The sequence below is a fragment of the Ambystoma mexicanum genome, chromosome 6p (assembly GCF_040938575.1).
Source record: "Ambystoma mexicanum isolate Mex_15411 chromosome 6p, UKY_AmexF1_1, whole genome shotgun sequence".
In the NCBI taxonomy this organism is placed as follows: domain Eukaryota; kingdom Metazoa; phylum Chordata; class Amphibia; order Caudata; family Ambystomatidae; genus Ambystoma; species Ambystoma mexicanum.
The window spans coordinates 587,289,506-587,433,684 of record NC_090935.1 but is presented as its reverse complement, the minus strand read 5'-3'; positions in this window follow the sequence as shown (position 1 = coordinate 587,433,684).

Below are 144,179 nucleotides of genomic sequence, written 5' to 3'. Positions count from 1 at the left end.
ACTGTGAAAAGTGTGATTTTTTCAAGGACAAAATTTGTTTCTTTGGTTTCATCTTTCATGCCAGTGGCGTGTCACCCGATCCTGCAAAGGTCAAGGACATTCGTGAGGCCGCAGCACCCCAGTCCCCCACGCAGGTAAGGAGCTTCTTGGGGATGGTCAACTACTGAGGCGTTTTATTAGGGGTCTGGCTTCCTTGTCTGAACCCCTCAGGGCGCTAACCAAGAATGACGCTGTGTGGGACAGAAAGGAGCAGGAGGCCTTTCAGATCATTAAAAATGCCCTGTCGGATGGGGATACCATGGCGTACTTTGACCCCACTGCAGAATCCGAGATTGTTGTTGACGCCAGCCCGGTGGGTGTAGGGGCGGTCCTGATGCAAGCGGAAAACAGAGGGGATATGCGACCCATCGCTTACGCGAGCAAAGCGCTCACGGACACGGAAAGGCGCTATTCGCAAATAGAAAGAGAGGCCTTGCCGATTCTTTGGGGCTGTCACCATTTTCATCTATACATCTTGGGCAAGCCTGTCGTGGTTGTAACCGATCACAAGCCCCTGCTGCCCATCCTGGCGGGAGTGTCTTCAGAGCCTCCGCCCAGAATAGAACCTTGGATGTTGGCTCTTATGGAATATGGGGTCAAGCTTGTGTACAGACCGGGGACCAATAATCCGGCGGACTATCTATCTCGCCACCCAAACCATGAGAAGGCGGAAAGACCAAGGAGACATCTGACTGTCAAGGGCTGCTGTGTCACGTGGTGGAGGGTGGGTTGCTGGTGGCACTGTCCAGGCTCAACATAGCGACCGAATCGTCCAAGGATGAAGTGTTTCACATTATCAGGACGGTGGTAAGAAGCGGTGATTGGAGAGAGGTGCTTCAGAACAACTCTAGGCGGCAGGCAGATGCCCAAAGAGATCTTCAGGCCCTTTGGAGGGTGAGGGACGAACTATCCATTTCAGACGACGGACTACTGCTGAGAGGGAGGCAAATAGTGATCCCACAGGTACTGAGAACTCGTATAATGGAACTAGCCCACATAGGACATCAAGGGGTCGCCAAGACCAAGGCGAGACTCCGACCCAAAGTTTGGTTCCCCGGCCTAGAGTGGATGGTGGAGCTCTTCATGAGAAGGTACTTACCATGCCAAGCAGCGAGTCCGGGAGAGAGAGCTCCGCCTATTAGCTCGATGGAACGGAGCGAAAAGCCCTGGGGAACTGTCCATGTGGATTTCGGATCGACGGGGTGAGGCATGTATTTTTTGGTGGTGGTAGACCAATGGTCAAGATATCCCGAGGTGGAGGTAGTGGAAGGCACGGCGACTGTGTACACCACTAGGGCCCTGGACAGAATGTTCGCAACGCATGGCTTCCCCGAACTACTATGCTCGGACAATGGCCCTCCATTTATGGGCAGCCAATTCGCTCAGTACCTGACAGAGAGGGGCATCCAGCACAGGAGGTTGTCGCCTTTGTGGCCTCGTGCCAATGGGGAAGCCGAGAGACTCATGCGCACCTTGAACAAGGTGCTGCAGATATCTGAAAGTGGAGGGGAGGACCTACAGAAGAAGCTAGTGGAGTTCCTGAGAGAGTATAGGACCACGCCTCACCAGTCAACTGGAGTCGCCCCCGCTGAAGTGCTCTTCGGGCGCTGCCCCCTCGGAATGATACCCGAAGTAGAAGGCCGGGAACCTGGGGTCATTGACAATGAGAAAGTAAGGGAAGAGCGAGCAGCACGCAACCAGAGGGAGAGCGAAAGAAGGGGTCTACAAGACAAGGAAGTGGCCGTAGGCGATTCCGTGCTAGTACGGAGAAGGCAAACTGTCCCTTTCTTATGAACCTCACCCGTGGACAGTCACGCATGTGAAGGGAACAATGGTCACGGCGGCATGCGCATGAGGGACTGTCACTCGCAATAGTGTCCAAGAAGGTGGACACTTCAACTGATGCGATCGATCCTGGCGAAGGCACCTCCTCTGAAACCGTCCAAGAGAATCCTGTGGAGGACGCAGTGCAGGATGCCGTTCCGCTAAGAGAGGGTCCCAGCGCAGTTCCCTCGAGTACCCCGCGGTATCCCACGCGACGAGACCGAAGACTGCCTGCTCGCCTCAAGGACTACATCCTGGACTCTGGAGATTGAGCCGAAGTTACAGCAGTTCGATAGCCCATGTTGGGTCACAGGTTCTGTATTCACAGTTTGCACTGTTTTGCATTAGCAATGTTTATGTTGTTTTGATTAAAGAAAAAAAGGGGATGTGCCGTTGCAATCACGAACGACGCATGCGCAAGCCTCGCTCTCGGTCGCGCATGCGCGTTCGGAATAAAGAACGTCCGTGCGGCAGTTGCCGCCGGGACTCCGGAACACACACACGCATGTCCCATGTCTTCTTGTATGCTTGCGAGTACGTGTGTGATAGTACAGGGCGGCCCGAGGCACGGGCTCGCCCACAACACTAACCTAACAAATATCGTCTCCTGTCTGTGTGCGCAGGGTAAATGAGCTGCAGTCTGAAGCAGCATTGATCTCTGAGGAAAGTTTGAGAGCTGTTATTGTTCGATCCAGGAAAGAATTAATAAATTTCAAGTAATACGCACGTGCACACCAAATTACAATCAAGAGCTCTGAAAAAAATGACTGCATGCCATGTACGGCCGGGGACTGGGCTGTTAAGCAGCAGAACGTGAAACACCAGACTATTTTAAACATTACAACGGAGCTTGCTATGAACGTCCACAAGTCAATTGTTTTTTATCACATACATAGAAGCATTTCTTATGGCAGAGTAGACTGCAGTGCAGCACTTACGGTACTGGCTGTTTATCTGCTCTTCAGCTGCATGGATTCCTCCACGTGCGTTCCAGCGACTGCAAAAACATAGCCCCGCTCATTAGCCTCCCAGCCTCTGACCTGGTAAAAGGGGAAGGCATTAAACTGTGCAGCTCATAAAATGTGAAACTGAAAACACTGCCTGGCAGCTCTCTTCTAACAAAGGGCAGCAGGTCACGCATTTAATAACCCAGAAGCGGCAAACGTCAGGAGGCTCCAAAGAGACTGCAGCTTGGTAGAACTACGAGCTCACATGGTTGCAAAATTGAGAACACTCAAGGCGCCGCTGTTCCGCCCGCGCCTGCCGCCACCTGCGCAGGCTTGTGCTTTTTTAAATAGTTTGATCAAAACAACAAACTATTTTTAAAAAAAAGCAGGGGTTGCAAAGGACGTGCCTGGAGTCGAGGGGGAAATGACAGAGGTCGCACCAGCGACCTCTGGCGACCCCCAAATGACATCCATGCTAGATGTGACGCAAGCTAATATTCACAGTTCTGTTTAGACGTGACGCAAGCTAATATTCACAAATCTGTCTAGCGACACAAGCTAATATTCCCAATTCTGTCTAAATGTGACACAAGCTAATATTCACATTTCTGTCTAGAAGTGACACGAGCTAATACAGTTCTGTCCAGATGTGAAGCAAACTAATATTTACAATTCTGTCTAGATGTGACGCAATGCAACAACAGCAGAAAGAAACAAACAGAACTCAAGAAAAAAAAGAAATCACGCACATGGACACAGTGGTTTTAAAAAAGGAGGCTCTCATTTACACTCGTCCATATGAGGGAGCAATGTGATAGAGCCGTCTAACCCCCCTCAAGTGCATTCAAACCCCAGTCAAGTCACAAGCCCTGCTTCAATTCCTGCACCACGATGTGGGTCAATGGCATCTGAGAAAAAACTTGTCCATTCATTTCCGGCTCCAAGCTTCAGTTGGACGGTCATCGGAAGGGAATCTGGTTATGGGTCATGTCAGTTGGCTTTACTGCCTACCAGCCGTAAACCGTTATTGGTTGCAATATCCATATAATTTCGAAAATGTATACATGCTGATGTGCAGCGCAAGTTATTTTTGAGATGTATTCCTTTTTTAGATGTATTTTGTGATGTATGCTTTTTGCATTCTGGGACATGGAGTCCCTTATACTGAGAAAAGCAAAACTACAAGTCCCAGATTGCAAAGGTACACCATAACCTGGAAGAGCATAACCACAATGAAAGGGCACGTTCGTTCATCACATACATATATCTAGAAGCAAGAAACTAACATTTCTTACCTTTTGTGTTCCATGTGTTCCAAAAAGAAACATCATCAAACCAGTAGTAGCCTGGTTTTGATACCAGCGGCGCGGGGGGAGCGAAGTACTCCTCGGGAGGCAGCACCAGTCGGCTAACTACCATTTCCTTACTTTTTGCGGGTATAACTAGGAACTGTTGATAGGGAGGCATACTATGTTGTGCATTATGTTTGTATGTTGCAGAATTTATTTGGTGTTCAATTATAAATGAGCACGTCTAAGCTAACGAGTCACCATGCCTGAACCCAGCAGGAGAGGAGAAAGAAACCCAGCTGCCTCAACCAGTGATTTAAATGAGTATGGCAAAGGGAACAGGTGCACCTACGTGTTCTGCCCCCATGTACCCAGCACCTCTGCATATATTATGGAGCGCCCCTGTTACTCACCCACTTTTTTTTAGCACTTGAGCCCCGTTAATTTTGATAACGTTTGAAGACCTGAAAAATACTAACTTCCCTGCCTCAAGACCTCCCAGGTAACTCGGTTCTATTACACTATAAGGCACTCCTGCAGTAGACGCAACCTGCCCTGTAGGCTCCAGCACCCATCCCTGCCCGGGCATCATCCACAAAACATCCTCGGAACTTGTTTGGAGTTAATTTCTTTTCACAGTCTAAATGATCCCTATCTGTAGTTTCTGAAACAAAACCATATTGCTAGCTTGGACAATATGGCCAACTCTATCAAAAGAAGTGCGAAGCTTCTGAAAATACAGCAGCTTGCTTCAGTTAGCAAAACACAATCCCCATATTTTTGCAATGCCTTCCTCAGTCAGAGCGTGTCAAACGTTTCAAAAAGACCTTTTACAAACAATATTTCTACCAATTACATCTGGGAAGAGATGTGTTCAAGCTCCTGAATTGCAGACAGTTCTCAAATCCCGGCTTCTCCACTTAACCAAAGTCTGTGCTCCAGTCCCGGCCCTATTCTTGTTTAGCTCACTTTCCCTTATCTGCCAAAATGAAAAGTCTATTTAAGGTATTCAGCTCACACTGTCTGCTACTTCAAAAAAAAGTCTCACATCTGATATTTCCACATAGGCAATTGAAGACAAATATTAACAGTGACAGTTCATATAGTGGGTGCCAAAGTTCATTTCTCTACTCTCACCATGGCAATGTGATTTTAAGTTAAATTCCCATTTCCCACGATACCGTTGTGTATGAAGACTCAATTTATAATATTATCTGTAACATTACTGGTTAATGCAAATAAAGGGGTGGCCTCAGGCACCAGACACCTTTTTCTGCCTAGAACCCCACAAATCCCCTTCCGGGCCTGACTGAAGTAAGTCAGCCAACCCCCCCTGGATAGTGGGATGATGGTACAATGCGGCTGGACGTGCATGACCTTACAACTCACAAAGCCAAGCCAACCACATGCCACATGCAGTGCATCGCTTCAGGCAATGTCACTAGCCTAATGTGGATTATAGAATATAGAACCATTTGTGGTTAATTTGGGGTCGAACAGTATCGGCATGGGGGTCCACACAAATTTGCACTGCCCCAGAAATTATCTGAATTTAGCCATCCCACTATGTTACTTCCATCTCCTGGAAGTTGCAATCTTGTTGCACCCCTGGCCTGGTCGGGCGGTCCTCATAGGAGATTTTCACTTTCCTAGCCACTATTACACCCATGTTCCAACTGTACTTTCAGTTTTTGCACATGGAACAAAAAGTTCATTGTTAAGCAGATTCTATGCTCCCTGGATTTAAGTGAACCTAAAATGTAACTTGTATAACCAAGTGCACAAAGGAAAGGAATTATAAATAGAAAAGGTTTCTGACATGTGTACCTGCAAACAGTGATTTGCCATTTGTAAGGCTGCAAACATTTGCCTGCTTTTCAGAAAGACTGCTGTTCTTTTAGCATTGACTGCTGGGGCTAGGGGTTCAGTTTGCATGTGCAAACAAGACAGATGCTCGGATGGAGGAAAACACACCCATCCTAAACTGTGTAATTATGTATTTTGCATTTTGCAAGTGCAGGCCCCTGAAGCCTTTCCTTCACAAGCAGGCAGATTGGTTCTATGTCATTATTTCGATTTTTGCAGGTTACTTAACCAAAAGACCGATTTTGTTCGGGACGATTTTAGGCGGCTTACAAAAATTTAAATAATTACATTTTTTCATCCCGCAAGCCCACCCCTCTTCCCTGATTTACTCCAAATAGGGGGGTTTCACCCCTGAACCTCCTTCCCTCGGCCCTCGCTGCTTCCCTCCCATCCCAACACCCTCCCCCACCAAAATGCACACAAACACACACACAAACACCAACACCCAACATACACACACACGAACATATCGACTTACCGGTTCTCCATTAAGACCGCTTCCGGATCATGGCGTGACTGTCAGCCCCTGCGCGCACTCGCATGTGTCGCGGGGGCTGACAGCTCATTTTAGAAAGACCGCTCTGTGCGGTCACAGAGCATTCTTTCTAAATCGTTTTTCTTGGTTCAATTTTTTTCAAAGGGTCTCTTGACCCAAGAACCAGAGATTTGACACATGGGCACGGCCACAGCACAATTTATTTAAGGGTGTCCGTTGGGGTCCCCGGTGTCTGATCATGTCCCATCATGTTAAAGCTGGGAATTAGGGAAACTGGAAAGGTGAAGACTTACATACGCTCGCTGAGAGTCAAAGTGCCAAGGCATCTGTAATGAAAGGTTAGGGCCAGACTCATGAGGCACATCCATCCCTGAGGATTCATCGTCTTGAGATGATGAGTTAGGAAAAGGACATTGGAAAATCTGCAGAAGGGAATGAGTCTCTACTTAAATTACACAGTAGAGTCGGCTCACACTTAATGCTGCAGTGCAAAGTGAACAATGCTGGACAGAGACCTAGCAGGCCGTCTGCGATCCCCAAAGCAGCATGCCAGAAATAAAAGCGTGGCACGTGGCGTCACCAATGAAATGTAGGAATATGCAAAAAACTCAGCAGATAAAACAGCCTTTCTCAAATGTTGGGGTGGATGATATTGTTATCACCAGTTTAAAAGGGACCTGTTTTTTTTTCTTTCCTGGTATTATTTGAAGTATCCATGCAAACCATGTGCAATTATTTTTAAGGTTAAAAGGTTTCAGGCCAGTTGTGACCTGCAATGAATTATGTTTGTATATGAATGTGTAACCATGTGCTGATGTCATGACCTACCCCAGAAGAATCCCAAAGAGGAGTGTGCTATGAATACGATCTGAAGATGGCAGTTAAGATAACAAGGGCCAATGAGGATGGAAGAATTGGAGAAAGAAGGGACTTCTTTGTTTAGGTTTCATCCAATCCCATGTGGGGGTTGGATTGTAATAAAACATACGAGAGTGGTTTAACTGCTTTACGTGCACTCGCTTCTTAAGAGGTTGGCCTGCTTGGATAAGGAGATTAGGGGCCCATCCAGACACAGAGAAGCGGCACAGTCTCCATCCACCTGCACATTGTGCAAGCAAAAAAGCGGGCACTCTCCGAGCCCGAGAGAGGCATTGCTGGGGGAGGGGCTGAGGGGGCTATAGCCCTGGGTCTTTTGGTTGTAGCCCCAGATAACAGCTCAGGAACTACAACCAAAAGGCTAACGAGTCCCGGTAGTCCCGACATTAGCGTAGCCCATGATCTTTCACAAACCTAGTAACACCCCTGATGACGCTGTCATTGTCGCAGCTGACTGCACACAGTACACTGCGCATGACTATAGAATATAATGCATTTCCTTAGAGCACGACTCGGCTCTCTTGGTGGAACCTAGTACAGAAAGACACCTTCAAGCATACACGGAAACCGAAAAACAGCATTTCAGGCTCAGCTGGACCAGTTTGTGCAGTATTTGTTTAGATCGATGGCGGTAATGCCAATGCCACATGAGAGAATTAGTAGTAGTGTGTGCACTCACCCTCACTGACACTTGACACTCACGCTCGGCTCACCTGCTCAGTGCTCACAAGTTCTCTCTGCATCCAGGGCATGGTCTAGGCCAGGTGAAGTCAGTCAGGGTCAGGCCAGCCACTTGGCCAGGGCACGACAGGCCGCCAGGCGTAGGCTGCAGACAGGCCAGGCAGCAGCAGGAGGATAAACTGAGGGCCGCTTTGCTGCTGTGGCCCTCAGTGGCCCTGACTCTGGCTGAATTAGAGCGTGGTCGGTGGTCCATGGATTGCGTGCACAGGCACGTACCATCAAACAGGCTGTTTGTTTCTGGGCACATTTGCTACATTATAGCAAATGTGCCCTGGCCTGCCCGTGTCTGTGACGCGTAGTGAGTGGAGAAGAGGACCTTTAGTGCTTGCGTGTTGCGTGCTCCATTCCCAGTTTGTTGCCAGTGCACTGAGGGCAGGCTAAATCTAGTCTCTGGCCTGGGGGCGAAGCTGACACATAGTGCGATTTTCAGCACCGCCTAAGAGTGACAATGCCAGGGACGTCATTTAGGGGTCACCAGAGGTCTTAACTGCGACCGCTGAGGTCTCCCTTGCGACCTCTGAGGTCTCCCTTGCGACCTCTGTGGTCTCCCATGCGACCTCTACCTTAAAATAAAAAGAAAAAAAACGTTTTTTGTTTTTTTTGGTAATGCAAGCTCCTGGGCTGTGGCCAGCACCATGTGGCTCTTTACTTCTGGAGTGGCTGGCTTTCTTGATCAGGCCCTTTAAAAAAAGAAGAAAAATAAGAACAGGAGTGCCACAAGTCCAACACTTTCAGCACTGATCCTAAATAAGAAAGAATAGGAATACCAAATAATGTGTCTTTCTGGAATGATATACAATAATTGCTAGCCTCATTAAAGGTTTATTTCAGGCCCACTTCAGGGGGTGAGTCACTGATTTAGTCTGTTCTTAAATGCCTCAACTCAGCCTTTCATCCTTCTGAGGTTGATAAATGAGTACCAACACAGGTTGGGTGATATTGGGTGTATATTTTTTCTATATAAAGCGCTTAAGCGAAAGTGCTATATAATAACACCTCATTATCATTTGGCCATGGACTTCTGCTTGCATTCACAGTAATTTGGTAATATGGGCCTATACACACTGATCTTAACGATACATATGGCGATCCATTCTTGTATGAAATGTATATCACATTATAGTGCTATTGTAACCATATTTTTCGTAGTGTACAATGCTAGGTGATGCCACTTCCTGTTTTGTCAACGAGTGAAAGGTTGTGTTCCATCACTTCCCACGATATCACTTCGGGCGGGGTCAAATGACATCACTTCCGGTGATGTCATCGGGGGGGGGTCAAGCGTCGTGTGATGTCACTTCCGCTACCCCTGGCATTTGGGTGAAATGACGTCCCTGCATCATGCCCAGGAAAAGGTCGCAGCAGGGTCGCAGCACAGGCACATGATGGTGCGGCCAGTTTTAAAAAAAATGCATTTGGAAAATTCATGGGAGATGCTTCGAATGGAGCGCTGCTGCCAGCACTGCGGGAGCCAGGGGTGTGAGGGGCTGGAGGGGCCACCCGGGCACCAGGGTGGAGCCAGAGGGGGCAACCGCCTCCTTGCCATTCCTGGCTCCGTCACCGCATCTAACCGGGTGCTTGTCTACATTTTTACACCGAGCTTGTTGCGTCACAGTCTACTGGGTTGTCCCAGGCCTCCCAGTATACTAGTTTTATTATATGTGTGTTAGGTCTGAAAATGAATGCAGCTACACTTGAAAATTTATTTTAGCATAATCTGCTCACTTTCTACAAATACCCACTCTCATACTTGTTTACTGTAATACAATTACGTTGTTTCCCCTGTAATATGGGGGCAACTGGCATTTTACGTACTGTAGAATAGCTTAAGTAATAACTGTCTGGAAAATGTAAGTGGTTTACAGCAAATTGGTGGCTACTGGTTGGGTCAGATAGCTCAGTGAGTTACAGCAATCATCGCTACAGTCTGAGGCTTAAATCCTGCTTAGATTAAGTCAGCCTTTCATCATTCCATGGTTGTTAAATGGTGTCCCATTGCATCTGGTAATGGCACTGCAAAGGCACAACTGTATGCGCTATATAAGGAAACACTGACAAAGCCAATAGGTCTAGCTTTTGTGCACTGTGTTTCAAAATGTCATAAGCAGGAGGCTGGTTCTATGCTGTATATGTTTCCAAAAAAGAACATTTGCAGTTCCAATGTTTTAGGATCGAAATACAGACGGCATCTTCTTCTTTCATTTGAGGGACCTCATTGGATGCACAAGTCTGTCTGCAATCATAATGAGGTGCATTTGGGTTCCAAAAAGCTGCACAATTTATGGATCCATTTATTTGCTGCTGTTGGATGTAATGGGGTTTCCAAATCTGGGATTCTAATTATCTGTATTTTGCTAGACAGTTGTTTATGTCCCCCAAATAACGTTAGACAAGGGGATGTCCTCCAGTGAGATTCATGCGTACACACGAGGCACGCTGGCTGGTCCAAAAAGGGAAACAAAATACTACAATTGAGGGGCAATGACTGATGCAGATAAGGGGCAATGACAAGTACACATACGGGTCAGTGACCTTTACAACTAACGAAATGGTCATTTCACCGAAGAGCAAATGATGGGCACTGCGTTTGAAAATAGGAGGCACAGAGGAGGAAAGGAGGACTACAGAAGCACGCATGAGGGAATCTGGGGGAAAGAAATAAGGAGCACTGAGGAACATAGACGGAGGGACATTGATTGAATAGATGAGGGGAACGATGGGTACACAAGGGGCAGAGATAAAGCATAATGAAGGGCACACATGGGATAGATAGAGTGACTCATACAGAATAAGGACATTGCGGAACACAGATCTGTAGCATGCAGGGGAGCAAATTAGAGATGATAATGGTCCAAATGATGTAGCCTTTGGGTACATATGGCTGCCACGGCGAAGGGAATATGAGGGACACAGACTACACATGAGAAGCCATGGAGGCACACGAAGACAGACAGAGGAACACACGTGAGGGGCATCAAAGAAAGAGAAACATGATATTAAAAGGTACAAAGGAATTGCATTTGAGGAAACAAAGATCAAGGGAGGGCAGAAATGCCGGCCGCATGTTGGTACAATAGCAGGATATTGAGGGCCAACTGTGGTTCACATGAAGGACATAGAGAATGCTAAAATGGCACAATGGGGAACATATGAGGGGCATTATACGTATACGCTAGGGACTCGTGGCACATACAAAGGACCCTGACAGAACAAAATAGGGACACTGATGGAAAACGTAAGGTTTCAAAGGTGGCAAACTAAGGACATCAGGAGTAAAATAAAAGTACAATGAATGGCACAAATGAGGGCAAACAACTGGTACAAATAAGGGATTTTTAGGGATACTGATCTATAGATGAGAAACCTAGAGACATAAAAGAAGACGTGACTAGAGGACTGTGACAGAATTGCCATCTGTTGAGCGCAGGCTAACCTTAGCTTTTTTGTTTTTGTAAGTATAAAATGATGCAGGCAATTCTGTCGCTTTCATAAAATGCTCCATGCCAGTACAAATATAGTGCACTCATGTGCCTTTGCCATGACAGACTTCTCACATCTACAGAAACTGCTCTCCAATAGCAACAGGGCAGGTTCAAAAGTCACATTTACATTTCTGACAGCTGCTATAACACAAAGTTCCAACAGGCAAAGGTGGCTTTTTAATCTTCTACACCTCTGATTCAAAACATAATAATTGTATACCCTAGTACGGCTGATGGCACTCTAAACTGCAAAAAATAAACCATGCCTAGTTGTGGTATGGTGGCTATTAAGATCACATAATTATATCACCAGAGCATTTGGATATCATATTGTGTCAGCTTGGCGAGCAGTGCTTCAGCCATGACAAGACTCAAGTGTATTAGCTGTCTGGCCTGGATATCTCCACCCCTACCATATCAGACAACACCAATGAAGCAGACTTTTCTATTTAGAAGAGGAAGGCCAACACCTTCCCCCTAGTGCAAAGGATCCCTCCCTGGGAGGTCCCCTGGGAACTGGGGCTTCAAAGGAAACCCTCACATAACAAAGGCACGTTCACACCAGTATACTGATCACCAGAGTCCTTTTTAAGTGAGCAGACATGAGAAGGGGGTGGATGCAGAGTAGTCTAGAGGAGATGATAGGCCAGGAGAGTGGTTCCACCATCTAGTTTTCCCCTCCAACTTCCTGCCCCATCCACCTCCTGCAGACAAAGGACTGTGAATATGATGTTAGAAGGCAAAGGACAATTGTTACAGCAGCCTGAATTTGACCCCGGACAACAGATTTTCTTTGGACAATCTGCTGTTACAGTTTACCTTTATACGGGCAGGTAATCTTGCACCTTGCTACTGATTTATATGTGGACTGTCAGAAGGAGAATAATAATTAATCTGCACCCTATTTTAAAGTACTCTGCCTCAGACGTGGAGAAATACTTTCAATGCTGAGGCAAGCTCTGCTCCCTCGCCATCCAAAGGCCACAGTTAGAGTGAGCCTGCTGTGGACCAAGACCTCTCTGCTGCCTGTACACTGGAACCAGGAACCTGCTCAATGGAGGTGAAGAAACCCCTTTAGGTACCAGGCCTGCTTTCTGGAGTGGAACAAAGGCCTCACATTGGCCTTGAGACTCTGGACTGGGCCTACCACCAATGCATAAGTCCAGAAGCAATTTGGATCCCTGTTTTCCACCTCAAGATGCTTTTCAAGCTAGCTCTTGGTACTCCAAAAAGCTTTAACCAGCTGACCTACACTTTTGCACAGTTTCGTTACTGATTCGGGCCATCAGATTCCAACGCTCGACTTGACTGGTGAGCCAGCTCAGCCCCGAAGAATCGGTGAACTTGGTGCATTTTGAGCAACAACATGATCCAGCAAAGCCAACGTACCGCTGGTCTTGACACTGATTAAAACTGCTGGAAGGCTTTAGCTTGACTCACCGCAATGCTACTTAGATCCACTGGAGGCCCTTGTCTCGTATCAGCTTGAAAGTGTCTCACTATTGGGAAGATTGTCTTGACATCGTCTCGACATGTAGTCCAGAGCCGAGAAACTCACCTCCACGCTGTTGAGATCCAAAACAAGATTCTAAAGGTACTCTAGTGGTTCTATCCGCTGCGTCCCTTTGAGGGCCTTAGTGACAGGTTAAGTCCTCACTCACGACCTTTTTCCAGACATATTCTTCTTAATGACCTTGCTGCTGAAATATTGCCTGGTCTGCCCAGAGTGCTCTTTTGCCCATAAACTCTCTCATTCTTTGTGTTCTCTGCAACAGGCGGGGTGTTTACTGTTTTTTAAATAGTTGTGCACAATAATAGTTTGTTGGAAGTTCCTATTTTTGTAAAACCTTGACTAGACATTCTTATATCTCTAATCCATTGTACTGCTGCTGTTTGGGGTCCTATTGTTAACATCTGAAATGGGAATGTTGAGTAGGGAGGGACAAGGAATTCAAACCATCCCTGGAAAAATATGTTATCTTTCCAACACTGCATTTGGTGGAAGAACGCTTTCCCCAGTGCTGGCTCTGTACTGACTTATAGGGCACTCCTGTCCCCCATTTCTTAATACCTGACGAGGATGGCTTGGAATTGAAGCCCCAACACATTTCACAGCAAGCTGGAAGGAAGATGGAAGTGAATGATTCTCTGGCCTAAACTCAAGATCGATCCTTTTTCTTCATTAGAATGTGCTCAACCTATTCTCTGTAAATGCTCCATCAGTGCTCAATAGCAATGTAAAAAAATGAGGAATTATTTAAATAAGTTAAACACTCACTAAACCGTCTACTGGTAAAGAAGAGTTGCTCTCAATCTGTGCTCAGCTCCTTCTTACTTTTGCAAAATTTCAATCAATGCTCAACTGTACGAGGAAATAAAATTGAGTATTCAGCGTGTCAGTTACATATTCAACAAGCCCTGAACTGTACAAGCGGAGGGTTTGTTGAGCCTTTGATTAGTACAAGTGCTCTAGTTTGATGATTTCAATGGGTTTTATCATGATGCTCAACTGGATGTGAATTAATGCTTAATGAGTGCTTATTTAAAATGGCTGTTAGTCCTACTAACTTCGTAGATGCAATGTCCAGTTTGCCCGCAGGCCAAACACATCCATGCTCTGTTTCTGCAACGCTGTTAACATGGCGAGTTCTGTGAACATACCAGTGACATTTCTCTGTGCTGTATATTGGTTTTGGGGGTGGGGTCATTTCAGCCACACACATGTATTCTCTTCAGCCACACACATGTATTCTCTGCTTCAGTATGACTGCATACTGTACAGGTGTAATGTGGTCATGTTTAGTAAAATGTACTAATGGCCATGGGAGTGACATTTTCTCATTTCCAACTTGCACCCGAATTGTACCCAGTCAATGGAGAGGGCTGACGGGAGTTGTAGTTCAAAATATTGCGTGACCTGCAGGCTGCATTTCCTTCCATTTCCTTAATAATGTCTAATAATGTCAAGGGGCATGACCGTTTTTCAGTTAGTTTCCCTAACATGCATGGATTCTGATTAGCAATGCAGCTGTTCTCTCTGCTGCGGCTCACCGACTGTTTTGAGATCGCACTCCCATCAACCCTACCCAGCAAGTTCAATGGGGATGGCTGATGGGAGGTGTAGTTTGAAACATCAGGCATCCTGATGGCAGGGACGTCATTTCATCAAAATGCCAGGGGTAGCGGAAGTGACATCACACGTCCCTTGACCCCCTGATGACATCACAGGAAGTGATGTCATTTGACCCCTCCCCAAAGTGATATCGTGGGAAGCGATGGAACACAACCTTTCACCCGTTGACAAACCAGGAAGTGGCCTCGCATACCATTGTACACTAGGAAAAATATGGTTACAATATCACTATATCACTGTGATGTACATTTCATTCCTGAATGCATCGCCATATGTATCGTTAAGATCAGTGTGTATAGGCCCATATTACCAAATTACTGTGATTGCAAGCAGACGTCCATGACCAAATGATAATGAGGTGTTATTATATAGCACTTACGCTTAAGCGCTTTACACAGAAGACATATACACCCACTATCACCCAACCTGTGTTGGTGCTCATTTATCGACCTCAGAAGGATGAAAGGCTGAGTTGAGGCGTTTGAGAACAGACTAAATCAGTGACTGAAGTGTGCCTGAAATAAACCTTTAATGAGGCTAGCAATTATTGTATAGAATTCCAGAAAGACACATTTTTTGCCATTCCTATTCTTTCTTATTTAGGTTCAGTGCTGAAAGTGTTAGACTTGTGGCCTCATTTTCTTATTTTTCATTTTTCTTCTTTTTTAAGGGGCCTGAACAAGAAAGCCAGCCTCTCCAGAATTAAAGAGAGACATGGTGCTGGCCACAGCCCAGGAGCTTGCATTGCAAAAAAAAGAAGAACCAAAAAAAATTTCTTTTTTTTTTTTTTTTAAGGGGTTGCATGGGAGACCACAGAGGTCGCAAGGGAGACCTCAGAGGTCGCAAGGGAGACCTCAGAGGTCGCAAGGGAGACCTCAGGGGTCGCACTTGCGACCTCTGGCGACCCCCAAATGACATCCCTGCCTGATGGCAGTCTCTTCAAAACTTGGTTCACCGGGTTTGCTATGCATACTGTATGCCAGTGTTTTGTAATGTTTACCAATGTCAGTAGGCATGACCTTTTTAATTTTCCCTTGTCTGCCCCTTGTCTGCCCCTGAACCGCATAAACAGATAAGTGTGTCCTTGCCCAATGTTTTGGACCATCACTGGATACAGCTTGATGCAGGGCAGACAAGGTTAGGGGGGGTTAAAGTGGATCTGGGCAGGAATTATATGATATGATATGATAGATTATTTATAACGCGCTTAATACCCAGAGGTTTCTAAGCGCGGACCGGTGACGTCTTGCTTCCAAGGCGAGCACGTTGCCCCTGAGCTATCCTCCAGAGACGTGTAACTGACCGGAAAGAGAGGGGTTCCACCATCCTGGTATTTTTATTTTTTAAATTTATTTTTATTAATTTCTCAAACAAACAATACAAACCAAGCTTGCAGTGCATACAATAACATATCCATTATACGTTATTCAGTCGCGCTCACTGCTACCCCTTCCCCTTCCCCGTTACGAGCCCACTTTAATTAGTATCTTATTCTGCATCCAGTGATGGGGGGTCGCTATCCGTGAGTTCTCTTCAGTCCGACACCGACCCAAATAGCTCCGCTATCAACAATTTCCAGGCCATAAAAGTCTCTGTTTCCTCCTCCCCCACAGCTCTACTGACCTCTTGCCATACCATAGTTTCTGCCTCCGCCCATTTCTTCAAATCCTTCCACCATATCTCCAGTCGAGGTTTGTGGCATGTCTTCCACCCCATAGCAATTCTTCTCTTCGCAAGCGCATATGCCAGATCTTTTAGTTTGCTCACATGCTTGCATTTCCTTGGCCTAGGGAACCCCCCTAGCAGACAGGCCCATACATTATCCACCACAATCTTAATGCCTTTTCCCGCTAATTTATGTGCAATCTCACTACAGAAGTGCCCAATGACCGGGCAGGACCAGAACATATGCACCATGCCCGCATTCTCTTCATCGCATCTAGGGCATGCCTGCCATCCTGCATTTTTAAATTTGGCTATCCTCTGGGGTGTCAGGTACGCCCTGTGCGTAATATACAATTGCATCTGCAGAAGTCTTGCATTTCTTGACACCTTTTTATGATAACCTTGGACTCGGTCCCCCATTCCGTCATCCATTGGGACCCCCACTTCGTCCTCCCAGTCTAGTCTTAGTTGTACCCCCTCCTTACCCACTTTAGACATCATTGTCTCGTATATCTGAGATATCTTGTGCCCTCCCTCTGCAATGTCATATATCACGTCTATAGTAGTGTCTGGTTCTTCCTCAAGAACCAATTCTGACCATGTTCTCTTTATCTTCCGCACCAATCTATAGTACGTGATATACTGGCCAGTATGTAGCCCAGTCTCCGCCCCCAACTCCTCGAAGTCTATTATAGTGCCCTCTCGCCAGATGTCTCCCATTGGAACTACGCCAGCCAATTCCCAATGATTCCTGATTATCATCCTCAATTGCTCTTCCCCACCCGCCAGTGCCACTAGCGGTATCTGGGGGGAGCACGGGGATGGATTTTCCATCAGTTGACATGCCCTACGCCAGATCTTCCATCCCAGTGACAACATCTTGGGTCGTCCTTCTAGTACAGCTTGGGGTAGCCATATTATCTTCTTCAGGTAGAATAGGACACAGTCTTGTCTAAACAGTTTGGTCTCTGTGGTCACATCCTCTGAAAGCCATTTAGCCACATACTGTAGCTGACTGGCAACATAGTAAACTTCATAATTAGGCCATTTTATACCCCCTTTCTCATAGGTGTTCTGTAGCTTCCAGAGGGCCACTCTGTTCTGCATCCCGTGCCATAAAAAGTCCCTGCATATACCAGCCAGTTTACAAAAAAATGTCTTGGGTATCAGAAACGGGATATTCCCGAAGTAGTGTAGGAGCCGAGGCAGGACCACCATCTTCAACATTGCACCCCGACCCATCATTGCCAAGGGCAGTTTAACCCCAAACCGCATGCAACTTTCTATTTTAGTAATCGCCACTTCTGTGTTGCGCATATGCTCCTCCTCTACCGTGTGGTATATATGTATTCCCAGGTAGCGGAATGTACTGGTAGCCCATGGCACTTGTAGCCTTGGCAATCGTTCTAGGGGAATTCCTTTATATCCACCCAATGGGAACATGCTGGATTTATGGGGGTTCACCGCAATTCCCGACATCTCTGCATATCTACCCATCACCTCCAAGACGTATTGGAGGTTTTCTTCTGGATATCGCAAATACAGTAATATGTCATCTGCATATAATGATATCAGGTGTCGTGTTCCACCCACTGGGATGCCTATCGTGTCATATTGCTGCCTTAAGTAAATCACTAGGGGTTCCAAAGCTAATATGTAGAGCTTATGGGACCATGGACAGCCCTGTCTGGTTCCCTTATGCAGCTTCCATCTTTCCAATACCACTGGCCCAGTTTTGACTCTAGCCAGTGGTTCACTGTACAACATCTTAGCCCAGTGTAGATACCCCGGAAATATCCCATAGCCAGCCAGGGACGCCAGCAGCCATGGCCATCTGACGGAGTCGAAGGCCTTTATTGCGTCCAACGACACAACTGCAAGTTCATCCTCATTTTCGTTTCCATATTCGATGACTCTGTGGAGCCTTCTAAGATTATTAGAGATGTTCCTATTAGGGACATAGCCTGTCTGGTCCGGGTTTATCACTTTACTTATAACTCTCCTCAATCTAATGGCTAGGACAGCAGTCAAGATTTTGCTGTCTTGATTTAACATCGACAGGGGTCTGTAAGAGCTGCAGCTATGGTTTGGGAAGTGGTAATATTATCGCTTCTCTGAGCGACTCCGGTAGTCTGCCTAGCTCATACGCCTCATTCAACATATTTAACAAAGGGGGAGCACCTAATCTTTGAATATTATATAAAACTCACTTGGGAGTCCGTCAGCCCCCAGGGTTTTACTAGTTGGCAGCTGTCTCCCCACTTCCTCCAACTCCTCCAAAGTGATCGGTGCATCCATCTCCTCCCTCTCCTCTGCACTAATCTGTGGCAATCCTATGTCTTCTAACGTTTCCGCTATTGTCGCGCGATTATCCTCCTCGGCATCCCCATATAGCAAGCCATAGTAGTTTACAAACTCCTGATTAATTCCCTCTTGGGTATCTACGACCCTTCCGTCTTCATTCACTATCCATCTAATCGGGGGTCTAGGAGTCTCATTTTTATACAGCCATGCCAGAATCCGCCCTGGTTTGTCTCCGCCGGCATGCTGCCTCTCTATATATTTTCTGTAGTTGAGGTTGCACAATCTTTCCCAGTGCGCTGCACACTTTTGCTGTAATCTTACTATCAGATCACTGTCTTGGTTGGTTTCATTTTCCTTTCTGAGTGCTTTTTCCAGCTCTCTTTCAACTTCCTGTAGGTCTGCCAAAATCCCTCCCTGCAATCATTTGGACTTCGCTATGGCCGGCCCTCTTATCACAACTTTAAAGGCCTCCCACAATGTGCCCGCTGAGTCTACACTGCCCGTGTTCGTCTCAAAGTAGTTAGCTATCTCATCTCTTATGCCTTCCCTGAAAAGGGGGTCTTTGAGCGCCTCCGCCCTGAGGCGCCACATCGGGATTCTCGCTCTCGAAGGACAATATTTCCATCCCAATATCAAAGGCGAGTGATCCGAGAGGACTCTCGCTTTATATTCAATTTGCGTGATCTCTGGCAATATTTCAGGGGTGACGAAGACATACTCCAACCTGGTACACAGTTGCTGCGGCGCGGAATAGTGCGAGTACTGCCTATCATGAGGATGGCACGTCCTCCATGCATCTTCCAACCCAAAATCATTCAGCAGCGTCTGCAATGCACTGGCCGCAGGTGTGGGTTTATCTGGTTTCCCGTCCGACCTATCCAATCTAGGGTTTAAAATGCAGTTAAAGTCCCCCCCAAAATCATCGCACTCCCCACACACATGCTAAGGGTGTGACACAGCGTTCTAAAGTAAGGTGCAGTGTTTTGGTTCAGGGCATATGTATTTATAATACTTATTTCTTTATTCTCCACCAATCCCCTCATCATGACCATTCTCCCATCCCTCTCTGCCAACGTGTGTAACAGCTGGAACGGGACGTGCGGCGCTACCCAGATAATTACTCCCCTGGCATAGGCCGAATATGGCGAACCCACCATCGTACTCCTCCACTTCTTCCTGACCATCTCCAACTTGTCTCGCGTCAGGTGCGTTTCTTGCAACAGTGCAATATCGATCCTTTGTCTCCGTAGGTATAGCATAACCTTATTTCTTTTCAAGTAACTGTTGAGCCCCCTAACATTCCAGGTGACTATTTTAAGGTCCCCCATGAGGCGTCTGTGTCCCTCTCCCCCCCACACCCATGCAGTCCAGCTTCAGTAGCTTAATTATTCTATGTAGGCTCGTATCCCAATTCAAACACCCTCAAACCTCCCTCCCGCCCGCCTCCCCATGTTCCCCCAACAACACCCTCCCCAACTGTTGCTCAGCTCCAACCCTGGATCTCAGGCACCCCCCCATCTAGCCCTTTCTGGCTAAAGCCTGTACTCGTGGCTCTGCAGGGTGAAGCAGCCCTAGTGGCTGCCTTACTACTAATTCTCGGGGGTAGGTAGCTGCCATTCTGTCGCTCCTGCTTGTTTTGAGTTTCTACACCTAGTGCTCCCATAACCATCTGCGCTTTTATACACTATATTCCAGTCCACCAGGATCATAAAGCCCGAGGGCTACAGATTGTCTATCAGGTGTCCCAAGGTGTTATACTAGAATTCCCCACCCGCTCATCTTCGCAATGTACATGATATGGTATCTTCACTTATCGTGCTCCTGGCGATCCTGTTCCTCATCTGTCGCCGGACAGCCCTGCGAGTCCAACCACAACGCTGCTTCCTCTGGAGTATCAAAGAACAATGCCCTGCCTTTGTGCAGGACTTTTAACTTCGCAAGGTACAATAACATGTACCCGATATCCGCTGCATGCAGTCTCCTCTTAATAGCCACATAACTATATTGCTGTCTTTGCACCAACATAGTATAGTCAGGGTATGCTGTAATCTTAGAGGAGGCTCTTTCTATCGTTCCGCCCTTACGAAAAAACTCCAGAATCTTCTCCCTGTCTTTATAATTCAAAATTTTCGCAATTATCCGGCCTCGGTGGAGCTCCAGGCCGTGGTTTCCTCACCAGGGCTCCATGTGCCCGCTCAACCGTAAACCCCTGTGAGAGTTAATACGCTCCTACTTCTTGCAGGATCATGTTCTCCACGTAGTCTGTGGGGTCCTGGCCCTCTTCTCCTTCTGGCAGGCCGACCACCCGGATGTTGTTCCGTCTCACCCTTCCTTCTGCCTCCTCCACTCTATTTTCAAGGTTGGCAACCTGTTGCTTGAGCACATGGACCTCCTTCGCATTGTTCGTGCTTACATCTGTGTTAGTCTTTACAGCGCTATCCAGGCCACTAGTTCTTTCTGCCAACGCTCTGACATCCTGACGCAGCAGAGTGACTTTAATTCCGACGGCATCTATTTTGTTCTCCAGGACCGTCCGCAGTTCCGCCATCGCTGTACCCCACTTAGCACTTAGATCCGTTATGGCCGCTAGGACCTGTTGATTTTCTCCCTCAGGGGCATCGTCTCCAGATGCCTCCACTGTCCTTTGTGCTGGGGTCAAGGGGGTCCGTTGCGCCTTTGCAAAGGTGTCCATATTGGGTTGCTTGCTCCTGGCTTTCAACCCTTTCACCGACATTCTGCCGTCTACTTCGTGTCCTATATGAGCTCTCTCGTGTTATTGTGGTTTCCCAGGTCAGTTCAGTACCTGGATGTCTTCAGTTAGCTGCATTGCAAGGCGGCACACAAGGTTAAGCTTGGAGTGGGCCGTGTCCTCCCATGTCTCTCCTTTAGGCAGTGTTTCAGTAGCGTGTGTTCCAGAGCCAGTGCTCACACTCCACCCCTCTATGTCCCTTGGCAACGTTTCAGCTTGGGATCTATGTCCTCTCTGCAAGTCCCGGCCACTTTCACGGCTTACAGCTTACATCAATTCCACAAAGGGGGAGGCCTTCAGCGGGCCTTGTGCGCCTATTTATCACTATATGTGCCGTGGCACCACTTCTCACAGTGATGCCACTAAGCAGCCCAGTGGTCTGCAGTTGCTGGGCACCTCGGCAATGGAAGGGGATCCGTTTTTGGGCCTTTGTTGTGATGAGGTAGGCATTTCAATTCGCCCCATTCGATAGTTCATTCCGTACCGGGCGTCCCTGTGTCTCAGCAGTATGCCGGTTCAGACTGCGCACCACACCTTGCTTGCAGTGCGCTTTGGCAATACAAGGGGACTCAAGCAGCCATCTTGCCTCATTTTTGTGCGTCCCGTGCTTTAAAAATAATAAAACCAACCTCCGTCACCGGCGCTCAGGGCTGCAACGCCTTCCACCATATGTTAATCGCGGGTAGTGCCTCCTTTGTTAATTTCACCGCCGTCCGCTCTATGCATTTCAGATCGCAGCGTTCGTCTTTCACAGCTGCTTTTGTGAGCGGCAGCATACAGCGTTTGTCTGTTGATACAATTTCAATTTCCAGTCGCTCCATCCATTCACGTCCGGGAGCGCTGCCACGTTGTTGCAGTGAATGGAGCAGGGTTTCAAGGCGTTTCTACTGGCAGACAACGTCCTTGCGATCCATGTGATTCAGCAGCCTTCGATTCTCTTCATGGCTGCAATTACGCACCCTTTGTTGCCCGCCATCTTGACACCCATTTGTCCACACGGCCGCCCCTCCAAAAGTCATTTATCTCTTGATTCATAAACACGAGGTGCTCGCTTCTCGGGATATGATTCTTGCAGACCATATGTTCAGACGCCTAATCCTTCAATTGCAAGTCGCGTGCAGCATTTTTCCAGCGTAATTTCTCAGATGTATGTCGGATCAGGAGGAGCTCAACACGAAGGCACGTCCTAGTCCATGGCTAGTTAGCCACGCCCCTCCACCATCCTGGTATTTCTTAGGCCACTGATATTTCTTGTGCCCCTTCCCCACTTCCTGCAGACAAATCACTCTGGGTATGACACCATGAACTCGTCAGCCATGACTGGATCAGTACAGAAGGCTAGATGGGATCTGCTCTGACAGATTGCCTATTTAAGGGGTGCAGTCTGCCCCAATTTCCGCTTTCATAGAGGTGAAGATAAAGACATCCAAGAAAGGAGAAAGGCCTTTCCCAGAGAACATGCTGTTTGGACAAGGCGTGCCTGCAGCTCAGACAAAGGGTATCCAGGATCCTGTTCACAGGAGGTGACAGTCTCTGTAAGTGTTCTCTGGTAGCCTCCCTGGATGGTAAGTGCAGAACAAGGACTCACTTTGCCCCTTTTTACCCTGGATGGAATCCACCAGCAACAAGAAACCAAGGACCAGCTCTGGGCACCGTTTATCAGCTTTGGTCCACTTAAACAAAATCTGACTTGACTGTTTTGGAGTCATTTGTTGAGCCCTTGCAATCACCTGTAGCTACCGTTGACACTCACTAGTCTTTCGATACGAATCAAACCATTTGGCCACTGACTAGACCATCCCCTGCTTGCGCTCCAGCAGTTTTTGAGCATACCACCACTGAAGAACCATATCGCATTGTTGTAACTCTTCAAACCGATTTGACAGCTTCGAAGCGCTGACTCAGCCAGCGCCTGCCTGTTGTTTACCCAATTCGAGATTGCCACCTCTGGAGGACTGCATTAAATGGCTGACCCATCTCGACCCAACTCGACTTACTTGATGCACTCAATCTATTGGGAAAAATTGTCTCGACCATCAAAAATGCTGATGACACCCAAGACTTAGTCTACATGGTATTTGTAGTTGTTCTGTCTGCTTGCTGCCTGGCCTCCTGTAAACAGCACTGGTGACATGTATAAGCCCACTCTTTTCCTTTTCTAAAGGCATCTTCATTGCTTCTGAACATTGCTGCTGAAAATATTACCTGTCTCCCCCTGCCTTCGCACCCAGAGTGCCCCTTTCACCTTAAAGTCTGTATATTCTGTTTCTTCCCGTACAGGGTGAGTTCTAGTGTTCTTGATAGTTGTGTGTGTACTTTTTGTTTAATTGAGGTCTCCTATTTTCATGGAAACTTGGTTGTAAATTATTTAATTGGGTTCCTTAGTACTATTGTTGTTTAGAAGCATCTTTGCTTGCTCCCACACCTCTGCTCATGCTATTTTAAAGAGGCAAAGGAGGCGTACCATTCTTTTTATTGCTGTTTCAACTGTATGATTGATCTTGTGATTGGTTTCGTAGTAGTGTGGGGGGATGAGTAGAAACATTTACCTGTTGAGCAATAGTCATTTCATGTTATTTAATGTAAAGTGGTCTTATATAGCGCCCTTCTGCCAATAATGATGACCTTGCTGCTCATGGCTCCATAGGAAAGGAGGGCAGGGCGTGTTGGTCAAATTGCGGGAAGGCAGTTGCAGAAACCTTTGGCTAGTGTCTGAATCTGTTAAGTACAGTAGACCTAGGAGGTCGTCTGTAGGAGTGTGTTAGGTGTAAGGACGCACAGTTTTATTATTGAGGAGTTAGTTGATGGATGAGGGGGTGGAGAGTGGGGGCAAGGGCATTGTCACTTCCTGACTCTTGGTAGTAGATCTCACTGAGATTAAAGGTGCAGACCAGTGCCATGTAGGAGAGGCTACATGAGTTAGCTTGATTCTCACAGATAGGTATTGCCAAGAGATTCAAAAAATGCTTGTTGTGAGTTAGCCCAAATTTCTGGTGCACAGTTTTTAGTCAGAAGGGTTAATGGGAGTTCCAAACATCTTGCATCTTAAAATCTTGGTTCCCTGTCTTCTGAATGCATACAGTGGGCCAGTATACAATACTAATATAATGTGTTTAATAATGAATAATAATGTCAATTCATGTGACCTTCATTTCCCTACTGGTCTATCAACACCCATCTGCCCCAGCCCAGTTTTTTAACATGCACATAAATGACCCTTTGTGTTGTTTGTATTGTTTATTTGCAAATATTGACTCAAAAATGTATATTTAAATAACAGCATACATGATTAAATGAGTCTGCATTCCTCCAGGGAGGTTGGAGGGGCGGGGGGTTGTCTCTGGGGTCAGATTGCAGTGTGTCTGGGTAGTCATACTTTGTTGGCCTGAGGTGGATGTAACAGAAACTTTCCTGACTAAAGGTGAGGCAGAAAGCAGGAGAGAGGGGATGCAGCCTTTGCCAGGGATGCTGGGGGAGCATCCACAAGAGCTTGTGTCTCTGATTCTTAATGTTCTGGAGGTGATTCCTCGTGAAGCGTGCATTCACAAATGTCAATATGCTGGTCTTCTGAGTAAGAGGCAGTGGTGCCTTGTAGTTACTTTATTGAACCATTATTGATACTGTTCAAATGAGACCAGGCGTCTGAACAGTATGCATACCGCCTCAACCGTGGAATGTCTGCAGATGCTAATGATGACCGGTTCTTCTTCCAACACAAGGACTCGCAGTGGGTGTTAAGTCAAGGGTAAAGGGTAACTGAGATGCCAATGTCCAGTAGATAGCACTGTGGTGATGTGGGTTACGCTGTCCCAGATAATTCTTTCAATCGGATGGGCACTCTGTGGCTGGCCATAAGGTGGACAACAGTTAGGTCTGATTGGCAGGGTGTCAATGAGGGAATTCTGGGTATAGGGCGGTTTGGTAAAGAAGTCAAGGGGGTAGCTGTCCCACCATCACTGGCAGTGCCTTCTGATTGTGTTAGGCTGCAAGTCAAAAAATGCTCGTGGTGTAGGGTCATCAGGATATAACTGTTCCTCTGCAATATATTTCAAGTCCATCATAACCACCCTCCCAAGATCCCTTTGCACCATTGTCTGTAGCAGGTACACATTTCTTCTTAGGCGGCACAATGAAGATTACCCCTGCTATCTGCGCAGAGAGTATTAATTCTATTAAAGATTAGGAGGCGAGCATTATGCTTCAACTTCTTTAATTTACCATTCTTCAGCAGTTTCAACAAACTCAAAAACCATAACAAAAACATTGAAAACCGTCTGAACAGACTTTTCTTCTTTTGAACTACAATCCCCATAGTCTCTGTAGTCCATCTCCCTCCATGCTCAGCTTATGACCACATCCTGTCCCTGAGATCCTCCTCTCTTTTACTCGCTCTGAAAGTCACACTGAGAACTTCACACTAAGTCCTGCAACCGGCAATGACTCGAACCAATCCAAACGAATGTTGAACTTCCTCGACCCAGGCGACTATTTCTGCTAGTCTCCTACTTCAATTGTTCTTCTGCTCCTCTCCTAGAAATAAAGAAAGCAGAGAAATCAGGGTGGTGTCCATGTCTTGACGACATCATCATATTATTATCACATACGATCATTCAATATCCTGCTCAATACATAGCTCGGGTGGGAATTTAATGCTCGCCTCCTAGTCTTTAATAGAATTACTACTCCCTGCGCAGATAGCAGGGGTAATTTTCATTCTATGACAAGACTGGAGGCAAGCATTATGCTTGTTCAAAGCTCCCCAACACTGCGACCGCTAAACCCTCGGTCGGCTTAAAATAAAATTCTTTAAATATTCGATCATTCGACTAATCTGTCTTAATTCTTCATTCGACTAATCTGCTGTTAGCATAATATCCCTAAGAGATACTTCTGTCTTAAAAGCCTTAGGTGCCATGGCTCCGCACACCGAGTGCGCTCCCTACTTCCCCACATCTATGCCCGCTGCCTGCATGACTTCTTTAACCCTTCTGGCGATAGTCGCAGTGGATACCCCTTTAAAAGGCTTCCTTCGCGCTATAAGCAGTTGCTTAGCATTCGCTGCTCTAAATTCTGCTGTTCTGCTCTCGTACTCTTTTACGCAGCTTGCTACGCACCATTTAGATCTACTCGGGAAATATGGGTAGTGAACTGAGGATATCCCCGTCTTAGTTCTTCCCACTATTGTAAAAGTTACGCCCTCTGGTACGAATGACTTCCTATCGACCTCTAGGGCCTTCACGTCTGACATGCATTTACAGGAAACTAGGCACAACAGCATTGCTAACTTTCCTGACAACTGTTTCAGTGATTAATATCTGTTCCCTGGCCAACTCTCCAATAGCTTAAGCACTGCCAGCACATCCCAGACTGACTTATATTGAGGCTCTGGGGGTACTTTAAATTTGGCTCCTCTAATAAGCCGAACCACTGCCGGGTGCTCCCCCGCCGGCACACCCTCGATAGGGAGATGTCCCGCAGATATGGCAGATCTGTACACTCCTATGGTGCGGAACGCTTTACCACCTTGAAGTAATTGAGCTAGGAAGTTCAAAATCATCACTACATGAGCAGACATGGGATGAACACCTCTCCCTCTGCACCAGCTAGTCCATTTGGCCCAAGCCGCGTCGTAGCTCCTTGTGGACGGGGCCCAGGATTCAGCGCTGAGCTGCGCAGCCTGATTTAAAATGCCTAACAATTCCCAGCATCTCGTGATATCCTGCACGCAATGAGCGGGAGTGTCCCCCTCACTCTCAGAGGATGATACGACCCAGCTGGGTCAGTGAGCAAGTGCTCTCCTTCCGGAAGAAGCCTCGGGTAATCCACGACTAGCTCCATGAGCGTTGGGAACCATACTTGTGACTTCCAACATGGCGCTACCAATAGCAACTCCGCTGCCTCTCTCCGACACTTCGCTAAAACTCTGCTCAGCACCATGAATTGGGGAAAAGCGTAGTGCAGACCTCCGCTCCATTCTTGCAAAAACGCATCCGTTCTTTGAGCTCCCGGGTCCAGCCTCCAGCTGAAATATTCCACTGTCTGGGCATTCAACCGGGATGTGAACAGGTCTATGCGCATAGGTCCCCATCTCTCGGTCATCCTCAGAAATACTGCTGGATCCAGCCTCCAATCGCTGGAATCCATGAGGTAGCGAGAGTTCTAGTCCGCTATTACTTTCAGCGTCCCGGGGAGGTACTCCGCTGTGACTGACGTCTCTGACTGTAGGCAGAGTAGCCAAAAGTCCTTCGCTAGCTCGGCTAGCATTCTGGATTTGGTGCCGCCTAGGTGATTTATGTATTGCACTGCTGATATGTTGTCCATCTTCAGTAGGACACATGATCTCATCTTCCCTTTAATGAAGGCTCTGATTGCAAAGGATCCTGCCAGCAGCTCTAGGCAATTTATGTGCAATTGGAGCTCCTCCTCGCTCCATTTCCCCCCTGTCTGCAGGTTTCGGCACTGAGCGCCCCAGCCCAGTCGGCTGGCGTCTGAGTCTATAATCAGATCTGGCCTGTCTCCGAAAATGGCATGACCATTCCAGGCGTCCATACTCTTCAACCACCATTCCAGTTCTGTCTTGGATTCCTGATCCAACGGTACTAACTGATGGTATCTCAGGCCTTGCTGCAGATGTCTTATCTTCAACCTCTGCAGAGCTCGATAATGTAATGGCCCCGGAAATATGGCCTGAATAGAAGCTGCTATCAGCCCCACAATCCTTGCTAGAGTTCGGAGGGACACGACCGGCTTTTGTAGGCATCCTCTCAACTCTCTTTTGATGTTGCGAATCTTCCGGGCTGGAAGCTCGAGCGTCGCTTTCCTGGTGTCTAGGATGAAGCCTAGAAAGTCCAGTCTTCGCACTGGCTCGGTATCCGACTTCTCTATGTTCACTAGGAATCCTAGAGAAGCTAGCAGTTCCTGAACCCAACTCGTCTGGTACTTCAGGGACTCTCGATCCTCAGCCAGAAGCAGAAGGTCGTCTAGATAGATGATCAATCTTATTCTTTTCTCTCTTATTGCCACCGCTACCAGCTTCATTACCTTGGTAAAAGCCCAAGGCGCCGAGGCAAGCCCGAAGGGCATAGTCCTGAACTGCCACAGCTGTCCTTTCCAGCGAAAAGCTAGGAAAGTTTTGAATTCTTCTACTATCGGTATCGTTAGGTAGGCATCCTTCAGATCCAGTCTCGTCAGCCAATCCTTCTGTCTGAACGAATCTCGGAGTTGATGGATGCCCTCCATCTTGAAATGTCGGTATACTATCCAACCGTTTAGCTCTTTCAGGTTTATAACTGGGCGCACTTTCTCTTTTCTGTGCACCAGAAACATATTGCTTATAAATTCGGGATCTCTCGGGCACCTTTCTATGGCGTTCTTTGCCGCTAGTAGGCCTAGCTCCTGGTCTAGAAGCTTCTGCTCTGCGCGCCTCAGGCACTGCTGGTGAGACCTGTGTCCTTGCACGGGCGGATGCACGAACTCTAGGCTCATACCCGCAACCGTTTCTAACACCCAGGCATCGCTGGAAAGCTTGCGCCAGTTTCTCAAGAACATGCCAGTTCTCCCCCCTACTTGGAGATAATACGCTGCTCTCACCTTGAGTGAATCCTTGTCCACGACCGGATCCTCTTCCTTTGCGACCTCTTGGGAAGCATCCTCTGGACGGGAAGGAGGAGTCTTGCTGCCTATTCTCCCAGTATTGCGCTCTGGGATTCTGGGGTCTTCTTCCCCTTCGATTGCGACCAGTCGACCGACCCCTGTAGCGACTGGTCCCTCCAAAAACTCGGTTGGGAAAGATCTTCCGGATGGAAGCCTGCGCCTTCTCCAAAGACGTGTAGGTGCCCATAAAGCGGCCCAACTCCTTGCCGAAGGTCTCTCCGAAGAGGAGTCCCTGAGCTGCCTCTCCGGCCTCGTATGAGGCTAAATCACTAAGCTTCTCGTCGATTTTCAATAATAGGCCTTTCGGTGCTCGGAAGCGATGACGCAGTTCGTGTTCCCCAAAAGGCATACCGCTCTCTGCGCCCAGCCTGCTAGGGCGTCGGGGTCCACCTCTTCCCCCGTATCCCTGGCTCTCTCTGCCAGATCCATGATCTTCGTGAGTGGCCCGGCCAGGTCCAGCACCTTCTCTTGGCAACTCCTCCAAGATCTATCAATACCCTTACGGGGGTCTTTGCTTGTCTTCGAAACGAAAGTTAGCATTTTGGGGTCTAAATCTGGCGTCTCGGCCACTTTCCCTGGAAGGTCTGGCCTCGGGCACTCCGCTCGAAGTCTCTGACGGACCTCCTTGTCCAGCGCCTTTCTTAGTCTCTTGGTCATATAATGCGCCACTCTCTGCGAGGGCTGCCAGGCTGATGATCTCGGATTCCGAATGCTGTCCAGATCAAACATACCTTCCTCCTCCTCCTCTTTGAGGTGTTTCTCCTTGCAGAGTCTTTTCCCTCCGCTGGGTTTGCACTCCTCCTCCTCTCTCAATTCATCCTCATCCTGAGAGGGAGGTTCTCCATCTTCCGGCTCCTCTTCCGAGCCCGGGTTATCATCTCCATCATAATCTTCCCCTGGAGAGGGGGTTGTGAGGTCCGGCACTGTCTGACGCCGCAAATATGCTTCACGGAGCTTTGCGAAGGCGTCGACGACCTCCGGGGCCTTCTCGTTTGCCCCTTCCAAATGGCCCTGGGGGTCGAGAGGAGCTTTCCTCTTTCGGGCCTTGATACTCCCCTGTGACCCTTTCTCTGAGGGTTCTGTGGGCGTGCGATCAGTCCGTATGGTGCTGTCTACTGGCTGCTGTAGCATTGCCTCTAAGGACTCCAGCCTGTCTTGCAGAGGGTTAGCCCCTAGAGCCACTGCATCTATCAGTGAGTTTCCCAGCACCTCCTTGAAGCTGGCAGCTAGGTCTGAAGGCTGCTCTTCTTCTCTCCACTCGAACTCCGACATCTTGCGAGGATGCTGTGTGCCTTAAATACCTGTAAAGGTGTCGCAGCACGCCCCTTCCACTATAGATGCTACTGACGGGACAGAGATAGTATTACCTCTCTCTTCTTCCTCCCGTTTACTCAATAAAAACGTTTAATTTATTTTTTATTTTTTGTGGCTGCACCAGACTATTTCACTCTTCCTGGTTGCCTGGGTTAGGCATGTCTCACTTGGTGGGCCCCTCTGTGCTGTGCACCGTGTATTAGGTAAGCAGAGAGCCTGCTTCTATCCCCAGCTGCACACTGCACTCCGAGTGCTGCAGCCTGCTTTCTTGCGGTGAGCTCGTGTTTGTCGAGCGCTCTGCTATATTCTTCAACGAGGAAATCCCCGAACTCGCTACAAACGTAGCTAATACACTTCACCGCCGGGCTCGGCTATCAACAAACACTCCGCTTTGTTCCGCATCGCTGAGAACATGCGACACGGAAACGAGCGGTGGTGAGGCCTCTCCTACTCAAATGAGGGGACTGGGAACTCCGCAGTCCCAGAGAGCGGCAGACTCCGCCTCCGCGAAGGAGGGGACTGCTACTGACTCCGAAGCGGCTCTGGCCGCTCTATCATACTGCAGCCTCCGCTACCCCGAAGGAGGGCCCGGAGGCTCCCTGACAGTGCGACTCGAGTCGCTGCAGGCTCTCACGGCGTCGGCTCGCCACCCCTGGAGTGCCGGTCATATGGCACGGGGTGGCCACGCCGTGAGACGCTCTCGCCGAGATGGCGATCGTAACGAAATGAAACGAAAAATTAAACGAAACGTAATAGAACACGTACGCGCTCTGCCTCTGCAACCCTAAATATTGCGTTCTGAGACAACGCTAACCTTAAAACCGTAACGTTTCCCCTGCCCACATTTGCGGTACACTTCACTGATTAAATACACAATCTACCCCTACGCAATGCTGCTAATTACTACATTACAAAAGGGAGATGAATAAAATAGTACTTATCTGCTTGAAGAGCAGTAAAAGAAGAGGAGGAGCTCAGGGACAGGATGTGGTCATAAGCTGAGCATGGAGGGAGATGTACTACAGAGATTATGGGGATTGTAGTTCAAAAGAAGAAAAGTCTGTTCAGACGGTTTTCAGTGTTTTTGTTATGGTTTTTGAGTTTGTTAAAACTGCTGAAGAGTGGTAAATTAAAGAAGTTGAAGCATAATGCTCGCCTCCAGTCTTGTCATAGAATTGCTGCTTACTGATACACAGTTCACAGTAAATCATCGGCATTCAAGCGTCCAGGGGGCACGGGTAGCCCTGCAGGTGCTGAGCTTTTGCGCGGGCACTCGTAAAATCCTTCTCGATATGACCCACATTCTGCACTTGCCAAACATCAGCCTCATCATCACTATCCACGCCTGGAACCTCAAACCTCCCCTAACAAGAGGGTTTACATCCACTGGCACCTAGTGCACTCCTAGCCCCCTGCAACCCGTGGCCAAGATTGCAGGTAGACTGGTCTGGGCGATGACATTGACCTTTCTCCCAATCAATTAAATCAGTGGCAATGGCTCCTCCAAGGTGACGACCAGCAATGGCAGACGCGTTGGCACTAAAAAAAGAAGCTGAATTTTATTTAATGCTGGTTTTATATGTAAAGCCTTGTGGCTGTGTGCTTATTAAATAAACATGAAATGAAAGAAAAGGTACCTATAGCACAAAATGTTAATATCCTGGGCCCTGACAAATGGGGAGAACAGAACAGCCAATACTGTACCCTCCATATGGTATCAAATCCTTCTGAGGCCAATGAGAAATTTGTGATGCTAAGGGCTTTAAATGGGAAGAACGGAAGAGACCGCACCTTATGCTCATACAATATCAACCCCTTCCAGTACCAATAGAGAATGATTGAGATACTTGTATTGGGAAGGACTGTAATTTGACCTAATCTGAAGCACACAACAGACAGTACTGTGCCCCATACAGCTTCAAAAGATTCCAATGACAATGAAAATGGAAAACACAATAGTTTACAACTACAAAGTACAGCAAATTACCTGGAGCAATGAAGAAGACCTTTTTTTTTGTTTTATTAGTTAAAGCGCAGACCTCGAGAGTATCAGAATGCTATTGAGGGTGTGGGAAGCCAGTGTTGGGCTGATATCTTTTAAAAGTAGCGCACTACTTTGAGTTGCGGTTTGTGCATCTTTTGGGATTAGTCCTTGGTTAGGTGCTGTTGAGAAAGTTCAGTTTTGAGAGATTTGCGAAATTGGAGAATTGTGGGGGTATTCCAAGCCTATACCGGGTTAGAGTTCCAGAAGGTGGTTGTGTGACAAGAGAATAATTGCTTGCAGGCCCTCTCTTTGCGGATGAGTTGTGCATGTGCCACTAGATATGTGGATCTTAGCCGCCAGATATGCTGGTGTTCTACTTGTGACTGCTTTGTAGATGATACATGCCGTCTTGAACAGTATCCTGACTTGCAGAGCAAGTCAATGTAGTTTGTAAAGGACAGGGGTTATTTGGCCACATTTCTGCACATCCATAATAGGATGTGATGCAGCGTTTTGGACTGTTTTTAGGGGAGACACATGATGGCTGGGACCCCTTTCAGTAGGGCATTTCCCCCATCAATCTGCAAGATCACTGGGACCTGAACTATGGTCCGGACGTTCTGCAGTGGGAAGAAGGGGTCGATTTTGCAAAGGGTGGAGATTTGAAGCCAGACCGTTTGAGCCTCCTTGGCTATGTGTTTCTGGAAGTATAGCCTCCAGCAAATGGGGAACCCTAAGGATTTTGCTGAATCCGAGCATTGCAGATCAGATCCTTCTAGGCACTTACCATTTAGTCATTGTTAGACAAGTTGTTGTTAGAGGGGGACAGATGAGGACGAATTGGATGGGTTACGTTTGAGGTAGTGTCAGGATTAGTCAGGCAAATACAAAGGCAGCGAATATGGCAAGGGAAATGTGCACACCGGAACAACGACTCATGTATGCTAGAACCCAGGAGTGCAAATAGAGTGTGACATCAAAACTAATATATGAAAAGGGATGTGGGGTAAGCACCTGACCGCGAGGAAAGTCGGCAAGCGCCTTACCCCCAATTGCTGTTACAGGTACTGACAGCGCTAAACCCACGTGGAGGGCAAGCAATGACAGGATCTGTGAACTAACACTCTTGATGGTATCAAATAAGGGAACTAAAGAACTGTACTCACGAGGACGAGATAAACCTCTTGAATGTCAGCTAGCCCACGAATCCTGTTGGTGAAGCTGGGACCCAGAAAGGCTATAACAGCTATGGGAGAAGTAGGAAGGTCCAGAGGACAAGGGCTGTAGGTTGCCAGAGAGAGGTAGACTGCAGAGCAGGGGGCCCAAGAGGACAAGGGCTGACAGCAGCCGGAGTGAGGCAGGCTGCAGGGCAGGGAGCCCAGAGGACAAGGGCTGAGGTAGGAAAGCAGCAGAGTGTGATCAGCTGCACTGTAGCGGGTACGCAGGGCAAGGGCGGAGGCTGGAAGGCAGCAGAGCGTGATCCGCTGTAAGGTGGAGAGCCCGGCAGGGCAAGGGCGGAGACTGGAAGACAGCAGAGCGTGATCCGCTGTAGAAAACTAAATACCTAATAATCAAATGTGAAATAAATGCAGAAGTGCAATGGAAAACTAGGAATGGATCCCAATAGAAAGAAAGGATCAGGAGCAGGGAAAAACGAAATAACCAATGCAAACTTCTCCCTACCCCTCCAAGGAAAAGACAGGAAGCTAATCTAAGAGGAAGGCTAAGGCCTATTGGTTTACAGCAGCAAAGGACAGAGTCAAAGAAATATAGAACACAGACAAACTGGGCTGCATCCAAAAGGGGAAAGCACTGAGAAATGCTGCCTGTAAACAGAGGAAGACAAAAAGGGAATCAAGGGAGCAGAAATCAATTAACGCATGAATCAGAGATTCAGGGCGGAGGAACAAGAAAACAGGAGCTGGGAACTAGGTACAAAGGCAAGGAACAAGTAACAAGGGACTAGTCGCAACGGGAACACTGCAAACGATGACCAGCGCTGGACTGAAGTGAGACTGAGGCTTTTAAAGCTGTTTAACGAGCACACGCCTCAGGTGTGCTGACTGCTGCACCTGCAGCCACAGGTGTTGCCTATCCTCCACCCAACCTTGTCCTGCAAGGGTGGAGGTGGAGCAGTGGGCCAGGCATTCTGGGAAGCACAGTCATTTGGTTAAAGAAGCATGCTGGCTGCCAAAAACCTGGAATGGATCCGGAAGGGAAGTAGTTTGGAAAATAGGGATTTAGCGCTCCCAATTCATTACAGTACTGTGGCATTAGGTTCGGAGGAAATGTCCAGCAAGGAATAAGCCCCAAAACATGCCCCCAAGTGGCGGGAACGGGAGCGAAGGGAGCGAGTCGTGACAGTATACCCCCTCCTACGGCCCTCTTCGGGTGCCCGCCACCCGTACGAGACTTCTTCTTTCCATGATGGGAGTGCTTTTTCTTTGGAGGTGGCACTGATGGAAATGGTGGCTTGTGGGCAAAGGCAGATGGGCTTCCATGATAGGAGTGTGTTGTCTTTGGAGGTGATACTGATGGAAACGGTGACTTCTGGTGAGGAAGAGACTCATGGTTCGAAGAAAGGCATGAAGAACTTGCAGGACCTGGAGCAGAGTTGGAAGGTCCAGGAAACTCAGTCACTGGGAGTGGACCCTTGTAAGTCTTTGAGGAGGGAGGCAGGCTGGTGCAACTTGCCTTAGACGATGGTAGAAGTTCTGTTAGCCTTTCCGCCGAGAGCGGACATGCGGGAGGTGAGGAAGTTGCTGGCTTCAGGAAATGTTCATGTTCAGCCATTAGAGAAGGTGGCGGCTGAGGTAGAGGTTCAGATCTTTTTCTGTCATCCATCTGGGAAAAGGCTTGTGGTTGAAAATGATTAAGGTTTGACTGCACATATTCTACGCCTTGGATGCCTGGAAGTCCCATGGGTTGTACGAGGCTGGTACTCCTGGTGACAGTCGTGTAGCCACTTTGTTGCACGTTGGATACAACAGCAGGGACGTTTGGCATACTGATAGGAGTGATAGACACAGTACTTGGTATTTCAGGCACACTCACAGAAGGAGCAATAACAGACACATCTTGAACTGCAGCAGTCATTCCCTTCCTTTGGCTACTAGCACCCAACTGGTGTTTCTTGGCGGAATTCTGTTGCACAAGTTCTGTAGGTAATACGCCGGTCTGCACCACCCCCTGTGCACACCCAGGTGAGTGGTTCTGACTCACCACTTGGTCCAGCTTGATGACTCTGAAGCGGGAGCTGGCAAAAGTCTCAAACTCTGATGCTGCATTTTTTGGAGGCTCTGATGCTAAAGTGAAGCAGTTGGGAGAATCGTCTTGTGGAAAAGGCAGGCATTCTGGTGCTCCTCCTGAAGCAAAAGAAAGGCAATCTAAACGTTCATCGACAGTAAATGTTTGGGATTCAGGAGGACTGTCTGGAGCAGTAGAAAATATAGCAGGATCTGATGGTGTAGACAGGTATACCTCTGATGTTGGAAGCGAAGCTAAGCAGGATACCGGTGTATCATGAACTGAAGGCAAACAAGCAATAAACTCTGGAACTGAAGACATGCACATATGATGGACTACCGGAGGCTCTCTGGCTGAAGGATGATCTTCTGGATGAGTCACTGTAGCTGAAGACAGGCAGGCCAGAGGAAACTTTGAAGCTGAAGGCATGCGAGTTGGAGCCATCTCGGTAGCAGAATCCAAACATGTCAGGGTCTTTGGGACTAACCCCGTGCATGGTGGAGGCTCTTGATTAAATGGCAGACATGGCAGCGGTTCATTGATTGAAGACACGTGTACCAAAGATGACTGCAGGGCTGTGGATTGGATCATAGAAGAGTCAATGGTTGTAGGAGGACACACAGAAGTCTCAGAAGTTGATAGACACATTAGTGGCTCAGGAATGGAGGGCACCTTTAGGGCATTAGACTCCTTGGCTCCAGTAACCAAGGACTGAACTGTACCCTTGCAGTCCTTTTCTTTAGTGGGTGACACAGAGTCTCTTTCTTTGTGGAAGTCAAAATCAACCAGTGGAATCACCATAGTAAAGTCTCTGTTAATCAGGATTTCGTCTATTGTCCATTCCTCTGTTTTAGCTTCTGAAAGAGGCAGATTATCAATCAACAGTTCAGGAACCGCCTGACGGTTCTTTGGTTCAGTATACTGTGGGATGAGTCCATCAGAACATGAAATCTGTACTGTCTCTGACTGTTCGTATTGATCAGAAGTGGCAGCAGGAAGAGTGAACCCAGAGGTAACATTGTCTTCCACATCAGCTTTAACATCTACTTCAGTCTCAGCAGCTGTATCAAGAGCAGGGCCTAAGCCTAGGGTAGTGACTGAATTTGTGTATGCCACCATTGTGGATTGTGTTTGGAAATCAGAAGCTTGTATGTGTGCTAGCTCAGAATTATGACAAATATCATGGTTTACCAAAGTCTCTACACTCAGGGGCTGAACAGAGTTCACTTCCTCCACATCAACAGATAAAGTCTGAGGTGTAATCAGTAAAGAGTGTAAGGTTTTATTTTCCTCTCGTGCCGAAATGAGTTTTTGTCTTAACTCCTCAAGTTTAGCTCTTAGCATGCCCTGCATTAACTGTACATCACTATCAGTAGGCACAGGGGGAAACATAGTGGCATCAGGGCTGGATCCTGCACTAGCAATCTGAATATGCATCGATTGTACATTGTCCTTTACTGCTTGCAGGTTCTGTGATTTATAGTTTATCTTTCCAACTTGGTCTGTGTTTCCCTTAAACAAACTATTGACTTTAGACCTCTTGGCATTAGGGACTACAGTCTGTACCTGTGCAACAGAGTATGCGTTAGACTGAGGGTAGAAAACAGAAGTTATGCAAGAAACCCCTCCATTCTTTATGTTGGTATCATGAAACTGTTCTCTCTGAGGTGAAGCACAACTGGAATCATGGGGTTCAACAACAGAGGTACTCTCGTATAATAAGTCTAACAGTGTGTTGTTTTCTGCGGCTAAGGCTTGTGCTGACATAGAATCGGGATCAAAACCAAAGATAGAACTAGGATCAGGCCATGTAGGATGTGCCATCCTATGGGAAAAACACTTTGCACGTAAATGCCCATTCGTGACAAGGAGTTCATAGGGGTCAGGACTAGTGATTGGTTTGTCACAGGTAGATGTAGGGGAAGCTTTCTGTACAAGCTTGTTAGAGGCCTTGCTGCCTTTCTTTCTTAAACTTGCCATATTCAATGGGAATTTTGGGCTGGTCATTCTGTCAGGATTAGTCAGGCAAATACAAAGGCAGCGAATATGGCAAGGGAAATGTGCACACCGGAACAACGACTCATGTATGCTAGAACCCAGGAGTGCAAATAGAGTGTGACATCAAAACTAATATATGAAAAGGGATGTGGGGTAAGCACCTGACCGCGAGGAAAGTCGGCAAGCGCCTTACCCCCAATTGCTGTTACAGGTACTGACAGCGCTAAACCCACGTGGAGGGCAAGCAATGACAGGATCTGTGAACTAACACTCTTGATGGTATCAAATAAGGGAACTAAAGAACTGTACTCACGAGGACGAGATAAACCTCTTGAATGTCAGCTAGCCCACGAATCCTGTTGGTGAAGCTGGGACCCAGAAAGGCTATAACAGCTATGGGAGAAGTAGGAAGGTCCAGAGGACAAGGGCTGTAGGTTGCCAGAGAGAGGTAGACTGCAGAGCAGGGGGCCCAAGAGGACAAGGGCTGACAGCAGCCGGAGTGAGGCAGGCTGCAGGGCAGGGAGCCCAGAGGACAAGGGCTGAGGTAGGAAAGCAGCAGAGTGTGATCAGCTGCACTGTAGCGGGTACGCAGGGCAAGGGCGGAGGCTGGAAGGCAGCAGAGCGTGATCCGCTGTAAGGTGGAGAGCCCGGCAGGGCAAGGGCGGAGACTGGAAGACAGCAGAGCGTGATCCGCTGTAGAAAACTAAATACCTAATAATCAAATGTGAAATAAATGCAGAAGTGCAATGGAAAACTAGGAATGGATCCCAATAGAAAGAAAGGATCAGGAGCAGGGAAAAACGAAATAACCAATGCAAACTTCTCCCTACCCCTCCAAGGAAAAGACAGGAAGCTAATCTAAGAGGAAGGCTAAGGCCTATTGGTTTACAACAGCAAAGGACAGAGTCAAAGAAATATAGAACACAGACAAACTGGGCTGCATCCAAAAGGGGAAAGCACTGAGAAATGCTGCCTGTAAACAGAGGAAGACAAAAAGGGAATCAAGGGAGCAGAAATCAATTAACGCATGAATCAGAGATTCAGGGCGGAGGAACAAGAAAACAGGAGCTGGGAACTAGGTACAAAGGCAAGGAACAAGTAACAAGGGACTAGTCGCAACGGGAACACTGCAAACGATGACCAGCGCTGGACTGAAGTGAGACTGAGGCTTTTAAAGCTGTTTAACGAGCACACGCCTCAGGTGTGCTGACTGCTGCACCTGCAGCCACAGGTGTTGCCTATCCTCCACCCAACCTTGTCCTGCAAGGGTGGAGGTGGAGCAGTGGGCCAGGCATTCTGGGAAGCACAGTCATTTGGTTAAAGAAGCATGCTGGCTGCCAAAAACCTGGAATGGATCCGGAAGGGAAGTAGTTTGGAAAATAGGGATTTAGCGCTCCCAATTCATTACAGTACTGTGGCATTAGGTTCGGAGGAAATGTCCAGCAAGGAATAAGCCCCAAAACATGCCCCCAAGTGGCGGAAACGGGAGCGAAGGGAGCGAGTCGTGACAGGTAGGTAGTCCATTCAAGCCTTTGAGGCATTTACACACTTACTCTTGAAGTATCTGAGCGGGTGGGGGACTGGTAACCGAGTTGACACTTTTGAGGGAATGTTTAATCTGGTTGCACGTGAGTATATCTGAAATAATCGTGAGGCAGAGTTACACTTTTGGACAAGAGTATCATAGACCCTAGGGAGCTTGCAAAGACTGCTGGCCAGTATATGAATACTCTCGTTCAGAAAAGTCTTAGACAGCGTATTCAAAGCAGAAGCAAAGGTTTCTGATGGTTCCATGTGATGATAACGAATCATTAAATAACAAATACATTTTAACGAATAAGAAACAACGAAAAAAATAACAATTTCTTTTGGGGGGGTCACTGAAAACCCCATTTCCATTAGCTAAAAACCTACCCCAACTCCCTGCATTTTCTAAAAATAATGTGCAATTTTTTCAATATTTTCAATTCGTTGAAATTGTCATTCGTTATTTATTTTTCTTTAAATTCACTGTATACCGTTTCTGATAAATGAGAACACAAGGATGGTGAGGACACCAGTTCTCATACATCTTCCATTAAAGACCCCCCAAACCAGGAAGGGAAATCACTCCTCAGCACACATAGAAAACAAAAGTGATGGTACTTCTAATACCCATTAGCACCCAGCAGGGGGTGCCAGCCAATCAGGTGGCTAGGAACACGGGCTTGAACCACCAGTACAAGCCTACATTCTAATCCGCCTGATGGCCAGCTCCCTCAGCCGCCATCTTCCCCCCATCCGTCGCCCCATTAAAAAAAATGTCTTTACCAACCTCCCCATACTTACCTTATTTCGGCTGCGGCGGCCCTCGCCCCTCTTCCCTTTCCATGGTGGGCATCTTGGAAAAGGATGTTCCTTCCTACAGCGGGATGCCGCACGCGTCCTGTTGCAGGAAAAATCCTTTTTATTTTAGCATCTTGGGTTACCGCTTTGGTAAGCGGTGCTAATGGCCTTCCTCCCCCGTTCCAGGGGCGGGAACGGGGGATAATGGCCTGGAGCCCTCATTATCCATCCTTGCTTCGTTCGGGCCAATAACATGGGCTGCTGGGACTTGGACTATCTTTGAACTCCCTCAATTCACACCTACTTCCTCATACTGTCACCAGGCTGGATGGCTGACAATGCAAATCTATCCTCCTCTATCCAACTCTCCAAGCCTTTTCGTAATCTCTGCTCTGCTTGTTAGACTACCCTTTGGCTCCCGCCCTCCCAGTGCTTCCTCCCAGTTCCACTCTTTCTGTCTTGTCGGTCCACTTGCATAGAATTCCCTTCTCCCGGACATCCGAGGAACAGTCCACATGGATTTGTTTAAAATAAAACTAAAAGCCTACATCCTCGCCTCTGAGTTACCCTCTTAACCTACCTCTCATCTGCCTGATAACAAAAAATGTTCCCTCACCTCTAACCTGCCTCTGTACCTCACTTCCTCTGCCTAAAGAAAAAACACCAGAATTGACACCATATACTGAGCGAACACAAGTACGAACATGCAGTTCAGGGGATATATCCCTGCCTTATGTAAGCAGATTAAGGTCACTGCCAGGATGGAGATGAACGGGCGAGTCTAGCCCCACCTGGAAAACAAGGAGTGTTGGTGGGTATGATTATGGGCCAGGATATACACAGTTCCCATTATTAGAGAAAGGGGGAGGATGACCACAATATATACCGTGGCCACAAATGGACAAGGATCATTTGAAATGTAAATTACCTAGTTTGACTTCAGGTGCAGGAAAATGGATTCATGAGTTAGAGAGAATGACATCAGGAATTACGTTAGCAATGGGTGACATAAAAGGCCTGTTAGCAGCTATTCTAGGGGAGAGGGCTGACGACATTTGGAGATGAGCAGGGTATGCGAGAGTAACTGCACAAAGCACAACCCACGATGGAGTGCCATTTAATAATTGCAGAGCAGATGTATGGCGGGCGGTTAGGGTACAATATCCCGATGCATCAGACATGGGTGCGATTTTGACTGGGAAAATGGTTGAGGATGAAGATCCTGTTGCCTTTATTCAAGATATTCAAGAGCGATGGCTTCTTGAGATGAGAAAACCGTGGGATAAAACAGTGGCATTATTTTACCGCATTTTATGCCTGGGACTGCCCGAGCCAGCGCACCGGCAGATGAAGAAATAGGTAGGGATGGAAGCAAAGCCAAATTCCAGAAATACAATTGACTATCGAGCATCATTGCTGATTGTTACAGGAGAAAAATAAGAAGAAAGATGAGAGTAGAACACAGAAGGAAGCGAAGTTAGTTCAGAAAAAATTGTCCAAATTAGCCATAGAGGGAGCAGTTTTGACAAGCGTTGAAGGTGTGATGACACAAGCGATACGACCAGTGCAGCAAAGCAATGTAGTGTACCATATGGATCAGAGTGGCTGCACATTTTGGCCACGAGGGAGTGAGAACGGACCTAGGGGAGTACGAGGTGGATTTCAAAACCCTCAGGGAGCAGGAGGATTTAATGGCGGACAGCCGCAACATAGTTGGAATTGTGGAAGGATGGAACATATAGCCAGAACATGTAGAAGTAGAGGGGGCATGCAGCAAACTCAAAAGAGGGGGGATGGGCAATGTTCCACAATACAATACAGAACCACAGGTGTATTATGCCCAAGGTCACATGCGGAATCAGGTATGTGCGCCGCAAACACAGCAAGCTCCATTACAAATGCAACCACCACAAGGGCAACCACAGCAAGTGCCTATGCAATCACAACAGATACAAACTCAGCAAGCGCAGGCACAACAGGCCATGGTACCTCAATGTAATACAAATGCAGGAGTCCTGCAAGCACCCACACTTAGAATAGGGAGTGTGGCCGTGGTAGGAGGAAATCCTTTCACAGGGACATAGATTAATTTATATCCACAATAGGAAAGCCTACAGAGCGACCTGATGTGCTCAGTACTATCATTGACACCAGACCCCTGCGAGGAACCAAGGGTCAAGGTAACAATAGGAGGCAAGACATTTTCGTTTCTTGTAGACACCGTAGCGGCTCGTTCCTGTGTTCATGAGGGAAAATAGCCAATGTCAAGCATTGATTGCCATGAATGCGCAGCGATTCTCTGGGGTGATGAGCTTAGTTCATATTACAGACAAATCACCAATCTCTACAGAAGAACACAGCATGCCTATGCCATTTTTATATTCTCGGCTGACAAAAGTTAACATATTAGAGCGTGACTTGATGACAAAACTTAACATGACAATGGGCCTCATTACACGGTAGGCGGTAAGGGTTTACCGGTACCGGTATTTTACCGGTACTGGTATTTTACCGGTACCGGTAAATCCTTACTGCCTTACTACGAGGTCCCTTTGCGGGTGGGGGAATTTAATGCCTGCTTTTTGCAGGCGTTAAAAATCCAACCTGCAAAGGGACCAGGGTGCTAATTACGGTACCGCAATTTGCGGTACCGTAATTAGCGCCTTCCCCATTCCCATTATGCCCTACGGGGCAAAAATGGGAATGGGGAAGGGCAATGGAGGAAGGAGGAATTACCGCCCCGCCAACCTTGGAATAGGGCGGTATTTCCCCTTTCCTCCAAGGCGGTACTGGTAAATTACCGGCATGAACCATGGCGCTAATAGCACCATGGTTTACCGCCTACCGTGTAATGAGGCCCATTATCCTTTACTGACGATGGAATAGTGTGTTCCACTCCAGGGACACATTACATGAATGTGAAAGAGTTTATATTAGCCTTTACAGGTCAGAAGGCATGATGAGGAGTCCCTTTAGATCCAGAAGTATTTTTGTATGGAGTGGCTGTTTTATTAATGTGCTTACCCAGGTTGGTAGGTAAAATATTGAGAATACCTGAAGAGTTTTTGTTTACACCAGAAATACCTATGGATGATGATGAAGGTTAGGTCATTCCCTTACAGTAAGAGAAGAAAGGGTGTTGTTCATGGGACAGATGATGAGGGAAGAGGATGCAGAGCAGTGATAGCCCTCAGTGAAGGATATAGGTTGACAGACTTGACAGACGAGGAGCTTTTCAGGGATGATTACTCAGATGATGAGTTAGTATTTTTCATAAGTCTCACTTATTGGATTAAAGTGGAGAATAGAGAAATACCACAGAGAATGTAAATGGTAAAAAAAAACGGTCATTTTTCCAGGAAGATTTGGAGAAAGTGACAAATATTTTATGGACTAGCAGTCCATATGACGTGGGACTACTGAAAGGAGTAGGAGCAGTTCAAATTAAGCTTAAACCAGGAGCAATCTTGCCATGAGCAAAACAATATCCCATGTCCAGAGAAGCGGATGAAGGTATATTTGAGACTATTTCCGCTTTAATGAAGCTGGGAATATTGGTGGCATCTGAGTCCAGATGTAACACGGCTGTGTACCCAGTGAAGAAATCAACTTGGGGTTGTGGAGCTTAATTCAGGATCTGCGTGCCCTAAACAATATTGTTGAAGCTGAGTTTCCTTTAGTTCCAAATATCACTACAATATTATGCAACATCCCATCTAAGGACACATATTTTACAGTCATAGAAAGGCATTCTTCTCAATTCCCCTTCATGTGGACTCACAAGATTTGACTTAATTTTCATATAGAAATAAATGCCTAAAACATACTTATTTGCCTCAGAGGTACTGTGAGTCCCCCTCAATCTTTAACTGGGTTCTCCAGATGGACCTAGGAAATGTACAGCTGGAGAGTGCAATAATTCAGTACGTAGATGACATATTAGTGTGCAGTGAGACAAAAGAAAAATACAGAGAAGACTCTGTTCGACTCATGACTATACTAGCAGAGAAAGGATGCAAGGTAGACAAGGAGAAGCTACAATATTTTCAGGAAGATTTCCTGTATATAGAACAGTTAATCTCTCAAGAAGGGAGAAAATGACACCTTAAGGAGCAAAAGCAATTATGATGACTTCAGAACCTAAAACAATGAGAGCACAGGTAGACAAAAGTAAGATAACATGGATAGATGAAATGACCGGAGGATTTGAAAGAATTAAAAAGGGTGTTTAGTACAGCCCCTGCGCTAGGAATTCCAGATTATCATGAAGAATTGTATCTATTTTTCTATTTGAATGGAGAAGCTATGACAGCAGATCTCACACATAAAATGACATTAGGACATGGACACATACCATTGCCTTATTATAGTGGGATTTTAGATTCAGTAATGAAAGGGCATTAACCTTGCGAACAAGTGTTAGCTGCTGCTGTATTTGCTATTGAAAAAGCTTCAAGTATTAAATGGGTGTTCAGTGACATTATTTGATGAGCATAAATTATTCGCTATTCTAGAGAAACCCAAAAGTACATTGACTACATAAAGGGCATCAGGATACGAGGTCATTATTATGAACCCAGCGATTAAAATTGTTAGGTGCAGAATAGTGAACCCAGCAACATTCATAGCAGAACCAGTAGGAAAAGATGACCATGTACATGACTGCACAACGTATACTGATTTTTATGACATTTCATGTGTTAGAGAAAATGCTCTCGTGGGTGGGGGGAAATTCCCTTTATTGACGGTTCTTCAAAAATTGACCAAACGACTAGCGAAAGGCATACTGGATCAGCAGTAGTAAAACTGACCCATAAGGGTGAATTTGAAGTAGTGACAAGTGCAATGTTGCCTTTTCATTGCTCAGCACAGACTGCAGAATTAGTGGTGCGTATCTCTGCACTTCAAAGATATGAGGATGCGGAAGTGACGGTGTACTCTGCCTCTGCCTATGTGACGTCAACTGTACAGGCAGGTTTGTCACACTGGAAAAGGAGGGGCTTTCTCCACGTAGATGGCACACCAGTGCAATAAGCATCCATATTGGATAAGCTTATTGAGGCACTAAGACTTCCATTGGCTATCGCTGTTGTGAAATGTGCAGCCCACATTAAAAGAACAGACATGATTTCTCGCGGTAACGAAGCCACAGATGTAGAAGCCAAAAAAGCATGATGGTAAAGGAGGGTTTTAATATGGTGTCTATTGTTCAGTTAATCGAGTTAAAAGGTCGAGCCCCACAAGAAGAACAAGATCTATGGAGGAAGCAGGGGTGTTCTTTTTCCCCCACCAAGGCTATATGGAGACAGGATAGCACTGGAAAGCCAGTTATGCCTCTAGCATTATTGAGGGTGCTGCTGGAACATCTTCACTACCCCACGCATATGACTCAAGAGAGTCTTGCTGCTATAATTGCAGAAGATTGTTTTTCACCAAATGTATTAGAACATGTAGCACAGTTTATTGTCAATTGCATCGTGTGCCAGAAAATTACATCAGAGCAAACTTTAAGGACAGTGAGAGGAGCAATCCCTAAACCCAATGGCCCATTTCAGCACATACATATAGATTATGTGGATATGTTGCAGACATGCAGTGGCGATGGGTAAATGCTGGTAGTTGAATGTCTCTTTTCTAGATGGATTGAGGCAGGTCCATGTATGCAGCCCGATTCCACATGCGCTACTAAGTTCCTTGTGCATGAGGTGTTTCCAAGATGGGGTGTGTGCAAAGTTCTGCTCTCTAACTATGGACCACATTTTATAAATGAACTATTTGAGCAGGTCACTCTTGTGTTAGGTATAAAGCAGGAGTTCTCTTCTGGGGTCACCCATAAGTGAATGGGATTTGTGGATGTCTAAATAGACTCCTTAAAGAGAAGATAGCCAAAATGAAGATTACTTTAAAGAAGGGGTGGTTATATGCCTTCCCCTTTGCATTATATGCACTGCGAAATCAGCCTTGCTCAGATCACAACCTAACTCCTCATGAGTTGGTGACCTTGGCGCCGTATGAGAACTCCTCTTGCTCCTCCTACAAGGATAGAAACTGATGCCCACAGGGTAGTGAAGACATTAGGTGATGAGATGCACAATTCTTTGGCAACTATGACCGCTAGTGTCTCTTTTATTTCTCAACAGATCAAGAACTGGAGGGAGGGATCAAAGAGAATTGAAGACGACAGCCAACCAATTCTTCCCGACAATCTCTTGAAGCAGGCTAGTTTATATCCAGGGGATCAGCTGCTGATATGAAACTTTGTCCGCATCTGGAATAGACCCTGTTTCGAAGGACCATACAAAATAGAAGAAGATACTCTCACAGCTGTTCAGCTACAAGGAAGACAAGCCTGGCTGCACCTGCACAACGTCAAACCGTATAAAGGATAGACCTTGATCCCTCCTGCAACTGCTGACAGTGAAGCAAGAGAAGATGATCTGCGCATGCAGACCAGATTGGCTACTAAGAGCAAGGATAAGGAATGAATGGACTTGCAGCTGTTCCAGAATTATTTAAGATAGGAGCCAGAAACAATGTATTAATGATCTGCCAATCACAATAACATTGCACACATTCTTTTTTGCTATTTTTACCTATATATTGCAGTGTTACCCAACTCTGATAAGACAACCCCTGGACATTGTGACATTTATTGGCAATTCTAAAAACAGTCATATCATTTTCAGAATCATTGTTGCGATCATTCTGCAGTTTTTGATATAAAAGTGTGATTTACAAAAGATAACAAAATTACATATTGAATTAAAAGAAGATGGGAAGGTTCTAAAATATAAGAGACTCACTACCATCAGGAAAATCAATACTTTTTTCTGGAATAGTAATTGTGATTTCATTCTGCATTACGGTTTGTCTTTTCTTCTTTATTATTATAGCATTCAGACACATAATGATTAAAAATGCTGACACAGAGGTTGACAATGTTTGTTTGTTTGTTTGTTTGTTTATTTGACATGGCGCAGCCGAGACCCGAGGGTAGTTGGGCGCAAGCAATACAGGGATACTTATCAGCTTAGTTACGCATTGTTATAAATATACAAGATATACATACACAGGCCCTCATTACAAGTCAGGCGGTGGACCATGGTGCTATTAGCACCATGGTCCATGCTGGATTCCGCCATGGTGGATGGCGGAATTACCGCCCCATTCCAAGGTGAGTGGGGTGGTAATTCCCCATTCACCATTTGCCCTTCCCCATTCCCATTTTTGCCCCATAGGGCATAATGGGGATGGGGAAGGCGCTAATTACGGCACCGTAAATTACGGTGCCGTAATTAGCACCAAGGTCGCTTAGCGCCTTGGACTTTAACGCCTGCAAAAAGCAGGCGTTAAAGTGTGAATCAGGCGTTAAGGGTTAACGGCGCCGATGGCGCCGTTAAACCCTTAACGCCTGACTTGTAATGAGGGCCACAGTGTTTATATACAGTACAGGATTACATACATGATATAATACAGGCATAGTCAATAGTTCACTTGATAAGGGTCGGTGATTAGGTTACTGAGAGACGTAGGTAGAGTATCTACTGGTGGTAGGATGGCATATATGTGGTTGGCAGGAGGTATGGTGTGCTGTCTGGGTAAGGGAGATACCTCTGGCTCTGGGTTTAGGCATCATTGGACCATAGCCATGCTAGAGGTTTTCGCCTGAATGAGGGGTAGGGTTGGTCGGTTCTGAGCTCAAGTGGGAGTTTGTTCCAGGATTGGGCAGCAGTAACTGGGAAGCTGGAGCCACCGGCTGTGCACAGTTTATACCTAGGTATTTCTAGGGTGAAGGCGTTAGCTGATCTCATGGGTCGGTTAGAGGTTTTCCTGTTAATTCTCTCTGTAAGATATGGGGGCGCAATGTTATTTAGACATTTGGAGGTTAGTGATAGTGTTTTGAGGAGAACTCTGTCTTTTATGTTGAGCCAGTGAACATTTCTTCTGAATGCAGAAATGTGATCTCTGTTAGGAATATTGAGAGCTGCTCTTAGGGCATTGTTTTGGAGTCTTTGTAGTTTATCTATGATGTACTTATTGGAGCCCGCATAAAGTGCCTTGCAATGGTCTAATCTCAATAGTATGATTGCATTGGCTAGAGTGATGCGGTTGGTTTCAGAGAGAAATGGTCTGCAAGCTCGGATCAGTTTGCAGGTGTAAGCTGTGGAGGATGCTAGTGAGTTGACTTGCTTCTTGAGGGAGAGCGCAGAGTTGAGATAGAAGCCAAATGTTTTGACAGCCGGTACCACTTTAATGTCGTTGTTGTCGATATTGAAGGTGGCGTAGTTGGGGTCAAGTTTTTTTTATGGCCGTCTCGGAGCCTAGGATTAGGAGTTCAGTTTTATCGTCATTCAGGCAGAGGCCATGGGATGCCATCCATGCCTGAATGAGGTGGTATATCTTATTTACTGAGGCTGAGTCCTCCAGGAAGTTGCCCGAAAGGGGGATGAGGATCTGGGTGTCATCTGCATAATTAGTGTAGGTGACACCCAGTCGATCCAACTTGTCGAACAGTGGCTTAGTAAATATATTATACATGGTGGGGGAGACGCTGGATCCCTGAGATACCCCGCAGGGGACTTGAATGGGGTCTGCTGCTGCGAGAGGGGAGAAGAATCTCATAGTGCGATTTGCTAGGAAGGATTGAACCCAGTTTATGGCATCACTTGAGAAATGGGCGGCTGACCTGAGATGGTCACATAAGACTGTGTGATCCACTAGGTCGAAAGCCGCTGATAGGTCAAGGAGGAGTAGCATAGCTGAGTTCCCTTTGTCCTTTAGCTCGTCAATTTGAGTCTTGAGGTCGATCAGGGCTGTTTCTGTGCCGTGGAGGAGGCGGAAGCTGGATTGGCGAGTGCCTAGCAGGTTGTTGGCTTCTAGGTGGTCCTGTATTTGTAGATACGCTACTCTGTCGAGGATTTTGAGTAGTAGAGGGACTGTCGTGATGGGTCTGTAGTTGGTTGGGATGGAGGGGTCTAGAGTTTGTTTTTTAAGCAGTGGGAGTACCCAGGAGTGTTTGAGATTGTTTGGCACCAGGTTAGTTGTGAATGAGGCATTAATGAGCTTAGTGATGAAGGGAGCTAGGTCTCTGGCTGCATCCTTTATGATTTGGGGTGGGCAGCTATCACCTTTGCAGTTGGAGGGTTTGAGCGAGAGAATGATTTTTTCTGTTTCAATAATAGAGACTTTCCTGAAGCTGAATAGAGGGGTGGTGCAGTCATGGGTGAGAGGGGGTGGTTGCTGTTGCGGTATGGTCTCTATTGGGAGGAGCAGGGAGTCTTTCTTTTTGGCAATTTTGACCTGGAGGGAGGTAATTTTATTCGTTAGGGCATTTTGAATTTCGGTACACCATGGTTTATCCTTGGGAGTGTTGTCCACCTGTGTTATGGGAGATTCCATTTAACGGAGGATAGCAAAGAGCTCCTTGGTGTCTGATTTGGCCTTAGATATTTTATTGTTGAAGGTGTCCTTTTTTGTACTAATTATTTCTTTTTTTGTACAGTTTGGAGAGGTTAGTTAGTCTAAGTTTGTTTTCCTCCGTAGGGCAGTGATTCCAAATGGATTGTAGTTTGCGTTTTTTTTGCCCTTAGTTCCTTCAGTTGGGGTGTGAACCATGCATTGAGGCGGGCTTTCTGTTTGCTTTTACGAATTTTGATAGGTGCAATGGTGTATGGTTAGAGTCCGGTTTTGGGATAGTTGGAGTTTGGCAGTGAGGGTCTCACAGGATTGGTTGGGTGGAGCATTGGCAAGCCTGAGAGCTAGGTTGGTTTTGTGGATAATGGCTATGCCGCCACCCCTGGCGTTAGGTCTGCCTGCTCTGAGTATCTAATATCCATCTGGTACAGCTATCATGAGGGCAGGACCTGCAGCCTCATGGAGCCAGGTTTCTGTTATGGCCATAAGGTCCAAATGTTCATTGGTGAGTGCGTCAGTGTTCTCGGTGGCATGGGCCACCAAGGATCTGGCATTAATTAGTGACCCAGATAATGATAGGGTGCTCGTGTTTTTGGTTTTAGGGCAAGGTGTGGTTGTAGATACGTTAGCTCTCAGAATAATTCTGGGAATAGTATCTGGGAGGTTGGAGGATAGTTTGTGGTAGTTATGTCGCTGCTGTGTGCTTTCAATGAAACATTTCTTATGATCCCTAACAAAAGCATGAGTAGTATTTTTCCTGACTTTACTAAACAAATTGTTTGACTTAAAAGGGATGCTGGTGAATATCATGAAAATATAAATACATATCTTTTTTTTGGATAAAACATTTTTTATTGTTTTAAGACACAAAACAACAAAACAAAATGAACATAGGGACTATCATGTTCATTCACTATCAAAAGGTATTAGATATATTGTCCATCTCCAGAGAGCCTTTACATGAGTACTTATATGTATTGTTCGTGCTCGTATCACATGTGGCAGAGAGTCCTAAATCCCTCCCTCTTCCCATCTTTCCCATATTTTGAGGCTTTGTTGGGGCAACCCCTTGCATTGTAGATCCTGCGCTCCATCATGGCGCATGTGTCCATGTCTGATATCCATTGGTCCAGCGTCGGGGGTTCTGGAGCTCCCCATTTCTGCGCTATGTTGCGTTTGATCAGCCCCATTGCTGTGTGTAGAAGCAGCTTCTCCCATTTATTAACATCTATTTCGATGGGTATACCTAGGAGTAAAGCCCTTGGGTCCAGTGGTATGGTCTGGGTCAGGACTCTAGTGAGTTCGTTACAACATGCAGTCCAAAAGGCCTGTATCTGGGGGCATATCCATAGAATGTGTATGAAGGTACCTACTTACTCTCCACATCGAAGACAGTTTGGGTTTGGGGCTCGTTTCCAGCTGTACAAACGTGTCCTGGGATAATATACTTGGAGTATTTTCAGCTGTACCAGGTGGAGCCTGGTGGAGATAGCGATCTCACGGGGATGCATGAGCACTTGTATCCCGTCCTCTGGGTCTATTTCCCCCACATCTACTTCCCATTTCGCCTTTAGACTGTTCAATTCGGGGGTTGCAAATGATGATATAGCATTGTATAGGACGGAAGTGCATTTGGTAGGGATATATGCGGGCAGCATGTTGCGTTCTATAGGAGTGTATTCTGGCACAATAGTGTCTGCTGGTATGTGGGTTTTCAGGGCGTGGGCCAATCGCATATAGTGATATCGCTCTGTATTTGGGATTTGGAATTGCGATCGGAGAGTGTCAAATGTGGCCAGTTTCCTACCTGTAAGAATATCCCCCACCTTCAGGATTCCCGCCCGTACCCAATTGGGCCATGGCTCGAATTTCTCTATTTCGGTCAGGTTACTGTTTTGCCATAGGGGTTGTGCGGTAGTAATTTTGTTTTTCCACCCTACAAACATATGTGCCTGTTTCCAAACTGTGATGATGTGAGTTGTGGTTGTGTGTTGAGAGGGTCTCGGAGGGGGTTGAAATAGGAGACTAAGTGGGTCTACGTTGTGAATGGTGGCTATCTCGGCCGGTATGTGGGGCAGGTCCCGGTCACCATGGAGGAGGCCATTAACCACTGCTAATTGTGAAGCCCAATAGTAGGTTTGGAGGTGGGGTACCCCTATGCCCCCCTCCCATATCGACCTCTGGAGCATGGCTAATGCGATGCATGGTTGGTTTCCACCCCATATGAGTTCTCTGAGGAGTCTCTCTACCTGATCGAATTCCGAGTTTGGGATCTTGAGAGGGGCATTTTGCAGGATGTAGAGAAATCTTGGGAGGGTCATCATTTTGAAAAGTGTAGCTCTGCCCATAAGAGTCAGGGGGAGGAGTTTCCAATGTTGAACATCGTTAATAAACCGGTTCATAATCGGTTGGAGATTGTGTTTTATGTACCCCGTCAGGTCCCCGGATATCCAGATTCCCAGGTATCAGAAGCCCTGTCGTTCCACCCGGTATGGGCAATCATGAGGGATGGCCTGTTCCCCACCTTTTACCGGAAATAAAACGGATTTCCCCCAGTTGATTCGCAGTCCACTAAACTCGCCGAAGCGGATAAGCATCTGCGTCACTCTGGGGCAGGATCGCGTTGGGTCCCCCAGCTATATCAGGAGGTCGTCTGCATATAGGTATGTCCGGTCCTCGTATCCCTCTGGCCATCTGAACCCTATCCAGTCTGTGTTCTAGCGAAGCCACAAAGCAAGCGGCTCTATCGCGAGGGCAAAGAGTAGGGGGGACAGTGGGCAACCTTGTCGCCTTGCCCCTACCAAGAGGGAAGGATCGAGATGGCCACCCATTGACCTTCACTTCTGCCTGGATGTTGGTGTATAACAATCGCACCCATCCCAGAAAGGTCTCCCCAAATCCCATACGCCGCATGACTTCCCAGAGGCTGTCCCATCGGATCGAGTCGAACGCCTTCTCAAAATCTATTGCCAGTAGGGCCAATGGTCCATCGATAATAGGGGCGCGCTCTATTGCCAGATGGAGACGTCGCAGATTCATTTGGGTCGATTTATGTGGCATAAAGCCGCATTGGTCCGGGTGGACCAGGGTGGGTGCAACCAATTGTAACCGGTTGGCTAGGAGCTTGGCGAGAACTTTGGCTTTGCTGTTAATCAGACATATGGTCCTGTAGGAGGCACATTGTTCAGGGGGTTTATCTGTCTTGGGAATGACTACTATGGTTGACACAAGTCTGGTGGAAGGGCCCTCTGCTCACGGGCGCGGAGGAACATTCTATGAAGGGGGGCGCTATTTTGACTCCACCTAGTTTTTGCCAGGCTTCTACTGGGAATCCGTTAGGACCTGGTGTTTTCCCTGTCTGTAATTGTGCTATGACTTCTGTGATTTCCGTGTCCGATAGAGCAGCGTCCAATTGTTCCTTTTGTTGTGCTGAGAGAGTTGGGAGTGTGACGTTATCTAGGAGGGATGGGTCAAGCGGGAGAGTTGGGCCCTGGTATAGGTCCTCATAGAACTCGGCAAAGGCCTCTGCTATTTCGGCGTCTGATTGGCACCTCTTGTCATGTGGAGTGACTATTTCCCGGACATGGCGTTGTCCCTCATCTCTTTTCTCAAGCCAGGCAAGCATTTTGCCTGCTTTGTCCCCGAGTTCATATATTCTTGCTCTGGAGTGCCAGTGGGCCTGCTTAGCGTTATCCATCACCCTATTCCGGAGGCGCACTTGGGCGTGTTTAAGGGACCCGTGAGTCTCGGGGGTGGGGTCAAGAATGGGTTTATTCTCCCAGGTGTTCACTTCCCCTTCGGCTTCTACTATTTTTTGGAGCCGTTCTTTCTTTTTGTTTGCCGTCCAGGAGATCACCTCTCCCCTCAGCACTGTTTTGTAGGCTTCCCACACTGTCACGGGGCTATCTACTGTGTCCTTGTTGAGTTCGAAGTATTCGTTGGACACATCGGTTAGGTGATTGATCAGTTCGGGGAACCCAAGGTAGTAATTATTCAATCTCCATGTTCTAGGGGGGAGGGCACCCTGCATACCCAGTTCCATTGACAGTGGCGAGTGATCCGAGATGCCTCGAGGAAGCATCTTTGCAGACATTACCCTGTAAAGGTCAGTGTTCGGGAGGAAGACGTAGTCCAGCCTGGACATGGAGCCGTGGGCTCCCGAGTGGAACGAGTATTCTCTAGTTCCGGGGTGTAGTGCCGCCATACATCCCGGAGGCCTAAAGCCGATGTGAAGTTAGCCAACTTTGTAGGGGTGTCTGGATTCCTGTTCCTAAGGGGGGTGCGGTCTGTGTTGTTGCACATTGCGTCAGTAAAGTCTCCCCCTAGGATGTACATATCTGGTCGATGTTTCCCAATAAGAGTGGTAAGGTCGTTTAGCAGTTCCTGCCCCAGCCCGGGTGGAGAGTAGATTGAAGCGATAGCTAGCTTCTCACCCCAGAGCGTTCCCAGGATGAACACGTATCGACCCCTGGGGTCCTGTTATATCGTCTGCGGAACGAACGGGGTACGTTTGTGTATAAGAATAAGGGTGCCTCTGGATCCCATTGTGTACCTGTATGGAATGCAGTCCGATAATTGGTTCTCTGGAAGAAGGCACATTTCGATCCCGCTAGATGTGTCTCAGTTATCAGAGGCCCAGGCCCGGCGTGTTATTGTTTTGTGGTAGGTCGCCTTCTCCATCTGGTGAAGGCTCGTGGCCTATTCACCGTTCGTGTTGTTCTGCTGCCTGTTCCGGGGCGTCCTGTCACGCCAATTCTGGATCCCTCCTCGGGGAGGGCCGTCTTGGTCCAGTTCGGGGTCTTCCTTTCTGTCTCCTTGGGCCCGTGGTCCAGTCACCCTCGATATGGGTCTCTGCCCATTTCCAGGCCTCTTATGGGTCAGAGAAGTGTACTGTGGTTCCCTTGTGATAAATCTTGAGTTGTGCCGGGAAGAGCAGACCGTATTTTACGTGCATGTGTGCCAGCTGTTTCTTGAGCGGTTCAAGCGATTGTCGTGCCCGCTGTACTTCTCGGGTATAATTGGGGAATATTGTGATTCTCGAGCCATTATGGGTGATCGTCCCTCGTGAGCGCGATATCTGCAGGAGAGCGTCCCTGTCGCGATAGTTTGGAAATCGAGCGATTATCGTTCGGGGTAGTGCACCTGGGATCCTTTTGCCCGAGGGCATACTATGGGCTCTTTCCACCGAGAACATTTTTGAGAAGGAATGGGGTTCGTAGGTGTCCATAATCCATTGTTCAAGGAATAATTCCATGCATTGTCCCTCTTCTCCCTCTGGGAGTCCAAGAATACGCACATTGTTGCGGCGAGACCTTCCCTCTCCTTCATCCACCCTTGATTCTAGGGTTTTGAGGTGGTTTAAGGCTTGTGATAGCTGTCTGTTGTTCCCGTTAATGTTGTCCTCTGCCTCTGAGATATGGTGTTCCGCTTCCCCGGTTCTAGAAGTCAGCTTCTGTAGGTCGTGGTGCAAGAAGGAGACATCCGCCGATATGCTATCCATTTTAATCTCCATTGAGGAGCGGGAACTGGCAATAGCCGCCATCACATCTCGTAGTGAAAGAGCTTCTTCCCCCGTGGGGGAATTCGATCGTGTTGGCTGGTCGGTCAGGGCTGGAGTGGTGGCGACCGCAAATTGGTCCATGCTACTCTGAGTGGAAGTCGTCTTTTGTCTGTCTTTGCCCATCTTTATGAAGGTTGTGATCGGTGTGGGGCTGCCCGTGAACCGGATCGGGCGTGCCCGTAGTGTCAATTTTATCGGGCCAAGGGTGGCGGGGATCGACAGCTCTCCCTCCTCTTTCTTTTACTTTCCCCCGCGAGGTCCGTTGGGGTATGCGCCGCTGCTTCTATGGGGTAGTGTTGTATGTCTCGGTGGCGGCACCCCGCGGAATTGCCCAAAGAGGTGCCGTGTATGGCCTTATACTGTGGCAGGCTAAGTGGTGCTCAAAGTGTTCACAGTTCAACGGCAGTGGTAGTAGTTCGCGACAGGGCCTTTCAGCTAGAGCTCCGTGCCGCTTGTTAGTCCTCTTTTCGCCAGTTGTTATTTATGGAGCCCCACCACGCCCATGTGTTCCCCGGAATGGGAGGGGATGGTCTTCCCTACAGTTCCGATCTCTTCTCTTCCGCGTCTCCCCCGAGGCCGGGCCTAGGGACGCCACCACCAGGTCCAACCAGGAGGATAGTTCAGCGGGGGGGGGGCCCTTACTTGCCGTGTGTGGGGGGGGCCCCTTACTTGCCGTGTGTTGCAGTTTCTCAGCAGCTCCAGATCCGCCTTTCCCTGTTCCACGGGTGCCGGATGACCTTCTCCCTGCGTAGGCCCTTACGTGCCGAGCCGGGCCATCGCCGGAGAGACGGCGCGCGGCTGGGGCCGCCGCAGGGTCCCAGCCCACTCGCTGCGTGTGATCAAAGGAGGTGCGGGGGAGGTGTGCGTATCAGCACTGTCGGAGTGTTCCCTCGGCAGGGGTTTCGGTCTTTTACCCTCTTCCTCTTGGCTTGCACGGCCCTGGCAGGGGGTTTGCCTCGGGGGTGCCCTCCGATTCCCGACAGGTCTCCGGTGAGTGGATGTCTGTTGATCCGGCAGTCCGGGGCAGCCTCTATTGCTTCCTTTCTTTTCCGCAGCACGAAGTCGCAGCGATTTCTGGGAGTTGGAAGGGTGCTGCAGTCAGGCGGTAGCGGCCATTTTAGGCGTCTGGGTGCCGGGGCTCCAGCCCTCAGCGTTCTACCGAATTAATCGGTCACCTGGCCAGATGGAGATCTTAAATTTGGTCGGGCAGCGCTCTCCGCCTTACTGAGTCGGTCGAGGTGCTTGGTTGGTTCGTAATCCGCCAGAATCAGGATGTTAATGCAGGATTTATTTGGCACCTGCGGGAGCTCAGCGGCTCACGTCCACATCGTTAGCGTGCAGGCCACGCCCCTCATAAATACATATCTTGATAATTCAGCTCCTTTAGAAATCAACAAGTAGTATAAGCACATGAGAGAGATGGGGAAGAGAACGTCAGATGAAAGCTGCTTCGTATGTTCTCTCATCCCTTTTGCCCTGAACGCAGCCAGAACATCCATTGCAAGAGAAATACTTGGAGACAATGTGAGGTGCCTTAGCCATCTAGCAGCGTGCACAACAAGAGGACAATTCGAAGGAAGATGGGCAACCCTACGATGGCGATCGAAGATATAATTTACATATTAAGATGCTTATGTAAAAATGCTGAAGATGGAAAAAGACAAAAAGCCTCATCACGAGTCTGGCGGTAACCCTTAAATGCGGCGGTAGCGCCATTACCGCCGCATTTAAGGGTCCGCCAGATCATGGCTTTGGTGGATTTCCCCCCAGCTCTGACCTGGGGGGAAATCTGCGGCAAAATTGCCGATTTCCGGTGCGATTACCGCCAGCGGGAAATCCGCCGGCGGTAATAGCGCGAATTTTCGCCATTGGGCCCAATGGGGAATGAGAAATTCCCGAATGGGCCCAATGGGGAATGGGCAATAACCCTTCCGCCAAACCCGTGATCCGGCACTAATAGCACCGGGGTTGTTTGGCGGTAGGGCTATTAGCTCCGGCGCTAATAGCGCCGGCATTACTGCCCAACTCGTGATGAGGCCCATAAGCTGGTTGAGCAGAATGCTCATATATACATCCAAGACTGGAGAACAAATAAGGGTTGCTGAACTGAAGAGGTTGGGATGTGCAGATATACAGGAAACACCAGGACTGGCAGGATACTGGGAGAGACGTCAGCTATTGGTATATGGACGAGTTGCCACCAGTACAGGATGGGAAGAAGGAATGCTTTCTTGCAGTCCACATTTATTAATGAAAGAATCAGTGGACATAGTGCAAAATGTAAACGACGGATGCCTAAAGTCATGGGCCAAGTATTATAAGTTACTAACATGGGTTGACAATGCAGCAGGACTGGTGTCCATAATACCAATAAATAAGGCGACAACATGCTTCAGGAATAAAGGCCTGGTTATAGTTGGAGAAAATAATGGATGCAAACAGATACTTGAAGTACCAGGAATGAATGGAGGAACTGCTGTGCTAATGGGTCGCTTTTGGTACTTTGGATCCAGAGCTTACATGCAGCTGCCTAAAAATTGGGGAGGAATATGTTCTACTGTGGTCATACATTTTCCTGCATTAGTGATCCCCCAAAGTGACCTCCATATTGAAGAGTATACAAAAATTGATGTACACCAGAGAAAGAGGTTGCTCAACCTCCTTCGGGTGAAGAGGGAGAACTATTTCTCAGCAAAATCAATAGCATCCTATGACGATATTCGAATGGAGCATAAATTATTCAGCAAGACGGCAGTGATATTTACAGCCATATTCATGCCAGGAATACAGACTGCAGTAAACGCCAAGTGGTCACAGATCACTAGGTGGGAGCTGCTACAAACGATCAACACAACAATACAAGGATTTAATGCGACCAAGGAAGACCTGAGGGCAATCAGGCTCATGATCCTCCAGAACAGGTATGTCCTGGACATAATTACAGCAATGGAAGAAGGAGTGTGCGCCAAGATCAGTCCTTCTTGCTGTACATTCACAGCTGCCCATGATGAAGAAAATGTAACACTGACAGAGGCAATAACTTTGCTGACAACCCTGCATACGAAGATGGAGGATGAAGTTGATGAGAAAGAGAAAGATGACTGGTGTTCGCCTTTGTTTTCATGGATTCCAACTTGGCTGGCGAATGCCTTCAAACTACTTTGAGCAATACTACTGTTGGTGTTGCTAGGATTCTGTCTTATAAGGATCATTATAGAACACTGCATGAAGACAGCAAAGAAAGCTATTGGGATGAAGATAATGATCGATGTGAACAGTGACCATAGACCACAGACTGAAGACACCACCCGTGAGAACATAACGAAGAGTTCACTGTCACACCCAGGGATGACGTTTTTCACCCAAAGGATCATAACAACTATATTGAACGTTGAGTATTCTGTCAACCGACAGGAGAATGCTGTCACATGACCTGGAGCGTGGATGAGCATATAAAGAATGCAGGTGACCTGAGGGGGTGACAAAGTATGAATCCAGAAGAAACCAAGATATGGAGAAAAGATGAAAAAGTTTGAAGAAGAGGAGGTGGGCGAGGACTTGACCAGAAGGGGAAATGTAGAGGAGCAGGTGTACACGTCATCTGTAGCTCCAGCCCCCTCACCTCCGTCATTCTGGAACAACAGTAGAAGAGCCCTATGTGTGACACCAGGTATTGTCCCAGTACTACAAAGAGTGTATGAGAGACGATATGCACTCAGACAACCATATCGAATGTACCCATAAACTGAAAGGGTAGTGGGAGATTTGCTGGAATCACTAAGCTTTGAAGAGCTGTAAAGAAATTCTGACAGCTGTAAAGTGATGTCACGAAGAGAAGATATAATGACACACTGAAACGATATGCAAATGCTTAAAGAATGAAGATGTAACTGAAGTAACAAGAGAAACATGTAACCAAATATGAATAAATCATGTGCACCAAAGAAATAAGTGAGTAGAGACAAAGTGAATCTACATACACAGAAACGCAAGGTAGATGAGACACATAGAAGCTTGATGCAGAATAAAATGTAATGTGACTAAAGCGGCCATGAGACAAACATGCAAGCCGGACTCGTGTTAAAGCCATTCAAGCTACCTCAGAGACAGACCGGGGTTGCAGAGTCAGGAGACACTGGAAAAACAGCTTTGTTTGAGGAATAAAGAGGAGTCTATTGGCCTGGGATCAGGGATGCTACATCAAGGAATGCAACCAAGTCTCCAGAGGCCAAGAGGAGTAATGACATACAGCCTAATTGAATGAAATAGCACTAAATAAAAGGTCAAAATGGACAAAATTGTGGTCTCCTCACACGTTATTCAGAAGTCGGAAACAAGTGCTATTCATTAAGCTCCGGATGAAGATAATGGTGTACCTACACTCCCTTGAAAGTCCCAGAATACAGAACAGTCTGCAAGGTGAACTATAAAGAAGAAGCCTTGGGCTTGAATGATAAGAGATGATGGAATCATTGGGCAAGTGGGTAGTAGTTTGAGGTTGTTCTCTGCACCTGAGTTTCATTTAGCTTACGTGCTGCTAACGAGCTGAAAGTCCAGGTTTGGGAGCGAATGCCAGCCAATCAGAGGGTCTATGTAGCAACACACTGTACAATGTTGCATAGGCCAACCCACTGCTATTATTCTGCTATAATCTGTATTATACATAATTAGAGGTGGTTTAAGGCGTGTCTACTAGATAAGGGGAATCCAGTGATATTACTAATACTTATATGATATATAGGTAAATATGTTCCCTTAACCAATCCCTCCCTTCAATAGGCTTTATAGTTTGCCACATAGGATGACGTTATAGCTGATGCATGTTGAGGTATAAAGCCTTTATATAATCGAAACTTAAGTGTGAGTGTGCGGACAACATTTCGTTGTTCGCCAGATTGCCCTACTTTATTTGAGTTGGTAATAAAGTAGTACTTTGCCATATTCTTTGAGTCTGTCCGGTTATTTGGATCTGAGATCATTATTGGTAATTCCATCGAGCACATGATACTCTTCAAGGTGATAGTGCACAAATCCTTAACCTTTTGTGAAATATCCTTGCCGAAGAAGATGTAATCCAATTGTATTAGAAGTTAAAAGACTAACCCGAGAAGCAGTTGTTGGTTCAAATCTCCCCATTGATGATTCAAGTATGGAGAGTTTGGAACATGCCTTACCACAGAGTACAAGTTGTAGTATTAGGCGTTTCATCCAATCAGGCGAGTAAACCAGGAAAGGGACACGTTGTTGTTAGTAATGGCATACGATTGTACTAGGAAGAAGATAATTTGAATACAGTGATTGTGGTAAAAGGTTGTGGTTGAAAAGAAGTGTCAATTATACCACTTTGTTTTGATAAACTGTTGCATAACCATCCTGACTAGAGTGTTTCTTTTTGAATGAACCATCCTGACTAAAATATTACTTATAAAAGGAAGAAGTATGATATGATTATAAGTGATTGGTCTTTGAAGAAAAGCACACTTACATTTGATTTTGAATTGATGTTTGAAAAACAGACTTTTGGTTTGCCCAAACAGGGGGTTGTGGAAACATTAATCATTGTTTTGAAGCGTGAGCAAACCTTTGAAGGTGGAACAGTCACTTTGCCAAGTGGAGGACATATTGGATAAAAGAACTTTGTATTATACATTGAGTGGAACTTTGTCATTGAAGAAAACTTTCTTGAAACTGAACTTTGGTTTAGATAGTCCTGCATTGATCCAGGGGAAGGGAATCCAACCCTGGTCACAAAGATTCTTGTTTATGACTTTTGTGTTTGAATGTATATATCATTTTGAGAGTTTAAAACAGCCAAACAATTCTGGTATAATTTTGTTGCGTGTATTAGTGTGAGCGACAGATACATTTCGACATTAAGTAATTTTTCTTTAGCCTTAGTTTGTTAGGCAGGGAAATCTTTGTTAGGATAGGGAAAGATAGGCATTTGTCTCACCTCTTTTTATTGAATAAAATGGCAACTTATGAACAATATATACCTGTGTCTCTGCCTCACATTTCTGACACCTCACACACCTCACTTAGCTATTCACTTTAATTATACTTCTCACTCTTACACAACAGACAGCATATCATAAAAAAACACAATCTCCGAGATATCTCCTTCACTTACGCATACAAGGAGCGCAATTTTTTTCACTTCAGCACTGCTGTTCTCTCTCTCTTCATCACTGGTACAGTATTTTCTACTACAATACAGTCTTTCCCTTAAGATACCCTTCACTGCTTCGACTAACAAAGAAAAGCGAGACAAAGGCTCCGTCTGCACACTCCAGAAAGGTGGACTTACTATAAAGATGCCACTTCACCCCTAGGTGAGGGCTCCAGACAACCTGACAAGCAATCTGAAGGGTATCAGAGCAAACCTCACAATGGATGCGCTGGTGCGGGATACCACCTCACACCTCTAAAATAACAAACTAGGTAGACTTACAACATGAAACAGTTCATTCACATTCATAAGTAAAATCTCTCACTTTCATTCAATTCAATTACCCTCCTGACTCCAAACAAAATTCAGCCTCTCTGACTAGACCCCCCCCCTTGTACAATCCCAGAAATTAAAAAATAATGTTTTTCCCCCTTTGCCGCTATGTTTTCCCTGGCCAGAATGCATTCACGTACAACATAGATGTTCTCCAAAACTTCCCACTGGTGCCTTTTCAAAACCACCTGACTGTACTTGCGACACACAGAAGCCAAGTGAGCAAACATATTTTCAATTAAATGTGATGACTGCAGGCCATTTCTTTTACAGCGCACAGAAAACATGATCACTCTGCAGATAAGAGCTGCAGTCCAGTGAACAGAAGGACAACCAACAGCCGAAAGTGTGGACATCACGTTGCTGGTCACCAAACGAAAGGAAGTAACTCGAGCATTCCAGTGTGAAAGAACTGTTTCTGCTAATAGACTAGTGCATTCCTGACAGAAAAGCAAGTTTATTCCATGCTAACAACCAGGAGGGGACAGTACGTTCCTTTGAGCTGAAACCTAACCAGATCCTCTTCGAATGACAACAAAGTTACAGTTTATATACCCAGGTAGACAATTCACATAATCACAAATATGTTGTTACCACGTCATCCTCAAACCTCCATTGACTAACACCAATACAAGTAATCTTATCCCCCTAGCTCTATAACCATATTGGATACATTCACAAAGTAGAACCCTTTTGACACAGGATCTTCTTCCCTCTTCAGTCATGATGTACCCCACATATTACATTTATCATGTATGACTAACTCAGTTTATTATTCAGACCATGTGACAGAAACCCATTTAACCCCAATGATGATTGTGCAAGGCTTTCCATAAACACATTAAAGCATGGGGACGGAGAGAAATAAATAAGCATTCATTTGAAGCAGCAGGGATTTAAAAGAGTCACAATGCGATTTCATCACATACAACAACAACATCCCATAGAAGCTTCATGCCTGATATTGTAAGTATAGGCTCACAAATTGAGGGTTTGTTTGACAACCAGTGGTAGGTAGATGGCCTGGGTACCTATGTGAAGTACCTTTTCTTCCTTTGGAACATTTGGACGGTGTTGGAGCCTGAGTGCTCGTCATGGACAGAGGACTATGTCCTCCTTTAACGTGGGGAATAAAGAAAGGGGACATTACAGACGGATTGCTAAGCATGACTATGTGTCCCTTCCCTGTGCTTTTTTAAAGAAGACAGTTCTTACCTCTTGCCTGGTTTTCACTATGCAACGTTCTCAACGCACCCTATATCTGCCCACTTCTCTGCTGTCTTCACCGTTCTCCTGAACCATGATCCTTTCAATGTATTTCTAAATATGCCCTTTGCCCTATGATACATGTTATTGGTCTTTTGTCTGCTACCAGATTATTGAAGTGGGGTGTAGTCTATTGCCGTTTGTAGTTAGCTAGCAGTGGTGTGATACAAGTGCGTTGTGTTGATTTGTTTTGTCAGCTGATGCTTTAGCGGTCAGGGGAACATGCTAAATGGTGCCACCAGGAGGCACATTCACGCGGTACATGATGTGCAAGCGGTGCACCCCATGCTGCTGTTCATGTTGCACATCATATGCTTGCATATCGCTGTACAGTGTATGTGTTGCCATGTGTTCAGGTACACTAGTATATGCTGAGTATAATGGGTCTGTTTCTTCCCAGAGGCGTGGGCCGCCATGTGTTTTGGTGAAGGGTTGCAGTTCTGATGTTATCTGCTGAGTGGCAAAGCTGAGGTGTGAGGTGTTAAGGTGTCTGCATGGGTATCTTAATTTGGAATATGACTCTAGGTACGTGTCACGACTTGCTCCCTTCGCTCCCGTTCCCACCACTTGGGGGCATGATTTGGGGTTCATTCCCTACTGGACCTTTCCTCCGAACCTTATGCTACAGTGCTGTGATGATTTGGGAGCGCTAAATCCCTATTTTCCCAACTACTTCCCTTCCGGATCCATTCCAGGTTTTTGGCAGCCAGCATGCTTCTTTAACCAAATGACTATGCTTCCCAGAATGCCTGGCCCACTGCTCCACCTCCACCCTTGCAACACAAGGTTGGGTGGAGGATAGGTAACAGCTGTGGCGGCAGGTGCAGCAATCAGCACACCCGAGGCGTGTGCTCGTTAAGCAGCTTTAAAAGCCTCAGTCTTACTTCAGTCCAGCGCTGGTCATCGATTGCAGTGTTCCTGTTTTTGACTAGTCCCTGGTTCCTTGCCTTTGTACCTACTTCCTTGTTCCTGTTTTCTTGTTTCCTCCGCCCTGAATTTCAGATTCATGCGCTAATTGATTTCTGCTCCCTTGATTTCCCTTTTTGTCTTCCTCTGTTTGCAGGCAGCAATTCTCAGTGCTTTCCCCTTTTAGATGCAGCCCAGTTTGTCTGTGTTCTATATTTCTTTGACTCTGTCCTTTGCTGCTGTTACCCATTTGCCTTAGCCTTCCTCTTAGTTTAGTTTCCTGTCTTTTCCTTGGAGGGGTAGGGAGAAGTTTGCATAGGTTATTTCGTTTTTCCCTGCTCCTGATCCTTACTTCCTAGAGGATCCATTCCATGTTTTCCACTGCACTTCTGCATTTATTTTCCCTTTGATTATTAGGTGTGGTGTGCGGTAGTAGCTAGCTCCTGTGTGAATGCTTATGTTTTCCTCACTATTTTGCAAACACTATTCCCATTTAGGTATTTAGTTTTCCTTCCATTGCTGTTCTAGCCTTTCGGGGTCCCAGCTTCTTCAACAGGATTCGTGGGCTAGCTGACATTCAAGAGGTTTATCTCGTCCTCGTGAGTACAGTTCTTAAGTTCCCTTATGTAATACCATCCAGAGTGTTAGTACACAGATCCTGTCATTGCTTGCCCTCCACGTGGGTTTAGCGCTGTCAGTACCTGTAACAGCAATTGGGGGTAAGGCGCTTGCCGACTTTCCTCGCGGTCAGGTGCTTACCCCACATCCCTTTTCATATATTGGTTTTGATGTCACACTCTATTTGCACTCCTGGGTTCTAGCATACCTGAGTCGTAGTTCCTGGGTGCACATTTCCCTTGCCATATTCGCTGCCTTTGTACTCGCCTGACTAATCCTGACAGTACGGGCTGGTGCTGTTGGGTGTTGTGCTGCGTGACACACTTGGGCTTTCAGGGTAACCGGACAACATATTATGTTCCAATCAGCAAGTGTTTTCTAAGAACAGGGGTGGGCTATGGAAAGGGCAGGGTAGTCACTTGGGGTCTTCCCTGTCTTTTGTGTGGGCAAGGTATGTTTTCTGGTTTGTTTGGGCATAGCGATGGATTGTTGGTGTGCTCATTAATCCACAGCACAATTAGTTAATTGAGTGTTTGCATGATTTTGTTGCAGGGTGCACAGGACCAGTATGCACCCGGCAGCCATTTGCTTTGAAAGGCAATCTGAGAGAGGGTCCTGCGATCCAACACAGAGGTGGTGTTTGTTGTTCTCACGCTGTACTGGCAACATGGCGACGGGAATCCTTTCCCCACCAGTCACATTCCTACTGCACACCTGGGACACCCCCCTACCCTTGAACATTTGTGGTATCAAATAAGGTGGTTATCGCAGGATTCCATACCCATAGACCGTCTAGTACTGCTTAGGTCACTCCTTTTTGATTATTACAATTCACCAGTCTATCATAGCCACCACATGCGCTGGTAGCCGAGCATTGACACTAAAGTAGGACCACTGTAGGGGCGGCCTTCCATAACAATAGGTTACAGACGGACTCTTGACTGTCCAGCCTGTGGTATTAGAAAGCATGCGACTGGTGCCTTCTGCCAAGAGCAGCTGAACCAAAACCGTGATCTGAATGAGAGGCCGCCTATCTAGGTAGGAAAGACAACATTTCTAGCACAGCATTTTTTCTTCTTCTCCCCCTTTGCCTCCCAATATGGCTCATGGCAAGACGTGCCTCCAACCTTATGAACCTTTCATTTCAGGCCAACACTATATATAGACGTGGGTCCGCTGATGCTTGCAAATCCTCCTCAGCGTGCACAGCACACTTTTTTCATCCACAAATACTACATATTTCCACTCAGGTAGGACCCCAGATCCCTACTGTTATTTTAATTCAGGTGCACGTATATAAACCCTGCGCAGAAAGCAGCCCCACCTCCGAGATTAGCCTTTGGCTCACATTTCAGATACTGCTGTAAGGAACACCCACAGACACAGAACATATTGCGCTTCAGAAGCAAACTTAACCCGATTTGTTCCCTATGGGCAGCACGCAAGCCGGCAGTACATAGAGAAAGGTCGGCTTTCAGGGAGTGCCCACCAAAGAGCCTCTAGCACAGGGGACTGAACCCCTTTCCCTCTATTTAGCCCCAGGTCTGCCTGCAACTTTGAACTCCTTTAGGGGAAACAATTCTCTCCATTCTCTGTTCACATTGTCAAGGGAAGCCACACTGTTTCCCAGACTATGCTTTTTGTGAGCAGCATATCCCGGAGAGTGGTGCCCACTCTCAGATGCCCATGCTTGTCTCTTCTCAGGGAATTTACCCTATGATACCTTTCTCTTCCTCCCCTGGGGAAGGCCCGATACTGTGCGATGATCGAAACATGTTGGTGTGTCTACTCTTGAAAAACCATGGAGTAGAGTTTTGAAGATCTATGTTAATTTGATACATTTTTGTCCTTTATTGGGAATGTACCACGTAATGGATTGCATGCATACTCCTCGATGGGTTGGGACAGTAAACTATCATGAGGGATGTTCTTTGACGATTAGAAAGTGACATAAGTTGATTTGTACTCAGAGTTGTTTGTATGACATTGCTTGGCTAAAAAAAGACTAAAGTGGGTTTGTTCAGTTAAAGTATTTAGGGGTTATGTTCTAGTTCTTTGGAAGATACAAGGAAGATGCCGTGTAGTCATGACTGCAGGAAGGATCGATCCATGTGCTTTTGTCCATATAGCCGACAGTGCTGTCTTGTTGTGCTTTGTGGTACTTCCTTGGGTTGGGGTGACAGTGTTGGAAAACAAGCATGGCATTTTCTTGTTTCCTATGGCGCATGGTGTGATGTTCTTTGTCCCACACATGGATCTGTGTGTGTATTGTACTCTGCATTGTTACACATATATTTGTGATTTACAGTTGAGTAAGTGTTAATGATTGTGGGGGACATGGGACGGCTCCTCTTTGTATGTATTAACTGTACATGGCTGTGATGTCTTTTCAGATGTGCATGTGTGCCATGTTCTTAGCAGTGGTACATTTATCATTTAGCCTTGTACTTCCATGTCATTCATTGTCACCTGAGTCTGTTGGCTTTGTGCATTTTCTGTATGCGTGACATATTTCTGGTGCCTATATTTTTCGTGTACGAGGTGTCATTTGTCTTTGATGGGCACTGTACACCAGTTTTCAAACAAGGGCGTTGTGAACAAGGGCCACGTTTTTCCCAATGTGCAATTGTGCACACGGATTGTGAGTCGCCCTCAGTTTGCACACAAACGAATCGATTTACATGCATATTGCTACAGTAACATTTTGCTACCTTTAGACTCTCACCTCACATTCATTTTGCAGCGGGTCGCATGGGCAAATTTCCCTGTCGCACTTTGCAACCACTATCACATTTCTTTGCAATTTGGTGGATACATTGTAAAATATTCTTGCAAGATTAGGACAGTTTATTAATACAGTTTTCACTCCTCCTGAGCCAAAGCTAACAATGTAGTGTGCACTGAGGAAGGACCATTTCTTTTGTTTGGCAGCACCAATCTCCACGATTTCTGTGCAGCGAGACCTCTGGACTGCCCCATGATCGCCATCACAGAGAGATGGGGTGAAAGTCAAAGTGATCAGTGAGGGGGAGATATATTCTATAGAAACTCTGTTCCGCCACACTTTCCATCTCCCCTGCCCTATTTGAAGTGACTAATGATTGAATTCATTGGATTTACACCTTGCTCAATTTACTGAATGTGTAGTTCTCTTCATGTGCTTTTTGTAAAGCGTATTTTCTTTGTGCACTGTGAAAATAGTGTTTGAATAAAACCAAGATAATTATAATGATAACAATCATCAGTTTAAGGCATCTTGGTGTGCTCCATTAAAATCCACTGCACAATAAAATCGAAAAAGTTCTTAAAGTATTCTCAGGTTAGATCTGGTAGCCAGATCTTGTTATGTATGCTCAACAAAAACCACTACATTTCTGTTTTTAAAAATACAAGTATTCTCAGGCTCATTAATTGTCTAACGTCATCTAAAAGTAACTGTTTTAACATTCTGTTAAAGCAAAGTCAACAATTCCTCCAATGAATGATTCTTATAATGGCGATATTGATAGATTCGTGCCCGATGGTGGGGAGCGACAGAGTTTAATCACTGCGCAAACTCATTTCCAATAACGAAATGCCAAGTGCTGTATTTGAGCAAAAACAATGGAGCCAGCAAGCAGGTGTGGGATTAAGAGGAGTGAGCTATCTGACTCCTCCCACCAACTGTTTAAGGAACTCCATTCATTTTGCATCACTTCTGACATCCTGCTGTTAAAGTTAACAAAAGACCGTGAATCCTTTCGGTCAAAGTTTAAAGCTCTGTGTCTTTAGTAAAATTACATTAAATTATAGCCTGGTACTCAATGACACCCCCACAATGAACCCCTATTTCAGAGCATTACATGTGCATGAAACCGAAAATATTCAGTTGCCCGGATGCCAACCCAGTGCCACACAGAAATCCACTGGCATCAAAGGGAGAAGATTTGCTTTGCCCAGCATGGAGGCATTTGGCAGGATTGGTGAAGTACACAGAAGGTGCTGTGTGGTGTCTGTCAATGCTGTACTCTGGATGTTGGACCTTTTTCTTGGAGAAATCGCCTTTCTTGAAGCTGTGGTGTGGCTGCCTAAGGCTGTGCCTTCACTGCCTGGAGACCTGGTGAATTAACCCATGCTGGCTTCATTGAGGATTAAACCGCTAGTTACACATCCTCCTGTGCCACTCTAAATGTGCCCTCTGGGAAACGGTGAACCTTTCAAGCATTCCGCGAGAGAGAAATGGTTTCCACAACGATGGCGTTGCTAAAGTTAATAAGTAAATGGCTGTTAGGAGTTATCTGCTCCGGCTGGTAAAAGGAATGCAAGGTTTGTTGGTGTGAAACCTTTTTTTTAAAAATGTTTTTAAAAAACAATAACAGCATAGTGAAGGTGCGCAATGTTTGGGAAATTGATCCTATAAGAGTGGTAACGCTTCCATGTTATGTTATGCTAGCCAGTATTTGTACTGTGCCCATCATCACTGCAGTGGTATAATGGTGCCTGACCCTTGTCAGAAAGGGGGACATATTGTGACCCTGCCAGGTTGATGACAGACCTTAGACTGAGGAAGAGGAACGGGTAAGGGTACAGGTGGCAGGGCTAATTGGAAAGAGACATTTGATAGGGGGACGGACAGATACAGAAGTCAAGGAGAGATGCAGGAGATGGGAGGATAGGATATGGCTATGATGGCAGGGATGCAAGTTTCTGAACTGTGATTAGTTATCATTGTGCCTGGAAGCAATGTACAAGGAATGCAAAGCCCCAAGCAGAGCAAAGCTTACTGTGATGAGAGTATCCAGACCGGGCAATGCACGGTACTAGATGTAAGTGGTGAGTGGATGCTTGATGGACCTGAGTGGCTCTCAAGTGAACCCTATTAGTGTAACAGTCTGTATAATTACCTAATAGTCATTATACTTGCAAACACACTTTTCCCTTTTTTAATGCACTTCTATTTATTTTCAGCAATACACCATCCTTATTTAAAGCTTACAAGATGGGAAAGAATACAGGAACAACAACAAAAATCAGGGAACAGATTTATGAAAAATTGTTGCATCTGCAAAGCCAGTGCTGCTCAAAGTGGCAGTCTTCACAAATGCAAAGTGCCAATTTGCTGTCAACAAAATGTGCCTTCCGATTTGCAATTGCTGTTGTGGATCACACACTGTGCAACCTCTTGCCAGTGCCAGGGTGGATTAGGTGGAAAGTAAGATTCCTTCCTTACCTGCAGCTCACAGGGAAATGTATGAATGGGTTCTGGCCGCTCATTTATCCTAAAAGCAGAGAATGGTAGCGATCTGTCCAGGTAATCAAACACAAACAAGGGGGTTCTGGGAGTTTCTCTACTTCCGGCCTATATCCCTGGTTAGAGTCTCAATCACAGTCTTCAGCTCACCATCCTTTCACAGAAGAGAAATTTCCACTACATATCAGTCTTTGTGCTGCCCAAGGGCAGTCCAGCACCGAAATGCCTGGAAATTCTCTTCTGAACAAGAGTACCAACAGCAAACCCAGACACGTGTTTCGGCCTGGTTGGGTCTCGTCAGTGAGGTGGAGCTGTGCCTCTCTAAGAACAGTAATCAAGCACACCTACAAAGGCTGCCTCATCAATATATATTGGCTGCTCCTCATTGCACATTGCCCCTTTCCCCGGCACAAGATGAATGCATCCCATGGAGGGCAAAGTATTGGCCTGATTGCAATGCTCTCATGAGGCTACTGTGTACATTCAATCCCAGAAGTAGGGCTGCCTGACAGAATAGACACAGCACAGACAAAGCACTTGCAACTCCAATCCCTTACTCCCGGGGTATTACACACAGCACAGACAAAACACTCTCAACTCCAATCCCTTACTCCCGGGGCATTACACAAAGCACAGACAAAACTCTCTCAACTCCAATCCCATACCCCGGGGGCATTGACACAGCACAGACAAAACACTTGCCACTCCAATCCCTTACTCCCAGGGCAGTTAACACAGCACAGACAAAGCACTTGCAACTCCAATCCCTTACTCCCGGGGCATTACACACAGCACAGACAAAACACTCAACTCCAATCCCTTACCCCGGGGGCATTGACACTGCACAGACAAAACACTTGCAGCTCCAATCCCTTTCTCCCGGGGCATTAGATACAGCACAGGCAAAACACTTGCCACTCCAATCCCTTACACCCTTGGCATTAGACACAGTACAGACAAAACACTTGCAGCTCCAATCCCTTTCTCCCGGGGCATTAGACACAGTACAGACAAAACACTCTCAACTCCAATCCCTTAACCCCGGGACATGGTAGCTTATAAGGAGAGAATTGCTGCTGAAAAGGGAGATTCCTCAGTAAAGCAGGTAGGGTTTGAGTAGTGTCACTGCCACGTCGCAAAGGGTTTATAGTCATAATGTAGAAAAAAAAATGACGACTTACAAAAATGTCGAAAAAAAATGTCAAAAAAAAATGTCAATTAGCACTATCAATAAATAAATAAACAAGAAGGGTATCATTTACTAGGGGGGTCCCCACCCCCAAACCCCCTCACCCAACACCCCCCGGCCACCCCCCACCACCCCACCACCCTCTCACCCCTCATACTCAACACATTTTAATTATTAATATATATATTTTTTTGAAAAATTCGAAAAAATGCAGAAATCATTCGACATTATTGGTTTTCGACATTATTTTTTTCTAAAATAATTTTTCGACATTTTGACTTTCTAAATTATTGCATTCTAAAATATGACTGACCACCGTCGCAAAGCTTGACATTTGACCAAATCTAACCTAATGAGCCTTAACAAGGCACCTACACGATGGGAAACATCCCAGTCCACTTCTTCTCATCTCTCCTCCTCTCAGTTTCACCATGAGAGCACAGCCCCTTATGTCACATACAGAGTCATCACACCTGTCACCCCATACACCATCAGGGTTACTTTACGGATGATAGTCCCCAATATTAAGGTTGCCACTAACGGTTGTGTATTTTTCCCCGTAAGCCTATCCCATATGAACAAACGTTTCTTACCGCCCTCTTAATCTCACCACGCTTTCTCTCCAGCTCACAAACCCATGCACTTTAGTCCGATATTTAATCCAGAAAGCTATCAGACAATGTTTCATTGCCTCTACATTTTACATCCGCCTTCTACCTTTGCCTCTAGAACGTTTTGGGTTGGTTTCAAAAAGATTCAGCTGGAGCTGAATAGCAAGACATTATTTAACAGGAGCCAAATAGGTTTTGTCAGCCAGTATTCATCTGAATACTTAGCTGAAGCCGAAGTTGAGTGCACCCATAGTTGAAATGCCTTGTCAATAAATCTGTCTTACCATTGCTGATGATCTGGACTGTGGAAGTGAAAGGCATGCCAAAATGGGCAAGGCCATGAGGGAGACACCGGCAGGGCCATAGGTTTGGGCCAGGGAGTTAACAGACCCTGGTGAGAGTGCGTTATGTATGCTGACTGGGTTCCCCCTCAGTAACAGGCAGGCTACACAGAAAGGTGTGAAAACAAAGAAGGCACCAAAGTCTTTGCAGAAATCAAGAACAGATTTATTACAGGCAGAGAAGTAGGCTCATTGCCAGCAGAGTAAGTTAGGCACACTGGGCATGGATGATTGTCTGCACTGGGCTCTGGACACCAGGTGGGGCATTGATGGCAGTCATACTGGCTAGGAACACCCAAAGGAAGAGAAAGAGGAACAGAGAGAGAGAGCGAGAGAGAGAGAAAGAGAGTGGGAAAGAGGGAGAGAAAGAGGGAGAGAGCGAGAAAGAAAGAGAGAGAAAGAGAGCAAGATAAATAGAGCGAGCAGCACAGAGAGTGAGAGTCACAGAGAGAGAGTGGCACAGAGAGAAAGAGTGGCACAGAGCGTGGCACAGAGCGAGTGACACAGAGAGAGGCACAGAGAGAGGTACAGTGAAAAGCATGGAGAGAGGCACAGAGAGAGAGACAAAGAGAGACAAAGGGAGTGGCACAGAGAGGGAGTGGCACAGGGAGAGAGTGGCACAGGGAGAGAGTGGCTCAGAGAAAGTGCAGCACAGAGAGAGGGTGACACAGAGAGAGTGGCACAGAGGGAGAGGGGGAAGAGAGAGAGAGAGAGAGAGAAAAGAGAGAAAGAGACAGGAGCAGAGGAGAGCAAGTTGGGGAAAGGGCCACAAAGGGGAGGGAAAGGGGCACAAGGAGAGGAAAAGGGCAGTAGGCTGCTGTAGGTCCTCTGCCCCCCACCCACGTGCCCTGCAGAGCATTACAACGCCAAAGGAGACTGAGCCACAGTCCCCTGTCCACTAATAAGGCTGTTGCTCCGCCCCTCCAGAGCCCGACCCCTCCCACATCCCCCTGATGACACAATAGTTCCCAGGGTCCAAGTGACAGGTAAAGGGTGGGGATTTACTGGGTGTAGGATGGCACATGGAGGCACAGCACCCCCGCCCCACCCACTGCTGTTTCTCCCCTTCCAATGCCTTCTGGGCTGTTCCCATGGCTTGAGGAACTTTGGTCCAGGAAGGGGGCGGGGACACGACAGGTGGCAAACATACCACATGATGGACACAATGGTGCCCACACAGTTATTCCAAGGTCCAGAGGGACTGTAGACAGGAAGAGGGGCAGGTGGGCAAACATTGGCAGGCCCTATTGGAAGGGTAGGAAACTGTTCCCGGGAGGACTGCAGTGGATGCCATGATGAACACAGCTGTCCAAGTGACATAAAGAGGCAGGGGTAACAGGACTCTAGAGGGGAGGAGAAGAGTTTCTCAGGAAGTGGTGATTACACTGTCTATAAAACTGGCAGCGTTTAGCGGTGCCTGGGCTGGGAACAAGTTTACAAGTTGAATAAAAATACAGTTGGGAAATGAAAAGTAATGTAATACGTTGAAATACAACAATTCCCTGTGTCTGACAACTGTGGTCACATACAGACAAATACATTTGTGAAAATGAAAAGTTGTGCGATACATTAAAATGCACCAAGTGATATATTTGAGAAATATAGGTATGCAATACATTAAAATGCATCAATAGAAATGTATATGAGAAACACAGCTATCCACCCAATCCCCCATTCAGTGGCGGGGGCTGCCGGGGCGTCCCCCGCACCCTTGATCACTATATTGTGAGTGGGGATTGCGGGGGTCCCCCCCACAGCCAGTCCCAAAAAAAATAAATCGGAAAGGACCTTGCGGTGCAGGTTCACGATCACAGAAGTGAAAGGGAACAGGCGTCCCAGGGACACAGCGAGTCGCCAGCAAGGTAAGTAGGGGCTGGGGGAGTGGTTGGGGGGTCAAGTTGGAAATGTTCAGGGGAGAAAAGACCAAAGGTTATTTCGGAAAAATAATCTTCGGTCTTTTCTCCCTCAAATGTTTTCATCTCTGGCTTTCAAACCCGATGCAATGGATTCCATGGAATTAACAGCATAAATAATACAGCAGGTCCTAAATGACCATAGAAATCATTCAAGTTCAAATTACATGGAAGTAAAAATGCCAGGAGGCAAAAAGATAAAACAACAGTCATAAACTATTTTTAGTACGCCTCTAGAAGAAGTTATAATGATGACCTTAACCTTATTACAATAACAAAGATCGGAAGTTGTTTTGCAGGTTTCATTTTGATCAATTCCCTATATTACTCATAACTCATCACTAGCAAAAGTAAAGTGATCCCATGTTTCCGAGGTTTCTCGATTCATAAGAGCACTTTGTACTAGTGGTACAAGACTTAACATAGAAAGTGGCTGTGCCACAACTTGGGAAACACAGATTCAGACTTTATAACGAGAATAATTATTTGCATACTTTTTTAAAAATTGTTTTTATTGGCATTTTGGTTTATCGCAAACTCGGAAAGCATTGCTGCCCCCTGCCTTCCCATCCCTCCCCAAAATCCCCCTGACTTCCCTCCCCCACACCCCTTCCTGAAGTGCATGAAAACAGCCATGTACAAAAGAGGTTCAGGCAATACTCAGAATCCTGAGGTTCTGAGGACAATAAGAAATATAGTCATTCTGGAGAACTTTAAGAACTATGTCCCAGTCCTTCGTCGTGAATTTGGACTGCTCCCCCTGTATGGAATATGTGATCCATTTGAGCACTAGAAAGTTCCACCCTTTGGAGAACCACTCGCCAATTCTTGGTGGGTCTTTCGACGTACAGTTCTGTGTGATTACCAGAAGAGCGGCAAGTTGCAGTATAACAAAAGCTTTGCAGGCTTGTTTAGAGCTTTGACGCAGGTCCTACTCAGTGAATGCTAATAGGCAGGACTTGAGACCTGGGAGTCTGTAGGCCGAACACTTGCGTCATTAAGGCATTGATGTCTTTCCAATAGTCTCCTAATACTGGGCAGCGCCACCATACATGCATCCAGTTCCTGGTCTCCCCACAGTACCTCCAGCACCTGTCAGTAAGTTGTGGCCTCATCTGATGTAGAAGTGCCTGTGTATAGTGCCATTGCGTTTTCACCAGAATTCTCGAATTTAGATGGATCTAGCAAATTTGGGTATCTCCCTCAAAAGTCTTTCCCATTCATCGTTGGGATCCGGGTCCTCTAGTGTCTGATCCCGCTGTGTTTGTATCTTGGTGGTAACATGGGGGTAGTGTCTGCCATGAGCTTACCTATGTTTGAAATGAGAGCCTTATTTCCTGGATTAGAAGTGACACATTTTTCAAAGGGGGTGAGCTCTCTGGTCGTTATCCTCTTGTTAGGGGGTGTGAGAATCCAGTGTCTGAGTTGACTGTATTGGAAACTGTTGGTCTCTCGAAGTCCCAGTTCCAATGATTCGGTTCCTTGTCACTAAACATGTCCTGCAGTCTGTGACACCCGGCTTGTTTCCAATTAGCAAATGCCTGGGGCTTGAGGCCCGGGGTGAACAGCGGGTTATGAAATATAGGTGTAAGGGGTGAGGGAAAAGTTGTTGAGTGATATGTGCGAACTACTGTATCCCAGACATCTTCTACCAGACCTGTGATCTTACTCATATGTATGTTTGGGGGCAATCTGGTTTAGGCAGCCAGAGTGCATCCCTCAAGTGTGCCCCCCCCCCCAAGGTCCACTCCATCTGACTCACCTTTTCTCCACAGTGTCTGACTACCACTCTTTTAGGACCCTTATATGTGCAGCATGGTACTATTTGATGAAATTTGGAAGGCCCAACCCGCCCTTAGCCATGGGGGCCATTAGTATGTAAAGAGGTAACCGCAGGGTTTTGTTATTTCCTATGAATGTAGAGATCGCTCCATGCAGTTTGCGAATGAAAGAGCCCAGGACCTGGACCGGCAGTGCCTGAAACCTTTATAGGGTTTTGGGTAACGTTACCATCTTTAACGTGTTCAGTCTACCCACCCATGAGACTGATAGTGGGCCCTATTTCACGAGTTGGGCTTTGATTTCTTGTAGTAGGGGGGATCATTTGCCTCATACAGCCTGTCTATTGTGCGAGTAATGGTGACCCCCATCAATTTGACCCCTTCTCGTGCCCCGTCAAATTGGGTGTGTGAGCATAGGAGTGATACATCCTCGTTGGGGAGGGATAGATTTGGTATTTCAGATTTCCTAGTATAAATTTTTAGCCCTGCCACTTAACCAAACTCCTCGAGCTCCTGCGCTGCCACCTGGAGGTTGTTCAGGGGGTCCATAGCTAGGAGTAACAGGTCATCAGCGTATGCCATGATTCTGTGTGGTACGCCCCCAAAGTCGATGCCCCGTATATCATTGGCTTGTCTGACCCGGGGTAGCAGTGGGTCCAAATGTATCGTGTACAACGGTATCTAGTCAATTAATCAAAAACCATTCCATCTTATGCTTTACCATCGAATTATAATCAACAAAAAGCATTTCCATCGAAACGCCTTTCCATTGACTACAATTTAATGGTCATTTCGAAATTATTTTTATTAACACTAGGGTTAGATTTAGGGTTAGGGTTGGGGCTAGGGTTAGATTAAGGGTTAGATTCGGGTTAGGGTTAGAATTGGGGCTAGGGTTAGATTAAAGTTTAGATTAAGGGTTAGGGATTAGGGGTTAGGGTTGGGCTAGGGTTAGATTTAGGGTTAGATTAAGGGTTAGATTAAGGGTTAGGGTTGGGGCTAGGGTTAGGGTTGGGGCTAGGGTTAGATTAAGGGTTAGGTTAGGGTTAGGGATTAGGGGTTAGGGTTGGGCTAGGGTTAGATTTAGGATTAGATTAAGGGTTAGATTAAGGGTTAGATTAAGGGTTAGGTTTAATGGGGGTGGGCGATGGGGCGGCCAGGGTTGGCTGATAATGAGGAGTCTAGCAGTAGGGAACACATAGTTAGCTTTGATTTTATCTATGTATTTCAGGCAGAATCCCAACTTCTCTAAAGTCTGGAACAGGAAGGACCATTCCACTCGGTCAAAGGCCTTCTCAACATCTAGCAAGGGTAGAACCCCCGGGATATTTTTCTTTTCTACTTTCTCTAGGATATGGCACGTTTTACGAATATTGTTGTGTGTTTGACGTTATTTTATGAAGACCGATTGATCTGGGTATATTAGTGAGGTTAACTTCTATCCTGTTTGCCAGAATGTTTGTATACATATTGGCGCCAAGATTCACTAAGGCTATGGGACGGTAGGACCCATAGTTACAGAGGTCCTTACCTGGCTTGGGGAATAGCACGATTTACGCTTCCTCCATAGAGGGGAAGATCTGGCCTGGGGATATAAATGAGATGTATATTTGCGTTAATCTCAAGGCTAGGATATTTTGGTAGGTTTTATAAAAGAGAGCTGGGTATCCATCTCGGCCCGGGATTTGTTAAACGGGAGGTTTCCGATAACCCTGAGAACCTCTTCCTGAGTTATGTCGGCTTCTAGTCCTTCTGTATCTGCAGAAGTTAACTGAGGAAGTATGAATTTATCTAAGTAAGCTTTTTGATGTAGTGTATCCGGGGACTCCGATTGATATAGGGTAGAATAAAACATATGGAATTGAGCCATAATGTTTGGGGTCTCTGTGGCGATTTCGCCCAAGGGAAGTTGAATCTTTTGTTGATGAGATACCATCTTCTGCCAGAGCTGTCTGGCTAGTAGTCGATCTGCATTGTTGACTTTAATATAATATTTCTGCTTCAGGTATAGCAGTTTTTTCTCTGACTTTTTTTTCATTTGGAACAGGTTCAACCTGCCGATGGCCGTGGAGAGGCCTTTTTGTTTGGAGGGCACTGACTTTGTTACCCTGTCTTTCATCACTCATCCAAGATCATCTTCTAGTTCAGATTCAAGCCCGAATTTTTGTTTATGTCTACTGGCCCCTTCTGCTATCAAGTCCCCCCGTATATTTGCCTGAAAGGCGTCCCAGAGCACATTTGCTGATACCCGCCCTGATTGGTTAAGGTCAAAGAATTCCACAATCCTCTCCCTTATTGTATCTCTGATAACTTGATCCCCGAGGAGTTCGTTCAGAGGTTACCAAGCCCATAAATATGGCCCCCCACTTAGAAACCTTAGCTCAATTGACAATGAGGAGTGATCAGGAAGCACCGGTATGTGGCACGTGATTTGCGTGATGTTTCCCAATAGCGGGATTGAGGCCCATACATAATCTATGTGCGAAAATGAATGGTGGACATGAGAGTAAAGGGTATACCCCTTCTCTGTGCCTGTGAGGGCTGGCCAGACATCTACCAGGGCCAGGAGGGTGAAGTTTTGCTTCAGTGTGTTGGGAGGGTAAAGGGGGGCTGAGTGTACTGTATGACTGTGCTACAGTCCCTGTTGGGGTCCCAGGCCAGATTGAAGTCTCCTACAAGTATAAATTCACTCTTCCTAATTAAAGGATAGTTCCGGGACTTTTATTGTCCCTACGGTTCGGCCATGTGTTTTTAAGCATAAATCGGTAGATCGTAGAAAACTCTCCTATGGACCTTACCCGACTTTTCGTCCATTAACGCACTCGAAATCAGCCTCCATTTTGTGATAATCCTATCATTTCCCCCCATCGACCTGGCTCACCTGCGTTTGCGGCACTAAATCATATCCCCCGCCCCCGAAACAGACTTTATCAAAACATTCATATTCCCCGCCTCTATCCGTGACGTGACTGTGCTGCGTAGGCAAACGCGCCCAGGCGTCTTCTACGCGACTCCACACAGAACCCGGAAACCAACACAGATCAGCTCACAACACAGCGCGCCACAATTCGGAATATGAAACTGTACTTTTAAATCAAACCGCAAGATTGTAAATTTGGTAAAGTACATTTATTGGACATCAAATGTTTAGAGAATATTCAGCGATTTGCATTTTTCTTTGCTCTCGATCCAAAATAGTTCTTCTTGAGGCAAGCGATGTTCGTGTGCAGTACACAGGGTGTTGGTTTACGATAAAATAAGCTCTTCGGTCGCACTGATAATCGCATGGCTGTTCCAACAACGAGGCACTAGGCCACCACAACGGTATGTATGTTGCATCTAGCCGTTAGTACCGCGTAAGGGTATACTTGTACTTGGCGATCGTCCCATAAAATGGTCAGGGTGGTAACGTTGTTCACGCGGAGAAGCAACTGGCGGTTGAAAAAGCCATCCGCCGGTGTCTGGTACTCGTGACACAGACAATAATGAAGGATGTACCTGTTTTAAAAACATAAAAAATGAAATTAGTCTCACCATCAGATCTTTATTAAAATTATTCATTTCATAGCTAGGACAGCGCTACTGGGTATTATACGTCATTTCCAGTAACCCACCCCCTCTCCTCCGCCTTTTTCAGAGCCGCCTGAGCGCCAGTGGACCACTTCGTCACTGATATGATATAATATGGCATTTGCAACGCGCCTATACACAAGTGTTTGAAGGCGTGGCGAGGCAGGGAGGGGGGGGGACAAGGAGAAGACAGACAACGTTCCTACTAGTCCAGGTGTCATTCAGATCGCGCAAGTGCAGGGGTAGGGGGAAGGTAAAAGTGCAAGGGGAAGGGGAGGGGGGAAGTGGAGTACAAGGTAAGTAGCATAAAATAATAAATACATAGGGCCAGCTGGTGGCAAGTGCAAGGTAAGTGCAGAACAAGTGCAGGGAAGGGGGGGCTGTAGGATACTGAGACAGTCCCCCAGTGCAGGAGTTGACAGGGAGGCAGTGCAGGTGGAGAGTGGAAGGGCCCAGGACCGAGGTCGCAGACAGTGGACCAGTTGTAGCAGGGTAGAGGGAGAGAGAAAGCAGAAGTAAAGAGGAAGGTTTTGAGGTGCTTCCCTAAAAGGAGATGGTTCTCCTCAAGATAGTGCGCGGTACAAAACAATATGCCACATAGAACGAACAAGTACAACTTAACCCGTCTTTAAAGCTACTGTATAGTAATTAAATTGCGGTATAAACTCATCTAAAGAGTTACTTACATTATATTTGCATTTTCCATTGTGTCTGTGCGTAGGGCAGCCCCGAAATACCACTCCTTCTATGCCGACGTTATTTCTTCTAATGAACGTGGCTATCGTTTCTGAAATTTTATTCATTATCGTTTCTTACGTTATTGCACCACACCCCCAAAAAGAAGTCTTTCGGGATGGTCCCGGCCTGTCAAGGTCAAATAACAATAGAACCTTATACTGAGTCGTGGGCCATTCCGGCACCCGAGCAAAAAATCAAAGCAGCTGACCTTCACTTTGAACGAGCACACATTCCTAGTTAGCTACATTCAGTGTAAGGCCATCTCACAGGACTTGAAATTTACACTCCATCTTTGCATTTTGTCTGCGTGCTTTGCAGCCCCAGAGAACCATAAATACGGAGACATTCTATATTTTTTGAAAAATGATTTATATTACTGTTTGGTTTAATTTAATGTGCAAATGAACAAGGTTGGATAGACACATTGCATGTACACTGAGCAATCACTTTTATTTACACATTACATAGATACACATATTCAATGGGCCTGCGACATGAGGAGACTCGAGAGAACAATCAAATTACAATCATTTAAACCGTGATGTGTATTTCTCAATGAGCTCTGCTTTAGGTGGACATGGAACAGAGGCAATGTTGGGTGGCAATGCAGTTGTCCCCTGCACAGGTTCGTTCACAACTCCATGTATGTGCCTATCTATAACATCAACAATAAGTCTCTCAATAAACTCATATTGCATATCCTCAAACACTGGTTTGATCACCCATTGTTTACTTCTTTTAGTGAAGGCCTTATTGTAGAGAAGCGTCCCTAAAGTTCCGGTCGTCCTACTTTGTTGACGGCAACATTATGGTTATGTGCCAAGACCGCTAGAAGAGTCCGATTTATCATGCCCTCCATGCCAAAATGCAATCGTTTTGGTCTGTACTTTAGGCACATATTGTGGAACACCTCCAAATCTCCTGTGTGGCAGAATTCCGTGAGTCCCCTCAAATCTCTTGTTATAGTTTTATCAAATACAATCTTTTCAATGGCTTTGTGAGTGGGTGATGAAGGAATCAACCACTTCTTCTTCCGTGCCTCCTCTGTGGACAAATGGCCATGTTCACAATTGTGGAAATGTTGGTTCGTGTTTCAGCGGTGAACGTTGCTACAGTGTAACATTACTGACCGCCATTTTTCCAGTAATATTTCCAACGACCCTCCACATGTTTTTGAGCTCCACCAAAGATGGTTGCTGATTGACTTGGACCACTGTGAAATACCTTGCATATCTTTTTTTTTACCTGCAGCCGACATTTTTTTATTGATTGTTTTTGCAAGATGCCAAACGTGAAATTGGTGATTTATATTTTTGTACTCTTCTCTCATTGTCTTGGCAATTGAAACGTGTCTGTCCGTGCCTATCAGGTCGATCACCATTCCCCGCGATTGTAGTTCTTGCAATGATGCTACAAAGCCAACTTTCTCCATGGCCACTGAGGATGTACTTTGTGACACCTGCACGACCACCGAACTCACAATTTTCTTACTTTCCATGTCCTGAAAGTGGTAGGTGCAGTACTTGGCTGAAAATCCTGGGCTGTCGCACTGTCCATCACCGGCTAGCCTGAACCGTTTGCCCAAGAATGTACTATCAATAGACATTTTTTCCATTCCCCAAGCTTCGCTAATGGCTGGAAATAGATAATCGGTTTGGTATTTGTAGAACTGAGTTTTCGCAATGAAATGGATTCCCACAAACTGAAAGAAAGACTCTAACTTTTTAAAACTTGAACCACTAAAAAGTGCAGCCGCTGCACAAAGTAGATTGCCTGCTGGCAGTTGCCCCAGCATGGGTTGTGCAGACCATGAGAAAGGATGATATTTTGTACAGGTGGCATGTATTTTAAGGTTAGTGCCTCGAATTGCACGAGTCACATTAATCAATGGCTCCCCACATACTTCCCCACCAACCGAATGCCCACATTTCATCCGAATAATAATATCAATCAAACAACTATCGAATACAATGAATTTGGCCTCTTTCCTTATACTGTCACTCTGCATCCCAGCTGGTTCGGCCTGTAACGTTGAGGACATGTCACTCACATGAAAGGTAGAATCTCTGATATCGTCTTCCGCTATGTTCAGTGATATTGATGGTGTTTCATTGTCGTCCACTTCATTCTCTTCCATTGCAACATCTGTTCCTTCTCCGGCGATGGGTGAATAAAACAATTTCTTCAACTTTCTCGCGGTCTTAGTTTTTGCGGGTGTGGATTCTGTGAATTGATCTCCGACTGCATCCGAACTACCAGGAGGACATTCACTATCAATGGCTGGTGGTGGTATAGCTCCGTTGTCAATCACTTCATATTCTTCCCATTGGCACGATGCATCTCCAGGTTCAAGTCCCTGCCAAAAGGTTTGACAAGCAACATCTCTCGTTCGCTTCACTGTCTGTGTAGATCTAGTTCGTACACCCACTCGCAACTAGAGGACAGATTGGAAAAGGGATGTTCAGTTTAAACACAATTTAACAGTATTGAACTATTAACAGTGAAAAACAACATAATATAGTGTCCAGGACACTAACCTTCTTTTGCTTTCTTTTCTTTGAAACTTTCTTGCCTCGAACTTCAACATCAGGACGCTGTTGCTCCGACTCGTGTGTGCATGTCTCCACTTCCTCTTGCGCTGCAACGACTATATTTTCATGATAAGCACATCCATCACGCACTGACGCTCCATCGACTCCCTGAAACATAGAACTTCCATTAGTATGTATAATAATATTGAAAACACAAAATGTACTTGGGGACCAATACCCACGTACATCTCAATAGCAAAACACGAATTAACGCTTTCTGTAGAACATTCAAACGACAATTATTCACGCATTGTTGATCTAGTTAGATGGAACTGTCAAGATCCATACCTCGGGCTCCTCATAGACTTCCATTGATGATATTATTGAAGATGATGCTTCAGTAACTCCCTGAAACACAGTAATTGCATTAGTATGGTTTTCTATTTTGTTAAAAAGAACATAAACTTTGTGCAGGCGTCAACGGCTCATCTAAATAGACCTGCACAAATGATCAGTTGTCTAAAATAAATAATGGATATGTAAATATGATTCGATTTGCTCGATCGTTGGATGTGTCACCACCCAGAGATCTGCATCAACTACTAGGGGTGATGTTCTTGTAGAAGAAGCTCAGTCATCTCCCTGAAACATAGTACTTGCGTTAATAAAGAAGGAAGTATAGCGGATGTAATCACGTCATATGATTTCGCTTGATCGAACTGTCAGTATCCATACCTCGAAATGCATAAGAACATCAAGGGACGATGTAACTGCGGTGCACACTTCTGCAAGCTGTTGCGCCGACCCGTAACTGCATGCTCCCCCTTCTTCTTGGACTAATGCTCCATCGACTCCCTGAAACATAGCACTTTCATTAGTAATTAACACAATATTGAAAAAAGAAGACACATAGGAGGGCGACGACAGAAGGACATATCAATGGCTAAAAACGAAAGAAACATTGCGTGTAACAATCACACTACAAGAATGCAAGATCTGATGATCTCCATCGATGGAACTGTCCGGAAACGTACCTCGAGCATCTGAGTGACATCAACGGTTGTCGTCAATACGTTGGACTCCTCAGCATCTCCCTGAAAGACAGTACTTGCATTATTTTGGATAACAATAATTATAACTGAAAACAAAGACTAGAGGACGAGTACAAGGGTGTACCATTAGGTAAAATAATCACACGATAAATTAAAACTATTGATTTACATGCCTAAAACAAGTCAGTGGCAGAATAGCTAAGTAAGATTACCCGATAGGCGCTTGAAGTGGCTGATGACTGCAATAACGACACGGATGGAGAATCTTCCACCTTCATATTGAGTGGATACATAAATGGGGAAATTATTGTTAGCTAATGCTACACACTACCGCAAAGCCGAGAGATAAATACGTAAACTTGACTCACCAGTGGAGGGATGTGGACGAATAGAGTGGGAATAGCGGTTGAGAGCAATTTTCGCCTCGCTCGCGGTGTGTTCTTCTTTATTAGCAATGATGTGGAGTACATGTCTGAGCTAAAGTGCCTGCTGCAGATGCGGTATCGATCACCCCTCTTGTCCGCAAAGACTTCTAGGACTCTACTTTCAAGCTCAGACGGTGGATATCCGCAATATCGGACCCATTCTCTTATCTGATCTATTGTCTTAGGGAAAACATGCATTATAGTACCTTCAGATTTATTATGGGTCTTCGAAGGGCAACCGCCAATGGAACAGGCAGGCATTGTGGAAAGTTCTGAAAAGTAAAGATCAACAATTCTCTATGAATACCAATGTGTTCAAAAATTAAATGACACATAAAAGGTTCAATGCAAGGTTCGTTTTGGTTCTTGGAACTATACACGTTATTCACATGCAGATAAGTATTCGAATAACTTAAAAAAAATAGAAAGATAATTTGACTAAACTCAGAACATGTGACTAGTTCCTTGCATGTACTGTCTTGAACGAAAAGAAATTGGACGCAAAATGATTATGGTACATGGCCTTACCTTGACGAACAAACAGTTAGATGCAGGGATCAGAATAGTTTCTTGTCGTAGAACAGGGAGCAGTTCACAGGTTTGCAAACTGACGAGTTTCCTCGAAGTGGTCACGGAAGTTCACAGAGACGAAGAGCAGATAACCAGCACCTTCACGGGTTGACTAGCAAAGCGCAAAGAAGTTCTCATTAGAAATATGAGGTGGGTTATAAAGAATTCGAAACAGGGATGTGTTTGTGAATGAATGACGTGTATATGTCGTGGCTTTATGCGGTTTGCAGGGGGCCGTCCAGCGTGAGGGGGGATGCTTGGCAGGAGACACGGGGTCTGGAGGTAGACATGGGAACAACAACCCATGCTCTATAGACCACTTTGAAGTGTACATGGTCTTTGGCACCTCTTGGCCTTTATCGCTCCCTGACAGCTCCACTTGCCAGCACAAGTACCCCGGTGCGAACTGCCTTTGATAGGGCGGTGGGGGGGGTGGATTGGGGCGGTGGTCGTGCAGACAAGACACAGGAAGACTCGTGAATGGAGACACACTTATGTGGATTGCAGGGGGCCGTCCAGCGTGAGGGGGGATGCTTGGCAGGAGACACGGGGTCTGGAGGTAGACATGGGAACAACAACCCATGCTCTATAGACCACTTTGAAGTGTACATGGTCTTTGGCACCTCTTGGCCTTTATCGCTCCCTGACAGCTCCACTTGCCAGCACAAGTACCCCGGTGCGAACTGCCTTTGATAGGGCGGGGGGGGCGGGTGGATTGGGGCGGTGGTCGTGCAGACAAGACCCGTTTGCCGCAGGGCCTCACCAAGGAGAGGCCATCTAACTGCATGTAAGAGGCAGGCTGCAGGATCTAGTACATGGAAGGCAGGGGTGTGAGTTTATAAATACCTCACCCTCCCAGGAGAATATATGGGTGCAGTTCACCCTGGAGACCCTGGATGCCTAGGCAGTTAGTCAGCAGCAGGCTGGCCTGTGGTGGCAAGGCGGCACGGGCCAGAGGGGGTCATCTCTGTACCCGGTGCCCAAAAGGATGATTTATTATGATCAACCATATGGATTATTTACCTATAACCATGTTTTGTATCAATAAAATCCAACGGCCTTCCTTTTATTGCCAACGCTTGAACAAAGTGGTGTGGTAAGTATTTTTGGGGGAGGAGGCAAGGCCGGGAGGCTTGATAACATATGTATGTCTGCTGCATATGGGTTCAACGGTTGGGTTTTATTTTAGATCTTAATTTCAATTGAACATAAATAATAAACATTACACATTGTAAAGTTCCGGTTGCAGCACATCCAGGGAAAATCTGCGGTATTGTCCACTGTCGCTGGGGAAATGTTGTCTAATGGCAAGTACCGCACAGGCAGGTATTACTCTCCGAACGCGGTGTCCGAGCCTCCCGTGAAGCCACCAAGTGAAGCAACGATAGGCCACCAGCCTGTACCACCTGTGAAAATGAAAGATGCAAACTGTATTAAAATGACAAAACTTTCTTATCACTGTCGATTCAGGTAAAAAATGTCATTCTGCTTTGAAAAAAATTCTATCTAGAAAATGCACAATATGGAACCAATTTACATGCATTCGAATGATATGTAGATGTAATTTTATATGTGGGAGACGACCATGAAATAGTAGTGGCATCACTGACATCACAACCAGAGTATACTTACTCGTTACTCGGATTACGCGGACGAACAGTGCCGCGAAGTTCGTGCATAAGCACCATCATCATCCTCAACACGGTCCGTGAGAGGCAGGCTTCCCTGAACTCTGGCAGCTCGGTGATGCATTGCGGACTTGGCTCGCCTTCCGAAATGTAGGCCAAGCACCCGGAATTTTCACGGCAGCAGCAGTTCTCCTCCTCAGTTGGCATTAGCTCGCACCGATTGCACGTGCACCAGGTGGAGATGCCGTCCATGCGACATGGTCCAGTCTCTTCATCCGTTGACTGGTCCTCCCAACTGCCGTCCGAATCCCCATCGTTTTCGCGTGCTTGCCTTTCCAGTAGTTCTTCCTCGGTGTACTCGGGCTCGTACATATACGGCATTATTGTAGCCATTGTGTGGTAAAGAAAGTAAAATAATTTACAGAGATGGTACAGGTGTTCACAAGGCCTAGAAGCGGCAAAGGTAGCTGACCAGAGCACAGAAACGAGTCACAGAATACTCAAAGTAACACAGAGAGAGTAATGGAATCGAAAATCTGCTGCTGTGTGTTGTGAAACGGTGTGTTTATACTTATTGAGGAAAGAGGCGTCCTGCCATTTCCATGGCGACACTTCATTAGCTGAGGCGCAGCGATTGTTGACACGAAACGTGCTTTGGCGTTGGGAAATGGGCGGTACGCGTCTGCTGATGTCAGGCTCAGGGGCGGGGGATTTGATTTAGTGCCGCAAAAGCAGGTGAGCCAGGGCGATGGGGGGAAATGATAGGATTATCAGAAAATGGCGGCTGATTTCGAGTGCGTTAATGGACGAAAAGTCAGGTAAGGTCCATAGGAAAGTTTTCTACGATCTACCGATTTATGCTTAAAAACACATGGCCGAACCGTAGGGACAATAAAAATAAGTCCCGGAACTATCCTTTAACTCCAAATGTGCTAAGGTAGTCTTGAGAAAGCCCTCCTGTCCTGCATTGGGAGCGTATATAGAGGCTACTGTTAATGGCTGGGGCCCAGTTCCAAGGCCACAAAAAGGTAGTGACCTTCTTTATGCGCCTTGCTGCGTTTAACCTTTATCTGAGTTCCCAACCTAATTGCTATGAGTACACCGGCAACATTCTCCACAGCATTCGCCTGCATGATCAGATGATAATGCAGTAGGGGCAACTTATACCTATCTGCATAGCGAAAATTCATCTCTTGAAGCGCCACCAAATCCAGTAGGTGCCGCTCCAAGCAGCATTCGAGCTCCCTACGCTTTAACAGGGTGTTTAGCTCCCTGATGTTAATCGACATACACTTGAAATAGCTTGGTGTGGGCAGAGCTTCCATAATGCCTGTGTGTATCTGGGTATGCGAATGGTCGATAGTGGACATAACCCATGCACTTCGGTATCCCCTCCCTCTTCCCAACTGTAAATCAAAACATACCCCTTTCCGAACTCCCAATTCCCCCTTACCCCATTCGAAAGTCGAACCACAGTACCTATTGTATCCTGGGGTGAGTGCCCTCAGGTGTGGATCCACGAACTTCCCAGGGCAAAGTGAGAGGTATCCTAAAACTCCCATCTGCTACACTTCAAGCAGATGAGTTCCAAGACGTATGCTCTGTCTCCGCTCCATGCAAGACATTTTTCTCCCTCGGCGGTCCACCGTGGACCAGTCCCACAGTTTAGTGTGACTGATGGGTCTCCCTTCTTTCCTTGCCGTGGTAACATCCTCCAACTCGTCCTCGATCTGAAGGAGGGCGAGCCCCGCTTCTCTAGACGAGATCCTGTGTTGTTTGCATCTACAGCGGAGGTGGAGCCGAACGGAAATGCCCACCTATATCTGATCCCACATGCCTGGAGAGTCCTGACCACCACATGCATATCCCTATGCCTTTGGAGGGTCATTTGGGAAAGGTCCTGGTATAGTTGAGTCTCTGATTCATTGTATGTGAATGGTGTTGCTGCTTTCAGGATCAGTTCTTTCTGTAGGTACTGCGCACAGGCCACCAGGACATCTCTAGGTCGCGATCCTGGACCCGATCTTTTTGGGCCCGACCTGTGTACCCTCTCTAGTGGGATCATCAAGGGTTCTTCTGTCACCAACAGGTATGTAAAGATATGTCTGTGTCTTCCAGCTCTGAGTCCGCTATCGTTTCTCAAAGATTCTTGATCTGAATATTATAGCATCTGGATCTGTTCTCCAGATCTTCACAGTGGATCGCCAGGTTGTGCGCAGACCTTGAGAGGTCCTCTAGTGTTGCATCTGTTTGTCTACTCTCTTGCATAAGTTCCTGAATTGCCGTTCATTTGTTTCAACCCGGTCTCCAAGGGCGGCTATTTCTTTGCCAATGGATCAGAGATTCAACTATACCAGGACCTTTGCCAAATGACCGTCCATTCAGTTCACATCTGGCACCTAACATGGATCATAACCGGTTGTCTTGTGCATACAAACTGTGGCACACACCATCAGCCCTGGCCCTAGGATTTGCGGGGCCCTGCGCCTTAAAAGGTGTGTGAGGCCTCACTTATTTGCATACATAGTGACATTACAGAAATGTATATTATAGAATGAGTCTTCAATACACAAAGGTATCATGTGAAGATTAAAACACACTGCTATGAGTAAGACAGGTGACAAATACTGTGGTGTACAGTATATACATTGTCACTGTTAATATTTACCTTTGTGGAAATATCCGAAGTGAGGCGTTTTTTGAAGTAGTAGACAGTGTGAGCTGAATACCATATTAAGACTTTACATTTTGGCAGATAAGGCATAGTGAGATAACAGTTTTTGGGCAGAAGCACACACTTTGGCTAAGTGGAGAAGCTGGGATTTGAGACCATTCTGCACAGATATAATTGGTACACATATTGTTTGTAAAAGTCTTTTTGAAAGGTTTGTTTGAAAACACCATCGGTCTGTGGAAGACATTGCAAACATATGTTGATTGTGTTTTGCTAACTAAAGTTAACTGCTGTTTTTGCATACTTTTCCCAATTGTTTTTATTTTTACTGTGTCTATATCTAGCCATACAGTCCAAATTAGCTGTATGCTTTTTTTCCAGAAGCTACAGATAAGGATTATTTTGGTTGTCAAAAGAAATAAACTCCAAGCACGTTCCAATGATGTCATGTTAGGGCAGGGATTGCCCATGGGGCAGGCAGGGCAGGTTGTGTCTACTGCAGGATTGCCTTATAGCGCGATAGAGCCTATTTACATGGGAGGGCTAGAGGTACGTAAGTAAGCAATTTTGCTGGTCTTCAAATGTTATCAAAATTAACAGGGTTCAAGTCCTAAACAAGTCTGTGGGGGGCTCAATAACTGTCTTTGTACGTTGTAAACCAATGGCTGTTACGGGTTCAATGCTTTTCTGTGGAAATTAGTATGTATATATACTATCAACAGTAAATAAAGTTGGTAGGCGTTATTACTTCTTTCCATAATGGCAATTGTTTTATTGACATTGAAAGAAGGGAAAGCCATGTCAGCCCTACCAAGATCCAAACCTGGACCTAGAGATAATAATAATAATAATAATAATAATAATAATAATAATAATAATAATAATAATAATATATAAGATCACATACATCTCTGCAGCAACCCCTCACTGACACATGTTACAATCATTGTGCTTTATGTTAAAATACAGACAGTTGCATATGTCTCAACATACCACTCTAATCAATCGCTGAAGATATGAAGGGGTATGTTTCTTTTTCACCAAGTATGTCAACTCCTTAATAGGTTACTTATGGTAAATGTGTGGAGTTCACTGATTTTAGCAATAAACAGTTGTTTGCCCCCAATTTGCCCTCATTAGGCAATGTACTGTGGAACAACATGGACACACATTTTTGCTGCTGGACATTTTATTAGCTCACATGCCCACAGCCCCGGCAGAGAGGAGCAGCGTTGTCAATCAGTGTGCATAGCCAATCTGCAGAACTCTTTCAGAGGAGGTAGGAGAGAACCAGTGAGAGAGGGAGTTAGAGAAAGAGGGCTTATAAAAGGCTGACCCAGGAAAGAGAAGGGAGCAGGAGAGTCAGCATACAGCATTGTTAGTCAAGAGTACAAAGCAAGAAGGACAACATGTTCTAAGACAAGAGGCAAGCAGGACAACGAGACAAACTGCAGCTGTAGGGGCTACCACTGACCAGACCAAATGGGAGAGTGCTTGAAGCCTGATGTTCCTGGGACAACAGTGGCTGAGGCAAATGAAGGACCTCAGTACCAGGGCCCCCTGACCTCCTGGGCCATGGGGCACTCCCCGATTTGAAGTGTATCATGTCCATACTTAGTGAGAAGAGCACTACTACCCTTACCCGAGAGACTGAAAGTTTCCAGGGAAGACCCCTGGGGGAGAAGAGGACCGACCCTTCTGAGTGAGGAGGACACTATAACTCTTCCTAGAGAGACTGAAAGATTACAGGGAAGACCCCTGGGGGAGAAGAGGACCGACCCTTCTGAGTGAGGAGGACACTATAACTCTTACTAGAGAGACTGAAAGATTAAAGAGAAGATCCCTGGGTTAGAAGAGGGCATATCCCTCTGAGTGAACAGGACTATGACCCTTACTAGAGAGACAAAAAAATTAAAGGCAAGATTCCTGGGTGTGATGAGGTTATAGCCCTCAGAGAGCAGGACACTATAACCTTTTCCAGAGAGACTGAGAGATTAAAGGAAAGAACACTGGTTGAGAAGAGGACATACCCCTCTGAGTGAGCAGGACACTATGGGCCTCATTGAGAGTGCAGCAGTAACCCTGCCATTGCATTGCTGCCAGACTCGTAACACTTTTCCGGCACCTGATATCCCGGTGCCACTGGGACATTGCAAGTCTCAGTGGATCGGGAAGTCAGGCGCCGGAAAATGTTAGTCTGCATTCCCATGGAGACCCATAGGACTCCATGGGAATAGGTACAAGGAAGCACCAGCACCGTTGCTAATGGTGCTGGTGCTTCTGTGAAAGCACTGCGGGCGGGTGCCATTACGGCCGGGAGGTCAGATCTTCCGGGCGCAATGGTCCCCGCCCGCAGAGTTGTAGTGTGACAGTCTGGAAATGGGTGCTGGTACGGTGCGACCAGCACCCATAATTCTGGACCGCCACACTTGTATGGGCCTCATTACGAGTGCGGCAGTAACCCTGCTGCTACATTGCCACCGGACTCGTAACACTTTTCCGATGCCTGACTTCCCGGTTCCACCGGGACATTATAAGTCCCAGCGGATCGGGAAGTCAGGTGCTGGAAAATGTTAGTCGCCTTTCCGATGGAGCCCTATAGTTGGTAACGGTGCCGGTGCTTCTGTGAAAACTGCAGTGGTTGCCGTTATGCCCCACAGGTTATATCTGGCGGGCGCAATGGCCCCCGCCCGCAGAGTTGTAGTAGAGAGACTGAAAAATTAAGGGGAAGACTCCTGGGTGAGAAGAGGACATGCCCCTCTGAGTGTGCCGGACAACATAACTCTTAGAGCAATCTGGGGCAAGACAACCCTAGTTTAGGAAATGGCACTGAAAAGTGAGAGGATCAGGAGCATGAGGGGACCTTTCAGTTCGAGAGCGAAGGCCAATCTTATCCTCATAGTTCACAGGGGAGCAATACCCCTGGATCAGGAAGGAATGTGCCAGGTGCTTCCTGTGCGATGCAGGGCGCTATAATCAATTGAAGGGGACTGAGTAAAGAAGGGGCTTGGCCCCATACCCCTGAGATGGAGTTTGAAACAAGAAGGACTGTCTGCTCATTTCTGAGACTGTTGTACTACAGAAAACAAAATGGAGGCAAAGATAGAGAAAAGTCTGACACTTTATTTCTTGTCGCATCCTAACACTGTTTTAACAAATATAGCCGAGTAAGGGTATTCTTATCGGTGTTTATCCTCACCTCAACCTGTGTAAGAAAATTAAATTAGGTCAAATCCCATTTCTTGAGTGATGTGATTCTTGCCAACCTACCACATTCCACCCCACCAACCAGCCTTTTGTCAACTCTGTCATCACATCAAGGAAAGATCTCCAATAACTTGGATGTCATGGCCCATCTGGGGAAAGGTAAGGATAAAAGAGAGGGCTGGGAGCACTCCTCTTAAGTCTGCAACTTTACCTCGTGGTAGGCAACTAGAGAAGACCCACACACCTGCCATGAAACAAGAAGAGTCCAACCCCCAGCAGAGGAAGGTGCATGCATACCTCAAAGTTCACCCTCATCCCAAACAAATTGCCAGGTAAAGTTAACTATACCAAAGGGAGAGCGTTTCACTAGTTCCCATCCATACAATTCCAAACTCTCTTTAGTACAATGCAGTTCCACAAAAGATAATCAAGTCAAGGAGGTACAAAGAAGGACTGTCAAGGAGACAATTATGGGTGAAACTAAGATCACAAAAACAAAAAAAGCTACAACACCTGCAATGGCTACAATCCCAGTTATAACCACAGGTACAAACTCAGCCTCCACCACAGTTGCAGCCACGGCCTCGGGTCTGGTGAAACTCACAGCTCAAACAGAAGCAGCAATGACATTGACTAGAACTAATATTAAATGTATTACTAAAACCATATCTCCAATGAGTATTTCAGTCTCATCTACTGATAGCGGAGCCATAGGGAAGGCCCAGTACTGTGAACCAGACATAAAAGGAGTGGCAGAGGCAGTGATGAAAATGCAGATAAGAACTGGGGAAAGGCAGGTACAACAAAACTGGCACATGTCTATCACTGATCTATCACAATCAACAAAATGGGTGGGGGCAAGAAAAGAGTCTAAGAGAGTAAAGGTAACAGCTTAGTGCACACAGGGCCTCCAAACAAGGCAATAGAAGTGCTCGCACTGGGGGATCAACAGGAAGTAATTGAGCTACCAACTGAGGAGCCAGGGGTCCTAGCAAGAACCTGACTTCAAGAATCATCTGGCAAGTAAGCTGTTTAACCTTGCAGATTTTTTTCCAATTAGGCCAACCGAAGGTAAGCCATAGGTACCTCCTGGAGTGTCGGGATTACTGACTATGCCCCGTGTTGGGCAGAAGGCCTGAATTTCAGTACATGTGGTAAGCCCCCTGCACTTCATGCTGTCTTTTTCTGTTATCATGACTTGCTTTTCTCCCAGCCAGACTTAATCTCTGGCCTCTCAGAGTGCAACTCTGTGCGTTTGTGCTGGTTTTTAAGAGTTTATATGCCTCCTAAGGCAGGGTTAGTCCAAAGGTACCCCATCGTCTCTCAAAGAGAGTACCCTCTTTGTGTTAGTTATGTGGCTAGGCTGGTGATGTCACTGTTGCAAGTGTAACATATTTTCATTGGGTCGACTTAATTTTACCTGGCTGTGTCCTTTTGGCCTCCTCTGCCATTCATCAAAATGGAGGTTGTAATCTTTTGTCTCAAAGACCTTAGGGGGTCACATGACTATCCCTTGTCCATCGTTGTGTGAGTACAGCAGGCTGGCCATCTTTGGCCACCGGGTGTCTGTGTGTCCCAGGACTAGGGGCTGTAGCCAGCCTGAAACCATTTCTGACAGGCATATGTAGATGGCTGTGTGGACAGTGTGGATGCGTTCCTTTGTGTGAGAGACCCTTGCAGAAGACCTGGGTAAGCTTGGAGGGATGGTCTGCCATTGGATGACCACCACTCTGTTTGAATTGTGCAGTGCTCACTCACTGCTTCTTGAAGGGGATATAAGCAGACCCCTTTTCCCACTCACCTGGTCTGCATCTGGATCTCTGATCTGGCCCTAGGGAACGCCTGCTGCTCGAGGAAGGACCACCCAACAAATCCAGCATGGTGGTCAGACTCTTGGATATACTGGGCAATAGGCGAAGAACAGGAAGGAAAAAGATTTGGTAATTGTCAGCAAACAAGAGAGGTTTTCCGAGAGAGTGTGTCTAAAGTGTGAAGAGGAATGGCCCAAAAAAGATCCGTGGGGAACACCCAAAGGGAGGGAGCAGGGAGCTGGGATCGGAGGCCAGTATTCCAAGAGCACAAAAGGAACAGTGGGACAGATTGCTTATAACCAGTTTAGGACAAGCGAATGGCTCGTCTAGGTTTATGTGATATCTGGAGACAAATACACCATAATCTATGGCAATGCACCTTACATTCTAATAAATATCACAAGACTTTCCAGATCGAGTATTTTTTCAGTGGATTATCAAATTAAAGGAAAAATCGGGAAAGTACAACATAGGGTAAAGCTCCCACCTATCGTTCGGAACATGTCACTAAAACAGGTTCAGATGGAACAGACGAGCTAAGTGATTGACAAGAACTGAAGGCGTTTCTAAGCAGAGATTTTGAAATACAAAATAGCTCCATGATTAAGAGAAAATTATTCTGGAGAAAGCAGTGGGCAGTGTTAGTTTAGCAGCTCAAGCCTGATAAAGCAATCCATCGGATTAATAAAATAAACCCCAAAAATTATCTCCTTATAGAAGGTGGACAGGGAATCCTAAATTCTCTGTGCAGATCTTCTTTCCCTGATCATCAAAGAAATTCACCGGATACATCGACTCCCCAAAGTAGAAATATCAGATGCTGAAAATCTGGATCAAGAGTTCAACAAATAAGAAGTTGATCATGTCTGTTGATAACATTATTGATAATCTTTCAGGAGGGAAGGCATTGGGTCCAGACTGATTGAATGATTAATTGATTGATTTGTTATTTATAATGCGCCTATACACAAATGTTTCAAGGCGCAACCAGGCAGGGGGCTGGGGGGGGGCAAGAAAAAACATGACATGTGATTTTCATAGGTGTAATATCATTTAGATCGTGCAAGTGCACCGACAGAAAGTGCAGGGTAAGGGGTACAGCCAGAGCAACAGGACCTGAGTTAAGTGCAAGGAAGGGCTGAGCCCCCAAAGGGAATCACACCCAGGTAATGCAAGGTAGGCCAGGCGGCAGTGCAGGAAGGCAAACAGGCAAGTGCAATGGGACTGGACAGGGAAGGGTCTGGGGTCCAGTATGACTCAGCAGAACACCAAGTAGCTAGTCAGCATAGCTGTGCAGGAGGAAGGGAAAGGTGAGGAGAGGCAGAGAGAAGGAAGAGTAGAAGAGGAAGATCTTGAGGAGCTTCCAGAACTTAAGGAATATCTGGGTCAAGGCGCAGAGAGGCAGGAAGGCCATTCCAGAGTGAGGCACCAGCAGAGTAAAGAGATCTACCACCCAGTCTCTGCTTGGAGAAGCGACTCACTAACAGACAATTTGAAGTAGACAAGTAGAGGGCTCTAGTAGGAAGGTACTTAGGAAGAGAGTGTTGGGGATAGTAGGGGCCCCTACCCCAGAAAGTCTTGTGGACGATGCAGAGGGTCTTCAACTTGGTCCTTGCAGCCAGTGGAGGGATTTCAGAGCCAGAGAGATGCAGTCCCTGGGCTTGAGGCCAAGGATAAGTCTTGCGGTCCAAATGAGATTACAGGTGAAGCCAACTGTTTTCTTCATTAGTGTTGCTACTTAAACATATTTTGAAAAACTCTACACTATAATGCTCTTGGGTAGAAACCTGCAAAGAGCATTTCATATAACTCTATTGCTGTAATTAACATGCATTCAAGTGTGCTTTCTAAATCTTTGGCCAATCACATAAATACAGGAAGTAAATGGATTATTCATACTGACGGATAGGGATAGGGTTTTACAGTGAACAGATCCCTTCAAATGCAAACCTATATAGTATGTTCAGTAATAGATAGCACCCTTCACAGAATGAATTAGCCATACTATCAGAAAAGGCATGTGATTGGATGTGTTGGGAATATATACGGACCATCCTGCGAAATGCAAGATTGGAGCCAAACATCTGGAGCGTGGCTAAGGCAATGCATGATGACCCACTTGCTGCAGTAACAGTAAAGACTCATGCCAGCCCCACTATTATTTAATGCCTCTCTGTCATGCCTGATAAAGCGGATTCGAGAATTGGGCGTCCATAGCAAAACAGACGAAACCCAGCAAATCTTTACAATCCAATAGGATGCTCAGTACTCATCCACAACTTCACCCAATGTTCACTGCGCGTTGAATGTGGGAGGGGGTAGAAATGCATTGAAACACAACCCATCCAAGACAGAGATTCTTTTAGGGTGGAGGGGGTCTGAACGTGTTTGGCCCTCGCACATCTGACCAAAACAATTGGGGCTCTTGTCTTCTGCCTTCCACGGAAGTTAGGAGTTTAGGAGTGAGTGCACATCTTGCAATGGCAGCCACAACATAATTTCTTAGCATGACAACAATAAGACATATTTCTTACGTTTCTCATCTGCAAGTAATTCTGACGCTGTTCGTCGCATTTGTACTCTGTGACTAGCATGCTTTTGGGTGTTCCTGAATACTTATTGCAGCGCTTATCCAGAATAAAAAACACAGAACCTGGATTCCTCACAACCTTTAGAAGACTAATCACCATTACTGGGTTCCATCTTCCTTGCTTCACAACCTTTAAAAGACTAATCACCATTACTGGGTTCCATCTTCCTTGCTTCACAACCTTTAGAAGACTAATCACCATTACACAGTTCCATCTTCCTTGTTTTACAACCTTTAGAAGACTAATCGCCATTACTGGGTTCCATCTTCCTTGCTTCACAACCTTTAGAAGACTAATCAACATTACACGGTTCCATCTTCCTTGCTTCACAACCTTTAGAAGACTAATCACCATTACTGGGTTCCATCTTCCTTGCTTCACAACCTTTAGAAGACTAATCGCCATTTCTGGGTTCCATCTTCCTTGCTTCACAACCTTTAGAAGACTAATCACCATTACACAGTTCCATCTTCCTTGTTTTACAACCTTTAGAAGACTAATCGCCATTGCTAGGTTCCATCTTCCTTGCTCTGGCTTGCATTGGTGGTCCGTATTGAATTCAAGGCGTGGCAACTGGCTCACAGGGCATTCAATAACACTGGCCCTCAGTTCAGCAAGAGATTATTGAAGCTGTACCAACCAATGTGTACTCTGCGTTCTGTGGACACCTATATTTTGGAAGGCGCAGACTGCAACTTGGAGGACACTCTTTTTCATACACGGGAGCCACGTTTTGGAATTCCATTCTTGCAAGGCTCAGAACAATGCTGGGCAGCAATGCTTTCAGGAAGCAACTTAACACATGGCTCCTGAGAGAAACCACGTAGAGCAATTCTCAGAAGTCTCTGTGCAAGCCTTGCTGAGGATCTCTCCTTTTTGCACCCGGAGGCCTTGGTGGAGACAAAAGCTTGCTTTATAAGAATGGAATAACAGAACATGACAATGTCTCAGGAATTCAAAGTCACCATAAGAAGGAGGCGTGGTGCCTGCTATCGCCATTATTCCATACCATGAGAACCTTTGGCTGTATAGATTTGAAGAGAGATAAGGATTCCAGTTTCCAGTTATATGGAGGAAAGATTTACAATTTACAATTCATATTCATAAATGCTCAACTATTGGTGGCCATTTGGTTGACAAAATGTACCCAATACTTGAAGAGATCTCAGGATAAGAAATCTATGACAATATATCAGAGTTAATGACTGGAACAGTGTCATATGTTTATCATCATATTAAAAAAGATCAATAAGATACCTAGGTGCCTGCATTACAGAGAATTGACATTAATGATACAAGACTTATTTTCTGATACTCCAGGTCCTCAATGCATGGACTAATCTGTGTATCATAATAACCTTCAGAATACATGTTGTCAAAGGATTGAGTCCGCCACAATACACCTCATTGGAAAACATCCCTTCATACCACCAGTATTTTCTAGTTATATACAATGAAGTATTTCAATTTGGACACAGGAGGTACCAAAAGCTGGCCGGAAAATATTGTCTCATAGGAAAGAGGAAGGGGGATGGACTATACCCGATTACAAAAGACATTATTTGATCTCGTTACTCAATAGCATGAAGATATTCTTAAAATGTAAAATATGAAATCCCTTATTTACTCTCTACAGAGCTCAATCCTTCCCTTTTGATCTTGGGGAAGATATACTCAAGATGCCATCTAAGTCTGGCCAATCAAAAAATTCAAGGTTTTATCCTCAGTGTGTACTGTACAATTAGGGCTAGAATAAGCAAGCAGCAGTATTTTTTCTCCTTTTACACCACTGTAGGATTTCCAATTCTTTAAAATGTATACTAGGTGATATGAAATCCTTGACGCTTTAGGTTGGAGATGTTAATTCATTTAGTCGGCTAATGTTAAAAAAGGCTTTTAATCTACATCGGTACACCAGAGGCATTGGTGGGTGCTAGTGGAGTGCCTTAGTGCCTGGGACTTTGCACCTTGTTACTTTGTTGCCATGATAAACTTGGAGCTGCAACACGTGGATTTGCATAGAACGGAGTGAATCAATTTTTCAACATGGCCTGCTTCTGCTGGGAGTCGCACTGCGCTCGGCCAACCTGCCTGGAGTGAGCACTCTTAATTTAACCGACATGCATCAGCGCGTGAGTTGATGAGTGCCTTAGTGCCTTAAGGCCGCAAGGCTACGTGCGGGGCAGTAACTGTGGTGAGTCCTCGTATTAAGTTTTAAAAATCATGAAACTGCTAAAGCTCTCGTCTATGGGCTCAGAAATAACTCCACACATTCCGGTAAACGCTCACGCAGCCCTCCGCCCCGTCGCAGTCGGAACACTGATGCCTCACATCCTGAAAAGGACAAAATTGATAGCACGTCTGACGTTCAACCAAAATATCACTTATTTCTTCGGTACGGCAAGTAACACCATTGAGGTTGGCACCTTGTTAAGCCAACCATCTCCATCAGATATAAACCATGCTACCTCCATTGTTGTTGCCTCCAACCTTTCCACTACCATTGATAACAATAATTGCAAAGGGACTCGGTGGCTGGAGCTGAGGTGGAAAATAACCCCCCTGCACATTTTGATAACATTTTTGGGACTAATCTTTCGGCCACACTGGATCTTGCTAAACTGATTTCTTCATCCGACTCCTCTGACAGGGAAAGTGAGGTGGCCTCATCATCTTTTTCTTCGGGGTCATCCTATCATGAGCCCTCACTCTCATTTCACTAACTGGTTGTGATAGCATCAACAATGGATGCTTAGTTTGGCTTGTGGTAAAAGATGGCTAAAAAGCACTCACACATTAAGTCCATTCCTGTAAGGCTAGTGGATGTGATTTTAGACAGTTACGTCGGGGACCCCGCTTTAAACTCTAGTATGGTGGCCTCGGAGGGTCCTGCTTCTTCATACTTTGTCCACCAACGAGCTTTGGGCTTTCCTTGCAGGCATAATTCGCCAGGTATCATCATCTCTGGCACTGTGCCTACTATTGGTAGGTTTGATAATGACCTGTTGGTGAGACCGGCTGATGTGGAAGCTGCAGTCTCACTGAGGCCTCCGCAGGAGGGTGATAGTATTGTTGCCTCACCAGAGCCCAGGTTGGCCCTGACAAAAAGGCACAGGAAAAGGCCTGTGTTGACCAAAGGGAATAATATGCCACCATGCAAAATTGTAACATTTTCTAAAGGTTCAAAATCAGGAGGCAAGTGCCAATGTATTTTGGAGAAACAAGAACCTGCTGGAAAGTCAATCCTTACTCAGACCATCTCAGATGGTACTGTTCGCCAAGTTGCCTTTAGGGGCCCTATGGACAAAACGATAAGCAGTGGGGCAGAGGTTATTTTCCACTCTTTGCCGCCTCAGGCAACTAGACAGGAACTTGAGGGGTCGCAACCAATTCGTTATAATGAAACATCCGGTTCTAGTTTTTTGATAGCACATGATCCGGTGTACCAGCCTTATGTTTCCTATCTAGGGCTTCTAGCACCTGGTATTGGTGAGAAGCAAGTTGGAAATACAGTCGGCATGGAGATCAATCGCTCTTCTACGCAAGGTCTTTGTCCATGTGAGCAGACAGAGAGCTGTTCATCAATGGGCCATTCTTCACTCTGCAACTTGGCAAAAATTGAAGAACTTCATCTTTGGATGGAGAGCCTCTTTATCAATCAAAGTTTGCTGCTGGGTTTGTTTCAGAAAGTATCCCGCCTGAGAGTAATTAGAATGGATGACATTCAGGACATTGAAGTGCCAGAGGCTGACAGCCCATTTAAGTGGGTTCTTGTTGAATTCGTGTCACCCATCGTTGTTGATTTGTTGGGATCCTGGCTTGTGGATCTAGCATCATTAGGGTTCCAAGGGACCATTTGTTTCAAATAGCCTCTTGTTCCATCTTGTGTGTAAACATGTTTTGTTCACGTCCATCCAGTTGGACCAGCCTCCATAAGGGAATACCCATCTCACGGAAAGAGCCAGCCTATTCTCAACCTTCAGATCAGCTGAATCTTGCCCCATCTATAATGGCATTGTGCACTGGATCCCTGATCAACTGGGGACAAGCCACCATTGAAGCTCAGCCTGTGAAGAGCCTTCAGTGGCTCTCCTGGAATACGCTGGGATTTAGATCTTTTCTCTCCCATCCACAATGCTCGCTGTACTTCTATCCAGTGATGTCGTTTTATTACAGGAGACTTGTGCTATGCCGTAAAGCAATTTATTAGGAAAGGGGTCGGCCTATGGGGAGTTTGGCAATGGGGGCCAAGTCGCAATTTACTTTAAAGGAGTACTGTGTGGCCCTGGCGGTTCCCCATGTCTTGTCTGTTGTCCTTGACGACCCCTCTTCCACTGCTAAAAGGTGTCTGATTGTAAATGTGTATGACCCTCCTAGTGGCATGGCCACAAGTATGCTGTAAAAAGTTATAAAAGAATGGTTACAGTAGTGGTCATATCAGAACCTGGGGAAAAAAGGTGCTATTAGCTGGTGATTTCAATGCCTATTATTATCCTTCGTTATTGGAGGATGACTATGAATCCCAAGATGTTGAGGCCCCGGTCTTCTTGGGGCTCAGGAGGGTAAGAAGGATCATTGGTAGCAATAACTCCTGAATATATTTGATATGAAATGTCTCAATGCAAAAGAACAGGGGGTAGCCTGCCGGTAAAATGGTAGTGCTGCTACCTGTGTTGATTATGTTTTTGTTGAGGCCTCCCAGTGGAGGTGGTACAGCCGCCTGCACATTGTTCCAACCACCCTTAGTGATCCTGTGCTCTTAATGTGGTCACAGACCTTGCATGTCCCTCAGAGGTGCCATCATTCCATCATTGCCACTGAGATGAATTCACAGGGAAATCGGGTTGTGTGGTCCGACACTAATATCAAGAAGATCACCATGTTCATATTTGGGGGAGATTTTGATCCGGTTACCCTGTTATCCATTAATGGGTGGGACATCGGAATCATGATGGATGGCTTTGCCAAACGTTGAGGTGAAACCATTCTTGTTTCTGTTACCCAAAGACCAACTTAGGGGTATTGGACTTGGCTATCCATCATAGGAAAAAGGACTACAGAAGATCTGTTGCAGTTGCTAGGGGCTCTTGTTTGCTGTCAAGTGTGGCTAGGGAGTCTATTATTGCCTGCCTCTCTACTCGCTATATAAGAATTGGGTGACCCAGCACAAGAGCTCTGTGAACAATTCTAACTGGAAGCTTCTGTTCTCCCTCTTGAAGAGCAATGATAGTAAAGATTTCTGGGATGGATACAGGAGATTCCTGGTGGGGAACGAGAATTTGGAATACATTCCCATTCCGGAGTCGGCCTGGTCTAACCACATAATTGAGCTCTATTATGATTGTAACATTTCCCATACTAGCTGTTCAAATACAGACATGCTCGTTATTAGTATGGAGGGATTCGAAGTCGAAGACATATTAGAGCTCATTCACAATCTTAAGGCCTCTAGAGCACCAGATCTGGACACAGTTGCCAATGATGTCATCAAAGCCCACCCTCATTTCTGGGCTGTTCTGCTCAAGGAACTATTTGACAGGATATTTTTGCTTGGTGCCATTCCTTCTAGCTGTAGGGAGTCCATCCTTGTCCCCGTTAAAAAAAAAAAGAGGATCGGCTGGATACTTCCAGCTATCGATTGTTGGCATTGTTAGATTCTAGCCCAAAGATATTCCCCACCCTATTACTAAGAAAATTGAACAAGTGGGTTGAGGAGGAAAATCTAATTAAAAAGTATCAAACAGGCTTTAGACATGGGCACAGCATGGTGCACAAGATTTGTGCACTACACTGTGTTATGGAGAAAGTCTTCCGCCGTTCGAATCACATATATAAAAAGAGCCTTGTCCCTGGTCTTTTAAAAGTAGGCTTGAGGCCCTGTTAACAGCTCACTCTGTCTCGCTAGAAAAAGTGGTAGGGAAACTGGTAAGATCTATTCTGGGAGTTCTTTCTGCGGTACCCGTCGAGGCTTTAGACTTGAGCTTGGTCTGCCCTCTTTACGATCGTTGTGGCTGCTCCACCGTATTAAATAAATGTTATCTGAAGCTATCTTTTAGGCCCCTGCGATGATACCTTGTTGGGACTGGTTGCCTAGCATGTTGCTGATAAGGCCCAGAACCGGTTTGTTAAAGATTTGTATAATTTGGTGAGTACTCACTTAAATGACATTGGTTTGCCTTTAGCTCATGCCCTGACTCTATCCAATGTCCCCACTCCGCCCCCCACACCCCCCAGCTGCAGACATTTATCTCTTCGCTCTGTTTGAATATCCTACCCACAAATTAGTAAATCAGGGCTTGGTATGAGAGGATCTGCCGACTTTGCCATTCGACAGTTGAAACGAGACGTCATGTTTTAACATCTTGCAAAATGCTCAGGGCACTTTGCATGAAGGGTTATTCTGATGTCCTCACAGGGGAGGAAAATCTTCTTACAGATTATTTTTGGAGCACGCTTTATGGGGCACAACTTGAAAAAGCATCTCTTGAGGGCAGATTAAGTGCCTTTTGTCAACTAGTGGTAATGGTTCACTTAGATAAGAACCATCTAGGCGCAATTTGCAACTGTGTAGGGTGTATGTAGTTACTGTCCTTATTCTTAATATACTGTGGACTTGAAATGAACGCACGTGATAATGGATTTGAACGTTATATTGGTTGATGATTTTGCTGAAATGTTTTGATGAATTTTTTGGATTCGTTTATTATTTATGTGTAATGGTTTTATAGATGCTGATTTATAGTGCAAAAGGGTTTTTTCCTTAACCAAAAACACTTAAAAAGAATAATAATAATCTACATGAAACATTGGAGGCCGAATTTGGACAGAAGCCATCTGCATTCAGATACTAAACTTACAAGAATGGAATGAGGGATTGAAGATCAAGAAAAGCACAGACCAGGAATCCGAGAACGAGGAAGATAACTTATCAAGTAGCAGATACAAAACCTATGCGATACAGGCAGAACACCAGCAGTGATGGCTAGCCAACACTGATTAAATCAGAAAGCAATCCCAAAGAGATAAGGGGAATATCAACCAGATGGATATGATACAGCGTTTATTCATCGCCTGTTTTTTTATCGCTTTGTTTTTTGCAGCTGATTTTTTGACACAAAAAGTCATCAAAAAATATGGTGCTGGGGTGGGTAAAGGGATATAAGCGGTAGGGGGCTGTGGTGAATAGGTTGTAAATACCTGGGACGGCAGGTCTTGGTGGAGGAAAAATATATCGATGAGTTTTTGCAGCAAAGAATCAGCTTGAAAAAACTTGCAAACAAAATAAACGGGAGATGGAAGTAAATAGAACCACGGATAATACATGAATCAGAATTTCCAATCTAAAGAGACATTGGATATGTCACCGAAGAAGATCAACACATGTTCAGTGGGTACGAAGCAGCATTACCCCAGAGGGCACTGAGCGGGAGCTGACCTGTCCCATTTTTTAGCCACAAGTGAAAAGCTGCCACCCCTGCAACCACGCTAGCCACTGGTAAGCAGCTCAGAGAGCTGGGGTTTCCAATCACAGAGGCAAGCTATGATCATATTTTCTCGGGACTCAGAAATGGAATTCATATATGAGATGTGAGTAAGATAAATGACTATACAATTATTGTGACCAGATATTGAATTGAAATAGTGGATGGGCAAGAGGGTTGCATTCATGAAATCGTGGTGTGTAGAATCACTAACGTTTAAGAGGTGGGGTCTGGCTGTGTCCAACATGAGGGGCAATGCCCCAGGATTGGGTCGGGCTGTTGTGGCCATTGCGGGAATGGGAAGAAAGGTCGGAGGGATAAAAGAGTTGCAATATACTAGATACATTTAATTACACTGCCACAGTGTGTCTTGGGATGTTCGTAAATAAACAAAATGGGGGTGTCCTGAGGACACTATGCCTGTCCGTATTGTTTGTAGGCAAGTTGAAACTGTTCTAAGAACACATCAAGTGTCCTGGGATGTTCGTTTATATAAACAAAATGGGGGTGTCCTGAGGACGCTATGTCTGTCCGTATTGTTTGTAGGCAAGTTGAAACTGTTCCAAGAACACACGCGGTGTCCTGAAATGTTCGTTAATAAACGAAATGGGAATGACCTAAGGACACTATACCTGGACATAAAAAGTGCCCATATGGCATAGTTAAAATGTTTGATTCTATGAGTGTGATCTATGGGTGTGATATGCTGGGTGCATGGCCGTAGGCCGTAGGCCATGCACCCAAGACTCTAGGCCCTGGCCACAACCACCGCAGCATATCACACCCATAGTGGCTTATAACTTCGGCACCCAAGACAAAATTTATAAGCAACGAAGTTATAAGCTAGTATGGGTGTGATATGCTGTGGTGGTTGCGGGCAGGGCCTATAGTCTTGGGTGCATGGCCAAAGGCCATGCACCCAAGACCAAATTTATAAGCACCGAAGTTATACGCCACTATGGGAGTGATATGCTGTAGTGGTTGTGTCCAGGACCTAGAGTCTTGGGTGCAAGGTCAAGACCAAATTTATAAGCACCGAAGTTACAAGCCACTATGGGTGTGATATGCTGCGGTGGTTGTGGCCAGGGCCTAGAGTCTTGGGTGCATGGCCAAAGGCCAAAGGCCATGCACCCAAGAACAAATTTATAAGCACCGAAGTTATAAGCCACTATGGGTGTGATATGCTGTAGTGGTTGTGGCCAGGGCCTAGTGTCTTGGGTGCATGGCCAAGACCAAATGTATAAGCACCGAAGTTATAAGTCACTATGGGTGTGATATGCTGCGGTGGTTGTGGCCAGGGCCTAGAGTCTTGGGTGCATGGCCAAGATCTAATTTATTAGCACCAAAGTTAAAAGCCACTATGGGTGTGATATGCTGCGGTGGTTGTACTTATTATAATATACTTACTGTTTGGTTTGGTAACTGGAGTACATATATTCCTTGTCAATTTCTGTGATAAAAGAAAAGATCATGTTAATATTGGTAGTTTGTAATGACTTATAACATTGAATAATAGAAATGTTTTATTTATTTTGACCCTCATATTTAGTAGATTACAAACCAGTGTACTGTGCAATTTGCTCAGTTTCTGTGTTTGTTGCTAAAATCATTGGGTCTGTGGGAAAAGAAATCCATGTCGGATTAAAAAAAACCTTTTTTTTGTTATGCTACAGTCTATTTGTTTGTTTGTTTTCAGTGTTCAATTGTTGTTTCTGGCTAATGTTCTATCTGTTGGCTTGTTGCAGATTTTTGGAGCAGTTAGATACCTGTTGGCATATTCTAACTGTCTATTATTTGTTATAATGTAGTGGTATTGATTTATCTGTTTGGTTATTGCAAAATCTTGGGGCAGTTAGATACCAGTTGGCGTATTATAACTGTCCTTTGTTTTTATAATATAGTGGTATTGATTTATCTATTTGGTTATTGCAAAATCTTGGGGCAGTTAGATACCAGTTGGCCTATTCTAACTGTTTATTTTTTTATATAATTTAGTGGTATTCATTGATCTGTTTAGTTGTTGTAGAATCTTGGGGCAGTTAGATACTTGTTGGCATATTCTAACAGTTTATAGTTTTTTTATTGAAGTTTTGTTAATGTTTAAGTACAGATTAGTTATTAAATTTTGGTTTTAAGAAGATTAAATAAGCGTTTGTAAGATTTGCTGGTAATCTCTGCTTTACAGTAATGGTACTATCATTACATTCGAACCATCCACATTCTTTTTTTATATATGCAGTGTAGTGACCTGTATTGGTTGTGGCTCCTGTGTAATAGATTATACCTATTGTTACGAAGGTTGTTTTACCAAGTGATACTTGACCATGTGTGAATCCAGTCAGCTTGCAGTTGTTTTTGGTACCATCTGCATTGTAACGTAGAAGCATTAGTATTACGTATTTATTATGTGTTTGTATTAGTAAGGTGGAGCGATTATCCAAATTGCAGGTAGTACATAATCTACCATGTTTTGCATTTTGTACAAGTTGATGAAATGGAACGGATTCACAATTAGGTATGGATACATACACGAAGCGCTCATTAGGGATTTGTTCCTGTGTCACATTGTTGCATAGAGTGAATGTATCTTTCCACGTGTATGAAATCTGGAAGATTTCATTTATAGGTATGTTTTTGTTTTCCAGTACTTGTAGTAAGTACATTAGAAATTCTTGTGGATCTTCCTGTGAGTTTATAGTGAATTTCACCATTCCAGCACAGTAGTCCAATTCTTGTCTTATTCCATGAACACTATGGGCCTCATTACGACCCTTGCGGAAATGGAAAAATGATGGCGGAAATGCAATACCGCCATCGAACACCGCTCGTTGCGATCATGACCCGTCACCGTAAAGTACGATGCCATTAGCGACACCGCAGTGAACGGCAACGCTAACTGCACCAAGTACGCGCACGCGCGCCTTGCAAAACCGGAATCACCGCCATGGCGCAACGGTACGCGAATTCTGACCCTAGCGGACATGTACTGAACGCCATCAAGCACGTCGTAAAGTACCATTCCGCCATGGCGAGAAATACGGCAACGCGAACCAACCGTAAATGGCCCACTGAGTGCCTGTACTCCACTCCCTGGCCTCATTGCACAACTCCTGGCAGGCGCAATGTACTCACACTATGCAACCAGTGAAATCCACAATTCACCCATGCATGCCAACGTAGAAAAGCATGCAGTGGCTCAAAGCGCCCCGTGAGTGGGCATCCATGTACGGCATGTCACCATAGCCGTACTGACGCAGCACAGGCATGTGAAGGTACAACACATCAAAATGAAAATCAAGAACACATGACACAAAACAACAGTAGTCCCCCATCGCTTGCCACCAGCGCAAGGCAACATCCACAACAGCATCCTGAGGGGGATTGCACCAGCCCTGTACTCATGCCAGTAAACAAACCAACCATCAGCAGAAGCATGTACCACACAAGTCGGCAGAGTGACTGAGCAGCCAGGCTCATCCCAAGAGGGGCCGATGGGAGCTGCAGGGCACAGATGGCATCAATACAGAAGCTATTCCAATGGACATGACCCCAGTCCCCCTCCAACAAACGCACGCAAACACAGCCACCTGTGACCAGCCACATTCTGAACAACCCATCATTCCACCAATCGACCTGGCTGACAGGCACCAGTCGGCCAAAAGCCAATCCCCCGCCCCTGAACAGCACATCATGTAAACAGTCACAATGGCAGCCTCTATCCGTGACCATACTGTGCTACGTAGGCAAACGCGGCCAGTACTGTACCACACAACTCAACTCAGAAGGCGGAACACAAAGCAGATCATCACGCAATACATACCGCCACAAAGCGAAAATCGCCACATCACCTGCAAAGAACAACGCAACACGACAAATATCGGAATACAATTTAAATGCACATCCAAATGACAAAGGCCCCACAGCAATTTGCAAAATACCACCAAAACAACCATCATCACCGAGGGCTGCATCTGCAATAATTGACCGGCTTCCACTTGTGTGACGCCCTGTACCATCATGGCACACAGGGCTTACATCAACGTTCCAAAAGGCAACATGGAAGCGGCAAGAACCGCAGGTCCGTCCCATGAGGCAGGCACTAGTCGAGCTGAAAGGCCGAAATGTTGCACCTAGCCACCAGTACAGCGTAAGGGCATGTGGCCCATTGGCGATCGTCCCATATGATCGAAATGGTGCTCCACTGATTCACCCGAAGCTGCAGGAGTCGAGAGTAAAAACCATCTGGAGGAGTGGCGTAGAGATGGCATCTGCAATAGGGCAGGAGATACCTGTCACCCAAAAGAAACACAAATCAACCGATTGCATTACGGGACTCATGATGCATTACAATCTTCATTCAACACACCAAATCCACACCCATATGCATGCTAGCCCACTCCAAAGGAATATACACACCCCTAATTCAGTATCGAATCACAACGAAACCAATCGAGCTAAATACACCATTGGCAACGTCGGTTACTGTGCATGCGTCCGTCAAGATAGAACCCATGACATGGGATTAGTAACGTGCCTAGACACAAGTGTATGAAGGCGCGTCCAGACAGGGAGGATCCGACAAGGGCAGATAGACGTATGTCCCACTATGGCAGCCTTGCATCACATAACGCAGGGGAAGGGGAGTGAACCAAAAAACCCATGTACATGGCAGACCCTAAACGGATTCATCAGTCCATGCATCCACACATCATTCCCTCATCCCGCAATGAAAACGCATGAATATTCACTCACATAATATGTGAAACTTCCATCGCGTCTGTGCGTAATGCAGTCCGCAAAAACCACTGTGCCCCTGGCCGGATCTGTAGTGTTGTGAAGCAAGATGGATTTGGGAACGTCCTGCCTCATCGTCCACTACGCTATTGCGCATCCCATTCAATTCATATCATTCATTGCCTGCTCGTTATGGGCCATGTCCCAAGGACATTCTACAATAGAACGTTACATTTCCAGCCAGACCTGTGGGCGTATCCTCGCCGCTACTTCAAAACCCAGAATGCTGGCCTTCGAATTCCTCACTTGCAACATTACGTCGAAAAGGCTTCTGTGAACGCTTGCATTCACAATTACATCAATGTAGTGCGGCTGTGTGTCATGATGCTAACTGGCTGCAATCACAAATGGTACGCCACGCCCGTCGGTGAATTACGTTACTGTGCTGCATGAGGGTCGCCCATCGATCGAGCCCTACATACCACTGACTCTTCACAGGTATGTAAGCGGCTGCAATCATAGCATGTGTAACAATGGGAGCATAGCATGAAGATCAGTCAAAGTACATCACACTGCCATCGGGATTAGATACATGATTCAAATCCCAAGATGCCATGCGGCCAAATGCAGCCTTACGTGCGGGCCGTGCTCGACCAGAAGGGATTGCATCTGCCACAGATTCATTCAATCAGCACAGGTGGAGGCCATACAGGCCGACAGCACATATATTGCAGACCCAAACCCCTCCCACAACCACTCCCACTCCAAAATGCTACCGGCAGGACTAGCGATGTTGGGCCTGGGGTACCAGATAGCACTGCAAGTGCTACAACTACAAGAAGACGACGAACAACAACAGGTACAACAACCGGGCGCACAGGGGAGACGGAGGAGAAGGAGGAGGAGGAGGGCAAGGCAGGGTCAGCAAGGCCCACAAGCACTGCCACTACCACCACGCAGGCGGCCCGCAATCCCACGCCTCCGAGCCGATCCGTTCAACCTCACTGCTGAGCAGATCCACACCCTCTACCGTTTGGACCGGGACACCATAATCGCCATTGTGGACATGACACATGCTGACCTCGTGAGCATGATAGATAGCCCAACCGCCATCCCACCCCTACTGAAGGTGGTGTCTGCACTCCACTTCCTGGCCACAGGCACCTACCAGCACACAGTGGGACAGTTGCATGGCATTTCACAGCCACTGTTCTCACGGACACTCTTCCAAGTGCACGATGCCCTCCTGAAGCACGCCGACGACCACATCACACTACCACGCACGTACCAGGAGATTACCAACGCTAAAGTGGGATTCCATGCACTTGGCGGCATCCCGGGTTGCATTGGTGCCATCGACTGCACCCATGTTGAATTGGTTGTCCCACATGCCATGGAGGTCCAGTACCGCAACCGGAAACAATTTCATTCAATCAATGTGCAAATGGTGTGTGACTCCAACAAGATATTTACGCATTGTTGTGCCAGATTTCCAGGATCTACCCATGATTCTATGGTCCTGAGGAACACAAGAATACCACGCTACATGGAGCGACACGCAGGGCACAGATCCTGGCTACTCGGTGAGTCTCATTCCATGCATGACATCGTGGCCCATTTGATGCGTCAATGACCTTGCAGGGGGGGGGGGGCTACTTAGCACTATCATTCCACTGACACCCTTTATTCGTCTCATACAGGTGATGCCGGGTATCCACTGAAGAGATGGCTCCTTACACCAATCCGGAACCCACAGAACGAGCATGAGGAGGACTACAACCATGCCCACTCACGTACCCGTGTGGTCATTGAACAGGCATTCGGCCTACTGAAGGCTCGTTTCCGCAGCCTCAGCAGGTCTGGCGGGGCACTCATATACAGCCATGAGAAGGTTTCTAAGATGGTCATGGCATGTGTCATGCTGCACAACATGTGCATACGTAGGAATGTGCCCATGCCCCCTGACGCTGTACTGCATGCACCTGAAGATGATGATGATGATGAGGGTGGGGATGTGGAGGCACCTCAAGGAGTCCATGAGGCACAGGATGCACGTGCAATCCGACAGAGCATCATAGATGCATGCTTCTAGCAACCACGCATGGTGCCTATTACACGGAAAGGGGACCTGTGGCACTGTGTGTGTGTAGTACAGGCACATTGTGGACTGTACGCCTATGAAGGCCTCGTACGCAAATATCAATGTCCACACATGTCATTGGATGATAATGAGGTGCTGTATTGTTAATGTGATTTGATTTATACACCCTATGGACCCGCCACCCAGTGAAGCCCAACACACCCCCTCCACCCTACTACCTCCCCCCCCAACACCAGTGTCCAAATATGCATGCTGTCCGTGGGTAGACGCTATTGCAGGCCCCCTCTACGGGTATCAGGGGCACCCCTGCCCGTGGAGCGCAGGTTCCTGCCAGATCTGCGTTGGGGGCTGCCCTGGACGGAACTTGCCACGGATGAGGTCTCTGCCTGCTCGCGTCCATGCATGTCTCTGAGGGTTTGTGAGAGCTCCGAGAGCACACGGCGCACAGCAGCAAGTTCAGCACAAACGTCTTTGGACGTCGCATGCAGTTCCCCCCTCAGGCTCTCGGTGCTTTTCTCCATTTGTGCTCTCAGGCTCTCGGTGCTTCTCTCCATTTCTCCCCTGAGGCTCTCACTACTTTTCTCTATTTGTGCCCTGAGTGTCTCGGTGGATGTTTCCATGGCTGCCCTGGAACCCCCGCATTCATTTGCATGGTCCTTGAGTAGCGTGGACGCTTCCTGCTGTTGCTCGATCAGCAGGTCGAGGGACTGTTGCCTCTGCTGGGCCATGGACATTTGCGGTGGTGTGACAGGGGGGCTGCTCAACACATGTTGCCTTGGCACAGGACTTGTGGGGGTTGGCCAGTCGTCGTCTTCAGGGTGCCCCTGCGTGGTTTCGTCATGGTGTAGGGGATGGAACATGCAGGGGGATTGGGAAAGGTCATGGATGGTACCTACGTCGCCAGCACTGTTTTCCGTGTCGGAGCATGCTGGCATGACAGCTGTGTCACCTATGGTGCTGCTACCACCAGAGGCAGTGCCATCAGATACGTTCTTTGGGGGGACCTGTGGTGCTGGGGTTGTGGACTTGCTGGCTGCTGGGGTGCCTGTTGCAGTCCCCTCCAGTGTGCTGCCACTTGATTCCTGCTGCTGCCGTGTCTTGATCCTTGCACCTGAGGTGGAGGCTCTTGGGACGTTGGTCCTGGCCCTCTTTGCAGGCGTGCTGGTAGGGGTGTCCTGCAGCTCGTCGTTGGTATCGGACCCTGTGGTGGAGTAAAGAGGGGCGAGCGTTAGTTATGGGTCTGTCGGATTTGGAATGGCAACGTATCAAATGCATTGGGGTGGTACATGAGGCTGATTTGGGACTGGGCCTTGGAGGTGGTCTCATTTTCGTGTGGATTGAGGATGCATTCATTTGGCTGCCTGCAGTTAGGGGGTGCATGCTGCACATGTAGGGGTTGTTTATGGCTTCTTGATTGATTTGTTTGTTCATTCTGACTTTTAGAGGGCGCTGTCAGGGCTAAGTATGTATTGCACTATGGGGTCACATGGTACTGCACATGTTCGTGGGTTGTGGATTTCGCATTGTTTCTCTTGGCCAACCTACCTGATTCTCCGGATGTCGGCACTCCTTTCTCCATCCCTCCGACTCCCTCTATGCTCTCCATTCCTATGGTGGAGGCGCAGATTTCCTCCCAGGGGGTCAACTTGATGGGCGACTCTGAACCCCCACCGGTAGCTGTGGCGATGTTCCTGTTCGCAGAAAGTATGCTGCGTACGCGGATCCGCAGGTCGTCCCACCGCTTGCGACATTGCTGTGGCGTGCGGGGTGTTGTCCCCACCGCACTTACGCGCTGTGCCACCAGGGCCCATATGGCCTTCTTGTTGGCAAGGGCCGTCCTGGTCATTTGACTGGAGAAGACGACGGCGGAATTTTCCTGTAGGGTCTCGGTGAGCACGGTCAGTTCCTCTCGGGAGAAGTGTACCTGCCGCTTGCGGTCACACGCTTTCTTGGCTACCTTTCCCATATTTATTTTTTTAACTGGGGTTGCTAACGGGTTGGGATGTGTGTCAGGGTCGGATTTTTTATGGTTGTGTTGGGATTCGGATTTTATAGTTGTGCGGCGTGCTGTTTCCCGTTCCGGCCACATGCTTTTACTTCCGTTTCCGTATATTTACGGTGGCCGTAATTTGCGGTGCACGCTCGTTACGGTGACCGCTCATTACGGTGACCGCTAAGATGGGTGGCGGTATTGCACCTGGTGCAGCGTACGGCAGCGGTAAGGGCCGTTTTGGGGTCATTTCCGCCATCGCAGCCTTTCGGATTCCGCCATGGCGTAATGCTCGTGCCCGATGGGTCGTGATTGGCCGCACTTTGCTCCTTCGTGCAATGGCGGAAACGCTATTTACGCTGTTGCGGTCCGGTCAGTCACTTTCCGCCAGGGTCGTAATGAGGGCCTATGTGTGTTGTCAGGATTGTTTGGTGCGTTTCTATGAAGTACTAACATTTGCAAACACAATTGGTCTGTACTGTGTAAGTAAATGTTGTCAACAATTCGTGGCAATTGAAATAGAATATTCATTGCTACATTTGCGTAGCAACTTTCACCAGTTATAATTGAAAATTTAAATGGACCAGATAGGTCTGTGTCTAAGTCATTTTTTCGGAATGTGTGTTGTTTCTTTGAAGAAGTACCCAAGTTACTTTGAGTAATAGGTTCTTCTTTGGTTGTGGTAATTGATGAAGTATTAGTTTCTTTTACTCTCTTTGGAGGATTTGAAATGACATTCTGTTGCATTTCTGTTTGAATTAGTTTTCTTTTACAACGTTTTACTTTTTGTGAAACAGGATATGTTTTTAGATGGGGGTGTATAGTGAACGTAGTCTATTGTATTCTAAAATGCAAGGAATATCAGCGTTTACTTTACTTGCATCAAAGTTGATTAGAAATAGACCGTCAAGTGTACGTAAGCGTGATAGTGCTATGTAGCTCATGCCTTCTTTAAAGACTGTGTTACCAATATCTATCAATGCTTTGTCTAGGGTAAGACCTTGTGATTTATGAATGGTGACTGCGTATGTAAAAGTTAGAGAAAATTGTTCTCTGCGTACATACATGTCTTTGAAGAGAAGGAATCAAGCTGTTGAGCGTCCTATCCTTTTCACTTCTGAAAGTTTGTCAAAGAGAATATTGACAAACTGAATGTTGTTGTCACGTGGGTATGTTTGAAAGCCAACAACTGTACCCAGTGCTCCATTAACTAGTCCTTGATCCACATCAAGGTAACGTTTAAGCATTACTCTACAATTTAAGGATAATTTTAATATTTTTTCCAACCCAGCTGTGTTGGAGATTGAATTTTCTAAACTATTTAGTCTTGTTGTGGCTTGCTCACACATGGGTAGTGTCATACCATGTATGTCTAGTTTGTCTGTGGCGCTAATTTCCTTTATTGGTTGCATTTCTTTATTTAACATTGTTTCATTGAATTTGAAACAGCTTGCAAGAGTTGGCGTTAAGGCCATACATTTGACATTTTTGTGCGCTAATTGTTCCATAACATCAGTAGCACATGCATTATCACCATAAAGTGCATGAATGTGCCTGGTTTTCAATATTGCTTGTGCTTCTTGAGATAGTATCCCAACTCTAATACTTTTTAAGATGTTGGCATAAGTGAGATCTGCAGATTGCCGCATGTTTTCTGTTAATTCTCTGTATTGGAAATGTTACCAAAGGTTGACATTTCCTATGCTGCCAACAGTTTTACGGCAGAGTTTGTGTCCTAAGGTTTTAAAAATAGGTTCACCTTTCACTGGTGTCAATTGAAGACGATCTCCGAAAACAATAATGTGCTTTCGTCTAAAGAGCTCTTCGTAGTTTGTTTTGAGTACTTCTTGTAATCTGAGGTGAATCAAAGCCAACATTAGGTTGGAGACCATGCTCACTTCATCTATTAGTAGCATTTTCATTTGTTTTAACACTCTGTGCATGCGTAGTTCCATTGCAGCTTCTGTAGAAAGTTTGTAATAGTCTAATTTGTTTTGGTGTTCTACTGGCAGGAGTAGTAATCAGTGTAAAGTGACACCGCCTATGTTGTAGGCAGCTAACCCTGTGGGGGGAGTGACAACAGCTGACAGTTTGTTCTTTGTCAATTGTTGAAGGAACTTGCTGATGATTTTGATTAAGAATGTTTTGCCTGAACCAGCTTCACCACTGACGTTCAGTAGTATAGGTTTGTAATTTTGGCTGGGGCATTCTTTATTTTCATGTTGTATACCATGTGCAATTTCTTTTGTTACTTCTTGAAAAATGCTACGCTGTACATTGTTTAGTTTTGATTGTAGTATAGTTAAGTCTTCTTTATGTTCATACTGACACATGGTGTTTTCTACTTCTGTCATCGCTAATTCTGCCTCATTTGCTATTAGTGGCTGTCCCAGTGGTTCTTGGCTTTACAGAAGGTTGACTGTCAGGAGTGTCCTAATCTAGTTGGGCCTGGAGTTCTTCTTCATGTTGCTGTTCATTGTGCAACATTGTTTTGTAGTGTGTAAAGTTTACATCGGTTATAGTGCTTTCATTTGCTTTGAAAGTGTCTTCGTAGGAGTCATAGTTATCTAGTATTTCTTCTTCTTTTCTCCATGGTTTAAAGAGTTGTAGCAGGGACATGTAATATAGTTCTTTATGTTAAGGAGTCTTTAATGAAAATTTGTCACTCTGTATCTACCTTTTTTTTCCATCAGGTTTTATTTTATTTTTGTATGTGATGTTTTGGGCTTTTTGGTATAGACACATGGTTTCCAAAGTGGTACTTCTGTTTGGGTAGTATGTGTCCAGCAAATTGTTTTTCAAAATGTCTTGGCTGTTGGGATAATTTTTGGCTATTGTTTCTATGTCGTCATATGATTTGAGAACTCTTTTTCTAGATTTAGCAGGACCAAGACTTAGCCATACTATATTTTCAGATTTTCCATACAAAGCAGTACCGATTAAATAATCTGCTGCTCCATAGGAGCCACATTCTCTATGGGAGAGCATTTTTATGCCCAAGCTGTACAATTTCTGAGACAGTGTTTTGTCTGATGACAGGTCATTCCAGAGGTCTTGAAGCTCTGTTTTTTCTGCTTTGGTTAAGTATGCTGTAACATATCGTGCAACTGCAGTGGAATTGTCTGCAATGTACTGCACATCTATGTTTGCATTCCATAAGAGGGCAATGAAAGCATTGTAATTATTGATATATTTTGCTTCTTCTGTTCTTTTTATGTGATATGTATTTTTAGGTGATTTACCTTTAACACTATGTCTAACTGAAGACATGAAGTTGTTCACTTGACCTGTTTTTGTAACCGGTCTAGGGAAACCAAAGCGGCATTTGGTGTAGTATTTCCCTTTGTTTTTGTATTTGAGACGACAATATTTGCCACATTTGTGTCTTTGAAATTGTAAAATGTGTGCATGAAGATCACGATTTGTTGCTTCCGATGGAATTTCACAAGTGACATATTTTTTAATAAACTGTAACACAGTGGTATCATTGTCTTGCCCAAATTTAGGAGCATCTTTAATCGATAAAAGCATGTGGATATGTGGTGCTCCTCTGGCTTGGTATTCTTTTCTCCAAAAGAAGTGTTGCACTTCTCCGAGGGGAGGAACAGTTTTATTACAAATAAAGTGTAGCATAGCAATGAAGTGATGATGAAAATATCTTGAAACATTAACAGGATCTAGAGAACAAAGTTCTCCAGGTGTTAGTATATCTATGTTTGTTTTGTTTTTGTTTGATATGCGTAGGAAATCATGTAAATCTTCCCATGCATATTCTGCACAACTTAATGTAACAAACCAAGTGGGTGGGCCAAGGTTTCTTATCATACAACGTACATCTGCATGACGTCAGAACCAGTACTCTTTAGTACCACGCATGTTTGCTAATAGATTTGTAATACTTGATTGTAAAACCTCATCTTTTTCTTGCACTTTTTGTAATAATTGCATAGCTGACATATTTTGAAAGTGGGTTCCTGATTTTAATGTGTGTGCAACTCCGTAACATAGAGTTGCTAGTTCACTTTCAAAGAGTAGGTGGAATATGTATTCCACATTTTGTCTAAATCTGGGATCTTCAGAATACATCCATAACGAGCGGTATTCTGATGCTGTTATTTGAATAGGTCTATCATCGTACCTTCCTCCTTTGCCAGTAGGAAAGAGTAGAGGAAAAGCACGTGTTTCTATACTTTTTTCCCATATGCTGATTGGTGATCCTTTCATTTGTCGCATTTGGTACGTTTCTAGTGCATCTTCTATGGTGTCATTAGAGTGCAATGGATGAATTGTATAATGGTCTAAAATATTGGATACTGTAGCAGGATCTAGAAGCTCAAATTGACCAGTTTCTGGTGACTCTTGAATTATTTCAGTGGTTTCCTTCAAGTTTTCTTCAATATTCATTTCTTTGTAGTATTCATTATTGTCTTTTAGATATTGCAGGGCTTGTCTAACTTTATGTAAGTCTACCAGTTGTTGCCAACTTGTTTTGTCTTTTGTAGGTACACCATTTACTAAGATAATTAAAGATTGCTCTATTGGACGTTGCACTCCCAGAGTGTGCACATTTTGTTTTAGATCTAATGGTAAATACACTACTTTGCCACAAATGCCTTTCACCAATTCAGAGGGAGGTAATTTTGCTGTTTTTGGTTGAAGGCGTATTATTGCTTGAAAGGGGTGCACTATTTGAATTATGATGCTCTCACATAAATTGAGTTGTTGTAGGGGTTGTGGTAGTGGGAATAATTCCAAATTATTTGTGATAGCACATGAAGGAGTTTGGTCGTTCTCAAGTTTTATAGTGCAGTAACTGCAAAGTATTAAGGGGTCAGTTATTTCGTATTTGTTTTCTGCTATAAGGTAGAGAGCTAATTCAAACCATTTAGAATCTTCATTGTCTCCTATTTTGTATGTTAGGTCTACAGTTTTTGTGTTACTTTTATAAAATGTTCTGCGGCAACACACACACACATGGTTTGGTACTTCAGCAGATGTACTTTTAAATTTCAGTATTTCTTTTTTGTCTGTGTGTAGTAGAAGGTTGCCATGCGTAGAATTGTTGCTAGTCTGTTGTAAAGCTATTGCATTTTGTAAGTGGCCTTCACTTACAAAATATTTTTTCTGGATATAGTCGATTTCTTCGAGTAGGTCTTTGGCTGTACCATGTAGAAGAATGTTATTTAAATTGGCTAGTGCTAAAGCAGGACTTTTAGCATAGTACAGTTTATAGACTAGATTTCTTATAGTTGAAGGATGTGTTGATATAATTTTGATATGATGGAAGGTGGTTTTGCAAATAGGTCCTGAAATGCAGGCTAATGAATGTCCTTGTAGTCCTGTGTATTTGCGCACTGGACAGGTATCCATATTTTGCAGTAGTTTCATTTTGATTTCGTCTTTGCCTTTCACATACTGATTGTGGAATTGGCGTAAAGACTTGAAAGAATTTTTGGGAATGTTACACATTGACGTGCATGGCCATTTGTATACTGGACGTTCTGGTTTCTGGGGATATTTTTGTAAGCAGTATTTCTTGTTCCATTATGGTATTATTAACTTTTTCATAACCTCGTCCACTGCTCTGTATGGCAATTGTATTTGTTTGCTTTTGTTTGTATGCTTCTTCTTTAAGATTCTGTGCTTGTGGTGTGACTCCATTCACCTCCACAGATATTTAAGAAGTTATTTCTGTTGACATTTCGTTTATTGAGAAGTCTTTTTTGTAATTTGGTCATTAGTTTTGTTAGTGGTTTCATTTTGTTTAACACTAAAATAAATAACTTTATTTTGAGAAGGATTGCACTGTCTGTCAAAGCTTCCAAGATTAATTTTCTACGGTAGGTTTTAAGGGTTGTCCATGATTTCTCTCCTGTTTTTATAAGATTTTGAAGGACTCTGTGGCGCAACATTTTTGCTAAAATACTTTTTTTTGGTATGCTTACTTGGCACTATATCAAGATTTATAGGAGCAGTTTTAGCAGTAGTGGTAGCTGAATTCTTGTTAATTGTTTTCTGTTTCGTTTTACATTTTGATAGAGGAGGCAAAGTTTCTGTACTTGAAGCTTGTTTTGTTTAGCTAAATGACTGTATTAGCTGTTTTGTTTGAACTTTTTGTACAGATTCTGCTAGAGATGGATGCTTATTTTGGACACTTCTATTTTCATTTGCTATACGTCTGTGTTGCTTTCTACAGACTTGCTTTTTGGTAGGCATTCTTTGGGGTCTGTTGAAAAAATAAAGAAGGTATGTGTTGGGCTGTTCTGCAATGTATGTGTACTGTGTGCATGAGTGTCTGAGTATGATGGTAAAGATGTATGTGATGGTGTGTGATTGTGCATTGGGCAACTACAATTAGTTGGGATAGCTATTCTTGAATTTGTGTGTTACTGTACTGGGGTTCAGATGACAGTAGAAAGTAAGCTAGTGGTGAAGAGAAGCACAAATAATAAATCTAATGGTATAGAATTAAAACAGTTCTTTGTTCTACAATACTAACATTCTAGGGGCTGAGTTATGTCATTTGTGCGCCGAAAAACAGGGATTTGTGTGCCATTCCGCCTGCAAATCCCTGTTCAACAAATGGGGATTTGTGGGCAGAATGGTGCACAATCTCTGTTATTTGGCGCAGAAATACCATGAATGAACCCCACAGTGTGTTTGAGTAACAGTAAAAATATTATGGTGGTATTTAACTTACTTTTTTGTGTGGAATGAGCAGGTTTCTTCTGAGTTGTTGTTTGTACTTCAGATTCTGCTGCTGCTTTCCAGGAGAGTGGTCTTCACTGCAATTGTAAAGGAAAGAAGTTAGTCATTTTGTGTGTTTGTAGCACTGATGTTACTTTAGACATTGATTTTTATGTTTTTTTAGAAGTATTCTTGTTTGATATCTGAACATAGTGTGTGCATGCAATTTTGTTTGACTATGTGCAGTCTTTATATTTTACTTTAAATATGTTAGTTCAACATGCTTTACAAATGTGTGTGTAAAAAGAAATTAAATAGCAGATAGGTTTGGAAGTGACAGTTGATTATAGCAGATGGGAAAAATGACAGTAAGTTCATTTTATAGGTTATACAGGTTAAAAGGCAGTTAATCTGTTTATATGCATTTATAAGTATTGTACATGTACTATACAGAAAATATGCATACCTGTAGTTTGTGTTCATGCATATGGATATGCATGCAGCTGCAAGTAGAAATCTTGGAGACTTGTACAGTAGTTCTTGTAGAGGTGCTTTCCAATGATATGACACTTGTACTCAGAGTGATTAACAGTACATTCGAATTGCTCATCTATGATGATGGAGTTAGATGTAGAGGTCTTGGATCTGATTGGTGGATGGTTGTGTGACTGCTTAGCTGTATCCAATAAGGGAATGGCACAGAGAGTGAAGTGGAAATGGTAGAAGGGCTGTCCATGTTACAATATGTCTGCGGACATGGCGGTAGTCCGCGGACATTGCGTGTTACATACAGGGATTTTGGGGTGGGGAGGTATGCAAATGAGAATGAGCAGAGCATGGGAATTGGTCAGTAAACTTTAGTGGGTGTGTTGTTTCAGGATAGAGTTTGTCAGAAAGTCTTTTTCCTGAGAGAAGAACAGATAGCTATGGCTGTGTGTTTCAGACAACAGATTGTCTGGATTTTGGGAGATTCGTGGATACATTGGTTGAAGGTGCATGCAGAAAGCTGTGGAGTAGCTCTAGATCTTGGATTCCCACATGTGGAAGTGCACTGGCATGGAGTGAGTGGAATGAAGTGGCTGGACTTGGTACCTCTGTGCTACTTTGGAGACAGAGCATCATTCAGACATAATGATAATTCATTGTGGAGGGAATAGTTTAGGACATGTGTCTAGAATTTCTTTGCAATTTGCAATGAAAGAAGGACTTGGGAAGGTCATGGACATGTTTCCAAATTCTCAAGTAATTCTTTCTCGGATTGCGCAGAGACAAATGTGGCTACGTTCTTCTTCATTTGGTCCACAAATGGAGAAAGCGAAGCGCAATGTCAATAAGGCTGTTTGTGCCTTTCTAGGAGATGTTGGCATGTCCTCTTTTCACAATGAAAATATTATGTTTCGTAGCACATACATTTTTCGCAGAGATGGAGTCCATCTTACTTATGCTGGCAATCAGATTTTTCTGAGAAATTTACAAAATGCATTGCAACCTTTTTTGGAATTACAGCCATCCATTTTGCAGTAGGTGTTGACCATTTCAAGTTTTTCAAACACAAACAAACACCACCAAAAGGCTCTTATCAGAGCCACCACTTCCTCCCAGAGAAAAGTGCAATGGTTTTGATAGGGCAGCACCCCAAAATTTTAGATGTCCACAAACTGTCCGCGGACTTCTAAAAAATCCACAGGGCCCTGCTCCATTTATTTGCCACTTCTATTTTTAAACTGTGAAAGGCCGCTGTGAAAAGAGCCTTTGTTTTTTTTTATTTTTGTTGTTTTATATTTTGTGTTTTTTTTACACACGACACACTAGGAGAGGAGGGGAAAGGAGCGTAAGGGGGGGACACCAACCACAGGGATAAGAAAGGGCAGGTGGAGAGAGGAAGATGTAGGGTGGGCCTTACTTAGGTAGTGGGCAGGTCTTCTAGTGCTCAGAGACCGTAGTGTCGAAAGCACTACGAAGTCTCTCCACCCTGCAGAGTACTGTGTCACAGTACATGCACACAACTATGACCCTCGAAAGGTAAGGGTCATCAGCATTGAGAATGGCCTGTGAGGCAGTAGGAGGGATACGCTCTCCCACAGGAGTGTTCCTTGTGGTGACAGGATCGGAAACGGAGGATGTAGTAGAGGAAGTCAACCTACTACGCTCCTCGCAAGGTACAACCTTGCGAATGGCCCCACCATGGAACGACCTTAGGTGTCGCTTCATAGTTGTCGTACCAAAGCTGTACGAACCAAGCCTCCCGTGACTGAGCACCATTTTGCACTCTTTGCAGGTGACTTTGTCTGCACGCACCTTTGGTACGTTACCATGAATGGTAAATAACCGCCACACCCAAGAGTCACGGCGAGTGCTGGTAGTAGGGACTTCCACTACCTCATCCTCTTCATCTTCCTCTACATCCTCACTCCTGTTCCCCTCTTCAGGCCCTTGAGGAGGTGGTGGTGGTGGTGGGGGTGGTGCTGAGGCAGATGTAGCACCAGGTGGAAGCAGAGGATCCATGGTTGCCATCAGGTTTCTGAAAAATCAGGAAGATTTGCAGCCAAAGTACAATGTTCTGTCAGGTTGCCAGAAACACCATGAGGATGAGCTCTGAGGTGTGGCCTTTTATAGGGGTGCTGGTGCGTGCTTTGCGGACACGCACGCTGTCCGCGGCCAGATCGAACACCAGAAAAAGGCTCAAAAAGTCCCAAAAAGTATGTAGAAAGTCAGGATCATTGTCTGGGACATGTGCTATGGTGATTTATTATTATAAAATATTGTAGATTGCCTGAAAAGGTACTTTTAAATTGTTCGGGGACACGAACAGTGTCTGCAATCAGAACACACGCTTAGCGTGGGCGTGGTCGTGGTCACATGATGGCGTCGCGAACATGTCCGTGAAGGGAACGGGTGTCCGCAGGACACCAAATGCATGGGAACTGTTTTGCGCATGCGTGTTGGTGTTCTACGGACAGTGTTAGAGTCCTCAAACTAATTAAAAGTGCGACACAAGTGTGCCGGACAGCTACGGACAGGCGCGATGTTCGTAGGACTTATGGGTGTGGTGCGCATGTGCGTAGATAGTCTACGGACAGTGTTCGGGTCCTGAAACTAATTAAAAGTGCGACACAAGTCAAACGAACAGTTACAGACAGGTGGTTGTTCATAGAACAGTTTCAACTTGCCTACGAACAATACAGACAGGCATAGCGTCCTCAGGACACCCCCATTTTGTTTATTTACGAACATCCCAAGACAGTTGATGTGTTCTTGGAATAGTTTCAACCTGCCTACGAACAGTACGGACAGGTATAGTGTCCTCAGGACACCCCCATTTTGTTTACTTACGAACATTTCAGGACACCGCATGAGTTCTTAGAACAGTTTCGACTTGCCTGCGAACAATACGGACAGGCGTAGTGTTCTCAGGACACCCCTATTTTGTTTATTTACAAACATTTCGGACACCCGTGTTGTCGCGGACACCAAAACTGACTTTTTTTTAAAAAAAGCACAAAGGACTAAATTAACACACACATAACATTTATTTTTCATTATATTATATATATGTACAATTTATGATAGACAAGGGGAAGCAGAAACTGACACAAACACAGGGGAATTGGGGTTTTCAAGAGGATGGACAGGAAAGATGAAGGGATGGAAGTCTCATCAAAACATTTTTCTATGTGGGGAGGGTTTGGGGATAATTGACTGGGATATGGAGAGGGGGGGACAGGTACATGTTGCACAATGGTATCTACTTTTTTCTTTTATATGGTCCTCCACAAAATCTTTCAAAAGGTGGCAATGTGTCATGAGCTTGTTCATTTTTTCTTCCATGCGCTGCAGGGTTTGTTCTTGTTGTGTATTGTTTTCAATGTTCGTATGGTCTGTTAAAAAAATACATATATGTTAAGTGCACATAAAGTAATGCTTATTAATTTGGTTATATAGAGAAGTGTCTACCATTAGTTTCACCATCTTCAGACATTTCACCATGTGGGAAATTCTCCTCAAGCCATTCTAAAGTATTTGACATTTCTGTGAGGAAAAAAAATACATATTACTTTTATTGTATCTAATATAGACATTTTAGAAATATATAAGAAAAAAGAAGTTTACTTACTAGATTGTGGCAAGTTGTCTTCTCACTGTTCTGTAGGTCTGCTGTTGTTCCTAGTTGTGCAGTTTCTGTGAGGTAATTATGTTAGAAGCATATCTTTCTTGTTTTGGTATATTCCATTTTAGTATATATGACATTTAAATGGATGGTTGATGTGTTATATATATAGGTTCTACTTCTTATTTATTACTACATATATTGTGTCTGTGTGTTGGTTTTTCAACTTGTGCAGTGTTCATATGGCATGATATAACAATTTAAGATACCCCTGAGTTTTTGGGTAGTGTTGCTGTTGTCTGCGTCTGTCCGCAGACATTTGCACATTTGTGATGTCATCTTTGATGTCCTGGGTGTTAGTCTTAGCAGTGCACGGTGGCGTGAGTTATGGTTGTTTAGCTTACCACAATTGGCGAATTTCAAGGGTTTTTAGGTTTTACTTTGAACCATAACGTCCCTTTAACAAAGTTTTTTTACTGAATATATATATATGTGTCGTACTATCTATCTACCTCCAATAGAAGCCTCAGTTTATATAATGGCACATACAATGGGCGCTCAGATAATGATACGCTTGGTTCCATGATTAGATGCATGGTGGAAGGTTGTTTGTGATTGTAATGGGGGATCTTTATTTTTTATGCATTTTTTCATATGCACTACCAGATACACTGCAGCGCTGCCATGCATATCATGACATTGTCCGTGTATATAGTGTATATAGCAGGGTGAGTGGTATCTCATCCCACTCATCACAACATCAATTATGAGCCCTGGTTCTCCCTTTGTAAATATGTGAAATAATGTATACTGCAACATTTGGTAGGTGTGGGACGAGTGAAGGGGGCATGCAGAATCCTGGGTAGGAGGCATGAAGGGATAGGATTATGCTCGAGCACTACATCCTGTAGGGCATTATAGAGGACAATGTGAAGGTGCCACTTAGTTCCATTTAGGAGTTCATAATGAGGTTTTGATTCCCAACTCGTTGAGATGCCTCTTCCAGTAAAGTACCCCACAATGCTTGTTGGTAAAATCTCAGCTTCTCCCCTGCCCGTGCCACTGTATTACTGACTAAGATACGCCACTGGGAAAGGGCAGCCTGGATGGTTTTGCTTTATGGCTCGATTGCTGCCCCTTCTCTTAATTTATATCCCTTGTTGCCTATGAACAATTGCCCCCATTGGAAATGTATCCTAGATGCACAGTGGGCTGAGGATTGGCCCTCTGTGTCAATCTGCATGCCGGAAACTGCAAACATTGTGCTACAACAAGGGCATCAGACATTCTTGTGTGCCTTCTGGTCCTTCTGGCTTTCCGCAGTGGAAGGAAATTGTCACGAAGCCACGCCAATCAAGGGAAATGTAATGCAACGACAGGATGGCTTTTCCTCTGGGTTCAAAACCCTCCCTGGGGTACGTTGGTGAATCTGAGCCACGCACTGTCTCGGGGACTTGAGTGTCCCCACACTTCTTTCTTGGCTCTTTGGATTGTAGATTCAGGTTCTATGCTTCTCGTTCTTGACTGTTCTGAGGCTCCTTTTGATGAAATGAATACTTTCCTGCAGGAGTATAAGGATGAGTAGTGGCTAAACTTCCAACTTACCACACAAGGGATACATACACAAAAGCATACAGGGGACAAATGAGTAACAAGATCAACACACATTGGGGAGTCCCCCAGATGAACCATTCAAGAACAAATTTGATGGCCCAGTCATGACTCTTACTGGGTCCCACTCCGTAGGTTATTTGCATCGCCTCACAGAATATAATACACAGTGCACCATATTTTTCATTTAGTATAAAAAGGTTATCATTTTATTTCATAGGCCATTGGTCCTACGTTTGGCAACATAAAACAAACCACATACAGACATATATCAATGTGGAAGATGTATATATATGTCTACTAGTATTTTCATGGTTTATTCATAAAAGTCAGAGGTGACACAGCAAAAATTCTCTGATACGGAGGAGAACGGGCACACATACTGTCTTCCTGGCCCTATCTGGCTAACTAGTCACAGATATACTCCATAGAGCAGTGTCACCTAATTCCAGTTCTAAAATTGATTAAACATGGCGAAGTGAATTACACCTGACTGAAAAAACACACATCCCAGGTCTACGTCCATTGTGGCGTTGCTGAGCCATGTAGCATAGCTCGATGACACAGAGAAATGCCCAGGACGTTTCGGCAGGGTATAAATTCTGCTGCCTTCGTCAGGACCCCAAGGGAAATGGAGGTCTGTGGATGTGAGAAATAATTGTATTAATGACACATAAAAACGTATTAAAAACCCAGCAGCCCAAAAGATACAGCCACTGGAAAGGTAATATGTAGAATCGTGAGGAAAAAAAAGGATATCCTCCACCAACAAAAACACCAAACTACTGTGTATAAGTGGAAGCCCACATCTAACAAAGATGGTAACATCAGTATAAAAACAGCCTCCACCTGAACATATCATTCACTATACCCTTCCCCGTCACCGGGCGAAAAGGGGACAGTGAAAAAATGAACGTTCAACAAAGAACGTCAAAAGGGGAAATAAGAAGCACTGATATAAAACCCCCAAATGGCTGTGTGGGGTGATGCTGTGTCCAAATACCTGCATGCCAAGTGCCCTAAAGCGCCGGACCCAAGACTAAAAGACCTGCAGTGCCCAAAGCAGAGTACATAAAGGGCTAAAAGGGCCCTATACTTACTTGAAGGGAAGAAATGGTCCCCCCAAGAGATTTTTCGATGCCACAGAAGCGGCAAGAAGGAGAAAAAGAGAACCTCCAAGCCTACACGTGTGGGAACAAAAATACAAATGAAAATGAAAATAATAATAAATATGAATGACCCCCCTCCAGTGAGAACCTGTACATCAGGGGATGGCCGCATAAAGAGCTCAACCTATCCTCCCCTGGAATACCAAAAAGAGACTACTCAATTGCTCACCTAAGTCGGAGGGCTGGACAGATCATGAGTAAATGTCCCTCTGGCGGCCGTCACAATGGTCAAAAGACCGAATCGACAAATGTGAAGGGGGCGGGACGACTGTGCAGTCAAGCGTCCTCACCATACCGTTCCCAAGCTGAAGAAAGGGAAAAAGAAACAGAACGGTGCCAGCCGTAAATACTGGGGTGGGGGGTCTACAATTTGAAAAGAATAGCGATGAAAAACACTCCTCAACTAGGAGTGTAAGTGCAACGACATGCATGGGTATAGACATAATGCACGTTGTGTGAGACCGCCCGCCGCGTGTTCCATAAAACAACACGGAACGGTCCCACTGCGCAGCGTGTAGATAGACCTCCTACCTGACCAAGCCCCATATGCGCCGCGTAAGTGCCGCCGAGGCTGCAGAGCTTTTAGGCATGCAGACCACGCCGAGACCATTTTATCTTGCACTCAGTGCGCTGCCGGAAATGAAGTAAATGCTTCCCGTAGATAGGGGAAAAGAAACAAAGAAAGGACCCACGGCTGCCTAAAGCCTGGTGTCAGCATAGTCCACCCGTGTGTAGATGAAGAAATAGGACTGAATATTAGAACCAGTCGACGTGACTAGACCGATAGACCATTGATACGGAAGTCACTTGCGAACCCATACTTGCCCCCTCGAAGGAGTTAATTACGCCAGAAGCGGGCCCTACTAAAGGCCAAGGTGTAAATGAGAATAATGATAATGAGGCACTAAGTAAGCAAAAATACGAGTCCAATGCCTCATGACGCAGCAGAAGGTAAAAACCAAAATTAGATAAATAGTAATCAGTCTATAGAGAACCCTCAAAACGGCTGATTCTATGAAGGAATGTAGCCTGCCAACGACCCCCAGGGAAAACTCCCAAGTCGGGAGACTAACCCTAAATATGGGGAAAAAAAACCCAACAGAAAGAAAAGAAAAGAAATGGGGCGAGAGGGGCCAAGGCAATGAAACGGCCTGAAGCGAAGGAACACACGCACACAGAGGGGCAACACCAAAGACCCACAGATTATATGCAAAGGCAGTAACGCACATGAATCATAAGGAGAGGAGAAGTGGCCTGTCTCAAGTGGGGAACACTGGAGAGTCACCACCGTAGGGGGCTCCTTTCATTTAAACCCCGTTCGATAGTGTCGAGTCGGTGTATCCACCTGGCCTCAGCCAGGCTAAGACTACGTGCCGAGATATTTTGTCTTGGGAATGCTTCCAAGATCCACCAATATAGATCTTCAGTGGAGTGACCATGTTCCATATAGTGAGATACTAATGGCGCATTGATGTTCTTACACCTAATGCGAGATCTATGTTCCACAATTCGTATGTGGGTAGGTCTCGAGGTCTGACCAACATACTTAAGGCCACATGGGCACTGGATACAGTATATTGCATTAGGGGTTTTGCAATTCGTCATGGCACGGATGTCCCATTTCCTATCTCTCACCTGAAAATCTTTGATTCTCTTGGTGTACTTACAGACTGAACAGCCTCCACAAGGGAAATGTCCTACCAACGGACGGAGATCCCAACCCGTGGTTCTGTTTCTCGAAATCAGAGGTTACGAATGTACAAACAGATCCCTCAGACTTTTCTGTCTGGTCATTGCAAATAATGGCATTGGTTCGTCACTCAGTTCTAATTTGACCAAAGGCCAACATTTTTTGATCAATTTCTTAACTGCATAAGTATGCGTAGTGTAAGGCAAGACACAGACAAGTTTTTCTTCCGTGGTGTGTACTTTGGGAGTGAGAAGGCATTCCCTAGGGTTAAATCTCGCTCTTTTTGCTGCCTTTGAAACCAGTTTCCTTGGGTAAACCCTTGCCACCAAACGTGTTAAGAGGTTGTCCGCGTGGGTAGTGTACTCAGTAGTTGACGTGCAATTTCTGCGCAATCGCAGAAATTGGCCGAACGGAAGAGTCTCCTTTACTCCCCTCGGATGGAAACTCGAGAAATGAAGTAATGTGTTTCTATCCGTAGGCTTTCTGAATAATGAACATTCTAAGTTGCCATTCCTTGCGTATATTCTGAGATCCAAAAACTGGATCTCTTTGGTGCTGGAACTGATCGTGAATTAAATCTCTGTATGTTGCCTATTGATCCACAGAAACAATTCCTGGAGTGCCAAAGCCGGACCATGCCAGATTACGAGAATGTCATCAATGTAACGTCGCCATAGTTTAATATGGCCCACAAACGGGTTGGTTTCCGAGAGGACAAAATGATGTTCCCACATGGCCATATATAGTATGGCTAAACTGGGGGCAAACGCCGCACCCATCGCCGTCCCGTGTGTTTGCAGAAAGAACTGATCTTTATATTGGAAATAGTTCTTTTCAAGGGCCATCGTGAGCAACTCCAAGATAAATTCAGTAGGGGTGTTCCGAGGCGATCTTTCGGTGGTAAGAATATCACGTTTACATTGAACCGCCTCCTGTTGAGGGATGCTCGTGTACAATGCACATATAGCTAACGTAACAAGAATCTCTTCCCCAGTGTTGAATGGCCTCCCTTCAACCAATCTAGTCACTGAGGAGCTATCAGGTAGATAGGTGTTAGTTTCCTGGCTAAGAGGCTGCAAACATTTGTCAACGTATTTGCATACAGGCTCAAGGACCGAGCCACAACCAGCAACAATTGGGCGCCCCGGAGGGTTATCAACATTCTTATGTATCTTTGGAATTGCATAGAATGTGGGGATGCGCACTTCCGAAAGGTTGAAAAAGTCGAACTCATCTTTGGATAGCCAACCCCGCTCAAGTGCCAGAGTTGTAACTGACTGTATGGCCTGGCTGAGATCGATACGCGGGTCCCTTTTGATTTTCTTATAGCTAACCGTGTCGTCTAGTAAATTAGAGACCATCGTTTGGTATTGTTGTTGATTAAAGATCACAATGCCTCCACCCTTATCCGCAGGTTTAATAACCAGTTCGGAGTCCTCAGACAGGGTTTTAATGGCTTGTCTTTCCAGGTTAGTCAGGTTATATCTGAGTTGCTGTTTAGTATGCTCTAGGTCCCGGATTCCCTTTAGAACACATTTCTCAAAGGTAAGGATCTCTTTCATCACCTGGTTGTCAGTAGGTGTAAAGGAAGAGGGGCCTTTTAATCCCATATCAGAACATTTTTCCAATGGTTCCAAATTTTTAAAAAAGGATTTCAATCTGACTTTCCTCAGAAATTTTCTGATGTCTGATTCGACTACAAACCAATCGGTACTGGTCGTGGGGACAAATGAGAGTCCCTTAGCTAGGACATTTTTCTGTGCTTGTGTAAGGGTTTTGCCTGACAGATTAAATATTGGCAAGGTAAACTGTGCATCAATCTGGGTTACCTCCTCTGGCGTTGCCGAGACCTGCGTGCCGGGGGGAACCACATAGGGGGCGGATATTGGGGGCCCCAAAACTGGCCTTGCATAGGACCTCTGCCTAAAAAAGGTTTATAGCCTGGTGGTGGCGGCCCAGAGGGGTACCGATTGGTTTGTAGTCGAAACAGACATTAGAACATTTCTGAGGAAAGTCAGATTGAAATCCTTTTTTAAAAATTTGGAACCATTGGAAAAATGTTCCGATATGGGATTAAAAGGCCCCTCTTCCTTTACACCTACTGACAACCAGGTGACGAAAGAGATCCTTACCTTTGAGAAATGTGTTCTAAAGGGAATCCGGGACCTGGAGCATACTAAACAGCAACTCAGATATAACCTGACTAACCTGAAAAGACAAGCCATTAAAACCCTGTCTGAGGACTCCGAACTGGTTATTAAACCTGCGGATAAGGGTGGAGGCATTGTGATCTTTAATCAACAACAATACCACACGATGGTCTCTAATTTACTAGACGACATGGTTAGCTATAAGAAAATCAAAAAGGACCCGCGTATCGATCTCAGCTTGGCCATACAGTCAGTTACAACTCTGGCACTTGAGCGGGGTTGGCTATCCAAAGATGAGTTCGACTTTTTGAACCTTTCGGAAGGGCGCACCCCCACATTCTATGCAATTCCAAAGATACATAAGAATGTTGATAACCCTCCGTGGTGCCCAATTGTTGCTGGTTGTGGCTCAGTCCTTGAGCCTGTATGCAAATACGTTGACACGTTTTTGCAGCCTCTTAGCCAGGAAACTAACACCTATCTACCTGATAGCTCCTCAATGACTAGATTGGTTGAAGGGAGGCCATTCAACACTGGGGAAGAGATTCTTGTTACGTTAGATATACGTGCATTGTACACGAGCATCCCTCAACAGGAGGCGGTTCAATGTATACGGGATATTCTTACCACCGAAAGATCGCCTCGGAACACCCCTACTGAATTTATCTTGGAGTTGCTCACGATGGCCCTTGAAAAGAACTATTTCCAATATAAAGATCAGTTCTTTCTGCAAACACACGGGACGGCGATGGGTGCGGCGTTTGCCCCCAGTTTAGCCATACTATATATGGCCATGTGGGAACATAATTTTGTCCTCTCGGAAACCAACCCGTTTGTGGGCCATATTAAACTATGGCGACGTTACATTGATGACATTCTCGTAATCTGGCATGGTCCGGCTTTGGCACTCCAGGAATTCTTTCTGTGGATCAATAGGCAACATACAGAGATTAACTTCACGATCAGTTCCAGCACCAAAGAGATCCCGTTTTTGGATCTCAGAATATACGCAAGGAATGGCAACTTAGAATGTTCATTATTCAGAAAGCCTAAGGATAGAAACACATTACTTCATTTCTCGAGTTTCCATCCGAGGGGAGTAAAGGAGAATCTTCCGTTCGGCCAATTTCTGCGATTGCGCAGAAATTGCACGTCAACTACTGAGTACACTACCCACGCGGACAACCTCATAACACGTATGGTGGCAAGGGGTTACCCAAGGAAACTGGTTTCAAAGGCAGCAAAAAGAGCGAGATTTACCCCTAGGGAATGCCTTCTCACTCCCAAAGTACACACCACGGAAGAAAAACTTGTCTGTGTCTTGCCTTACACTACGCATACTTATGCAGTTAAGAAATTGATCAAAAAATGGTCGCCTTTGGTCAAATTAGAACTGAGTGACGAACCAATGCCATTATTTGCGATGACCAGACAGAAAAATCTGAGGGACCCGTTTGTACATTCGAAACCTCTGATTTCGAGAAACAGAACCACGGGTTGGGATCTCTGTCCGTTGGTAGGACATTTCCCTTGTGGAGGCTGTTCAGTCTGTAAGTACACCAAGAGAATCAAAGATTTTCAGGTGAGAGATAGGAAATGGGACATCCGTGCCATGACGAATTGCAAAACCCCTAATGCAATATACTGTATCCAGTACCCATGTGGCCTTAAGTATGTTGGTCAGACCTCGAGACCTACCCACATACGAATTGTGGAACATAGATCTCGCATTAGGTGTAAGAACATCAATGCGCCATTAGTATCCCACTATATGGAACATGGTCACTCCACCGAAGATCTATATTGGTGGATCTTGGAAGCATTCCCAAGGCAAAATATCTCAGCACGTAGTCTTAACCTGGCTGAGGCCAGGTGGACACACCGACTCGACACTATCGAACGGGGTTTAAATGAAAGTAACCCCCTACGGTGGTGACTCTCCCCCGTTCCCCACTTGAGACAGGCCACTTCTCCTCTCCTTATGATTCATGTGCGTTACTGCCTTTGCATATAATCTTTGGGTCTTTGGCATTGCCCCTCTGTGTGCGTGTGTTCCTTCGCTTCAGGCCGTTTCATTGCCTTGGCCCCTCTCGCCCCATTTCTTTTCTTTTCTTTCTGCTGGGATTATTTCCCCCATATTTAGGGTTAGTCTCCCGACTTGGGAGTTTTCCCTGGGGGTTGTTGGCAGGCTACATTCCTTCATAGAATCAGCCGTTTTGAGGGTTCTGTATTAGCTGATTACTATTTATCTAATTTTGGTTTTGGCATCATGAGGCATTGGACTAGTATTTTTGCTTACTTAGTGCCTCATTATCATTATTCTCATTTACACCTTGGCCTTTAGTAGGGCCCGCTTCTGGAGTAATTAACTCCTTCAAGGGGGCAAGTATGGGTTCGCAAGTGACTTCCGTATCAATGGTCTATCGGTCTAGTCACGGCGACTGGTTCTAATTTTCAGTCCTATTTCTTCATCTACACATGGGTGGACTATGCTGACACCAGGCTTTAGGCAGCCGTGGGTCCTTTCTTTGTTTCTTTTCCCCTATCTACGGGAAGCATTTACTTCATTTCCGGCAGCGCACTGAGTGCAAGATGGAATGGTCGCGGCACGGTCTGCATGCCTAAAAGCTCTGCAGCCACGGCGGCACTTACGCGGCGCATATGGGGCTTGGTCAGGTAGGAGGTCTATCTACACGCTGCGCAGTGGGACCAATCCGTGTTGTTTTATGGAACACGCGGCGGGCGGTCTCGCACAACGTGCATTATGACTATACCCATGCATGTGGTTGCACTTACACTCCTAGTTGAGGAGTGTTTTCCATCGCTATTCTTTTCAAATTGTAGACCCCACACCCCAGTATTTACGGCTGGCACCGTTCCGTTTCTTTTTCCCTTTCTTCAGCTTGGGAACGGTATGGTGAGGACGCTTGACTGCACAGTCGTCCCGCCCCCTTCACATTTGTCGATTCGGTCTTTTGACTATTGTGACGGCCGCCAGAGGGACATTTACTCATGATCTGTCCAGCCCTCTGACTTAGGTGAGCAATTGAGTAGTCTCTTTTTGGTATTCCAGGGGGGGATAGGTTGAGCTCTTTATGCGGCCATCCCCTGATGTACAGGTTCTCACTGGAGGGGGGTAATTCATATTTATTATTATTTTCATTTTCATATGTATTTTTGTTCCCACACATGTAGGCTTGGAGGTTCTCTTTTTCTCCTTCTTGCCGCTTCTGTGGCATCGAAAAATCTCTTGGGGGGACCATTTCTTCCCTTCAAGTAAGTATAGGCCCTTTTAGCCCTTTATGTACTATTCTTTGGGCACTGCATGTCTTTTAGTCTTGGGTCTGGCGCTTTGGAGCACTTGGCATGCAGGTATTTGGACACAGCATCACCCCACACAGCCATTTGGGGGTTTTATATTAGTGGTTCTTATTTCCCCTTTTGACGTTCTTTGTTGAACGTTCATTTTTTCACTGTCCCCTTTTCGCCCGGTGACGGGGAAGGGTATAGTGAATGATATGTTCAGGTGGAGGCTGTTTTTATACTGATGTTACCATCTTTGTTAGATGTGGGCTTCCACTTATACACAGTAGTTTGGTGTTTTTGTTGGTGGAGGATTATCCTTTTTTTTCCTCACGATTCTACATATTACCTTTCCAGTGGCTATATCTTTTGGGCTGCAGGGTTTTTAATACGTTTTTATGTGTCAGTAATACAATTATTTCTCACATCCACAGAACTCCATTCCCCTTGGGGTCCTGACGAAGGCAGCAGAATTTATACCCTGCCGAAACGTCCTGGGCATTTCTCTGTGTCATCGAGTTATGCTACATGGCTCAGCAACGCCACAATGGACGTAGACCTGGGATGTGTGTTTTTTCGGTCAAGTGTAATTCACTTCGCCATGTTTAATCAATTTTAGAACTGGAATTAGGTGACACTGCTCTATGGAGTACATCTGTGACTAGTTAGCCAGATAGGGCCAGGAAGACAGTATGTGTGCCCGTTCTCCTCCGTATCAGAGAATTTTTGCTGTGTCACCTCTGGCTTTTATGAATAAACCATGAAAATGCTAGTAGACGTATATATACATCTTCCACATTGATATATGTCTGTATGTGGTTTGTTTTATGTTGCCAAACGTAGGACCAATGGCCTATGAAATAAAATTATAACCTTTTTATACTAAATGAAAAATACGGTGCACTGTGTATTACATTCTGTGAGGCGATGCAAATAACCTACGGAGTGGGACCCAGTAAGAGTCATGACTGGGCCATCAAATTTGTTCTTGAATGGTTCATCTGGGGGACTCCCCAATGTCTGTTAAACTTCCAACTTAGCCATGACACGACTTATTTATTTATTTATTTATTTGTACATTTGTATAGCGCACTAATCCCTGGGGCATCTGGGCGCTTAACTTAAGAATATGGTTACAGGTACATTTGCTGTGGTAATAGATTACAGTCATACCAGTGAGCTTACACTTGTGTTATGCTACATACATTTCATGGAATAGGTACATTATTTACATATACGTTTTCCATTAAAGAGTAGTATTACTTGCAGGTAGTACCCTAATCACAGTAGTAGTAGAATTGATCATAAGCAGATTGGTGGTGCTTTGGCCGTCTTGGGCGAAGAGCCAGGTTTTGAGACCTTTGCGGAATCACCAGAACGGCACGTCTGCTCTGAGAACTAGCATCATAGACTTCCACTGTTTGGCCGTGATCACTGGGAAGCTACAGCCTACAGCTTTTTGCCATTTGAATCTTGGGATAGTGATGAGGTGTGAGTAAGCTGATCGGGCCGATCTGTTAGTCTGAGCTTTGGAGATTTGGTTGGTGAGGTAGGCTGAGGCACTCCTGGACAAGCATGTATGTGTTAGAAAAAGGACTTTAACTTTAATACATGACATACTGGTAACCAATGGAGATTGCGCCTGGCTGAGGACATATGATCCTTCTTAAGGATGTTGAGGCCAGCTCTGATTGTGTTATTTTGAGTTATTTGCAACTTCCTGATGTTTCACGTGTTTGAGCCTGCAAAGAGGGAGTTGCAGTATTCAATTATCGAAAGGATGAGTGCTCTGGCTAGTGTTTGCAGTTGTCTGTCGTTAGAAAGGGTCTAATAGCTGTAAACAGTTTGGCCGTGTAGCCTGCTGATGAGGCAGTGGCATTGACTTGTTTAGCAAGAGACAGTGAAGAGTCCAAGAAAACTCCTGAAGTTTTTACTTCCTTGACCACTGCAATGATGTTGCTATCGATATTGAAGGATTTGTAGGATTGCGGTAGTGACTTTAATCTGAGAGGGTTGTCGATGATGAGAAGTTCAGTTTTTTCATCGTTCAGGCAAAGCTCATGTTGTGCCATCCAAGCTTGGATCGTAAAATAGATATTGTTCAGGAGTTTGGTGTCAGTGTCAAAGTTTCCTGTGATGGGTAACAGTATTTGTGTGTCGTTGGCATAGTTGGTATATGTGACGCCCAGTTTGTTGAGGAGGTCAAAAAGAGGCTTGGGGAACACATTATAAAGAGTGGGGGAGACGCACAAACCTTGTGGGACTCCAAATGTAACTGGGACAGGATGTGCTACTGCAGTGGAGGAGAAAACTCTCATGGTGCGGTCTGCCAGGAAGGATTTGATCCAATTTATAGCACTGGTTGAGAAATGGGCTGCGTGTTCCAGGTGTTGTCAGAGGATATTGTGGTTGACTAAGTCGAATGCAGCTGACAGGTCTAGGAGAAGGAGAATTGCCAGGTTGCCTTTATCTTTGATTTGGTCTATTTGGATTTTGAGGTCCAGAGGGCAGTTTCAGTCCCATGACACGGGCGGAAGCCTGATTGGTGGAGGCCTAGAAGGTTGTAGGTTTCAATGTATTTTAAAATTTGAAGGTATGCAACTCTATCAAGAATTTACAAGAGAAATGGCAACATAGTAATTGGTCAGTAATTAGTTGGGATGTTGGGGTCTAAGGTAGGTTTTTTCAGTAGGGGGAGCACCCATGCTTCTTGCAAGTTTTCTGGTACGTTGCTAGAGGCAAAGGAGTTGTTGATCAGGGTTGTGATAAACAGAGCAGGTTTATCAAACCAATCTTTGATGAGGGTTGCCGGGTAGATGTTGCCTTGGCATCTGTATGGCTTTAATACCTTGATGATTTTTAGAGTTTCAGCAGTGGAGATCGGGGAGAATTCAAAATTATGGATAGGATTGTTGTTGCACGATGGCAGGTTGGTGGGGGCAAGCTTTGATGATTTGGCTTTTATTTTGTTGTGGGGTGAGGCTACATTGTTGGATAAGGCATTTTGGATGTTAGTGCACCAGGGGTGATCCTTGATGCAGTGGTCTGGGATTGGGGGCAGGTGATTCAAGCTCCCGATTTATGGTGAAGAGTTCTTTGGTGTCTGAGTTGGCATTCTCAATTTTATTCTCAATTCTCTCTGATAGCCCTCTCCTCCTGAACTCCGCTGTCAACCTTCTCCTCAAAGCATTCCTCATCCTCCCCATCGATGTCACCTCCAATCTCCTTCTCAACAAACTCCTCCAACCTCTACCTTGATGTCACTCCAACCTCTTCCTGAACACATACCGCGATCTCTCCGTCTGCTAGTGTATTCTGCAACCTCCTCCTCCATACTCCTTCCTTTCTCTCCTCCTTAATCTCTCCCTGCGGCTGCCACACTCCTCCTTACATTTTCTCTCACACCTCCTTATTGTTCCCGATCTCTCTTCTCTTCTCCCTGTCTATCCACTGTCCACCTCTCTATACCCACCTACCTCCTGTTCCACCTCAATCTCCTTCGGCATTCACGCTCTCCATAACTCATTCTCCACCTTCAGACACCAAGCCCATTGTGAAAATCACAGCGTCTTATGTAGTGGGCTGACTCCACCATTGGGGACCGCCCTGGCTTACCTCACTCAGGCCTTTACCCATGTCAGTCTTAGAATTGGATTTTTGAGGTTGTGATTTTCATAGCTTCTCTGCTGTTTATGTTGGTCCTTACCTCGTCTCCCATGGAGACATGGGACAGGGCTTTATTAAGGCCGGCCACCATCTTGAACTATATTCTGTTAACACAGGCAATGTGGACACTGTCACAGAGCTCTGCATCTAGCGTTCAAGTGAGTTATTGCTCAGCCATGTATGAAAATCAATAAAACATAGGTTTTATGGTGAGTTGTTACCGGCGCAAAATATTTAAATGTGGGGAGCAGCATTTTTACAATAGATACAAATGTGCTTTCTCATTTGCTGTGGTCAGCAGGAAGTGTGACTAGAATGGAGGTCTTTTACAATGACATAATGGTGTTCATAACACAGGGTGGTGTTCTGGGGGAAGTTGGGCCTTATACCTACGCTGTGCAGAAGTAGATTCCACGAGGTGAAGGAAGCTTGCAAGGGAAGTTATATTTGTACCAGAGGTACCTGCATTTCAGATTCCTGACAGTGTCAAAAGACAGGCCTGCTAATGGAATGCCATGAGATAGACTCAAATATGGAGAATGATATGATTGGTTATTTATAACGCCCTTAATACCCAGAGGTGTCTACGCGCAGACCCAGGGATCGAACCTGTGTTAATGCGTGTCGGTTTGCTTCCAAGGCGAGCATGTTGCCCCTGAGCTATCCTCCCGAGAATGAAAGATTCACTATGGGTTTACTTCATTAGGCAAAATTGGCACCAACCAAAGATGGCCTCCCTGAACGCCATTTCTCAACTGTAGTGTGCTGCCTGCCCTGAACACCATCTGGATAGCACACTCCATTCCTTCTCGTTGGCGCAGCTATGTTTGAGACACCAGTTTCACCCGTGATGCTTAATTTATTATTCTGAACTGAACACGCGTGGCTTGTGGTCATGCCCGTGTCTCTTTGCAAATTCCCGAAGATATTAATAAAGCAAAACCTCCGAATTGTAGAAGTCTTTCATCGCGCTAGTCTCAGGGGGCTCTGAAGTCTTTCCATTTGTGATGACATGTCTTGCAGCAGGCCATGGCTGTCGGAAAACAGACCCGCCTGCTTTCTTCTGTAAACTATATTTACTGCCAGCTGCCCTCCGGATGATAAAAGCCCCACACAGACCTGTGAAATGTGGAAGTTTACATAAGAGCGGGATAGAAAATGAAGCAAAATGAGTTATGGCCTACCAGGCAACGCCATTCCTTAGCCTTGTCTGTGTGGGCCAGTGCTTTCTTGGTGTTGACATTGAACAGGTTCAGAGGCAGCCATGACCCTGAAGCCTAATGTGTTACAGCAGGCCTCAAGAGCAACTGTCCACAAACACGTCTATTTATACCATTAATGTAAACATCCCCGGAGATAGGCGACCCTGGAACCATATCTTGGAAAACTTCTGCTGCTGACTGATAATGGAGGAAAACGGTTTCCAGAATCTTCTTGGGGTCTGAGGGAAGGCTTCAATTGCACTGGATCTCGTTGCTTGTCTGTAACTACAGTATGTGGTTTGCGGTATGTTTGCTCAGGCTTCTTGTATTTTCTCTCCTTATGAAGTAGCAAACCCACCGATAAAACACCCAGAAGTTGTGTTTTCTAGGGCATGCACAGTGCCGAACTGCTTCGTATTCGTTGGAGGTCCTGCATGTTACAGCCCCAACTGCTTTCTTGCTGACGCTTGACAAAGGGAGGGCTCTTAATGTTATTGCATGTGTGGGGCATATGTGGTTGGCATGCGCCGCTGCATTGGGACAATATGACTACTGCCCGGCAGGAGTACAAGAGTGAGTAGTGGCTAAACCGCCTGCTCCACCCGCACACTACTACAAACCACCAGTATTCCCAGTCATGAAGGTGGAACAGGCACAGTCAAGCGATATATCTCGTTCGCCTTTTGTGGTAACATGGGCAGGGCAGGTTATACTCTTAAGCGGGGTGTCAATGTGATAGACAACCCAAACAGCAATAGCCCACAGTTCAAAATAAAGGAATGTTTATTTTAATGAAACTCACCAATATGCAACATAACTGTACTTGAAAACACTAAGAAAAACTCCCTCCTGTGGAAAGAACACAGAATATGCAGAATGTAGCTGTAGCAAGCACTCTGGGTAATGTAGCAGCGGTGAAAAGCAAGAAATTGCAACAATGTTTCTGAAAACATATGTAATGGTAAAGAAAAGGTGCAAATGGGTGGTTTAGCAGTCTCTAGGGTCTCAAAAATGGATCAAGGGTTCTGGAGCCTCTGAACAGTACCTTTTTCAGGTCTTTGCGGTTCAATTGCGTCATAGCATACTTCAAAATGCTGCAAAGATATGTTAAAACATATTCAGATGCTGCGAGTCATGCTGGTCCATGTGGCGAGTCGATTTGAAGCGGTAGCTCTGGGCCGTTAGAAGGCATAGTTGAAGCAATGCAGTTCTGATAGCTCACCAGGGTTGGTTCGAAGGTCAAGTTGGTTCGAGACATTGGTAACTGCTGGGTCCGTGGGAAGGGAAGCCTTGAATGGTTTGAGTCGATGTCAAGCGGTTTGAAGCAGTGACCTTGATGATGTTGGTAAGGGGGACAACCTACCCACACCCCCAAGCGGTTCAGAATAAGGCAAAGGTTGTGAAATGTAATATAAGAGTCCAGGGGGTGCTCTTATAGTTCTTTACGCAATCATACTATTGCATGTTTCGTACACATAGTGCACAGGTGGGAACAAACGCCATCTTAGATATTGGAAGCTACATTGGAACACAAGGTGCAAATGCGGCGCAGTAGCTAGCATCACAGGTCTAGGCCACGTGCATTGGGAAAGGAATAGGTTGTATCCTCGGCACTGATGAGAAAGGCCAGAGCCATAGAGATCCATAAACAATTAATCGTCTTAAAGGTTGCCAGCCTTTGTGCTCTGGGAAGAATGTGCCCTGCAAGGCCACGCGAGTAGGGTTCAGCATCTTTATGTAACACAATCCCACAAGAAAGAGGGCACAGGCCTCCGACCCCCACCAGTCCCAACTCTAAGTTGTAGCGCCAAAAGCCCTAGCCTTAAGATCTCTGAATTCCAAGGTACGAGCCAGCCCCAGACCACTGATCATAAACCTGTCAGACCCAGACCGATCAAGAAAGATCAGAAAGCAGGATCCGGCCTTCATTTTTGGCTGATGTGATTAGTGCTTCGAGGTGCAGGGAAGGACCAAATTATAGCCCAGAATGAAGGCGGGAGACCTTGGAGAGATGCTGGCCTGTCTGGGACTGAGTGAAGTTTGTGAATTAGGGCGACCTTGGCTTTTTCCTCGGGCCCCTGTCTGCCTGTACCTGGTGCACTGCTACATAGATAGAGATGTGTTGTTTATTTTGTACGTAATTGCCAATTAGCCGTCACCTCATGACCGATGACGACTGCAGCATAACCCATGTGGAAGAAGCTGGACAGAAGGGGCTGGGACCAATGGCTTGGCATCTCCTATGGAACAAGCAGTCTATGTATAGGGTCTCACCAACCAGCTGCGCGGGCTGCTACTGTATATAATGATGTCACTGATGACGCCATGTACCTTCTTCAAGTGTTGCTCATGCAGATTTTGGCAGATTGTTCGGCAGCTGCAGAGCTCTTTGCTGATGCACTCCTATTTCGTTGGAACTTGTTATCCTGGCAAGAGGTGTCTTGGGCCTTTTTCCCTAGTGGGATCTACTTTTTTCTCTTGTGAGCATTGAGGGGCTTTCCTATAATGGTCCAATGCAAAGTTCAAAGAGGCAGCAGTTCAAAGTCGTCCACCAATCGTGCAGTTCGATTCATCGTTCGAGCAGTGCAGTTCGATGACCAGGGTTGGCTCGACAGCCGAGATTGGGTTAGTGTATAGATGCTGGAGCTTTGATGCATTGGTCGAGACACTGCGGTTTGAAGTCGGCTACAGCGCAAAGCTGGTGGTTTGTCCCAAACAAGTGATCTGCTCTGCTCGGCATGATGAGGAACCGAGCTAGTTTGATGATTGCAAGTCGCAAACAATTAAAGTAGTTTGAGGAAGTGCCAAAAGCAGCACAGTGTGTCTTGGTTCGAAGGAGTATTGAAGATTTAGAACGCAGCGGCTTTGCTTCATCTGATGCATTGAGTCCAAATCTATGGGCTCAGAGGCAAGATTAGTCCTTTTCCTCTTAACTCCCACATAGGGAGATAGGTGGTACCTGCATGAATCCCTCTCCTCCAGAAAGGAGCCTGGATGCAGCAATCAGAGAGTGCAGTTCTTGGTCCAACAGCAGGTCAGCTGCTTGGCTACTTCTCTTGCTGCAAGCCAGGGGCACAGGGAAAATATGTCTTCTTCCTCTTCACTCCCACATGGAGGAAACTAGCTGGCACCTGCAGGAGTGCTTCACAGTGAGGAGCCTGGAAACAGGTGCAGCTGGCAGAGAGTGCAGGTCTTCATTCACAGCTGCAGATCACCCTCACTATGCCTTGGGAATGGATAGGGAATGGATAGGGAGCAGAGCTTGCCTCTGCATTGGAATACCTGCATTCACCTCCTGTGGAGGGCCTTCTAGAGGACTGTTCCCCTTACAGAGTCCAATGATCCTTCTTCTCTGTCTGTGCTCCCACGCTCGGGAACTCAATTCCACTTAGCATCCACCGCTTAGAGGATTACCTCGCCTTTCGGAAGCCCCTCATGACCTGGCTCTTCCCACCTGCAACCTGAGGAACCCGTGACTCACTTTGGGTTTACCAACATGACAATTAGGTTGTGGCAGTATTGTTTCCTCTCAGGGTCTCCCCAGGGCAAGGTAGAGAATAAACTCCATCATCCTTAAGGGCATAATTCCGCACTGCATCGACGAGAACAAGGAACCCGCTGGGACTCAAGGGTAGTTATTAAACTCCATGTTGGTGGATATTAACCACAGGCACGGCAACCCACTTGCATGCCATACACTACCCTAAGACACAATGCACAACACCTCTGCCATCAGAATGCAGCTAAGTCCCATAACCGAAATTTGGTCTATCTGGAAACATAATGAGTCTCCTGCACTCGCACACACTCTCAACTACCACACTGCACCCATCCACATGCCTGCTCGACATGGGTAGCTAGCAGGGGCTTGGCTATATCCACCCAATTTTGTGTTGGCTAAAATGCACACACACATTCTAAACTTCTCTGACAAATTCCCCATACCTTGGAATTCGGTCTCCCGAGGGCGTTCACCTACAGTGCTTTGAGACCATGCCAATGGGAAAAGCTGCTATACAAATGACAAATGACATCACATTGCATACATGACAAAATGATGCCATGAACCAGACAATACATTTCACCTTTTCTATCAATTTTATAATATGTGTGCGCAGGATCGTCAAGTGATCTGTGGTTTGATGTTCAGGGCCGAGATGTCCCTAGTCTTCTTCTCCCCCTGGTCTTTAGGGTTGTCTTGTAGTTGGCGTGTTATAAGAGTTCTCACCCCCAGTTCTAGCACCCACTGCCCCACTGTCTTTATCTTTTCTTGTTCATGGTGCTTTAGGAGCTCTGACCTCAAGTTCCAGCAGACATGTTTGCATTCATCTTTCCTTGTTATTGACGTTCCAGCATGCAATGGTTATTTCTATCTTCACTAATGCGCTAAAACCACAATGCAGCCTTTCTTTGTAGGTTCACCTCATTAATGCACTCTAGGAGCACCACGTTCTAATATGCAGCGTTTCCTTGTATAAATCTCCAGTATATGAATTTGTCCTAGGAATTTCAGCTGCAAGTTGTAGCATTCAGCGATTTTTGCAAATTCAGTTCCTAGCATTGACAAGAACCGCAAGACTTTAAGAGGGACTTCTATCTCTTTTTTTTGTCTCACAGGGGATACAGGTGTGGTACATGCCTATAGGGCCAAGGCTTTTATTTATTTATTTATTTTTTACATTTGTAGAGCGCACTGCAGCCAAAAGGCATCGAGGTGCTATTACATGAAAGTGTACGTAGGCAAGATTGTGATTACATAGAAAACATGAGGTACTTAGTTGCATATAGGTGCTGGGTTACATGTGCCGTTGGCATACAAGCAGAAGTCAAAACAAGTGGGTCAAACAAACAGCCTAGTTTTGATGGCTTTGCGGAAGGCTAGGTGAGAGTCAATCCCCCTAAGGTGCGTAGGTAGGGTGTTCCAGTGTGAGGCTGCTATAGCTGGGAAGCTGGTGCAGCCTGCGCATACTCTGCAGGTCTTAGGGATGGAAATCAGGTTGGTGTAGGCAGCTCTGGAAGGCCTAGAAGAAGTTGGCCGGGATATTCTTTGGCCAAGGTATGGAGGAGCAAGGTCATGGAGGCATTTATGGGTGAGGGAGAGGATTTTAGGGATGATTCTCTGCCTGATGGGCAGCCAGTTGACCTGCCTTCTAAGATCAGAGATGTGGTCCTTCTTGGAGAATTCTGTGGAGCCCCTATGGGCGTTGTTTTGAGTGAGTTTGAGTTTTTATGTGAAACTGAACAAGAATACCATTCCTGGGCCAATCAGTGTCAGAGTGAGATGCACAATCCTTAGTGTTGGGATACTGATGTCCCGTAAGATCTCACCTCAGGGATATATAGCGCACCAGCTACTACCTGTTTCAAACTCACAGTCTTAGTTATATAGCGCCTAGCCACTTCTAAGCTCTAATAGGAAGGGATGGGATAAACACCTATGGATCTATGGGAGTATCTTCAACAAAACAAGGATACCCTTCTTGGGATGGGTCTAGCCCTTAGTGTAAAGATGGAATAAACAATGAGGAGTTTGGGTTGCCCTTAGCATGGGGATGCTAGTCTTCCCCAAGATCTCTAAGGTATAGCACAGCAATATAGCACCCAGCTGATTCACATGGCTATAGCGCTCTGCTCTCTATTTTTAATCCACATTAGTAGGATAGTGTCTAGTAAAGTGATTCCTGATCTGGGGTTTTAGTGCCTCACTCCCTCAGAGGGTCAGGTTTCCCTTTACTTTCGCTTTAAAGGGATCTCGACTCTCCGGCCCCCTTCCTCTTGTACTTCCCACCCCCTATAAGAGATATGGTGCCCTTCCCACTGCACAGGCTGTCTTTCTCATTCTAGACGAGGTGTTATAGTGCCTTCCTCGCTCAGAAGGGATATGCTAGCCTTCTCACCAGGGTAAGCCTAAGGTTCCGGGTGAAAATGGGGCCCAGCTCTTGAGATTTTTCTTCATCCTCAACTGCTAGGGACTTAGGTATTCAGGCTTGCCCTCTGCTGTACCTCAACACTCTCTGTACTCCTCCCAAAGGAGGCCAGCTCCTGCAGAAGAAGTGCTATCTCCTCCTAGGTGCCCCAGGTTCTTGGCTTCCTTGCCTGCTGCATGTAGACACAGTCGGTTCTCCGGCTTCCTTGCCTGCTCTTCCCCTTGCTCTGTCTCAGTCTCTCTTCTTAAGGCGATGTCCATTTTCAAGTTCTCTCTCTCTTTGTGATTGGCTATCTGTGGCC